At 38.0% G+C, this 134,707-nt stretch overlaps 2 protein-coding genes across 4 annotated transcripts in view; both read left to right on the top strand.

The window, feature by feature from the left end:
* Positions 1-38,268, top strand: part of LOC150076454 (H(+)/Cl(-) exchange transporter 7-like) — a 474,124-nt gene extending 435,856 nt beyond the window's left edge. The window contains exons 21-23 of the mRNA XM_090387363.1: positions 6,582-6,665; positions 27,083-27,163; positions 38,173-38,268. Coding sequence (XP_090243489.1) covers positions 6,582-6,665; positions 27,083-27,163; positions 38,173-38,268 — 261 coding nt within the window. The remainder of the gene's footprint in view (positions 1-6,581; positions 6,666-27,082; positions 27,164-38,172) is intronic.
* A 17,957-nt stretch (positions 38,269-56,225) lies between these two features.
* Sans (SAM_USH1G_HARP domain-containing protein Sans) lies at positions 56,226-120,231 on the top strand. Of its 3 annotated transcripts, none has more exons than XM_090387124.1 (3): positions 56,226-56,500; positions 118,682-119,579; positions 119,640-120,231. In XM_090387124.1, the coding sequence occupies exons 1-3, from the start codon at positions 56,325-56,327 to the stop codon at positions 120,000-120,002; spliced, it is 1,437 nt and encodes a 478-aa protein (XP_090243250.1). In that variant the 5' UTR covers positions 56,226-56,324; the 3' UTR covers positions 120,003-120,231. The 3 variants fall into 3 exon arrangements, with proteins under 3 accessions (XP_090243250.1, XP_090243251.1, XP_090243249.1); XM_090387125.1 differs by having other exon boundaries at positions 119,652-120,231; XM_090387123.1 differs by having other exon boundaries at positions 118,682-120,231.
* The last annotated feature ends 14,476 nt before the right edge of the window (positions 120,232-134,707 follow it).

Consider the following 134,707-nt stretch of genomic DNA (forward strand, 5'->3'; position numbering starts at 1 on the left):
AGACCGGGGTTCGAGCCCGTCACCACCAAATACGGAGGATGTGGAAAGGTCAGGGAATTACCACCATATCCCGGAGCAATATGGCCTTAGTTGCTAATGCTCCTAAAAACCAAATAACAAACAATCGATGAAGGTATATGTTCAAGTTTGCAGGATTGTTAATGATAGTAAAGACATGCTACTTTTTTTTTTTTTTTTTGGTAGTTGTTGGTGCATCGGCTTCTGTGGCCATAATGCACCTCCCAAGGTTTTTGCAGTACTTTGATCCAAGCCCGAGGCGGGATTCGAACAACCCGCGACCTTTGAGTATGCTACTGCAACCGGATCTAGAAAAGTTAGGTAGATGGGCTGAGAAGTGGCAAGTAAAGTTTAATATTGACAAATGCAAACTACTGAAAATGGTAGCAGTAACCCAAGAGAAATGTACCAATTGAGTGCTACTACACTCAGGGAGGTGGAGAATTAAAAAGACCTGGGGGTTATTGTGCAGTCAGGCTGTCAGAGCAGGTCATGAGGTGATTATACCTTTGTATAAAGCAATGGTCAGGCCACACCTTGAGTACTGTGTACAGGTATGGAGGCCTTATTTTAGAAGGATGTCGAGTTGCTAGAAAGAGTACAGAGAAGGGCAGCAAAACTGGTGAGAGGAACAAAGGGGTTCTCTTACCAGGAGAGGCTTAAATTCTGTAAGTTGCAGCATCTGGAGATTTGGAACCTGCAAGTTGATCTGATTGAGGTGTTCAAGCTCAATGCTGATGGGATTCTTCCTCTTCTCAGATTAAGAACATGAGGGGGCATAGATTCAAATTGAGGAAAGACTGTTGTAGAATAGATGTGCAGAAGTTTGCCTTTAGCTACAGGGTAGTTGATTGCTGGAACAGACTTCCATCTCTTGTTGTGGAAGTTGATAGTTTAAATAAATTTAAGGCTGGACTAGACAAACATTTTGAGTGACCGGATGGCTGAAATGGTAATTTTTTTTTTTGGCTGTTGCTAATTTAGACCTGATATGCTGAGTGGTTAATGCAGGTGTACACATACATTTCAGTTTAGCAGTGGAAAATGATACAAGAAAGCAAGCTTATGCAGCTTCAGTCAAAAAAAACACTTCCCCCATCACATGTCTATCCCCTCTAATAGTTTGTCTTGTTATTTCTTGAATTTATTTAGACTACCCACCTGTTCCAACAATCAACCACACATCTATTCTGCAACCGTTCTTACTCAGGATGGGCCATTGGACAACTTGAAGTGGTGCCTTTATTCTAAATGCATCAAGGGTTACTGCTGAAAATCAGATCAAGAGTGTTGCTTTCTAACATTCCAGTCCAGGTTGTTCCTGCTTTATGAGTTCTTTTTTTAAAGTATCAAAAACATGAATGCGAAATGTTAAACGTTCATAAATATGGCATTTCAAACCATGTGTGTTGTTTATTTGTTCAGGAAGGAGGTTCAACTCTTAATGAATTTTGGAAAAAATTCCATATTTTAGATGGGGGACAAAAATTAAAGAGAAAAACATGGTATTTGGAATAAACTGTCATCATTTTATTGATATTTTTGAAGGATTTCAAGAACCAGATGAGATTGTACAAAATGAAATAGAGGTGGGAATATTGCTAACCAAATGCAGCTTGAGGTTTCTGCTTCAAACACATAATCAAAACCACCTTGAAATGTGAAGAAGATAACTCCTGTTTATTCCTTTACTCTCAAGGGGCTTTACGAAGCTTTTCAACACAGAGAAAAAGCAATTGAGATTTTTGAGTCACAAGACTCAAATTTCGAGCCCGCTAGAAAAGAGAAGACTCTCTTGGAATGACACACGACTTTTGAATCATTTCTGAAGAAGAAAACGACTACTTGTGCTTCCAACAAACGAACAAGTGCACATTTAGTCGATGATGATAAAGAATTAACATTGTTTATAATTTCTTTATTACTATAATGTGCTTGATTTTAAAGACTATATTTTAATTTCTTTGGATAAATAATTCATTGTTGAGAATGTAACCCCTGTTTTTAACATTACGTCTATGGGGAAAAACTCCCACTTTACGAGCTCGCTCTAGGAATGAATTAACTGGGGAACTACCTGTATAGAAAACAGTTATACAGTAAATCCAGCTACTGTGTGAGCGACAACTGACAAGTTCCAGTCAATGTCCCCCATTAATTCAGACACAGCATGGGTTTGTTAAGGGAAAGTCTTGTCTGACAAATTTGATAGGATATTATGATGTGGTTACAAAGGAACTGGATGCAAAAAATAATTTTGATATAATATATTTGGATTTCAGGAAAGCTTTTGACACTGTTGCGCATGGAAGACTATTGTACAAATTGGAGCAGAATGGTATTAAGGGTAAGTTGCTACAATGGATAAAAGGATGGTTAAGTGGGAGAAGACAGAGGGTGGTAATCAATGGGTGCTGCTCTTCTTGGACTAATGTTATTAGTGGGGTCCCACAGGGTTCGGTGTTAGGTCCACTGTTGTTTTGTATATTTATCAATGATATTGATGAAGGTATATCAGGCTTAATGTCGAAGTTTACAGATGATACAAAGGTTGGCAGGGTTGTTAATGACAGTAATGGCAGTGTGCTACTGCAACAAGATCTGGATAACTTGGGCAGATGGGCTAAGAAGTGGCAACTGAAGTTTAACCTTGACAAATGCAAAGTACTGCATATGGGTAGAAGTAACCCCAGAGAAACGTATCAACTGTGTGGTACTACACTTAAGGTGGTAGAAAATGAAAAAGACCTGGGAGTAATTGTGCAGGCAGATATGAAGTTTTCTGAGCAATGCAGACAGTGCAGGTCATGGCGTTTTCTCAATGGTATATAGGAATTTTGCTAGCAGGGAAAAGGAGGTGATTATCCCTCTGTATAAGGCAATGGTCAGGAGGCCTCATTTTAGGAAGGATGTAGATTTACTTGAGTGTGTACAGAGAAGGGCAACAAGATTGGTGAGGGGAATGAAGGGATCCTCTTATCAAGAGAGAGGCTTAAGTCCTGCAAATTGCAGTGGCTGGAGACTAGGCACCTGCGCGGTGATCTGATTGAGGTGTATAAGGCCTTGAATGGGTTCAGCATGCTGAATTCTGATAGGATCCTTCCACTTGTTCAGATTACGAACCTAAGGGGGCATAAATTCAAATTAAGAAAGGACAGATGTAGAATAGATGTGCGGAAATTTGCCTTTAGCCAGCGGGTGGTTAATTGCTGGAACAAACTTCCATCTGTCGTTGTGGAAGTTGATAGGTTGAATAAATTTAAGGAGGAACTGGACAGGCATTTGGAGGGAATGGTGTGATTTTTTTTTTTTTTTTTTTTTTTGGCTGATGCTGCATTAGCTCATACACTTGCTTTCTTGCATCACATGCCACTACTACAAGACATTCTAATGTACTGCCCCACTCAATTTGGCTGTATAGTTGTTAATTATACTTATCACAGTCATTGGTCTATAACACAGTTCTATTATTTTTTTTGTTTTTCCAGTGCCTGTGTCACACCAATTCAATATTGACCTGCCTTAGAGTCTGAGTGCTTTTTAAGCAAGAGCTTACCTGCTTCCATATTAAAATTCTGCATCTGTTATGCCTGAGTTTCACCATGTCTCCAATAACCCCACAATGTCCACATTTGATGACTGAACCAGTACTTGAAATTTGTTTGCCATATTCCCAGCATTAGTGATTATGTGCATCTATTTCTACTCTTAGTAACTCTTTTATGTGTTGTCTCGTGAGAATACCCGACTGCTGTATGTCCTAATAGAAGCAGTGCAAGAATCACTTTCACTTCTATTAATCTGTGTACTCCCCCATCTGAGAATGCCTTGATAGTATTACCAAATATTCTTGTATCTCAGACCATGCTAAAAAAATTCTACCCTGTGAGCCTTGACTCTCTCCTATCATGTCTGGGCAGAATTGTAGACACTTTCACAATTAATCCTAACATTACCCTGCCGTTTTTTTTTTCTCCAAGTCCTGTGATCTACTTTTAATATCATTGTTGTAACACCAATGGTGACTTTTGTCCTTGGAAGCATACACAAGTCCAATTCCACCTATCTTTTTTACAAAATATATTTTGCATTTCGCTGACCATAACTACTTCTGTGGGACTAGCATATTCTACTGTGTAGGATATCCCTCTGGTTTATTCCTTTGAGGGCATCAAGCCCATCAGAACACTAAATTGGCACTTAATTTCCTCATGCTCTTTGCAACAAAAGCACACTACACAAGAGAACTGCCATTGACAATTCTTAGAGCTTCTTGTGTGAGGCATGATTTTAGTCTAATTTAAAAATACCACACACTAAGAGTATAATAATGCTACTTTATTTTTTGTACTTCAATATAAACATTTTTTTTTCCCTGTTCAACAAAGAGAATGTCAAATATAATAACAGATTATTACACAAAAGAAAAACCACTAAATCATTTCAGATAAAAAGACTCAATGCCAAGAAATGCAATGGATCTGCCATTCACATTTTTTATGTATATGTACCTTATTATAAAAAAAAAAAAAAAATGTAAATCTTAAGTTAACATATTTTAATAGAAACCCAGTTCTGCAGGAATGTTTGATCACTATACTTCCACACCCTGGCCAAATTAATCAAGTCTTGCATGTTTTTTTTTGTCCCTCTCAATAAATTATGTTAAAACTAGCTTCCTTAAATTCTCTCCTGAGCTTTTTGTGTATGGTGAGAGTATGTAGGCTTCTGAGGTGGAGTGGAATGCCAAAGTTAGTGCTCTCAACACACTATATTCTGGACCTCTTGAGGAGGACCCCGAGAATTTGCTTCCTTTTTTTTTTTTGTTGCCCGTGAAGAACACTTGTATTTGGTATCTTTTTCCCCTATCCTAGGGCAAAAGAAGAGGAAGTTGGGATTTGTTTGCAGTTTGAAAAAATATTTCCTCTATAATTATGATAAAAACAATCAGTGCAAAATAAGAATGGGATTTCAAATGAGCATTACACATTTTATATAATACCTTTAATCTTCAACGTGTATATGATTTTGTCTATTTTCCAATTTAATCCAGCCCACAGTGCCATATACGACTAACCATAGCATAAAACCCTATTCCATGAAAAACTGAAGATCGGCAGCAGAGACATTACCCAACAATCTGAGAAATATACCTAGTGTATTTCTAGGAGCTCTTATTAAGACTTTTTGAGCATTGAGCCTTTTTTAAAGTGTCTTGATAAAAACTCAGGAGTGTGCTGACAAGGCTAGATTATTTTTCTGACATTCGCTGCCTGAAAACACTTAAGCTTATAAGCATGATTTCTATTTCTTGAAAAAAGCCCAATCATACTTTTAACTAATACCAATGTTAGCCTTTGACCTTGTTTATTATAGTTCATCCAAGAGATTAACCTCTGACTGGCATTGCAACCTAGCATCCAGTGCAGCAAGACAAAGGACTCAGCAGAAAGTCTGCAGCTATAATAAGAAAGACACAAATGGCCCTAGCAGCCTATGTGCTGTTAAACTCCATAACAACAACTATAATATAATCTTAAATCTTCTGTATTCAACTGGGGGATTTCCTTTTGAGAGGAGATGATCTGCATCTTTTCAAATGGTTACAGCAAAATCCTCTATGATAAGGATATAGATTTTGACTTTGAGATTTCACTGAGTAGTTGTAAGCTGATAAGAAGACCTGCAATATCAGGTTGCTTGGGGTGTTTATCACTGGTACTGCTGAAGATGATGAAATCATCTGCAAGCTAAAGCTGTCTGAGGCCAGAGAGTCCCTGATTGTCATAAACTTCAGCAGTTTGTCTTTGGACTCTGAATGCAGTCTTATTACTACCAAAGGACTCTTAGGAAGATAGTTATTTAGATACAGTATCAGAAAATAACACAGGTAAAGAATGACATTTTTACATCTCTAGAGATTAGCAGAGGCATATGATGCAACAAACAAGCTTATATAGCATCAGCCAAAAAAACCTTTCCATTTCAACTCACAGGTGCCTAGTCTCCAGACGCTGCAGTTTGCAGAACTCAAGTCATGATGTACCAGAAATCAGTGAGGCAGCTACTTCAGACTTTGAATATGCCTTAGAGTAGCCACAGCAAAATTCACTCCAAATGCTTGTCTAGTTCTGCCTTATTTAATAACAACTTACTTAAGTCGTTGACCACCAACTGGCTAAAGGCAAATAATCTGAGCAAGAGGAAGAATTACATCAGCATTGAGCTTACTCAAACCGTTCAAGGCCTTATACACCTTGCAGGTGCCTAATCTCCAGATGCTGCAATTTGCATACTTAAGTCATGATGTGCCAGAAATCAGTGGGGAGGCTACTTCAGAGTAGCCACAGTAAAATAGAGTATTACAACTCCCCCATAACATTATGGTTAGCTTTGGTGGCCACGTGCATTTCTTTAAAGTTTGATAGACAGGCTTTTTAGCTACCATATAATCTGTTAATCAAGGTTTCACTTATTTATATATTTTTACTGAAAATCTTTTTTTGTGTCTCAATTTATTAGTTATTCTAATGGTTAAAGGTTTAAATTTTTTTTCATTTCAGGAGGTATCCATCTCACCAACTGAAGAAGAATATACTATAGATCTAAGACCCTATATAAATCCGTCTGCATTTACTATTCCACATGTATGTTTCTTTCATAGCAATTAGTTAATATAAGGTATAACCACAAAGTAATGAGACTATAATAAAATAACAATCTCTTTTAATGGTGTGAAACTAAAATATTTTCCAACATAGTTGACAAATGTATAAAGTTTTTCAACTCAAAAAAAATTTCAGGGATATCAAATAAGGCAGATTTTTTTTCCTGAAAACTGTCTTATTGCCATTAAAGTAATCTAAAGCCCTATCCTTTTATGTTGAATAGAATTCTCATTAACTATTTGACTGCCAGAATGAATATCAAATAAAAAACTGTTTCCTCTCCTGATGTAGGTACCTATATGAGGTGTGACAATAATTCATTTAAAGATTTTATAGATGTGAGGCCATCGCCGTCAAAGTAGTCCCCTTCAGATTGTATACATGCATTCCAGCATACGATCCATTGATCATAACATTTCTGGTATCTGTTTTAATACCCGCATTACATTACTCTGAATTTCAGAAACTGACTGAAAATGCATGCCTTTCATGACTCCTTTTAGTCAAGGAAATAAGTCACAAGGAGACAAATCAAGCAAATACAGAGAGTGCTGCAACATTGTGATTGATTTTGGAGTTAAAAACTCTTTCACTACAATGGTGGAAGCATTGTTATGATGCAAAATCCATGATGAAACAATTTCAGGTTGAGACCCGGTCGAACTTGTGAAGTCTTTCCAAAACTTGAAGGTAAAATTTCCAATTGACAGTTTCATTAGGTGGAACAAACTCTTTGTGGATGATACCTTTTCAATCAAAAAAGCAAATAAACATGGTTTTGACTTTGATATTCTCGTTTTTTTGGGCCTTGCCGAGGAAGCTCCCTTCCATTGCATTGTTGACTTTGCCTTTTTGTTTCAGGGTTGTAAGCAAATACCCAGCTTTCATCCCCTGTAATTATGCGAGAAAGCAAATCTGGAACATCAATGCCTTCCAACAGCTCCTGAGAGAGAGGTTTTCGGTACCAGCTTTGCACACACTTTCCTCATCAACAAATTTTCAGTCAAAATTAATCTAACACTTTCCTGACTAATGTTTAGTTTTTCAGCAATCATTCTTGTAGTCGAACGCCCATATCTTCGATGGATTCACATCCTTCTCGAAACTGTTTTTCCCAATTGAAAATGCATGGTTTCAACATGGTATCATTTCCATAAACATCCATTGACAAGTTGCCACTTTTCACAACTCTTTGCTCTAAATTGCATTCCATTTTTCGCATAACATGGAACTGAAACACTTCTTTACACGAACCAACTTGTACAATAATTGAAACGACTGACGACATTTACCCTTTGCATGCAGGCAGAGGGGGGGGGGGTTAAGGAGGACATTACAGTTTACAGTGTGGCCACTTTGACGCAAAAAAATTATTCTCACCCCTCAGTATAGCTGAACTTTTAATTTCTTCAACTACCCACAGAGGTAACTTATCAGTAATAATTAACAACTCATTGGCTAAAAGAAGGCTTCTTACAATCCAGTCTAAACCTCCACTCCCTCAAATTTTAGTTTATGCCCAGTAGTTCTGCAATCCTAACAGTGAAAATTTTGCATTAGTAGAGGCATATGATGCAGAATCAGCCAAAAAAAAAAACGATCCCATTTCACTCCTCCATTCGTTCCAAATGCCTGCCTAGCTCAGCCTTAAATTTATTTAGGGTATTAGGTTCCACCAATCAACTACTCGCTGGCTAACGGCAAATTTTTGTACATCTGTTCTACAACTACCTTTCCTCAATTTGAAACTGTGCCCCCTCAGGTTCTTAGTCTGAGCAAGAGGAAGAATCTCATCAGCATTCAGCTTGCTCAACCCATTCAAAGCCTTATACACCTCGCAGGTGCCTACTCTCCAAGTGCTGCAATTTGCAGAACTTGAGCCTTTCTTGGTAAGAGTACCCCTTTGTTCCCCTTCTTTGTACTCGTTCTAGCAATTCTATATCCTTCCTAAAATGAGGCCTCCAGACCTGTACACAGTACGCTAGGTGTAGCCTGACCATTGCCTTGTATAATGGGATAATCAACTCCCTCTCCCTGCTAGCAAGACTATGACCTGCCCAGCGAACTTCATATTTGACTGCACAATTACGCCCAGGTCTTTTTCACTTTCCACTTCACAGAACTGGTACATTTGCTAATGCTAATGCTAATGCTAATTTCTCTTCGATTATCGCTACCCATAAGCACTGAAGGGAACGCCGATCCCTGGAGGTTGTATCAACCACAAAATTACCGAATGGACTCTGCACCAGATCGTGGCAAGACACTATCAATAATATTCTAGACGCTACATTCCAGCAGCCCGCTGACCCACACACAATGGAACAGCTAGAGCTCTGCATGGAAAATGAAACATATCGCACAACTGCAATTGAAGAACCCTTCACCCCAACCGAGCTGCATCTAGAATCAGAAACAAGACGGCTCCGGGCAGAGACATGCTCGATCCAGAAATCGTCCAGAAAGCCATTGAACTTATTCCCACTACCATACTCAACCTGTTAAACTACTGTCTTCACCAAGGATTCTTCCCCACACAGTAGAGGACTGCAACTGTTAGACTTATATTGAAGAATGCAACCAAACCACATGATCTGCCACAATCCTACCGGCCCATTGCCCTGCTGCCAGTCTTCAGCAAACTTCTCGAACGGATGATGACGCTGGTCTCTCCTCACCTAACCAGTACGGTTTCCGGAAAGGATGCTCCACGGTAGATGCACTGGAAACAATCATTGAAGCTCGGGGGCTCACATCTGGTGAGTATGGGCTTGGCAAACCCAGGGTCCTGAGCTGGATATCATCATTCTTCTCTTTCTTGGTGATGCCTTCTACTTCTCTCTCTCTCTCTCTCTCACACACACACACACACACACACACACACACACACACACACACACACACACACACACACACACACACACACAGGGGGTAACTCGGATTTTTTTTTTTTTTTTTTGGCTGGTGCAGCATAAGCCTCAGGCTTCCTTGTACCATATGGCTAATATTAATAAGCTGCTACCAACTGCAACTCCAAATACTTTCTACTAATCTCCTTCGAGTCCCTCGGCAGGCTCCGGAGGGCGCAAGTCCCAGAAAACTTATATAGATGCATCAAGACCTATCTCCAGGACCGCCGAGTTGTCGTGTCCACTCCCCACTGCAGTGTCTTCAGGGGATGCCCTCAGGGATCTGTCCTGGGGCCTCTCCTCTGGAATCTGGTGCTGGATGATTTCTTGAACACCAAACTCAACAATGTACAGACCCAGGCCTATGCAGAAGACCTGGTCATGCTCTTTTCTGCCAATAACAGAGCCCAACTAGAAGCAACTGCCAACCAGGCCATCTCCACCCTTCAAGCTTGGGCAGAGCATAACAACCTGAAGATCTCCCCAGAGAAAACCAATTCGATCCTACTAAAAGGTACCCTTGATTTGAGAAGACCACCCCAAATCAAGGTCAATGGTGTTACAGTAAAACTAAAAACAGAGCTTAAATATCTAGGTTTGATCTTAGACAAAAACCTTTCCTTCACTCCTCATCTAGATCAACTCAGGAAGTATGCTGCCCAAGTCTCAAGAGTTGCCCGGAAGGACTGGGGCTTAAAGAAGAGAACGCTGTCCCTCTTCTATAAGGCAGTTTTCATCCCAGTTATCACCTATGCCTCTGGAGTCTACAAGAAGGCCAATACAGTAGTAAACAGATCGTGCCTAGGAAATATCCAGCGCTCTCTTCTCCTTCTGTCCTCGCATGCCTGTTGCACTGTCAGCACCCATGCACTCCAGGTCCTCACTGGATCTCTTCCACTGGACCTGGAGATTGTTTGTCATGGGTTGCTCTATCAAATAGCCAAAGGAAGAGCAGTTACCTGCACAGGTTTCACCACTGACCTAGCAAATAATAGAAACACTGAAAAGAAGAGACTTAATGAACATCTAAAAGGCACCTGGCAAGAAAGATGGCAGACTTCAACTAAAGGCGCTGTCACCAAAAGATTCCTCCCGGATGTCAGGGCCTCCTACCCCCCTGACACCTGTCTGGTTTTCACCGGGACTCTATGCTACCTACCTCCTCACTGGACATGGCTCCTTCCAAAAAAAACTACATGACTTCAGAATTTCAGACTCACCCCGCTGCCACTGTGGAAAGGATCAGACGTGTGAAATCTATGAGGACTTCAGAAGGATCCTAATAATGAGACTACGCTTCAACTACCAAAATCAAGAATATCTCACCCTACAGAATGAAGAAACTTACAGAGCCCTGACTCAATTTGCAATGGACATATTTACCAGGCAGAAAGCACTACCGCCAACTGTTGCTGCACATCATTGAGTCATGGATGCTAACGCCTTGGACCAACAAACCATCCGGAGTACAGAACCCAACTTTATTCCTCACATCTCAAGTAGTCAACTGGTCTCCACACATACCTTGACAAATTCCTCATCATTGATCCCTGTACCAACTTCTCCCGACAAGAAGAGACCTACCATCGATCCCTGGACTTGACCATCATATCTTGGACTCCCAGTTTTGACCACCCCACTATTCGTTATCATGGATTACTGGACCAGCCTTCAGTCTGGATGCGACACAGACTCACCAAATGGAGTCCCAATGACGACACCTGGACTAGACCTTCCTGAACATGACCCACCCTGCACTTGCAGGGTCTCTCTCTCTCTCTTTTTTTTTTTGGCTTCTTTCTTCTGTTTCCTACCATCCATCCTTTTACCCCCCCATTTTTCTCTTACACGATTTTTTTTTGTTCACCCTACTCTTCTCTCTGGTGAGGCACTGGGCATGCCACACTGTCATCAGGGGCCAACTTTCCTGTCAGCCCCCTTCTTATGTTTCCTACTCTCCAGTCTTCTGCCTACCTCCCTTACTTTTCTCTTGTACAATGTGTTTTTTTTTAATATGTGTGTGTATATATGCCCCACAGGTCTAAATCTAAATACATCAAAATTATTGCCCGACCTATTTGGCCCTAGAACAAGTTATCAGCGAACAACTGTACGCTCTGTTAAAATTACAACTATTGCTCAAGAAACAGCGATCATCTCATTCTCAAATCTGGTCCTAGCCACTGAAATCCCAGGAAAATAGGTGGCAGGACCCACCAGAGTACTCTAGCATCAGCGGTGCACCCGGTCAGCCTCCCCATGGCACGGTGTGGTAACGTCGGGTCCCACTAGTGGCTCGGCAGCTAATAGACTGGGGAAGCAAAGGGCACAACACAATATACAGCACATGATCCCCACATACTTCAAATCTCTGGCCCAATACAATGTACACCCGCGGAGATGGGAGAAATCCCAGGAGCCGTTAGACACTAACATACCTTACCCATATGCAGTACTTTGCATTTGTCAATGTTAAACTTCTCAGCCCATTTTCCCAACTTATCTAGATCCATTTGGAGTAGCCTACTGTCCTTAACAACCCTGCCAACCTTTGTATCATCTGAAAACTTGGAGATTAAACCTGATATACCTTCATCAATATCATTGATAAATATACAAAACCACAATGGGCCCACCGAACCCTGGGGAACTCCACTAACAACATTTGTCCATTGATTACCACTCTCTGTTGTCTCCCACTCAACCATCCCGTTATCCATTGTAGCAACTTACCCTTAATGCCATACCACTCCAATTTGTACAGCAGTCTTCCATGTTCAACAGTATTGAAAGTATATGATTTCAAAATTATTTTTGGCATTCAGTTCCTTTGTGACCACCTCATAGTATCCATTCAGATTGGTCAGGCAAGACCTCCCTTTAACAAACCCATGCTGTGTCTTAACTATTACTGCAGTCTTGTCTAGATGATCCTGCAATGCTTCTTTAACCAGTGATTCCATTATTTTTCCTGGGACACAAACTAACAGGTTTGTGTCCCAGGAAAAATTCAATTTTAGAATTCAATGTTGGTAACATCATCAGTTGATCCCACTGTGCAGAATTTGTGAAAGGTGGCTACAGAAACTGTAGCCACCTTTAAGAAAGCAAAAGCCCTTCCCTTTAGCCGTAGTGGTAGTTACATCTTTAAGTAATTCCCACATCAGTACATTGTGATCACTTTCACCCAGTGGTTCCTTTATCTGCAAATTGCCGACCAGACTAGCCGGATGGGTAAAGGGCCTGCCTGGCAACCCAAAGGTCGCGGGTTCGAATCCCGCCTCGGGCTTGGATCAAAGTACTACAAAAACCTTGGGAGGTGCATTATGGCCACAAGCAATTCACCAATTCAAAAAAAAAATCTGCAAATTCTTAATGCATGAATAATCACTGCTGATAATCAGATCAAGAGTATTACTCCCTCTGGTTGCTGTAGAAAACATTCATCCAATAAATCCACAAAAGTCTTGCTAGTGTGCGAGTGACCAATCCACAAGTTCCAGTCAGTATCTCGAAAGTTAAAAATCCCCCATTATAAGACATTCTGATTTACCGGCCCACTGTCTTTCTCTGCACAATTGCTCATCAGTTCTATAACACACACCTACTCTCATTTCACACCAAATAGACTCAACACCAATTGGCATATGATGCAAGAAAGAAAGCTTATGCAGCATCAACAAAAAAAAAAAAAAAACCACTTCCATTTTACCCCTCCGTTCGATCAAAATACTTGTCCAGCTGAACCTTAAATTTATTAAGCTATCAACTTCCACAACAAGGGGTGAAAGCCTGTTCCACCAACCAACTATCCACTGGCTAAAGGCAAATTTCTGCACAGCTATCCTCCATCTGTCTTTCTGCCCTCTCAGGCGATTATTCTGAGCAAGAGGAAGAATCCCATCAGCATTGAGCACGCTCAAACCATTCAAGGCTTATATCAGATCACCTCGCCGGTGCCTAGTCTCCAGACACTGTAATTTGCAAAACTTAAGCCTTTCTTCCATTCACTAATCTTGTTGCCCTTCTCTGTACTCATTCCAGCAGCTCTACATCCTTCTTGAAATGAGGCCTCCAGACCTGTATAGAGTACTCAAGGTGTGGCCTGACCATTGCCTTATACAGGGGAATAATCACCTCCTTATCCCTGCTAGAAAAATTCCTATATATAATTGACAAGACACCATGAGCTACTCTTGCAGCCCGTCTGCTCAGAAAACTTCATATCTGCCTGCACAATTACCCCCGGTCCTTTTCATTCTCTACCACTCTGCTATAGAGTTGATACGTTGCTCTGGGGTTACTGTTTCCCATATGTAGTACTTTACATTTGTCAATGTTAAACTTCATTTGCCACATCTCAGCCCATCCTTTCCAGATCCTGTTGCAGCACCATACTGTCAGTAGTTCCATAACAACCATTCCAACCTTTGTATCGTCTGCAAACTTGCACATTAAGCTTGATATTTTTTTTTTTTTATGAAAACCCCAAACACGAAAGGTATCAAAACCTATAGTACTTAGTACCGTGCATGGGTTGAAGGAGAAGTATGGGGGATGCCGGAAACTTTGCTCTAGAGACTAAACATGGGTTTCACCACTTCAAGCCTCCAATAAGCAAAGTGGTGGTATTTCACCGGTTGATGAAAGTCATCTGCCACCTGAAAATATACCATCATCAATATCATTTATAAATACAGAAAACAACGATGGACCCAACACTGAACCCTGAGTGACTCCACTAGTAACATTAGTCCACGATGAGCAGTGTCCATTGACTACCACTCTCTGTCTTCTACCCCTCAACCATCCCTTTATCCAAAGCATCAATTTGCCTCCAATGCCATACTACTCCAATTTGTGCAGCAGTATCAAAAGCCTATATAATATCAAAGTTATTTTCTGCATCCAGTTCTTTTGTGACTGCATCATAGTATCCAATCAAATTGGTCAGGCAAGACTTAATAAAACCATGCTGTGTACGAGCTATAACTGAAGTCTTGTCTAGACGATCCTGCAGTGCCTCCATTAATTTTCCTGGAACAGAAGTTAAACTCACAGGTCTATAATTACTTGCGTCAGCCTTTGATCCCCCTTTGTGAATTGGGGTGACATTTGCACATCTCCAGTGTGTGGGTACCTCCCTGAGTCCAAAGAAGCTCTCATAATTATGGCTAAGGGTTTGCTTACTTCCTTTGCTGTCTCCTTTAATATAACTTGATAGATCCCATCCACCCCATGTGCCTTTTTTATGTTTATCCTCAACAATTTCTCCTCCACTTTCCCCTCAGTTTACAAAATCATGATGCAAAATACTCGTTAAATTTGTTAGCTTTCTGAGCAGGATTATCAATATCCAGTGGACCAATCTGATTCATCCCTTTCCTTCTAGAGTTTACATAGGTAAAGAACTCTTTTCTGTTTTTCTTTGCATCCATTGCCTGCCTAATCTCCTTTATAACTTGGTTACAGACCAGCTTATATCTATCACTGGCTTCCATGTCACCCATTAATTTATATGTATCCCATGCATTTTTCTTCTCTGCCATATGTCTCATTAGTTCATCTGACATCCATTTAGGCCTAGTAGCTTCCAAGATAAATTCTTTGAATGCTTCCCATTTTGAATTTGCTGTTAGTCCCACTGTATAGAATTTAAATACTGTCTCAGACCATTGTAGTCTCCTTTACGAAAGCAAAAACCCTTCCCTTTACTCCTGGTGGTAGTTACATCTTTGAGTAAAGCCCACTTCAGCACACTGTGATCAATTCCACCTAGTGCTTCCTTTATCTGCAGATTCTTAATGCATGAAGAATCACTACTGATAATCAGATTAAAAGTATTACTCCCTCTAGTTACCTCCCTAACATGCTGATGTAGAAAACAATCATCCAATAAATCCACAAAAGCCTTGCTAGTGTGTGAGTGACCAACCCACAAATTCCAGTCAATATCTGGGAAATTAAAATCCCCCATTATAAGACTCTCTGATTTGCTGGCCCACTATTTCCCTGTACGGTTTCTTATTATACTCGTCAGAATCATTAGGCCTATAGCACACTCCTACTCTCAATTTTGATTTCCCAATGCTTATGTCACACCTAACTGGCTCGACATTGCACTATCCAACGATGTTGACTGGCTTCACTTCCTTGGATTTTATGTGCTTCTTAACTAATAGCATAACCCTTCCTATCCTTTCTGTAGATGTTGTACTCCACAAATTCCAGTTCTGCATTCCTTATATCTGTGTGACACCACGTCTCTGATATCCCAACAATATCCGCCTTTGATGCTTTGAGCAATACCTCAAATTTATTTACCAAACTCCTAGCATGGGTACATGCACCTGTTCTTTTTCTTAGCTACCCCAACACAACCCATGTGTTTACTTGTACCGCAATGACTTCCAGCAGTCTCTGAAATATCCTGCATCGTGTGTTCCAGGCTTCTGCTCATTCCAATAGAAGCAGTGCAAGAATCACTTTCACCTCTGCCAGTGGCTACTGTTAATCTATTAGTTCTTGTTTCCCCCCAAGCTAGCAGTTTTCCGAACCACCTAATACTGCCTCGATAGCATCAGCAAATATTCTTGAACTCTTTTATATTTAAGTGTATTCCATCCCTGTAGAAATACTCTTTCCTGTTAACAAGCACAGACCAGGCTGAGAAAAATTCTAACCTTTGAACCCTCAAAATCTCTCCAGGGCTGAACTGATCGATAAGGCTCTCATCATATACTCCCTCCTATTGTGTCTGGGCAGAATTGAAGACACTTTCAAATTCAACCCTAATTCACAGCTTTTTTTAACAGTGACCTGTACTTGTTAAGTAATTCCGCCGGTCTCCTACTCTTAATATCATTAGTGGCAACGTGTACAACAATATTGCGCCATTGTTATATGATACAACGTTATATCCCGAACTAGATAGTGCTAGTCTAGTATATTATATAATATTGTCAATTAAAAAGCAAAATCTATTAAATTTGTTAAACTTCCTTGTAAATTAAATTGTACTTTTAACTGAATACATATAACTACTTAGATTACAAACGTAGCATAATTAATTAATACATAACTTGATACGGAAGTTGTATAAACGGAACTCGTAGATATTTGATACTGAAAAATATATATAAGGTTATAACTGTGTTGGGATACAAGTTTAGGGTAAAAATTTTGTATTGAAATTTTATCAAAATCATGACTCAGACCAGAGCAGCAAAGCAAAATGCTCAAGCTAATGGGAGTGCTCTGGCTCAGAGAAGAACTGAGTTGGACACATCCATTTAAAATGCATTGTTTGCATGATGTTGCCATGGGGGATGTTTTTGTGTGTGTGCGATGCAAGGAGTGTAAGGAAATCAGGCGTCAACTCAGTGTTGTTATGGGCCTATACGAGAGCTTGAAGGACAGGGTGGATGCCCTCGAAGTATCTAAAGTGAGGGGGCCCATCAAGCTCTCAGCTGCCCACATCAATGCCAGAGATTGCACTTGGTCATCACACAACACAGCAGCAACCCCCAAGGCAAAATGCACTGGTCCCACAGGAACTAGTAGTTGTTGGTGACTCTATTGTCAGGGAAATGGGGAATATGCTTTGTAAAAAGGATAGGTGGAACAGGACCAGGGTATGTCTGCCAGGGACAAAGGTTGATGACTTGTAGAGCGGATATCATCTTTTAAGGGCACAAAATGTGATATAGTTGTACATGTGGGCACTAATGATATTAAGAATATGAGACTGGTAGAATTACTTAACAAGTACAGGTCACTGTTGAAAAAAAGCCACGAATTACGGTTGAATTTGAAAGTGTCTGCAATTCTGCCCAGACACGATAGGAGGGAGTATATGATGAGAGCCTTGTCGATCAATTCGGCCCTGGAAAGATTGTGCAAGGCTCAAGGGGTAGAATTTTTTTCAGCCTGGTTTGTACTTGTTAACAGAATGGACTGCTTCTACAGGGATGGGATACACTTAAATAGAAAGGGTGCAAGAATATTTGCTGAAGCTATCGAGGCAGTGTTAGGTGGGTCGGAAAACTGCTAGCCTGGGGGGATACAAGGACTAATAGATTAACAGTACCCACTGTCAGAGGTAAAAGTGATTCTTGCACTGCTTCTATTGGAATGAGCAGAAGCCTGGAACACAAGATCCAGGATATTTCAGAGACTGCAGGGAGTCATTGCGGTACAAGTAAACACATGGATTGTGTTGGGGTAGCTAAGAAAAAGAACAGGTGCATGTATACTTGTGTGTACACCAATGCTAGAAGTTTGGTAAATAAATTTGATGAATTTCAGGTACTGTTCAAAGCATCAAAGGCAGATATTGTTGGGATATCAGAGACAGTGTCACACAGATATCAGGAATGCAGAATTGGAATTTGGGGAGTACATCTACAGAAAGGAGGAGGGGTTATACTATTAGTTAAGAAACACATAAAATCCAAGGAAGTGAAGCCAGTCAACATTGGTGTGACATAAGCATTGGGAGATGAAAATTGAGAGTAGGAGTGTGCTATAGTCCTAATGATTCTGATGAGTATAATGAGAAACTGTACAGGGATATAGAGTGGGCCAGTAAATCAGAGAGTCTTATAATGGGGGATTTTAATTTCCCAGATATTGACTGGAATTTGTGGGTTGGTCACTCACACACTAGCAAGGCTTTTGTGGATTTATTGGATGATTGTTTTCTACATCAGCATGTTCGGGCGGCAACTAGAGGGAGTAATACTCTTGATTTGATTATCAGTAGTGATTCTTCATGCATTAAGAATCTGCAGATAGAGGAACCACTAGGTGGCAGTAATCACAGTGTGCTGAAGTGGGATTTACTCAGAGAGATAACTCTCTGAGTAAATCCCACTTCAGAGAGATCAGGGGTAAAGGGAAGGGTTATTGCTTTCGTAAATGCGACTACGATGATCTGAGACAGTATTTAAATTCTATACAGTGGGACCAACTGATGATGTTACCAACACCAAATTCAAAATGGGAAGCATTCAAAGAACTTATCTTGGAAGCTACTAGGCTTTTCATACCAACTAAGAAATATTGTTCAAGGTTTAGGCCTAAATGGATGTCAGATGAACTAATGAGGCATATGGCAAAGAAGAAAAATGCATGGGATACATATAAATTAACACGTGACACAGAAGCCTATGATAGATATAAGTTGATCTGTAACCAAGTTACAAAGGAAGTTAGGCAGGCGAAGGCAGATTATGAGAAATCTTTGGCAAGGGATGCAAAGAAAACAGTTCTTTACTTATGTAAACTCTAGAAGGAAGGGGATGAATCAGATTGGTCCACTTGATATCGATGGTTCAACTGTTGATGATCCTGCTCAGGTAGCTAACAAACTAAATGAGTGTTTTGCATCGACATTCACACATGAGGAGTTATTCAGCAAGGGGTATGCCAGAGGTGTATTCAACGATGACAGTAAGCTAGATAATCTTGTAATAACAGTGGAGGAGAAATTGTTGAAGATAAACACAAGAAAGGCACCTCGGGTGGATGGGATCTATCCAGTTATATTAAAGGAGGCAGCAAAGGAAGTAAGCAAACCCTTAGCCATAATCATGAGAGCTTCCTTGGACTCAGGGGAGGTACCCATATACTGGAGATGTGCAAATGTGACTCCAATTCACAAAGGAGGACAAAGACTGACACAAGTAATTATAGGCCTGTGAGTTTAACTTCTGTTCCAGGAAAATTAATGGAGGCAATGGTAAAGAAGCACTGCAGGATCATCTAGACAAGACTTCAGTTAAAGCTCAGACACAGCATGGTTTTGTTAAGGGGAAGTCTTGCCTGACCAATTTGATTGTATACTATGATATTATATACTTGATTCTTAGAAAGGCTTTTGATACTGTTGCACGTGGAAGACTGCTGCACAAATTGGAGCTATGGGAAAAGACAGAGAGTGGTAATCAATGGATACTGCTCATCATGGACTAATGTTATTAGTAGAGTCCCTCAGGGTTCAGTGTTGGGTCCACTTTTTTGTATTTTTAAATAATATTGATGATGGTATGTCCACGTTTGCAGACGATACAAAGGTTGGCAGGGTTGACTACTGATGCTGCAACAGGATCTGGAAAGGTTGAGTGGTGGCAAATTAAGTTTAACATATGGGAAACAGCAACCCCAGAGCTATGTATTAACTCTGTGGTACTACACTGACAGTGGTAGAGAATGACAAGGACCTAGGGGTAATTGTGCAGGCAGATATGAAGTTCTCTGAGCAGTGCAGACGGGCTGCAAGAGTCGCTCATGGTGTCTTATCAATGATAAACAGGAATTTTTCTAACAGAGATAAGGAGGTGATTATTCCCTTAAGGCAATGGTAAGGCCTCGCCTTGAGTACTGTATACAGGTCTGGAGGCCTCATTTCAAGAAGGATGTAGAGCTGCTGGAATGAGTACAGAGAAGGGCAACAAGATTTGCTCTTACGAAGAAAGGCTTAAGTTTTGCAAATTATAGTGTCTGGAGACGTGATCTGATAGAGGTGTATAAAGCCTTGATTGGTTAGAGCATGCTTAAGGCTGATGGGATTCTGCCTCTTGCTCAGAATAATCACCTGAGAGGGCATAAATTCAAATTGAGGAAAGATAGATGTGCGGAAATTTGCCTTTAGCCAGCGGGTAGTTGGTTGGTGGAACAGACTTCCATCCCTTGTTGTGGAAGTTGATAGCTTAAATAAATTTAAGGCTCAGCTGGACAAGTATTTCAAACGAACAGAGGGGTGAAGTGGAAGTTTTTTTTTTGGCTGATGCTGCATAAACTTGCTTTCTTGCATGATATGGCTATTCTAATATCACCCTTTGTGCCCTTAAAAGATGATATCCGCTCTACAACGTCATCAACCTTTGCCCCTGCAGACATACCCTGGTCGTGTTCCACCTATCCTTTTTAGTAGCATGTTCCTCGTTTCTCTGACAATAGAGTCACCAACAACTGCTAATTCCTGTGGGACCAGCGCTTCTGCCTTGGGGGTTGCCGCTGTGTTGCGTGTGATCCAGTTCAAGCTCTCATATAGGCCCATAACAACGCTGAGTTGTCGCCTGATTTCCTTACACTCCTTACATCCCGCACACACAAAGACATCCCCCATGGCAATATCATATCCTGTACCCAATTACTCCACAAACATCAAGCAAGCAGTGAATTTTAAAAGGCTGTGATTCAGATGGCAACTGCCCCCATCAGTTCTCCCCTGAGCCACAGCATTCACATCATGATTTCAACACAAAATTATAACACTATATATATTTTTCAGTATCGAGTATTACAGTGGTACCTTGGGTCACGAACAAGGCTTTGGCTCCATGTTTTCGGCTCGTGAACATTGTTTGTAATTGCGTTGTTCTTGATACAATTTTTTTTGCATTACATTAACTCTCATTATGTCTCCCAAGAAAGTGTTAGTGACAGTGGTGTAAAGAAGCCTAAGCGTATTACAGTAGAAATGAAGAAGGAAATAATAACTAAACATGAGAATTGTGTTCGTGTTTCTGATCTCGCCAAGCATCTACGATCTGTACTATCATAAAGAACAAAGATGCGCTAAAGGAGTGACTATGTTAACGAAGCAAAGGTCTCAAGTGTTAGAAGAAGTAGAAAAATTGTTAGTTTGGATTAATGAAAAGCAGCTTGCTGGAGATAGTGTTAGCAAGGCCCTAATATGCAAGAAGGCTTTACTTTTGCACGGTGATTTAGTGGCGAAAACGCTGAATACAAGTGATGCTAGTGTTGACGAATTTAAAGCAAGTGGTTCGAGAAGTTTCGTCGACGAACTGGAATTCATAGTGTTGTTAGGCTTGGAGAGGCAGCTAGTTCAGACAAAAAAGCAGCAGATGCCTATGTGGAGGAATTTGCAAACTTTATCAACTCTGGATATTATGTACCGCATTAAGTTTTTAATTGCAATGAAACGGGACTTGTTTGGAAAAAAATGCCAAGAAGGACCTACATAACCCAAGAGGAAAAGTCACTGCCTGGCCACAAACCAATGAAGGACAGGCTTACACTTTTATTGTGCACTAATGCAAGTGGGGATTGTAAGATTAAGCCTCTTTTAGTTTACCACTCTGAAAATCCACACACTTTTAAACGTGCTAAAGGGTAGACTTCCGGTATTGTGGAGAGCGAATAGCAAGGCTTGGGTAACAAGATTACTTTTTATAGAGTGGTTGACTGAAGTTTTTATGCCATCTGTCAAGAAATACCTTGAGGAAAATACTTTGGCCCTTAAGTGGGAGCTTCCTTGGACTCAGGGGAAGTACCCATGGACTGGAGATGTGCAAATGTGAACCCAATTCACAAAGGAGGATCAAAGGGCGACACAAGTAATTATAGACCTGTTAGTTTAACTTCTGTTCCTGGAAAATTAATGGAGGCACTGGTTAAAGAAGCACTGCAGGATCATCTAGACAAGACTTCAGTTATAGCTCAGACACAGCATGGTTTTGTTAAGGGGAAGTCTTGCCTGACCAATTTGATTGGATACTATGATGCAGGGAATAACTTTGATATTATATACTTGGATCTTAGAAAGGCTTTTGATACTGTTGCACATGGAAGACTGCTGCACAAATTGGAGCAGTGGGGCTTTGGAGGCAAATTGCTGTAATGGATAAAGGGGTGGTTGAGGGGGAGAAGACAGAGAGTGGTAATCAATGGACACTGCTCATCGTGGACTAATGTTATTAGTGGAGTCCCTCAGGGTTCAGTATTGTTTTCTGTATTTATAAATGATATTGATGATGGTATATCAAGCTTAATGTCCAAGTTTGCAGGGTTGTCAAGGACGCTACTGACACTTTCCTCTGGAAAGGTTGAGCAGATGGGCTGAGAGGTGGCAAATGAAGTTTAACATTGACAAATGTAAAGTACTACATATGGGAAACAGCAACCCCAGAGCAACGTATCAACTCTGTGATACTACACTGGGGGTGGTTGTGCAGGCAGATATGAAGTTTTCTGAGCAGTGCAGACGGGCTGCAAGAGTAGCTCATGGTGTATTGTCGATGATATATAGGAATTTTTCTAGCAGGGATAAGTAGATGATTATTCCCTTGTATAAGGCAATGGTCAGACCACACCTAGAATACTGTATACAGGTCTGGAGGCCTCATTTCAAGAAGGATGTAGAGATGCTGGAACGAGTACAGAGAAGGGCAACAAGATTAGTGAATGGAACAAAGGGGTGCTCTTACGAAGAAAGGCTTAAGTTTTGCAAATTAGTGTCTGGAAACTAGGCACCAGTGAGGTGATCTGATAGAGGTGTATAAAGCCTTGAATGGTTTGAGCATGCTCAATGCTGATGGGATTCTTCCTCTTGCTCAGAATAATCACCTGAGGGGGCATAAATTCAAATTGAGAAAAGACAGATGTAGGATAGACGTGAGGAAATTTGCCTTTAGCCAGCGGGTGGTTGGTTGGTGGAATAGACTTCCATCCCTTGTCGTGGAAGTTTATAGCCTAAATAAGTTTAAGGCTCAGCTGGACAAGTATTTCGAATGAACAGAGGGGTGAAGTGGAAGTGGTTATTTTTTATTTTTTTTTTTTTTTTTTGGCTGATGCTGCACAAGCTTGCTTTCTTGCATCAAATGCCTCTACTAATGCTAAAAGTGTCTGCTGGTTATGGACAACACTCCTGCCCATCCTCCAAGTATTGAAGAAGACCTTGATGTTGAATACGACTTCATAAAAGTCAGATTTCTGCCTCCTAACACCACTCCTCTCATCCAGCCCATGGACTAGCAAGTAATTTCCAACTTCAAGAAGTTATATACAAAGGCCCTTTTTTCCAGGTGACCAACGACACGAATTTGACCATGCGTGATTTTTGGAAGGATCACTTCCATATCCTCCACTGCATAAACCTCATTGACAAGGCATGGAACAATTTCTTGAACCGCACGTTTCAGTCTGCCTGGAGGAGACTTTGGCCAGGTTGTGTGCCTCATAGAGACAGATGTAACTCTAGTAAACGAGATTGTGACCATTGGCAAGAGTTTGGGCTTTGAGGTCAACGAGGAGGATGTGGTGGAGGACCACAGACAAGAACTCAACACAGAAGAACTTGTTGAGTTGCAACATGAACAGATGAAGCACTCAGGAGAGGAGGAGGTGGTAATTGTTTCAAATGCTGAGATCCAAGAAATTTGTAGCGAGTGAAGTGCAGGTTTTCATTGAGAAGCATCACTCTAACAAAACTGTGACCAGCAGAGCAGTGGACATTTTAAATGACAATGTGATGTCCCATTTTCAGAAAATTATCCAACAAAGAAAAAGACAAATGTCTCTGGATCGCTATCTTGTGAAAACACCAGAAATGCCCGGCGTTATTATGGAATAGGACTCTCCTTCGAAGGAGTAGTCTTCCTCCTCCTCCATCTACCTGTGCCAGCAACTATCAACCATAAAGGTAAAGTTATACTGTATATTTTTGCCACACATAAATCAATGTTTCGGGGGCGGGCAAACGGATTAATTGGATTTGCATTAATTTCAATGGGAAAAATTGTTTCGGTTTGCGAACGGAGTCAAAGAACGAATTAAGTTCGTGACCTGAGGTACCACTGTATCTACGAGAGTTCCGTATCAAGTGATGTTACATTTGTAACATCTACATTGTTATATGTATTTAGTTAAAAAGTACAATTTAATTGACAATGAAGTTTAACAAGATTAATAGACAATATTATATACTGTACTAAGCTAATGCTATCTAGTTCGGGATATAACGTATCCCGAACTAGATATAACAATGGCGGCAAGTTACGAACAGTAAATCTACAGACACTTAAGTATTAATTAACTTCCAAATCTCGCTGTTTCAATTCAGAATAAACCAAGGATCTTGACTAGGTCTATAAGCTACTTATAGAAAATAATTTAATATAACAAGTGTCTAAATATGGCTAAAAAACTTCTCGTTCAGCGGAGCTGCCACTTTTCTGACCATTACCTAGTCTCACAAGGAGAACCAACTGGTGGCATGCATGCCACCAGTTGGCTATCCTTGTGAGGTAAAAAGTATAACTGATTTGAAATACCATAAATGAAATTAAATGCAAAGCAGAGTTTTGCAAAGTGTGTGTTACCAAATTCTGGCGTCGTATCAGCATTGCTTTCACTCTGATTTTTTTCTACTCCATATTTTGATGTGATACACTTATTAACATCCTTCACACTTGGAGGTCAGTGATTCTGGGCATGTTCTTTTTTTTTTTTTTTTTTTTAAAGCTAATAACTGACCTAGTTGATTTCAAATAGGCTTGATAACAGATAACTTCCCTCTCTCTTCCTCACATGTTTTTATCATCAATTTAAAGGACAAGAGGTGAAATACTGAATTTTTTGGCATGTATATAACGTTAGCATCAGAAAAGTTTGGAAAGCACTGACATGCTTTTATTACCACAAATTAATAATTCATATTTTAGCATGATGGAAATCTTATTCACAGCCTTTCAGTTTTGCACTGGTAAGTAGGGGGTGCTAAAGTGAGCTTCTCATGACATTGATTTGTTAACCTATAAAACAATTTTATGTTTGTATTTTATTACAGGTATACTTAGCAAAAATACTTGATAGCACTGATCAGTGTGCTGGGTATTGATTACAGTAACTTCTGTACCCATGACACAGAAAAAGGTTGGTGCACCTCTTCTCCAATTTATACAATAACCTATCATTTGACTATCTCACATGGGAGGCTATTGTATGAACTGGAGTGGAGTTGGGTATAGAGTAGGCTATGCTAATTAAACTAGTTGATTATTTTTTAAAGAGTCACAAGTCCTTTGAAAAATAGCCAACTGGATTAATTAGCATAGTTTTGTAAAGGGAAATCAATGATGATTCTGCTTTTGATAGAGTTTTTCTAATAAACAATCTTTTGTCCATAAAGATCAATTCATCAGCTGCATTATCCAGGACTTTGTCTTTCCCACACCCATTATGCAGTGATGAAATCTGATTTATTCTTTTCATCTATACATGAAAAATTCCATGTTCTTTGCTCTCTCTCTCTCTTACTCAATATTTTCTGTGGTACTATTACAGATCAACTTATAGCTGTTATAGGCTTCTGTTATCTTGCAGCAGAAACTTTTTTCATGCTCAGTGTGTGACTACTTTTTCTTGAGATAAGATGCAGGCATAGCTAAGTGGTCAAACATGAAGGTACAATAGTACACGTTTGAACTGATTGTAGCTTGATTACTGCTATGGCAGTGTTCTCGAAAAATTTTGGAGTGAAAACAGGAAATCACTGTGAACCATATATTCATATTTGTTGCCATGAATAATTATAAGCAGAAACTGCGATCAATTTATTTTATGTTCCAGCACATGAAATACCTTTAATAATTCCACATTAGGACAGGCATATCATGTGATGCAGCACATAATAATATTTTAAACCTTTTTGGGATTTATGGGCTGAGAAAGTCTGAGGTGACAGTTCTGAATACAATAAATTTTTTTTGTTTCCTAATTGAAATTACATAGAAATAATCATACTCTGAAGGTACCAGATAAAATTACTGTTTTGCATTTTTATTCTGTTGAAAGATATTTTAGAATGTAAAGGGTTAGTACTATAATATCTGTTTAATGCAGTACATATGAAAAGGACTGATTTCATTTTTTCCCAGTTATACATTAAGTTCTATGATGAATTTTTTCAGGCCAGGAGCAATATGATTTTAAACCTCTGTTCCTTGTTAGTATAGTGAAATTGTTTGCAAGATTTGCTTGTAATATATATATTTTTTTACCTATCCAAGTGAACCTGCTTAATTTTGGAAAAAAATAGAATGTGGCATATTAAATATGGTGACTGACTGGAAAATGTTTATTATGAATAATATTGGCAATATCTCATAAGGCATGAATATTATCTTTTCTAACTCTATGATAGTTCTGTTAGGTTAATTAAGTTAACTTGTTATAAATCCTGCAATGCATTTTTGGTAACTTATAAATAAATAACACTGTGCACATCTAAACATAGTATCAGAGGTACAGTTTGATATTAAATGGGCAACCAGGTACTAAACTGGTTGCCCATTTTATATCCTTTGTTTTAGTTAGTTGTTGGCACATCGGCTTCTATGGCCATAATGCAGTACTCTGATCCAAGCCCGAGGCAGGATTCGAACCCCCGACCTTTGGGTTGCCAGGCAGGCACATCCTTTGTTATAGCATACTATTTCTACTTCACACCAAAGGTGAATGGTGGAACAGTTCATTTGAAACATCTGGACAAGTCTTAGTTTTGCAAATAATAAATAACTATTTGGAAGTATACCAATAAATATTTAGCTTTGTAAAAAATAAATTAAGTGAATTAAATTTTTGTTTACTTTGTCAGCTGTTAGAGAATTAACTCTCTTTACATGTAACATGCATTTATATTGTCAGCATTTTCAATAATGCTTATGATTTTACTTTCAGTGTGCTTCTCTTCCAAGAACATTTCGGCTGTTTAGGGCTTTAGGACTGAGGCATATTGTGGTTGTCGACGATTACAATGAGGTACATTTTTTGTTTCTTCCTTTCAAAATCTCAGGCCAGTATCTGGCTTATCGAAAAAAACACACCTGTACCCAACATAAAAGATTTCATTTGAGGCTTTGCATACAGTGCCAAAATGAAACCTAAATCTGTGTTGGCAAGAATGTTGACCAAAATATATCTATTAGAGTGGCATCAGTGATCACATGTGGCCATAGAAGAATCAGATGAGAATTCTCTCATTGTTGGCTTTCTTTACTTATAAAAGTGCCCATTATTCTTGAGCAAATGCATTGGAACAAAGAGTACACCAGTGTGCACTTTAAAAAAAAGACAAAATTGATTATTTATATTTTACTCTAATGTACCGGTAAGTTGTCGATTTTTTTTGTTTTTTCCGTTTTAATTTCTGGAGGGTATCATATGGAAGTGTTCTACGTACTATATTGAGGTAAACTCCTCTTATTATTTTACAAATATTGTTATAAACGTAGAACATATTGAGTATTACAGCTCTGATTCATACTATCTAAAAAATGAAAATATATATTATTCATAGTTTCATCCATTTAAACACTGGAGTGCACAAGTCTAAGATTTTAAAACCTGAAATCAATTACTAGTAAAAACTAGAAGCTCCTAATAGTATGCATGCTGGTAAATACCCAAATCAAAGTGTAACTCCTAATATTTATTGACAGTTTTAGTAAAAACTAGTTTGTTCAAAATTTCAGTTAGCAGAAACCACAAAAACGCTGTAAAATGTGATAGTGGGGAAGGGTAAACTTTAGAACAAGGCTTTTACCACTGGATCTTTAAAACAGCAAATGATGGTGAGATCTAGCTATGCACTGATTGGCTGCTAATCACTATGAATGCCATCCTGCAGGAATTTAATAGACATTCATGTTCAACTAGTAAAAAAAAGGCTAGGTTAGTTTATTCCACCAAATTCTAACAAAAAATGTGTTCATAATGTTTAGTATGCTCTGTGGTTTTGCTTGAATCATCCCAAACTTGGTGGCATAAGGTAACCTGACCTTTTTTCACTAGTATAAAGCCTGTCAAGAAAACTCCTACTACGAAGTATGGCGAGATTTCCTAGCTTGTATATTCCTGTGAGCTGCATTCACTCTTGCATAAAGCAGTGGGTGGAACTAGATCTGGTCATCGTTTGCCATTGCAAAGGTCCATGAGTAAGAGTCTTGTTCTTGTGGTTTCTTCTGACTGAAATTTCCAAGGAACTAATTTTTACTAAAAATGTCAATAAATATTAGGAGTTCCACTTTGGATTTGGGTTTTACCATCAAGCACAGTGGTTTCTAGTAAAATCTGTAAAAACTACTTTTGTCAAATGCTTTTAGGAGCTTCTAATTTTTACTAATAAAAACTGGTAGTAATGGATTTTTAACAGTAACATATCCACTTGATAAATATGAAAAAAGGCACTTTTCTGTATATGAATTCATGGATATAAATGACCACACATTTCAGTTCCAGTCTTTGAATCTTTCTTAGCACGGTTAAACTCAAAGTAAGCTAAGAGAGCAAGAATATCCTTAAATTGGCATGGATGAGAGGTTGTCACTACTATAAGTTAGGTTCAAATGGCAAGATGCTATACATTGGTAGCAGACACAGTATTAGAAGTGGGGGAAAGAATGGAGATGAGACCCCATTCTAGAAGAACTAGGAAACAAAGATAGCTAGGTTGGATAGAGAATGTTTTGACATCCAAAACCTAGTGTAGATGTGTACCACTATAATAGCCGTTTCATTTTTTGTTAGGACTGTCCAAGTGTGATATCTTTAATATTGGCATGTCACTTTGTAGGTTGTATCCCTCATTCTATAGGGGATAGAGTGACTCGAGTATGTGCTTTTACTTTGTGGATCCAAATATTGTGTTCCCCCCCAGAATGGGTGGTATGGGGAATCATTTAACTCCAAGTTTTATAAGGAACACTACATGACCAAAGTATTAAGATCATCCCTTCCATCAAGCAGTATGATTGATGCTTTTTGAGGTTATGATGGCGAGATCCAATCTTCCTTACATTTCAAGGGTACAGCTCTACAATGGTGTTGCAGGCCAGCTGCTGGATAGGCCAATGGACCAAACCTATTGGTAATTGTCTAGGAAGCATCTGGATCAGCTAATTTATAATCTCACTGCCTCTACTCTGCAGATAATGACTGGAGGGTGTCCCAGTAATGTGTATGCAGGAGCATTGTCAAGGAGCTCCACACAATAAAAGTAACCATGTAAGGGAGGGAAATGTACAGGCTCAGGGAAGCAGATTAGCTGAAAAATATTAATAAGCTGGTAGCTAGGGAATCCAATGTAGAATGAAAGCTAGGGTGAAGAAACAAATGTAATTGGCCACATGAATACAAACTTAACTCACATTAGTTAATATATACTAAAAAAAATTATTCTAATGCTAACAACACACCCAACTGCATTCTACCCTGGCCTGTAACTCAGCTGAAGAATAATAGTAAGTCAAGGTGCCCAGAGGTTGCAGTGCAAGAAAGAACACAAACAAATAATATTAGTCTTAAGTATTATCTATCAGCAGAAAATTTACACTACACACCATTGCATTATTCCTTTCTCCCGTGTGTGAAAAAGAGGATGAATGAAAAAACAAATTCGTGTCTCCCACTGCCCATCCAAGCAAACACCATGCTGTGGCTACTTAGCCAGTGTGGGATAGACATTCCTACCACCTGGGTTGGTTGGCCTCTCCCTTTCATCTCGTGGGCTTTTCACACTGCCAATATCATATCCCAGAACAGGATGGGCATCCTGAATTAGTGGGTCCCCTTCTTCCCTCAGGCAGATACCTTCACTACTGGTCCCAGCTATCCCCCTCCCCTTTTTATTTTTTTTTACTGGGTTCACCTGCCAGTGCTTTACACCCCTACTGCCCAGCCCACCTCCTCGTGGCACTGGATAGAAAACTATAAAAGACAGGCCTTTAGGCTAAGAGACCGGATGAACAACACAACCCCACATCAATCTGGCCTTTACAGAGTTTTGTATACATGTGGAGTTAGGGGAACCCCTGGAGCTGGATATATTCTTGCCATGTGTACACCATATCCCTCCCCCCTTACCTTTTTCTGACTACATCATGAATAGTCAACCTAATCTACAAAAAGATCCAAACTTTTCCCCATTTCCACTTACTAGTTGATTCAATCACTGCTCATCCCTGTTGTACTAATTATTCACTGTATGATTCTTTTTGCTTCAAAAGCATTATTTGTGTATATGTCCAATCTGATATCTCTCTAACCCATTCTGTTGCCTCTATTGTTCTCCAATCCTTTTTACACCTTCTTGGAAATTTGCTCATATCCAGACAATTCCTAAAAAGGATGACAAATCACTTCCACACAGTTACCATCCCATTGCACTTCTATTCTTTCCAAAGTAATGGTGATGATAGCACATTTCCTTCCAGTTTGAGAAAATCTTGTCATGCACAACCACTGTCAACTTCTCGAATATCCAGGTAATTCCTCAGTAGGGCAATGATAACTTAATTTATTTCAATCCTTGTAAAACTAAGTCCTGTGTGATATCTCTCAAAAAGGATTCTTCTTCTTCTCCTATTTCTAGGCAAGATCATATATCTCTATTGAGATTACCCTGACTTCTAATCTCTTGGCATAAACACATTACAAATATTGCTTTCTCTTTCACTTTTGGTGCTACTGCTAGTGATGAGCATAATTATTTCACTTGAATGAAATAATTATCAAATCAGTTTTTGCAATTATATGCCTATCACTAATACTACTTTTCTCCTAAACAGCTACTCACTCTACAAATCTCAAATCCACTCTCCCATGGAATATTGTTCCCACATTCAGGGTGGTGCCCCATAACAATTTTCAGGCTTATAGACTCCATTCAAAAGATGGCAGTTTGGTTAATTAAAGACCCATATCTATATCTTACAAAGTCTTTCCATTCTCTTTTCTGCTGCATGAATTTTCTATAGATACAATGATGGATGCAAGCTTATGCAGCATCAGCCAAAAAAAGAAAAAACCCCTTCCACTTCACCCCTCCGTTCTTTTGAAATACCTGTCCAGCTGAGCCTTAAATTTATTTAGGCTATCAACTTCCACAACAAGGGATGGAAGTCTGTTCCACCAACCAACTACCCGCTGGCTAAAGGCAAATTTCCGTACATCTGTCTTTCCTCAATTTGAATTTATGCCCTCTTAGGTGATTATTCTGAGCAAGAGGCAGTATCCCATCAGCACTGAGCATGCTCAAACCATTCAAGGCTTTGTACACCTCTATCAGATCACCTCGCCGGTGCCTAGTCTCCAGACACTAATTTGCAAAACTTAAGCCTTTCTTCGTTCCGTTCACTAACCGTGTTGCCCTTCTCTGTACTCGTTCAAGCAGCTCTACATCCTTCTTGAAATGAGGCCTCCAGACCTGTATACAGTACTCAAGGTGCAGCCTGATTCCTGTATATCATTGATAAGACACCATGAGCTACTCTTGCAGCCCACCTGCACAATTACCCCCAGGTTCTTTTCATTCTCTACCACAGAGTTGATACGTTGCTGTTTCCCATATATAGTACTTTACATTTGTCAATGTTAAACTTCATTTGCCACCTCTCAGCCCATCTGCTCAACCTTTCCAGATCCTGTTGCAGCAGCATAGCGTCCTTAACAACCCTACCAACCTTTGTATCATCTGCAAACTTGGATATTAAGCTTGATATACCATCATCAATATTATTTATAAATACAGAAAACAACAATGGACCCAACACCGAACCTTGAGGGACTCCACTAATAGCAGTGTCCATTAATTACCACTCTCTGTCTTCTGCCACTCAACCATCACCTTATCCATAGCAACAATTTGCCACCAATGCCACACTGCTCCAATTTGTGCAGCAGTATCAAAAGCCTTTCTAAGATCCAAATATATAATATCAAAGTTATTCCCTGCATCCAATTCTTTTGTGACTACATCACAGTATCCAATCAAATTGGTCAGGCAAGACCTTCCCTTAACAAAACCATGCTGTGTCTGAGATATAACTGAATTCTTGTCAAGATGATCCTGCAGTGCTTCCATTAATTTTCGTGGAACAGAAGTTAAACTCAGGTCTATAATTACTTGTGTCAGCCTTTGATCCTCCTTTGTGAATTGGGGTTACATTTGCACTTCTCCAGTCTATGGGTACCTCCCCCCGAGTCCAAGGAAGCTCTCATAATTATGGCTATCAGATTGCTTACTTCCTTTGCTGCCTCCTTTAATATAACTGGATAGATCCCATCCACCCCAGGTGCCTTTCTTGTGTTTATCTTCAACAATTTCTCCTCCACTTTACTCTCAATTATTACAAGATCATCTAGCTAACTGCCAGTGTTTACTTCATCTATGGCATTCCCCTTCCTGAATAACTCCTCATGTGTGAATGTAGATGCAAAATATTGATTTAGTTTGTTAGCTACCTGAGCAGGATCATGAACAGTTGAACCATCGATATCAAGTGGGCCAATCTGATTCATCCCCTTCCTTCTAGAGTTTACATAAGTAAAGAACTCCTTGCTGTTTTTCTTTGCATCCCCTGCCAAAGATTTCTCGTAATCTGCCTTCGCCTCCTTTGTAATTTGGTTACAGATCAACTTATATCTATCATAGACTTCTGTGTCACATGTTAATTTAATGTATCCCATGCATTTTTCTTTTCCTGCCATATGTTGCATTTGTTCATCTGACATTCATTTAGGCCTGAACCTTGAACAATATTTCTTAATTGGTATGTAAAGCCTAGTAGCTTCCAAGATAAGTTATTTGAATGCTTCCCATTTTGAGTTTGCTGTTGGTAATGTCATCAGTTGGTCCCACTGTATAGAATTTAAATACTGTCTCAGACCATTGTAGTCGCCTTTATGAAAGCAGTAACCCTTCCCTTTACCCCTAATGGTAGTTACTACCTTGAGTATCGCTCCCTCTAGTTGCCTCCCAAACATGCTGATTTAGAAAACAATCATCCAATAAATCCACAAAAGCCTTGCTAGTGTGTGAGTGACCAACCCACAAATTCCAGTCAATATCTGGGAAATTAAAATCCCCCATTATAAGACTCTCTGATTTACTGGCCCACTCTATTTTCCTGTACAGTTTCTTATTATACTCATCAGAGTCATTAGGCCTATAGCACACTCCTACTCTCAATTTTGATCTCCCAATGCTTATGTCACACCAAATTGACTCGACACTGCACTGCCCAGCGATGTCGACTGGCTTCACTTCTTTGGATTTTATGTTTCTTAACTAATAGCATAACCCCTCCTTTCTGTAGACATTGTACTCCCCAAATTCCAGTTCTGCATTACTTATATCTGTGTGACACCACGTCTCTGATATCCCAACAATATCCGCTTTTGATGCTTTGAGCAATACCTCAAATTTATTTACCAAACTCCTAGCATTGGTGTACCTTATAAGATATTGTTTGATTGCAGTCATTTGGGTTGTCACAAAGCAAAGGTATTGCATCAGCTGTTTCTATAAATACGACATTGGAAGGGTATAGATGCTCATTAGTATTCTGTATTGCACCACGTGAGAAAAAAAAATGTAGCTGTTGCTCTGTCCTAGGAGGGCTTTCTACCTATGCTGTCACTGATAAAATAGGCTTCCACCAGTCATCAGCATCCCGGGTGCTGAAATTAAAGCGTGAAACCAGTAATGTCAAGAGAAGACCAGGCTATAAGAGAGTGACTATACCTTCATAATCGGCATGCAAGTGCTCCTAATCTAAAACTGGATTTTGAGATGGCCTCTGGTGTTGAAACAAATAAACGAACTATCCAAAGACAGCTTTCAGAATATGGTCTGCATGCCTATCAGCCCAGGAAAAAGCAACTTGCTTGGGCTAAGATGCATGTTTCATGGACAAAAGGGCAATGGGACACCGTCATCTTTTCTGACGAATCGGAATTCAACAAATGCATGGCATACCATCGACTGTAAGGTTCCCCGCCAGTCAGATAGTCTGGGGATGCATAATAAGCAAAGGGGTGGGGTGAATTAAGTTCATTAACAGAACGGTAAATGCAGAAATTTAAACTCAGCAAAATTGATAAGTTTAATGATGAGTTTGCCTTCTTGTCTCACAAGGCTTAAAACTTACTTACACCAATGTTTTCCCTTATTTCTCTCCCTTAAGGTGCAGTCATATCTGAAATGCTGGCATTACAGTATTGGACTGGCCCAGCAAGAGAGTAGATTTGAGGCCAACAAGTAAGATTCAGCTGCAGGAGAGTATTGTAAGGGTGTGGTACCATGAAATTGGGCAACTGTATATCCAGAAGATGATTAACTCTATGCCAGATCATTGCAAGGCTGTAATTGCAGAGGAACAACAAAATATTGAGGACTTATTTTGCTGATTTACAATACATAATACTATTAGTTAACTTGTCATTTCAGTTTGTGCACGTAAATGCATGTTTTATTGGATTTAATTCACAAGTGATGCAGTTTTTTGATATTGACCTTAGACATTTAATGTTTAAGGTTGATAGGAATATTATTAAACAAGGTAACTATGAGTAATTACAGACTTGTTAGTTTAACTTCTGTTCTGGGGAAAATAATGAAGTCACTGGTTAAAGAAGCATGGGTTTGTTAAGGGAAAGTCTTGTCTGACCAGTTTGATTGGATACAAAAAAAATAATTTTGATATTATATACATGGATGACTACTATACAAATTGGAGCAGTATGGCATTAAGGGCAAGTTCAGTGGGAGAAGAGTGATAATCAATGGACACTTCATGGACTAATGTTATTAGTGGAGTTCCCCCAGGGTTCAGTTTTGGGCCCATTGTATATTGGTCAAGGTATATCAGGCTTAATGTCCACATAGGCAGGGTTTTTAATGACAGTATGCTACTGCATACTGTCATTAGAAAAGTTAGAAGTGGCAACTGAAGTTTAACATTGACAAATGCAGAGTACTCCATATGGGTTACATTAACCGTGAAGAATGAAAAAGACGGGATAATTGTGCAGTCAGGGGTAATTATCCCTTTGTATAAGACAATGGTGAGGCCTCATTTTAGGAAGGGTGTAGAGCTGCTAGAACAAGTACAGAGAAGTGTAACAAAGGGTGCTTGCTCTTGCCTTGAATTGTTTGAGTAGTCTCACTGCTGTTGGTATTCTTCCTCTTGCTCAGATTACAAACTTAAATTGTAGAATAGATGTGCAGAAATTTGCCTTTAGCCAGCTGGGATGGAGTGAATGGATGGGTAAACCGAGAAGTTTTTTGGCTGAGGCTGTATAAGCTTGCATCATATGCCTCTACTAATGCTAAAAAAAATTTGGCAGATATGGGGAAATAAACGTTTAACATTGATCCCATATATTATACCAATTAGGTGGTACACATCAAGTTAGTAGGGGATGATTGTGCAGACAAAACTACTATGACAACTCTGGGGTTCTGTCAATGATATACAGCAATTCTGCTAGAAGGGACAAGAAAGTTATTATCCTGTTGTGTAAAGCCACACCTTGAGTACTGCATACAGGTCTTGGAAACCTCATTTGTTGGAGGGGCAAAAAAAGGGTACTCTTACAAGAACTGAAAGTATTTAAGGTTTTAAATGAAGTGAGCAAAGAGTTGTTGCAGCCTGGGAGTGATTGGAGGAACAAACATCCATCTGATGTTCTGAAAGTGAGTAGTTTAAGGACAAATGCTTGATAAACTTGCTTCCTCCTTGTATCAAGTTCTACTATTAATAAGCAAGAATGGAGGTTTTTCTTCAACTATTAAATCTAAACACATCCATGCTATCCACATGGAACTTCTCTTAAGAAATGTGCAGTGTAATAGATAAAAGTGGCATTAGTTATTAGCCATTCTGCAGATTTAGCACCACCTATAAGCCATAGTTCATTGAAAATACTTTTGCATAAAATTAAGTCTAATGAAATTCTTTGTTAGACTTGAAGTTCAATATTTAAAACTAAAGTTTCCGTGCATTAGTAAATGCCAAAATCAAAAAAGTGTATTCCACATTAGTCCACAGATTAGTGTTGAAGTTTGTGAAACAACAGCATAGACAATTATTGATTAAAATTTATTACAAGCCTCAAAATGGCTCTAAAAATACACTTCCTCTCCTTTTTGCAGATAACTTGAGACACATTAGTGATAAATATGGCAAACATTTTCTTTTAAGTTGTTGCTACCAAGTCTGCTAGACATTGATCACAACAAAAAGGCTGTATTTTTACTCCATTTATTATAATACTTGTTAAAATTTCCAATAAATGTAACCAACTATAGTTCCTTGGTCATTTTGATTCAGCACATATTTCAAGAGGGATAAAAATCAAAAGCTTAAAATTCATTGCCAGTGTTAGTAGACATTCCAAAAAAAATGTAGCTCTGATGGAATGGTTAATGAAGGAAACATTCACAACTGGACTTTTGATCCTGCTGCAAATGAAGAAATGGTGAATAGCCTTTTTCTCTTTTCATGTTCCTAGGATAATATTTCAGATTGAGTCTCAAACAAGAGGATTTAAAATCTTAAAATGGCACATACCTGACATGAAGAAACTGGGTTATTAACATTAGTAGTGGCAAATTATGCAGACTTATACAGCATCAGACAAAAATTAAACACCTCCCATTTCATCTATTCTGCACCCATCCAATTTGAATTTGTGCCCTCATACATGTAGTCTGAGCAAGAATCCCATCAAAGCCTTAAACACCTCACAGATGCAGCAGCTCTAGAACATTTTTAAAATGAGGCCTCCAGACCTTGAGTGTAGCACTATGCAGTTGGTACATTACTCTGGGGTTCCTGCAATGCAGTGCTTTGCATTTGTAAAACTTCAGTTGCCATTTCTCAGCCCATCTGCCTAACTTTTTTATCATCAATAAATATAGAAAACAAAAGTCCATTGATTATTACTGTCTGTCTTCTCTCACTAACCATCCCTTTGCTCTTAGTGCCACAATGCTCCCTGAAATCCAAAGATATAATATCAGAATTATTTTTTTTGCATCCAATTCCTTTATGACCACATTATAGTATCCAATGAAACTAGTCCAAACAAACCCATGCTGTGTATGATTGCAGCCTTGTCTAGATGATCCTGCATTACTCGTTTCACCCTTTGATCCCCTCAGTGCAGGATTAAGGTACGAGCTAGCAGGGCTTTTTACATATCATGAATAAAATATATAAATCCTTAGTAAAGGGGGTGCAAAAATATCTTGGTCTGGCACTGGGGACCTCCTCTGAATCCATGGATGCTCTCATAATTATGGCTAAGGTTTTGCAGCCTCCCTTAATATAATTAGATAGATCCCAGGTGCCACTTCCCTAAAGAATTCCTCATCTCATTCATTGCTATGGTGAATAGTATTTTATAGGTCAGTTAACAGTTAGGAGGTTGAAATGACATTTGTTTGTTTTACAATCATCATAGTTGTATCAGCTAAGCCAATCACAAAAAAATTTAAGTTACTTAGAGAGCATTTTTTAATTGGTTTCTTATTCAACAGCAATCTTCATCTGTTAGTTGATCAGGGAAAATAATGTTCACAATCATGATAGTTGTGAGTGAGAGAATGAGTCAGTATGTATGCTGGTAATAGTTAAATTAATATACATTTATAATAAGCTTTTAATTATAAATGGACCATCAGCCTTAAATAATTTTATTTGAATTCAACAGTGGTACTTTGCCTTATCACTAATGCATAATTGCTGTCCAAACACTTTTTTTGTATCCTTCTCCCATCCCAATGATTAGATTTTGAGGCCTGTTTGTTATTATCCATCCATAATATTGAAGGTTATTCTGAAATATCACAGTATGAAAATTAAAAAAAAAAAAAAACTCGCCCACCACAAGACTTCTTATTCTAAACAGTAAATTTTCATTTGTATTACTTGTTTTAATTCTATTCCAGATATGTATATCAAGAATGTTTTATTTAAATATAGGTGATTGGAATAGTGACAAGAAAAGATCTGGCACGATATCACACCTGGCGATATTTTGGAAAAATTGGATTAGAAGAACTACCCATTTGTAACTAAATTTAGTGAACTGTGAATACAGTTAGGTTGCTTTATTGTATAAAATAGAAAGTAGCCCTTAATTATGTTGTACTTACAGTTTATCTTGTTTTACTAAATAGAAGACATTAATTAACAGTGATGAAACTTTTAGTTGCATACAATTCATGTTGATAATGAAAAAAAAAAGTAGTCATGACTGTGTATATTGTTTTCATAATAAATAATCTTTTGCACTACACATAAAAGAAATATTTCACTATTCACAATCAGATACCTATTTTCTCCCATGGATAATGCAAAACAAACTTCTGAAGTTTGTTTATTAATTATACTCATGTGCATTTTCTGACATATCAACATAGGCATATGATGCAAGAAAGCAACCTTGTGCAGCATCAGCCAAAAAAAACATCTTTCTTTTCTCAATTTATGCCCTCTCAAGTGATTATTCTGAGGAAGAATCCCATCGGCACAGAGCATGCTCAAACCATTCAAGGCTTTATACACCTCTATCAGATCACCTCGCCGGTGCCTAGTCTCCAGACACCGTAATTTGCAAAATTTAAGCCTTTCTTCATAAGAGCAACCCTTTGTTCCATTCACTAAACTTTGTGCCCTTCTCTGTATACAATACCCAAGGTGTGGCCTGACCATTGCCTTATATAAGGGGATAATCACCTCCTTATTCCTGTATTCATTGACAAGACTCTGAGCTACTCTTGTAGCCCATCTGCACTGCTCAGAAAACTTCATATCTGCTTGCACAATTACCCCCAGGTCCTTTTCGTTCTCTACCACAGAGTTAATATGTCACTCTGGGGTTGCTGTTTCCCATTTTCCACCTCTCAGCCCATCTGCAGCAGCATACTGTCCTTAACAACCCTGCCAACCTGGACATTAAGCTTGATATACCATCATCAATAAATACAGAAAACTACAATGGACCCAATACTGAACTCTGAGGGACTCCACGATGAGCAGTGTCCATTGATTACCACTCTCTGTAATCTCCCACTCAGCCATCCCTTTATCCATAGCAGCAGTATCAAAAGCCTTTCTAAGATCCAAATATATGATATCAAAGTTATTCCTTTCATCCAGTTCCTTTCTGACCACATCATAGTATCCATCAAATTGGTCAGGCAAGACTTTCCCTTAACAAAACCATACTGTATCCGAGCTATAACTGAAGTCTCGTCTAGATGATCCTGCAGTGCTTCCATTAATTTTCCTGGAACAGAAGTTAAACTGACAGGTCTATAATTACTTGTGTTGCCCTTTGATCCTCCTTTGTGAATTAGGGTCACATTTGTACATCTCCAGCCCATGGGTACCTCCCATAATTATGGCTAAGGGTTTGCTTACTTCCTTTGCTGCCTCCTTTAATATAACTGGATAGATCCCGTCCACTCCGGGCATCTTTTTTATGTTATCTTCAACAACTTCTCCTCCACTTTCCTCTCAGTTATTACAAAATCATCCAGCTCATTGCCAGAGTTTAACTCACCTCTGGTATTCCCTTCCCTGAATAACTCCTTGCGGGTGAATATAGATGCAAAATACTCATTTAGTTTGTTAGCCACCTGAACAGGATCATCAACAGTTGAACCAATGTGATTCATCCCTTTCCTTCTAGAGTTTACATAGGAGTAGTGCAATACCAAGGCAACTTGTGATAGTGTCTATGCCTAGAATGACTTTACAGAATAAATACACTATTATATGAGCAAACATTATGCATATTTTTCTTTGCCTGTTGCAAGTATAGTATGGTCACTAACCTTACAATCTCCTCCAAAGGTTTGTGTAATGATAGACCATTACTTTTCAATATCCTTGGTCCAAAAAAGAGAGTGATTGATTGATTGATTTTATGTCACTTCATCGTAATGGCAGCAAGAATTTTTAGATTTTAGCCTTTTGTGTGAAGGGAAATATAACTTTTTGAAAGAAAAAAAATAATAATAAACATTGCATACATCATTATTTTTCCTTGTTTTGAAGTGCTATGAAATTTACACCATAAACAAGTGTATCACTAGATTCACCTAGACTTCGTTGCTTATTTTCAGTCATAAGCTGGGCTCATAGAAATAACACTCAACATGAAAAGTTTTCTGTCTATTTTGCCAGTTATGCACTATTTTGGTACTTGTTAATTATTCCTCCACCAGTATATAAATATATACTGGTGAAGTTAGACTTACTTGTAACTTACACTGTCTGGAGATCAAATCCTTCCTCTGCTCAGATTATATGCAGGTGGGGCATAAATTCAAAGAAGAACTAGATAAACTGTTAGAGGGGATGGGCAAGTGTCTTTTTTTCTTTGGGTTAATACTGTATAAGAGTAGGAGACCGGCAGAATTACTTAACAAGTACAGGTCACTGTTGAAAAAAAGCTGTGAATTAGGGTTGAATTTGAAAGTGTCTGCAATTCTGCCCAGACACGATAGGAGGGAGTATATGATAGGGCCCTGGAAAGATTGTGCAAGGCTCAAGGGGTAGAATTTTTTTCAGCCTGGTCTGTACTTGTTAACAGAATTGCACTGGTTTTTTTTTTTTTTTTTTTTAGGAGCATTAGCAACTAAGGCTATATTGCTCCGGGATATGCGGCGGTCATTCCTTGACCTTTCCGCATCCTCCGTATTTGGTGGTGACGGGCTCGAACCCCGGTCTAATCAAGAAGCGTGTGCTGCGCACTACTTGTTAACAGAAGGGACTGCTTCTACAGGGATGGGATAACTTAAATAGAAAGGGTGCAAGAATATTTGCTGATGCTATCGAGTCAGTGTTAGGTGAATACAAGGACTAATAGATTAACAGTAGCCACTGGTAGAGGTGAAAGTGATTCTTGCACTGCTTCTATTGGAATGAGCAGAAGCCAGGAAAACAAGATGCAGGATATTTCAGAGACTGCTGGGGGTCATTGCGGTACAAGTAAACACATGGGTTGTGTTAGGGTGGCTAAGAAAAAGAACAGGTGCATGTATACCAATGCTAGGAGTTTGGTAAATAAATTTGAGGTATTGCTCAAAGCATCGAAGGTGGATATTGTTGGGATATCAGAAATGCAGAACTGGAATTTGGAGAGTACAACGTCTACAGAAAGGAGGAGTTATTCTATTAGTTAAGAAACACATAAAATCCAAGGAAGTGAAGCCAGTCATCATCATTGGACAGTGCAGTGTTGAGTCAGTTTGGTGTAACATAAGCATTGGGAGAACAAAATTAAGATTAGGAGTGTGCTACAGTCCTAATGAGTAGAATAAGAAACTGTACAGGGAAATAGAGTGGGCCAGTAAAGCAGAGAGTCTTATAATGAGGGATTTTAATTTCCCAGATATTGACTGGAATTTGTGGGTTGGTCACTCACATACTAGCAACGCTTTTGTCGATTTATAGGATGATTGTTTCTACATCAGCATGTTCGGGAGGCAACAATACTCTTGATTTGATTATCAGTAGTGATTCTTCATGCATTAAGAATCTGCAGATAGAGGAACCACTAGGTGGCAGTGATCACAGTGTGCTGAAGTGGGATTTACTCAGAGAGGTAACTACCATCAGGAGTAAAGGAAAGGGTTATTGCTTTCGTAAAGGTGACTACAATGGTCTGAGACAGTATTTAAATTCTATACAGTGGGACCAACTGATGATTTTACCAACAGCAAATTCAAAATGGGAAGCATTCAAAGAACTTATCTTGGAAGCTACTAGGCTTAACATACCAACTAAGAAATATTGTTCAAGGTTTAACCCTAAATGGATGTCAGATGAACTAATGAGACATATGGCAGAGAATAAAAATGCATGGGATACATACAAATTAACACGTGACACAGAAGCCTATGATAGATACAAGTTGATCTGCAACCAAGTTACAAAGGAGGTTAGGCAGGCGAAGGCAGATTACGAGAAATCCTTGGCAAGGGATGCGAAGAAAAACAGCAAAGAGTTCTTTACTTATGTAAATTCTAGAAGGAAGAGGATGAATCAGATTGGTCCACTTGATATCGATGGGTCAACTGTTGATGATGCTGCTCAGGTAGCTAACAAACTAATTGAATATTTTGCATCGACATTCACACATGAAGAGTTATTCAGTGAGGGGAATTCAACTCTGGCAGTAAGCTAGAGAATCTTGTAATAACTGAGAGTAAAGTGGAGGAGAAATTGTTGAAGATAAACACAAGAAAGGCACCTGGGGTGGATGGGATCTATCCAGTTATATTAAAGGAGGCAGCAAAGGAAGTAAGCAATCTGATAGCCATAATTATGAGAGCTTCCTTGGACTCAGGGGAGGTACCCATGGACTGGAGATGTGCAAATGTGACCCCAATTCACAAGAGAGGATCAAAGGCTGACACAAGTAATTATAGACCTGTGAGTTTAACTTCTGTTCCCGGAAAATTAATGGAGGCACTGCAGGGTCATCTAGACAAGACTTCAGTTATAGCTCGGACACAGCATGGTCTTGTTAAGGGGAAGTCTTGCCTGACCAATTTGATTGGATACTATGATGCAGGGAATAACTTTGATATTATATACAGTGCACTCCGCCTAATCCGAACACGTTTCGGTCAGCGGAGAGGAAATTTTTTAGTTCGCAAAATATATGTTAAATACGTTACATTTAAATGGTATTAATGGTACAAAGACATTTAGAATTCCACAAAAAAATTGTATTTTATTGTAGTACTGTACTAATACAAAATTAATAAATCAGTGTTTGACGTGGCCTATTAAAACTACAGATCAATACTTATACACCAAAACAAGAACAAAAGCCATTTTTCAGAAGTAACAAACTCTGTTAATTTCTTTTGACGTAACGATGAAAATCGATTAGAAGATGCTATGTTTTGCCACTGGTTACACTCTCCCACAGCTCAGCAACCCAATATACAACATCTTTTAAGTTCACTTGTTTCATTTTCTCATGTAAAGAAAGTGAATTGGTGTTATCTTCTATCAAGGACCTAAGATATTTCTTTCAGTATGCAAGCTTGATAGACTGTAACACCCCCTGGTCCATGGGCTGTAATAACGGTGTTACATTAGGCGGTAAGAAAGCTGCCTTTATATCCCTGATGTAAGCTCGGAAACGTCTGGGTGGGATGGCGCGAGGTAGCAAATCATTTTCATTGCTGAAACAAATTGATTATGAAACCACTCAATGAAAAGCTGTCCGTTCATCCAAGTTTTTTTTTGACTTTTGTAATGAACTGGAAGATTGTTAATGTTCATATTTTTAAAAGCGCTCTCGGCTTCGCTGATTTAATGATCATCATCAAAGGTAGCTTGTGATTTCCTGAAGCATTACTTCAAGCTATCAACGTCACTCACTCCTTATTCATTTTAAAATCTGGGGTACGTTATTCGGCTAATCCGAACAGGGCTCGGTCCCAATTAGTTCGGACTAGCGGGAGTCCAGTGTACTTGGATCTTAGAAAGGCTTTTGATACTGTTGCAAAAATTGGAGCAGTGTGGCATTGGAGGCAAATTGCTGCTATGGATAAAGGGGTGGTTGAGGGGGAGAAGACAGAGAGTGGTAATCAATGGACACTGCGCATCGTGGACTAATGTTATTAGTGGAGTCCCTCAGGGTTCAGTATTGGGTCCTTTATTGTTTTCTGTATTTATAATTGATATTGATGATGGTATATCAAGCTTAATGTCCAAGTTTGCAGGGACGCTGCTGCAACAGGATCTGGAAAGGTTGAGCAGATGGGCTGAGAGGTGGCAAATGAAGTTTAACATTGACAAATGTAAAGTACTACATATGGGAAACAGCAACCCCATAGCAACGTATCAACTCTGTGGTACTACACTGACAGTAGTAGAGAATGAAAGGGACCTGGGGGTGGTTGTGCAGGCAGATATGAAGTTCTCTGAGCAGTGCAGACGGGCTGCAAGAGTAGCTCATGGTGTATTGTCAATGATATATAGGAATTTTTCTAACAGGGATAAGGAGGTGATTATTCCCTTGTATAAGGCAATGGTCAGGCCACACCTAGAGTATTGTATACAGGCCTGGAGGCCTCATTTCAAGAAAGATGTAGAGCTGCTGGAACGAGTACAGAGAAGGGCAACAAGATTAGTGAATGGAACAAAGGGGTGCTCTTACGAAGAAAGGCTTAAGTTTTGCGAATTACAGTGTCTGGAGACTAGGCACCAGCGAGGTGATCTGATAGAGGTGTACAAAGCCTTGAATGGTTTGAGCATGCTCAATGCTGATGGGATTCTTCGTCTTGCTCAGAATAATCATTTGAGAGGGCATAAATTCAAATTGAGAAAAGATAGATGTGCGGAAGTTTGCCTTTAGCCAGCGGGTGGTTGGTGGAACAGACTTCCATCGTTTGTTGTGGAAGTTGATAGCCTAAATAAATTTAAGGCTGAGCTGGACAGGTACTTGAACAAACGGATGGGTGAAATGGGAAATTTTTTTTTTTTTTTTGGCTGATGCTGCATAAGCTTGCTTTCTTGCATCAAATGCCTCTACTAATGCTAATGGATGTCAGATGAACTAATGAGACATATGGCAGAGAAGAAAAATGCATGGGATACATATAAGTTGATCTGTAACCAAGTTGCAAAGGCAGATTACGAGAAATCTTTGTCAAAGGATGCAAAGAGTTCTTTACTTATGTAAACTCTAGACAGAAGGGGATTAGCATATGATGCAAGAAAGCAAGCTTATGCAGCATCAGCCAAAAAAAAAAAAAAAAATTTCCCATTTCACCCATCCGTTTGTTCAAGTACCTGTCCAGCTCAGCCTTAAATTTATTTAGGCTATCAACTTCCACAACAAACGATGGAAGTCTGTTCCACCAACCACCCGCTGGCTAAAGGCAAACTTCCGCACATCTATCTTTTCTCAATTTGAATTTATGCCCTCTCAAATGATTATTCTGAGCAAGACGAAGAATTCCATCAGCATCGAGCATGCTCAAACCATTCAAGGCTTTATACACCTTAATCAGATCACCTCGCAGGTGCTTAGTCTCCAGACACTGTAATTTGCAAAATTTAAGCCTTTCTTCAGTTCACTAATCTTGTTGCCCTTCTCTGTACTCGTTCCAACAGCTCTACATCCTCTTTAAAATAAGGCCTCCAGACCTGTATACAGTATTCAAGGTGTGGCCTGACCATTGCCTTATATAAGGGGATAATCACCTCCTCCCTGCTAGAAAAATTCCTGTATATCATTGACAAAACACTATGAGCTACTCTTGCAGACCGTCTGCACAATTACCTCCAGGTCCTTTTCATTCTCTACCACTGTCAGTATAGTACCACAGAGTTGATACGTCACTCTGGGTTTGCTGCTTCCCATATGTAGTACTTTACATTTGTCAATGTTAAACTTCATTTGCCACCTCTCAGCCCAACTTTTCTAGATCCTATTGTAGTTTTAAATGTTTTTCACCAATCTTATGTAGAAATAAAACAAAACAAAAACTGGAATCTTGATAACTATGTATTTATAATAAATTATATTTGACTTTACAACTAAAATATATGAAATATACATATAAAATATACTGGGTTAAGAACAATAAAATACATTAAAATATACTAAATTAAAAGCGATAAAACCATACCTTTCGAAGGCTCCTGCCTTCTTCTTCAGCGGTATGTCTTTAAATACTAGCAGGTTCACAGTACTCATCACGTGTTCCATTCTCTTGTGTTATGGAATCGGAAGTGGCTCGAGAGTGGGTCATATGGAACCGCGTTCCTCTATCTATATTAATGTTCACTGTGGAACAGGTCTGCAAACTCTCGAGCCACTTGCAGTCCCAGAACTTATGCTCCCGATCGGTGATGATTGCATCGTCCGGGGAGATCTGGTGCTGCTTCTCCCAAAAATGCTCTGCCACGGCGAACTTACCATACTCCGCATTTCTTATTGCCTTAGTGTGCTCCCCCAGACGATCTTTGAGATGCCGTTTTGTTTCCCCTACATAACACTCCCCACAATCCGGGCATCTAATACTATATATGACCCCACTTGCATTCTCTTTTTGAATGGGGTCCTTTACTTGTGACACGATTGTGTGCATCCTCCGCCCCGGAAGCTGCACACAATGCGTCTGATAATTTCTTAGTATTCTAGTTATATGATCGGTTAGACCCGGATAGTAGGGAATGTATGCAGTGGATACTGGCGTAAAAGATTTGCCTCTCCTCTAATTTCCTTTAATATATTTTTCTATAATCCTCTGGGGTAGCCGCATTTTGTAAAATTCATCGTGACGCGTTCATACTCTACCTTCCTATCCTCGGAAGTACTACAGTGTGATTTTTCCGGGGGCGCAAAGGGTCCCTGGAAAAGATACGTATATGATACGTTTTCAATTCGAAAGGGGAGTGAAGATCAGGTGTTGAATATTTTAAATGGCTTCTCCCCATTCATACAATTTACCTCGGAGGCAGAAGAAGGAGGAGTTTTGCCGTTCCTAGATGTGTTGGTCTGTAGGGAAGACCCACAACTAAAGACTAGGGTCTATAGGAAATCGATGTGTAAAGGTCAATATTCGCACTACAATTCAGTTCAGGCCAACCATCATAGGAACAGTGTGGTTAGAACATTAGTTGACAAGCCAAAATCACACTGTAGTACCTCCGAGGATAGGAAGATAGAGTATGAACGCATCACGACGGATCTTACAAAATGTGGTTACCCCCAGAGGATTATAGAAAAATATATTAAAGGAAATAAGAGGAGAGGGGGGGAATCTTTAACGCCAATATCCACTGCATACATTCCCTACTATCCGGGTCTAACCGATCATATAACTAGAATACTAAGAAATTATCAGACGCGTTGTGTGCAGCTTCCGGGGCGGAGGCTGCACACAATCATGTCACAAGTAAAGGACTCCATTCAAAAAGAGAATGCAAGTGGGGTCGTATATAGTATTAGATGCCCGGATTGTGGGGTGTGTTATGTAGGGGAAATAAAACGCCGTCTCAAAGATCATCTGGGGAGCACACTAAGGCAATAAGAAATGCGGAGTATGGTAAGTCCGCCGTGGCCGAGCATTTTTGGGAGAAGCAGCACCAGATCTCCCCGGATGATGCTATCATCACCGATCGGGCGCATAAGTTCCGGGACCGCAAGTGGCTCGAGAGTTTGCGGATCTGTTCCACAGTGAACATTAATAGAGATAGAGGAACGCGGATTCATCCCCTCTTTGAGGCTACTATCCTCAGAAGGGATGAACGGTTCCATAACACGTGATGAGTACCGTGAACCTGCTGGTATTTAAAGACGCACCGCAGAAGAAGGCAGGAGCCTTCGAAAGCTATGGTTTTATCGCTTTTAATTTAGTGTATTTTATTGTTCTTAACCCAGTATGTTTTAAACGTATATTTCAGTTGTAAAGTCAAACATAGCTATCAAGATTCCAGTTTTCGTTGTGTTTTATTTCTACATAAGGTTGGTGAAAAACATTTAAAACTAAAACTATGCTGTATCCGAGCTATAACTGAAGTCTCGTCTAGATGATCCTGCAGTGCTCCCATTAATTTTCCTGGAACAGAAGTTAAACGAACAGGTCTATAATTCTCCTTTGTGAATTGGGGTCACATTTGCACATCTCCAGTCCATGGGTACCTCCCCTGAGTCCAAAGAAGTTCTCATAATTATGGCTAAGGGTTTGCTTACTTCCTTTAATATAACTGGATAGATTCCATCCACCTCAGGTGCCATTCTTATGTTTATCTTCAACAATTTCTCCTCCACTTTACTCTCAGTTATTACAAGATTATCTAGCTTACTGCCAGAGTTGAATGCACCTCTGGCATTCCCCTCCCTGAATAACTCCTCATTTGTGAATGTAGATGCAAAATATTTATTTAGTTTGTTAGCTACCTGAGCAGGATCATCAACAGTTGAACCATCGATATTAAGTGGACCAATCTGATTCATCCCCTTCCTTCTAGAGTTTGCATAAGTAAGGAACTCTTTGCTGTTTTTCTTTGCTTCCTTTGCCAAAGATTTCTCATAATCTGCCTTCGCCTGCCTAATCTCCTTTGTAACTTGGTTACAGACCAACTTATATCTATGATAGGCTTCTGTGCCACATGTTAATTTATATGTATCCCATGCATTTTTCTTCTCTGCCACATGTCTAATTAGTTCATCTGACCTCCATTTAGGCCTAAACCTTGAACAATATTTCTTTGTTGTATGAAAAGCCTACTAGCTTCCAAGGTTAATTCTTTGAATACTTCCCATTTTGAATTTGCTGTTGGTAATATCATCAGTTGGTCCCACCGTATAGAATTTAAATACTGCCTCAGACCACCGTAGTCACCTTTACGAAAGCAAAAATCCTTCCCTTTACCCTTGATGGTAGTTACCTCTTTGAGTATGGCGCCTCCGTAGCCAGGTGAGCAGGAGCAGCAGTGCGCAGCACACGCTTCTTGATTAGACCGGGGTTCGAGCCCCTGACCTCCAAATACGGAGGATGCGGAAATGACCACCGCATATCCCCGGAGCAATATGGCCTTAGTTGCTAATATTCCAAATAACAAACAAACCTCTTTGAGTAAATCACACTTCAGCACACTGTGATCACTGCAACCCAGTGGTTCCTTTATCTGCAGATTCTTGATGCATGAAGAATCACTACTGATAATGAGATCAAAAGTATTACTCCCTTTAGTTGCCTCTCGAACATCCTGCTGTAGAAAACAATCATCCAATAAATCCACGCTAATATGTGAGTGACCAACCCACAAATTCCAGTCAATCTCTGGGAAAGTAAAATCCCCTATTATAAGACACTGTGATTTACTGGCCCACTCTATTTCTCTGCACAATTGCTCATTATAGTCATCAGATTCATTAGGCCTATAACGCACACCTACTCTCATTTTTCCTTTCCCAGTGCTTATGTCACACCAGACTCGACATTGCATTGTCCACCAAAATCAATTGGATGCACTTCCTTAGATTTTATGTTTCTTAACTAATAGAATAACCCCTCCTCCCTTCCTTTCTATACACGTTGAACTCCACAAATTCCAGTTCTGCACTGCTTATGTCTGTGTGACACCACGTCTCTGATATCCCAACAATATCTGCCCTCGATGTCTTGACTATTAGCGATGACTTCAAGCTCATCGAATTTATTAACTATACTCCTAGCATTGGTGTACATGCAAGTATACATGCACCTGTTTCTACACTTAGTTACCCAACACAGCCCATGGATTTACTTGTTCCACTATGTCTCCCAGCAGTCCTGGAAAATCCCCATTGCCTTGCTTTCCAGGCTGCTCCACAATTGCATTTCAATAGAAACAGTGCAAGAATCACTATTAATCTATTAGGGCGTGTATCCCCCCAAGCTAGCAGTTTCCGACCCACCTAACTCTGCCTCGATAGCATTGGCAAATATTTTTGCACCCTTCCTATTTAAGTGTATCCCATCCCTGTAGATTGTATTGTTGCCTTTATATGCAGCAAGGCACAATGCTATGAGCAACTTTTGCGGAAGTTTGCCTTTAGTCAGCGGGTAGTTGGTTGGTTGGCGGAACAGACTTCCATCTTTTGTTGTGGATGTTGATTGCCTAAACAAATTTAAGGCTGAGCTGGACAGGTATTTGGAACGAACGGAGGGGTGAAATGGGAGCGGTTTTTTTTGGCTGATGCTGCATAAGCTTGCTTTCTTGCATCATATACCTCTACTAATGCTAATAGAACAGGGGCTCACATCTGGTGAGTATGTGCTTGGCACACCCAGAGTCCTGAGCTGAATATCATCATTTTTCTCTTTCTTGGTGATTCCCTTCTACTTCTGACTCTCTCAGGGTAACTCAGAAATTTTTTTTTAGCTGGTCCAGCATAACCTCAGGCTTCCTTGCACCATATGGCTAATGATAATAGTAATAAGAAGTAAATCAATAAAAATTTCTTGCAACAACCAGCAGAACTTTAATAAAAGCGATTAAAATAAACAAGTAATACTCCTGTTTATCAATTAATCTGTCTCGAAAGCATGTTTTCGAATGTACGATAAGGTATCAAAAAAGTGCATACCCTGACCTAGATAAAACATCATAGGAAGATGCTGTTTTTAATATAAGTTGTCTACATATTTAATAACTAACATATGTATAATTTCATTCCCATAGGTGATCGTACACCAGAGGTGGAGCCCGGAATCTGAGGAAGGACGGCTATGGTTGACAAAGTGGAATATCGAGCACTGATCAAGTTCCTGCATTTGCAGGGCAAATGACGAAGGAAATTGACGAAGAAATTTAAGCTGTGCATGGGCAGAATAATCGATCCTATGACACTGTGAAAAACTAGAAACGGGAGTTCCAGGGTCGTACAAGTGTCTTTGACGAGCCAAGAAAAGGAAGGCCGTCAACATCCACGGACAGTGAGACGATTGCAAAGGTTGAGCAGCTGGTGCTGAGTGACAGACGTGTGAAAATTCATTTCATCGCAAATGCAGTGAGAATTAGTTATGGGTCTGCCCACAGCATTTTACATGACCATCTGCACATGCCTAAGGTGAGTTGCAAGATTGCTTAACGCCTTAGCTCCGAGAATTGTTACTTGTTCAATGTCGAATGCAATGTTCTCGCCAAATGTTGAATTTGTGTAATGCGGATGTTGAGGACTTTTTTGATCGGTTGGTGACGAATGCTGGTGGGTGTACCAGTATGATCTGGAGACTAAAGACATGTCAAAGAAGTGGAAGCGCACCTCCTCCCCCACCTCCCAAAAAGGCAAAGACCACTCCATCTGCGAAGAATGTGAAGTTGTCTGTGTTTTGGGACAGAAAAGGGGTAATCCTGACAGATTACCTACCTCATGGTTCTACACTTACCGGAGAATATTACAGAAATCTTTTGAAAAAGTTACGTGATGCTTTTTGAAGGTGAAAAGGCGTGTAATGTTAACCAAAGGTGTCTGTCTTGTGTCAGACAATGCACTGACTTAGCACAATCAGACCTCTTGTTTCGAGAAATGAAGAAACCATTGTGAAGCCATCAATGAAGTGGAATTGTGGACTTCTATGATCAAGGTATTAAACAACTGATCCATAGATGGGAGAAATGTGTTACTATACATGGAGAGTACATAGAAAAGGATTAAAGTTCCTATGAAGATTCATTTTTCTAGGTAAGGGTACAAACTTTTTAATACCTTCTCGTAATCTTGTATTTTTAACGCGTTTATTATTATTTAAGTTGTTTTGGTGGTTGCAAGAAATTTTTATTGATATGTTTCCTGACGCTTGGAACATATGGTAGAACACCTAATCGATTCATTATAGGCATTAATTGCATTCTGTTTCGCCCTCTGGTTAATTTTTAATATAAAGTTTTACCTGTTAAACGCTGTAATGTTTCATTATTTCTTTAATCTCTTTGCAAATGAGTAGGCAGGTTGGAGAAACTTTATTTTATTTTTATGTTAGTGAATTGACAGACACTACGCTATTATATGACTCTCTGATTACTGACTATTATATCACGTGGTAGATTAAGTAATTTCTTATCGAAATGACAATTTTAAAGGAATTGAACCACCTCAATGCCAAGCACTTAAATCTCTTTATATAATAGTGTAGTGCATCTTCATTAACATAATGAACAACCTGAGCCGGATATCATCATTCTTCTCTTTCTTGGTGGTCTCTCTCAGGGTAACTCGGGAATTTTTTTTTTTTTGGCTGATGCAGCATAAGCCTCAGGCTTCCTTGCATCATATAGCTAATAATAATAATACAGAAGGAGATTACCTACAAATACCTAAGAATGAGCAGTTAGAGCACAATGAAATCAAGAAGTGCCTGACCGAAAAATATCATCAGAGACTCAGAAGCCTGCTGAAAGCAAAATTGAACGGCGGGAACACGCGCAGTTAAAACCATAAACACCCATGCAGCTCGTACTAACATACACCTTCGCGGTTATAGATTAGAGTAACACCGAGCTAGAGGATATCATGCGAAATACAAGGACAATGGTGACCAAGAGCTGCCAACACCACCTGAAATCAGCAGTGGAGAGATTAACAATAGCTGGGAAAGAGGGAGGAAGGGGCCTGATAGAGCAACAGAAAACAGCGATAGTTAACCTGAAGAATTACTTCGAGAACAACACAGCACCACTCCACCAGGAAGATAGATAAGTGGTATACCCCATAAACCTAAGCGAAGAACCCCCCTCCTGTCCAGACGGCACAAGAAACGAAGCTAGAAAGATGGGCAAAGAAGACACTCCAATGACCTCCATCAAGATCACATCGATAAAATTGCTTCCAATGCATGGCTCACAAGTGGGACACTTCCCCGAGACTGAAGGGTTCATGCTCGCCATCCAAGACCAGGTAATCAACACCAGAAACTACATCGTAAAGGAGCCCGGAATGTCAGATGACACATGTCGACGATGTCACCTAGCCTCAGAAATGACCCAATACATCACCGCGAGGTGCAAGGTGAACACCCAGACTGAGTACACTCATAGACACGACCAGATAGCCAGGATAGCACATCAGAAGCCAGCGAGGAAATACCAGTTGACCAAAGAAAGTCTACAATACTACAAGTACGAACCCCAGGCAGTACTAGAGACCCGAAACCACAAGCTGTACTGGGACCGCGCCATAATAACGGATAAGGCCATCCCACACAACAGACCGGACATAACCCTTGTGGACACGATGGAAAAGGCCACCTACCTGATCAACGTAGCGGTGCCCAACACTAGCAATGTCCAGAAAACCCATGAGGGAAAAAATTAGGAAGTACACGGACATGAGGTCAAGGAGATGTGTCATATGCAAGAAGTAACGACCATCCCGATCATCGTGTCAACCACCGGTATGGTGCCAAAGACTCTACATAGCAGCAATAGGTCTCCCAAAGAACACCTACAAGGAACTCCAGAAAGTCGCAATCCTGAACATCTGTAGGATAGTCAGAGAATTTCTCGACCAACAGTAACACCAGACATTACAACCACCCTGTGTACTTGGTAGTAGTATCCGTCACGGAGTGGAATCCCCCAATCAGGGAGAAATAATATAAGAGCAACAATAATAATAATTGCGTAGACCTCTCTTACAAATTATCGGAGACCGATACGGTCAAAACACAGTCCATCTATTACGTAAATTAGAAAGTCTTTTTTTTTTAATGTGCCTGTTGTAATAGATATTTCTAGATGGCCTGATGCCTGACTTACGGCCTCTATCTAGAAATCACACGGGGTTACAGTGATACATACACCTGTTTGAGTTGACCGTTGTTTCAAGCCCTTGATAATACGATGACGTTCTTGTAAACTCCTCTGGCCTTACGTGGCCCATCCCGAATATATAAAGAATTTATTTTGTAAATGCTGTATAGCTTAGCAAGAGTATTCGTATTAATCGATACCAGTGGTTCCCAAGCATTTGTTCTTTGCGAACACCCCCTTTTAATAAGTTTTTAAATATTTTGAAAACAAAGCTGTAATAACAGTCATCAGTTTCTAATTAGATTCATATATCTAAAACTAAGGATGTAGTTTTAAGATGAAATTTAAATAAATTAGTTTTAAATATGACTGTGCAGGAAACTTAAGATATTTTGACTTGACATCACATAACTTAAGTATAAATGAAGGGAAGCTCTGTTTTCACGTGAAAAAAAAAAAAAAAAAGGTTTATTTTCGTATAGCTGTCTAAATATACATTACCTCACATTTAGTACAATAACTTGCTAAACTAAATGTTATTAGGCAACATTTCTGGAATAACTTCAAGGTTGTCACGTCAAAAATTACATATTCAGTTACTGTCAGAACACTGAAATTTTGAATTAAACACATCACCCAAAAGAGAATTCAAGACAACAAACTTACTGGATAAAGAAATGCTTTATCCAGTTGCGGTTGAAAGCATTTCTTTCAACCACAACACTTCTAACCAGCTTTATCTAGTAAGTTCGTTGAGTTAAAATCTCGTTAGTGGCATGTTTTTAATTTTTCTCAAGAATTAAATCCCATTTTTGGCCTCATGATGAGGTACTCAATTGTTCAAGAAACGTAGTCTATTTAGCGATATAAGATATGCTTGATATCTGTACAAAAGTGAACAATTTTTTCAGAGAAGCGGATATTCCTGGATCCCAACTAACTAAAACCTCATTAGAGACTTCGTTCACTAAGTTTTCAGCTAATAATCAACTAAAATAATGGTAAGAACCGTAGAATCAGGAAAGTATATAAGATGCCATTGCCAGATTTTTCTCACGAACCCCTTAAGTAGTTGCGACAGTAGCGTATCAGCTTTTTCTTCTGAGGAAGGCTAATGATCAGGGCAGCTGTTCTGACTTAGACAGAATTATTCAGTGTTTTTTTTTTTTTTTATTATTTGAGTTCATTTGGGATGGTTGTGGCAGCAAGTAAAAAAATGGTTTTTAACGAGCAAAGGTACCAATACCAGTGCAAAAATTTATCTGGATTAGTAAGAATTGACTGTAAATCCACTCTTTGTTTGTCACGAATAGAAAGATTTTTGGAAATCCATCTTGCACAAACTTTGGACATTCCCAAATGCTCGGGTATTATCGTTAAGTATTTTTTCAATTTCAAACACTGTTTTGGATGACCGGCCAGACTTTGGATGGATCTTCAACTGAATCCCTTCTCTTTGCAATAGTGGAACAACTGAGTGATACTTCTCCAAACACTAAGCATTCTTTCATGGATTTCTTCAGCATTTCCGCCCTCTTTGGTATAAAAAAAATTATTACTGAACGATGCTCGATATTCTTCTTCTGCCTACTGACATAAAAGTTTAAATTTTAGGAACTACATAAGACATTAATACCAGAAAGGTGTATGCCATTTTATTAGACATTAAGCTATCAAAAGCTATAACACATTTTATATATATCCTGTTCTCAGAACGTTTTGGTCACCCCTCGAATGATTTATATATTGAGTTTAGTTTTATTTTGCCGATGCCCTATAAACTTGCTTTCCTGCATAATTTGTCACTATTAATACTAAATAAGTTCCCCACAAATATTTTTGAGCACTTGCTGCTATGGTGTTCCTGCCCTCAGGATCTGCTTTCGCTAATATGTTAATCACCAAAGTTAGTTTGCTTTTTTTAACAAAAAAAAAATTCTATTTATACTCCCGGACGACTAGTAAGGTTAGAGGAGTTCGTGAGATACAATAAATACAAGAACATTATACCGTATTTATTAGTCATGCAGAGGTGATTATCCCGCATCTTGAGTACTGTATACAGGATCCACTGTCACTCAAGCGCGTGTAACTTTGTACCCTCGTGCTTGACCACTCGACTGCGGAGGCCGTTGTTTGAGCTTGTGTGGCCAACCTAAGGGCCATCCTCGGTTAAAATGGCGCGTTACCTTTTATCAAACTAATTTTTGTTTGAAACTCTAGAGGCTTGAAGCTTAAACTTTGAAACTTAATAAGAAACTCGCGCGAACCCCCGTCTCACCTTACGTGGCCTTTCCCCAAGTACGAAGAGAAAAATTTGAATAAAAAGTCCCGTTTCTAGTTCAAAATCTATTTATAAAGGATAAATGTAGGCAGAAAGGGTGCATTTGTTATAAGGAGGTCGAAAACCTCTGTATATAGTCTGCCTGTACTATATACAACAGTTAAAACTCGCTAAACTATTCTTGGTCAAATTTAGCGAACATCCTTTCTTTTTCACACACTTACAATAAATAAATAAACGTAGCATTCGGTCCTGTTCTAGGCAGGCAACCACATGATCACAGGCGGTTTTCTCAGTGATTCTCATATTCGTTCATTGTTAACCGAAGCCTTTGCACCTGGCGCGTCTTTGTCACGGGACCTGTGACGTCATGGGCTGATAGCAGTCGACCACCTGTCGCTGAGCAGACATTTCTAGTTGCTGCGGTAAGTGTAGCACAGTAGGTGGACAAAGACGGTACGAATTGGCAGACTATATGCTGATCGGCTAGGGCGCTATGTATACTCAATGTGAAGTGGCCCTGTGATAGAGGACATAACGGATTGTCCGACTGCAACCATAATAAATCATGTCGACTTTAGATCGGGATCGCTTTCACAGGGCAGCCCGTGATGGTTACCTGGACTTGTTGCGGGAAACTACTCGGAAAGATTGCAACTCGCCGGACGAGGATGGGATGACGCCGACACTATGGGCTTCATACTACGGTCATTTAGACGCATTGAGACTTCTCGTAGGCAGAGGGTGAGTATGTATCAGGCTGGTACTTCAGTAAAACCATGTTCGGTATTAAATTTCTTCAGTTTAATAATCAGAATGACAAGAAGGTGGCACTGGTCATTCAGATCGTGGTTGATACACGAGTCAGTGCTGCTACTCAATAGAGTTAGAATGATTGTTGCACAAAGGGATAAGCATCAAAATGCTTCAATCTTTGTTTTCAAAACAAAAACTACTGCCGTTAATTCCTGAACATCCCGCATTGGTCATTCATTCTTGTAGACAATGCGTATTAAATTCATCAAATGAGACTGTTAAAGACAAAGTTAAGGATAGATGGATATAAAAATAGGCTTGTTTTATTGCAAATTAGTCTTCTATCCTTAAAAATAACTTTTCCTACTTGTTCCGTTAATTCTAAAATATATTAATTGTGTTTTAGCTTTGTGAAAGGTGCCGATTAATTAGTTATTGAAATGACTGATTGCACTACGTTAATCACATTTGAAAATGTAAACCGTATTTAACACTTTTTTTTTCAAATACCTCGAACTTATTTTCATTTGCCTATCGGAATCCGAAATGCAAATGAATCGCGTATGATTGGTAATTGGATTTAACTAGTGAATTGAAAGAGTATTTATAGTTCATTTAACTAAAGTAAGCATCGTGTATTTTCTTGATGTATTATGGTTTCTACTTTTGCTGTATGGAGTGGATACCACATACGTTTTGAATTCTTCCTCTGTGTATTTACACTAAATAACTGAGGGGCCCCCCTCAGTTATTTAGTGTAGATGTAATTTAGCAGTTTTAGAATATTTTAATTTAAAATGTTGAATAATATTGTTTGTAAAATTAGGATTACGAACGAATCAGAAAACAAAATAAGGGATCAAAATGGCTATTTTTGCGATAGCCAAAAATTAACTTGGACCTTTTACTTTCTTTAATCGTATTTGCTTCTCTTTCTCTATGAAACTATTTTGTAGTATGTTGAACTAAGCTATTAATCATTGCCAAAGGATTGCAGAATAAAATTAACGATCATTCAGTTGTAAACTACTGTTACTTCCTCATGCTTTCTATTCAATTTTTCTTTGTGTGAATATATCTATGAATCTTCAAATAACTGCATTCTTTATCAATTCCGGTTACTGCCTCTTCCTTAAGTAAATTAGTTTCATCCTCGATACTAACTTTTTGCTATATTTTTATATCCTCAAAGTTTTCTCCTCATTCCAGACATACCTTTCTATTCGCTTCTTAAAAAGATTCCTTTCAGCGAATTCAAGTTATCTTATTGAACACGCCATGCATTGATTGCTCTCAAGAGATTTTCTTCCTCCTATCGCATCCTCCATTTCTACATCGGTAGGATTTTTCAAATTTCGACGAACTCAACGGAATTCTAAAAAACGCAAAGCGTTTTCAAGATTGGTCATTAAGGTGTTCGATGAGATTGCATAATGGATAAAAGAAAACGAAGTCGATGCTATGGGATAGGCGCACTGAAACGTTGAAAGACACCTAGGGCTGTGTCGTTGCGCTGCTTCGTACGATGAACCCGATCGGACGTGCCGTTTTGATAGCGGTTGGCTGTCTTTCTAAAATGAAATTTGAACTTGCAACTTCCATTCTGAGCGTAATATCGGAAGCTAAGCATCATTTTCGAACAACTTGAACTATTCAAGGCTAAACTCTGAATTGGGCAGTAGCAATTTGTTTACAAATTGTCATATTTGTTCTTTAGTAATGCGAGAGCATTCTGAATTCGAATAAATTATTTCCTTGCACAAAAATTGCGCATTATTTTCCATCTTTCTGTTAATGTTCGGAAAAATAAAAATTACAAATTCGTTTCCCCCCCCCCCCTTATCATTTTGTTTATATTTGATCGAATTCATGGCCGTATGATTTCGGATATTTATATGTATCCTTGCTTTCTCTCCACCAATGTATTATTTCTTTCCCCAGGGCCCAAATTAAAGTGTATTTGCAGACTTTAAGCCTGCAAAATTGGTTTATAAATGTTTGCATTGTATAAAATGCATAGGTATATAAGATAAATCGCTGATATTTTTCTCTGATACATACCAAGGTTGCAGTAGCACACACCCTCTTGAATCGATTGTGATTCGAGCTCACGTGACTGCCAAATACAGTTTTAGAGGAGTTCGTGATTTTATGATTTTATTCATTGCCAGATTGATTATTTAAACTTCTCTGATGTCCGTGCCCGAGTATAAACAGAACTTTTTAAATATAATTCCTTGACTGTGATACTTTCTTATTTAATTTTTTTATGTTCTGTCTAACTACAGATGGAGAAAACATCAAAGATACAGATTTTATTTTAAACGTGTTACTCTACCTATTAGAGAAGCTTTATTTTTAATAAATTCAAGAGTTTATTTTAAAACTTTATTAAAGAAAAAAAATGTTGGGAACCACTGTCTAGAAGTCGCTCTTTTCTTTCATAAAATGGTAGTTATTATAATAAGAACAAGGCTATCCCCAATTTCCTCCCCTCGGAAGTTCTAATCGGTGTACTGCCCCCCCCCCCTCCCCGTGGAACTGTTGGTCCCTTAACTCTTACTGAATCCTTAACTGCAAGTGGTCGACCTGTCGACCTTGGGGCTTGTCTGAAGAACGCGTATCTGTTCGTTCTGCGTGACTGTCTAAGCACGCGACTCGTCCCGCTTGGTGCCCCAAGTCTTGCCGAGTATCCTGAAAGATGAGAGCTGAAGCCATATCTTCAAGCAGTTTTCCTCTCCCTATCCCCCATAGTACTCCTCTTAAAACAACTTTCGGTTTCTTGTTGGAGAAAGTATGCAGTTAAGTTCTTGACTGCTGCTGTGGGAAATGTAATTTTTATATATACAGTACAGTATATATATTTCTTCCTCCAGCAATGCAGCACTTTTAATGCTTAGGAGGTACTGCATTGCCATTCTCTATTCGAATTTATATAAGCAGAGAATTTTTCATGGCGGTAACTAATAAATATTGTATCAAAAACAAGTGCATGAGAGATTAGTCAGACATATTTCGAATTTATTGTTGTTGTTGTCATGGGGGTTTAATGGCGCATAATACGCCATTTCGAATTTAATGTCAAGAATAAGTAGTATTAATTTTATTGCGGCTGTACAATACAGATGGTTAAAAATTCTATCAAGAAAAATAGCAATGAGTCGTTTTGGATCTGAAGGGTTAAGAATGCAATGGGAAAATATTTACAGTATAACACTCATAATGTATTGTAACTCGAGATAGTGATGAATTTGCCTCTCTCAGTTGGAGAGCAGGATTTTTCCACCAGATTTAGAACCCACAGACAAGCGACCTCAGTTACAGTCCAAGCACTGGCTTGGACTGCAACTTGGCACCTCCTGCATTGGATGAAATTTTACTCTTACTACATGATAATAAAAAGCAAATATGGTCAAATTTGTTGACATTCTTTGACTACCTCAATCACTGAATATTTGATTTACTTTTGTGGACGTGAAAGAAATTCATTACCATGACATTTTGCTTTAAAATCTATTCCGTCCATTTAAATACGATTAAGTTACTATAAAAAAAACTTTAATCATCCAGCTTAAAATTGGAAGGTAATCCAACGTAACTAATGCTGAAAATATTTTGGGTATTAAAGTTACACGCATCGCTTCACCTGACTGCATTTTTCTGGAACTTTTAATTTTCATAAACCGAAAAGTAGAGTTGAAGAAAGATATTTAGCATAAAGCAATATTCTTTTATCCTAACATAATTTTATCTCAAAATACGATCATGATGGGACGCCAGAGAAAAGAATATTTATTGTACAGTATTCATTAATTTCAACTGAACCTAATAATAATAATAATATTTGATACAAGAACTGAGAAATTACCATTCTAGTTTATTCAATAAATAAACAGATTTTGAGGCATAATTTAGGATTATCATATTACCTGTTTGGAAAGGGGTACAGTCTCTATGAAAGGCTTGCTTTCACTCAGGGGTTGGAGTTAGCTGGTCTCTGGTAGAGGTTCAGGAATTTTTTCATACTATATACCATACAACAAGGATTGGTGTGCTGGAATGGATGCCAGATTAACTGTGGTATGGGGTCTATCGGTGAATTTTTGAAACAGGGGAGTCCGTGTACAGAATTTTATCTGCTGTTAATTTGCAAAAAATGTTGAGTGGCTATTTTTGAAATTCATTACGGAAATTCAGTCTTGATCATTTGCAAACTGTTTCCAAGTGATCAGGACCAATAATGGTAATGTAATGTATTTCCCATGGTGTAAAGAGCATAAGGAAATGTGATAGATCTAATTGTTTCAGTCTACAAAATGAACAGTCTCTCTCCAGCCATGAAAGAGCTAGGACCATAGCTGCCCAAAGTTTTGGCTAGGAAGGTCCACAACTTACATAAAAAAAATTACCTAAATTCAGGCATCTAATAATTATAAGAAAATCACTTTTAGTCCAAGCCGAATTACTACTCTGAGACGAAAATCCTAACATTTGGTCACCTAAAACTAGATTAATATCTTTTTTATTACTCTTACTCTCGATAAGGCATTTAATTACTATTTCGAATGAAAAAATGAATATTATAATTTGTTCAGAAAAGAATGACATTTAAGGTGGTCCGCGAATAACGCCAGAATTTGACAATAATTGCGGGTACAATTTTATAGGCCTCCAGAGGTCCGCAAGATCTCTTGTGAAGCCCTATATATCATGAGCCTAAATAAAAATTCAGTAATATTTTTAACGACGCCCATCTTAAATGTAGTTCAACAAAAATAAACCTTCGGCGCGCTGTTACATACATTAGAGCAATCATATTAAGACGCTGGCACCAATTTATGAGCTAACACATCAAACATATCCACCCAAATGCAAAAATAAGAGACGATGACACAACCCTGATTTTACTCTGAATAATAAATTGACAATTGTGTTTCAGTTTGTAGTGCTATATCACTGCAAAGTGTTTTTTAATATTAATTTAGAGATAATCATTGCTATAAATATGTACAAAATTATATATAACACGTATAATTTCAGAAATTTGATCCTTAATGGCTAGGCTACGGTTTTAGACATATGCTTATAAGGGAATTTCTACATTTTAACAATGACAGTAATTTTGTTAGAAGTGAAACGGAGGTGATTATCCCCTTGTATAAGCCAATGGTCTGTAGGCCTCGTTTTAGGAAGGATGTAGAGTTGCTTGAGCGAATACAGAGAAGGGCAACAAGATTGGTGAAGGGAACGAAGGGGTTCTCTTGCCAAGAAAGGCTTAAGTTCTGTAAATTGCAGCATCTGGAGACTAGGCACCTGCGAGGTGATCTGATTGGGGTGTATAAGGCTTTGAATGGGTTGAGTAGCCTCAATGCTGATGGGATTCTTTCTCTTGCTCAGATTACGAACCTGTGGGGGCATAAATTCAAATTGAGGAAAGACAGTTGTAGAATAGAAGTGCGAAAATTTGCTTTTAGCCAGCAGGTAGTTGATTGCTGGAACAAACTTCCATCTGTCGTTGTGGAAGGTGATAGCTTAAATAAATTCAAGGAGGAACTGGACGCGTGGAATGTGTTTTTTTTTTTTTTTTTTTTTTGGCTCATGCTATATAAGCTTGTTTCTTGCATCACATGCCTCTACTACTACATATGAATAATATTTCTCTATATGCTCTTGTATAAAAGTCGCGAACTGTGATTCAACAACGTAACAGTATCATTGGTCAATAAAAAACGGTTTTTATTTTCACACTTGGCCAGCCATTCAATACAATAGTGTACTTGGATTCTACACTTTGCCGGTAACATTGCTACCACATACAAGATATAATGGCTTGTTCACGTCTTAATCTACCAGACCAGGCAAACACTTGGTTATTCTCGTTGACTGTACTGAAAACAATGCATAAATTAACTCATTCCAAGGTTGCTTTAGGTGCATTCCACGTTCGGTAGGGTCACTGTTCTACGTTGCTGTTAGCGCGTGATACCAATCCCATCATAAACAATGCATTAAACCAGTTTATGGACGATAGCGGATTTCATTAATGCCGGAAGCGCGTCACTTCCAGGAAACAAGCCTTCGTTAGCACCTGTAGTATTCTTTTATTTTAATGATTGTCTTATGAGGTTTTGTGATCTGCTGAGTAGATGCCACGTTATCCGATCAAATATAACAAAGTATTTGGATGAAAGCAGGTTGAATTTTGTGTTTTTTTGTAAATCTCAGAGGAGACGTTATTTATTTTTTAACTAAACTGTAATTTGCCATTGCGTAATCCAAGTTGAGAGAGAACGATTGACACGAACAAGTTTTTATAATCGCTGTGTTAACATGGATGTGGCTGCATCCAGCTGTCATCTCTGAGGGAAGAGATGGAATGAGCGCGGACTTTTCTGTGTTTAAGGTGGTTGGGGCATCAGAAGGAACGGTGTTTCCTTGTTTGAGCATAGACCCTGGTGTTTAGTGACTAATTTCGAAAAAGATTTTAATACAGCGGTACGATGTACTCATTAGCGATTAATCTGAATCATCAATGGATAATCCGGCTTTTTTTTTTTTTTTCCTCCCCTGCTTAAAGAGATACGAAAATTCGGCTTTCTGTGGTAAGGTGAAACAGTTAAATACTTCCTCGTAAGAAAGACATCCTGTAATCAAGACCAGCAGACTCACGATCAGCTATTTTTTTTTTTTTTTCTTGGCTGATGCTGTATAAGCTTTCCTTGCTTTCTTGCATCATATGCCTCAACTAATTCTAAGGCTGTGTCTGATGTTATCAGTACGCTGGTCGACATTTGATTCTGTACTTGATATCATCCGTACGCAGGCGGAGGATCCCTGGCAGTCTCCGTGTACCAGGAATGATAATCAACTAGTGGTGATATATGTTATGCTAGAAATTACTTGTACAGTATTTCAATAGATGATGGGGTTTCCAGGAAAACTGGCTGGGACCGCCTTCTTCAATAAATTAAAGAAAGTCCCCTACTGCAGCTAATTCTGAATTGAAATCAAATCAGGAGACACTTTCGTTTTTAACTTAATTTGGGAGGTTGCATATGTCACATCAGTAATACTATCATTAGAAAAAAAAAAAAAAACGTGATTGAATTTTGAACACACTGAGGCCCAAATAGTTCGTGATCTCCACCAATTCTTTGTTCGGAAAAAAAAAAAAAAAAAAAAAATCAGTTACGTAGTGACCGACGCACGTGAGTTTCTTTACGGGGTACTTAAGAAGAAAAACGATTCAGGCAGATATTTTAACTTTATAAAACCATCACCCATACATACTGAAGAAAAACTATACCATATATCTAAGCCCAGCGCAATTTACCATCGCTCATTGAATTAATTGAGACCTAGGTTTTACCCTAGCACCACAGTGAACGTACTGTGCATTTTTCGTGGCAGCGTATAAGCTCAAACCCGCAAACTTCTCACTTGTAGCTCCAGATTCTGGCTCGCTACCACGAAGTACTTCTTGGAAGTTGGTTATATCACGCGTTGTGCCCATCTCGACGTCCAGTTTTCGTTGCTGGCTGTGCTGGCGGCATTAAGGCGATATTAAGATCTGATATGCGACCATGATTTGAATATACTGTATTTTATTTGTAATATCAATGCAAATAGTGAAGGATGTATATATTTATAGAAGTGTTTCATTGGTTTGTCTCATCATAATAATAATTAGTAGATTGGTTCTGGATCGAGTTATCTACCTGATTATTAAATTACACGCGACTATTAATTAAAATAATTACACTACTGAAAAAAAAAAAGAAAATGCAAATAGTGATAAATAATCAGATCATCCGAAAGGTGTCATCTTAAAATCTTAGCTTAATGTGGAATGCTAAATTTCACCACCATTTCAATAACATTGAAGAACATACGTAGCACTCGGGATTACTCAACATGATTTCGTGGGTATTAGGGATAGAAGATTAATTTCTCAGTATATTAAGAGATTCTTTTCCCTTTATGGGGTAAAGAAATGCCTAATTATATACACGTGTATGTAATAAGGCCTGGTGTGAAAATTGCCGAAGATGACGAAGTCTAATCTGTGTGTCATTGAGCATTATTAAGTTTAATATCTGGTACATGCCTCTGAATAGCTAACGACCAACTTGAAAATTTGGTCATCCGCTCTGGAGAGCTATAAAGCAGAGGTCTTTTCTACAGCATACCGGATCTGTGGTTTTCCGGTAACCGTCTCAACATCTAAAATCCTGGAGTCATATACAAACTATAAAAATATCATAATACTTTCTAAACTAATCACCGGAAGTATGGATGCTCCGTCAACAAAGGACCATAAAGAAAACAACACTAAAAACTGTTTAGTCTCATCCACGCAAATCTCTCCATACTTTTCAGGAATGTGTTTGCTGAAAAGATTAGAGAAATGTTTGCAGCAAATACACCTCTCATATGTACTAATGACATGAAGTATAGAAGCCCAATATATTATATACAAATACGTTTCAGAGAAGGGCTCAAGAATAATAACCGAGAACTAGTAAAAGAACATCAAAGAGTGCTATGACCAATTAGAACTCAATGGCTCACTCTTATGATACTTATCTGTAAGTACATTCACACCACTAAAATTACTAAGAAAAGTGGTTCTTGCATTTATTATGCTGTCACCGGATTTACTCTTACTTTCCGAATACCACAGGTTAATTATAAAATTATGGTATCTATAACATGTAATATAGTCAGTATATAGGCCTATTTGTATATTATGCATTATCGAACATTAATATACGAAACGGACTTAAAATAATATGCACGCTAACATTTAGCATCCTGCATGTATGGATGTATTACCTTGTTAGTTATTGATGTCAGGGGAACGTAAAAATATAATAATAATAGCGATACCCAGATTAGACTTGGTCTCTTTTCCAGCTATCCCACTTGTGTACATAATTAGTTTCTTTACCCCCATTAAAAACAAATGACACGATGTGAAGCCCATTTTATTTGAAATAAAATTCGAAATAATAACATTCTAAAAGAGGATCTAATTTAACGTGCCCTTCATAAAAAAAATTTAGAGGGCAAATGAAATAAAATAATAATCCTTCGGATGGGCAACAGTCATCCCTTATTGTTTCTGAAGAAAGGATTTTGTGTTACAGAATAACCCAATTATCTTTATGACCTACTTACTGAGAACATGTCACCTAAATACCAAACCTTAATGCCCGAAAGTGGACAGATTTCCCATGCGTTCAAAGTCATTTACTTCAATTGGTGTGCGTCGTGGAAATACCTCAATCAGAGAAACCAAGGGAAAACAACGGTTCAATCGCTAGTTACAATGTTTCATTATGTGATTGCACAGCTGTCACTATCTTAGCCCCTATACTCAACCAGCATGAAGTCACGGCATGTAAAAATATGTACAAGTAGAATGGCTGCAGGGGGAACTGAGATAACATTTGATGATTTCTCCGTTTATAGAAGCCCATTGACACATAGTGGAAGAATTATGCAACGTTTCATTTATTTATTACCGCAAATTATCAAAAAATACCTATTTATGGGTTGTAAAAATAGATTTTTTATATAAATTAATAGCTTACGGAATAATTATAACTACATCTCAACGTTTGCACTGGATTTTCCAACCAATCTTCAGCAGGATTATAAAAATAACTAAGAAAGTTAATTAAAAATAAAGAAATATATATTTCAAATAATGGGACTAATAGTAAGGGGCACCATGATAAACTGTCTCACTAGTCTGTCTTTGAGATAGACCCAACCACGAGGGGGACTCAGGGGCTAACCAAAAGAAAGTGAACAAATCGTATAAATTTATTTGTAATCATAACTTCCGTCCCTGACCTAGTCGGAAAGTATTGTTTCAAGGAAATTGTATTCATATTTACAATAAAAATAAACAGGAAAATTTGTTTCCATTCGCAGATGGAAACAAATTTTCCTGTTTATGACCTTTTTTGTGACCTTTCGCAGATTTCCAAGAAATATTCGGTAGAGTAAGCTAATAAACAGTCATAGGCTCATGAAATTGAAGGAAAGGCCTTCAAAAAAATGAATACGGTTACTACTATTTTTTATTGTCAGCTCATTTACACAGACTGGTGTAGTTGTGATTTTTTTTTTTAGATTTGGGGGAAAACAGTATTACAGCAGAGATTAATGAGGACGGCTCCAATAAGACCAAAAATGATGCATCGATCCAGAATTCTCTCTCTAAAACAAATTTAATTTACTAACGAAACTCGCTTAATTTTTATATAGATAGACGGAATTGTTTTTCTGAACACATTGGGTATTGTAGAAACATGCTGATAACAAAAAAATAAAACTCTTATAATTGCGCAATAAGAATAAGATCGTGTCATTTGTTTTTATGGTAATTTATTATTTATCATTTACTTATCCTCTTCCGTTGTAGACGGGTTCTGTCCCTCATAAATCAACAGTTTCCACCTTTTCTGTCCTTTACTGCCAGTCACAATTCTCTGTCCGTTCGGAATACGAATTTATTCTTGGCAGTAGCAATGTGGCTAGTTCTTTGGCGTCCTGGTTTCCTCTTCTGATAGTTATCGCATTCCAGGACCTTCCTCAGAAGCCTCCCTAGATCGTGCATTCAAGTGTCCGTACCATTGTAGGTGTCTTCCTGTGATTATGTCCAACGCTCACTCTCCCTTATATCAAGTTCCTGTTCCTCTCACTTTTTCACTTGTCTGGCCATCTTGTCCGGTTTATTTTCTCTTAGATATCTGATCTCTAAAGCCATTAATTTTTATTCCTCTTTCACTATCCAAGTTTCTGCTCCATATGTCACGATTGGTGTTATTGTCAGGTACAGTTTGATCTTTATTTCTTCTTCAAATTTTAGTCAATTTATTCATTGATGACCATCTGATAGCTATTCATTGTTTAACTGTTGTAGTCTATATTATCGGTCATCGCTGTCCCTAGATGAATTTATAAACTTGCTCAGTGGTTTGTCCATTCAGTTCTGTCGTTATCACTTCTCTTTTCATTCCTTCAGTTTCGTCGATATCCATTGTTTTTTTGCACTGGCCAATTTCTTTGTATCTACAATTAGCATAATGTCATCCGCGTTTATGTAATTTATATCCAGTCCATTTTAAGTTGATTCTTTCTTCATCTTGTGTGGGTGTTTTCACCACTTCACCTAGATGAATATTGAATAGACACGGTGACATCAGACAGTCTTCATAACATCATTTTCAGTTTATCCGTTATGTTTTTCTTTTTGACTGTTGCTGTAGTATTTTTATAATAATGGTTTAAAAAATGTATTCTTTCTTTGTCTCTTCCATCTGGAGCGATTCATAAACCTATTTTCTTCACTAGCTGCGTGTATTTTTAATTAAAGTTTTCTTAATAATGTATATTAATTTCTTAACCCTTTCGTAGCATTTTTTTGCCGATGTTAATACTTTGAATTCTTTTTAATCACCATCAGTCATTTGTCTACTGCGTCCAGTTGTCCTGAGTTGGGTATGCTCAAACTTATGCAAAGGATTGAATAGAGCAAGCGTCGCAAAAGAACACAAAGACCAAAAATCATTCAATAAATACGCTGTATATTTAGTATTACTTAGTTATTAAATTACATGAAAAATTTAGGGCCAGTGCCTGATTTACGTAGTCTATACTCTGGCGCATATAAATATTAAGCTAAAATACTTTACTCTTTTCAGTAATTGCGTAGGATCGGGTTTTCCCTCCAGCAAATAAGCCACGTCTGTTTGGTAAATATGGTGATGGAAAACTATCTTTATAAATCCAGCAATAGTTTGCAACGTAATATGTGGGTTTTGGTAGCTGTTTAATAAACTTTCTCTTCGTATTGTATCCATTAATGCAATATTTACTATTATAGGAAATTCTAGTGTTACTCCTGTTCATATCTTAACTGTTCTAGAAAAGCAATTTTTAATGCAATGCAGTATTATAGTTAATCTCATTTGAGAAGACGGCTTACTGGCTTTAAGTAATCACTAGTAAATCACCGTGTTAAAGTTTTCTGTCATTATCACTAGTCTATAATCAAATCGTGATCAGTATTTTCCCCACCGAGGTGGTCAGGTATACAGGTAGTTGAATACATACTTCAGCAACGCACTTTCCCCATGACTTCTCAGAGATTTCATAGCCGAGAGCCACCTGCCCGGTAGTAAAACATCAATACTGTGTGAGTGATCGTTGGTAGGAGTTCCGTAGGATGCGGATAATGTTACAGTCAAAAGCGTTTAGTCAGGAAGTGGGACGAAGGCCGGAAATGCCCCATAGGAGGAGAAAGAATATAAGCTTTACAGATTAATAGAGACTAGTAAGGGAGCAGGAAATGACGTTATTTTAAAATCCAATATTTTGTAATGAATCTTTATTTATTTCTAATCTTTGTTATCCAATTACTTTTCGGCACGCCAATCAGTTGTACACTGTCTAGATGCAGGAACCATTTATTTAAATAAATGAACCGAACTTATTGTCATGTGTTCTTAGAAATGGATTAAGTTATGTATATGTTAATCTTTTCTAAAAGGACTTTACAAAAATTATATATTTGATGGTTATCGGCTGGTTTCTTTTATTTTTCGTTACTGATCGATTAGTTTAATCATAGTAAACATTCTGTATTAGAGAAACACTTAAAGCATTTTTCAACTTGGACCTCGGTTCCGTCTTATGGTTCCATCCCATCTTCCAGAACCAGCAGAGATTTAGCATAAAATTTGCCTGTGACTATATACAATAAAAATGAGCAGCCATCTTATTTTAATCATGCAGATTATCTATTTTTTAAAGGAAAGTAAACAATAACTTTTGTTTTGAACAAGGATCGTTCTTTGCTATTAGGTATAAGCGTATTGTGTTTTAAAAAGAACAGTTAAATATTTATGGAAAGTCTATATATAACCAATACAAGAAAGTCTTTAGTTTCTCTTCTCTTAAAAGTGCTATTTCTATGTGGTCAGAATGCGTGTTTGTGGTTTGTTTATCGGAACAAGGTTGTCTGCCATGTCATGCAACCTTCTGATGGAATGCTACGAGAAGGTTACGTAATCGTTGTTGGTAGTGTCAGTGTACTTCACGCGGCCAAAATCAACGATCCATGAGAAGAGGTGCGCTGAGCCGGCTGATTTAGTCTGTTACCACAGTAATAAATCCTTAGGGAAAACATTCGACAAATAAATTATTTAAACTTAGACATTGACCCAATTGTGCATTCATTGAATGTAGTAAGAAGTCTGGGAAAAAGGAAGCTAGCGAAGAAAATGTTGATAAAAAGAATTAAATAATGGTCTGTAATCTGATAAAAAAAAAGTAAATAAATAATCCCAGTTGTGGGTAGTTTGGTGGGTTTCTTTTCAGGAAGGTCATAAGAAGATGGTTCTGCTATTATTCTGTCACTTCGTGCTGACAGCCAAAGGAGGCTCGTACTAAGTATATATTATGTTTTCTATCACCTGCACCCGTTTCCTGCAGTGGCCATTAAAAATCTGAAAATTGATTAGAATTTCCAGATCGAGACAGGAAATTATTTCTTTTAGTTTCACATTAACGCTAAGGCACACAAGGCTAAGGTCACGAGGCATTGCGTTTGTCGTCTATGTAAACTGTGGTCTACATAGACAAAGCTCCTTTGTTCTGTTTCAGAGATGAAAATTCCATTTACTTCGTATTTTCTTTCCCTTCCCCCTGCGCAAAAGGAACTTCCCGGTTACAATGTGCACTAAACAATACATCACTAATAGGAAATCGTTTAAATAAAATTCTTCACCAGGATTTTTACATATGAAATGCATTTAAAAAAATATACACTAAAATTAGTGAATGTATTGTTTATCATTTCCAAATACAGTATAATAATATGAAGATGTACTTGCAAATATATATAGTACAATACTTTAAATTATGAGAAAGGCAAACGTCATTAAATGGACATCTAGAATTGTACTTCGACTAATTAATTAATAATTAAATGGACTTTACTAAAATTAAATTACAGAAGTCAGCTGGTAATGTCGTGGGATTATAATGCTCAACGTCTAGTATACCTGATCGCTAAACGTTCATTTGCAAGTAGCAACGTTTTTGGATTTACTACGGAATCCCATCTTTGGGCCAACTTAAAGATGGAGAGTGGAGGGAAATTTAAGCTTAGGTTTTACACTGACAGGAATGGAGAAAAAGTATAAAGAGTAGCACAAATCTCTAGGGAGCTTACAATTTATTTCTTCTTTCCCAATTTTCAGGGGAAATCTGATAGCTTGAAGACATTTTTGAACTCGCTGTGCAATCCTGTCTGTCTCCAATTGCATATAAATGTATAGTGATTTTGATATATTATGTCTACTTCTTAATCCAGATAGGAATGGAGGTACTGAACGTGCCCCAAGTACAAAAGTCTAACCATCCAAGACGAGATAGACATTTTCATCTCAAGATAGGCAAAAACATTGTCCCAAAATAAATGTATTCCCTACTCGGTAAGGAACTGAACTGAACTGAACCTGGATGACACTGAAGTACAGGAAGGCTTCACGGTATGTGAGATTGATTGTAGGAAAGACAAAGAATAGAGGCTTGTCTTCAAGGAAATTTAATGGTGGAGAGAGGAAGTCTGGAGGGAAATTAGGAGAATGGTATTAAACAAAAATTGCAGTAGAATAATAAGAGTACTGCGCTGAAAAGCTGTAGAAAGTTTTTAAAATGCAAAGAAGTTGTGGGCGTTTTGATGCTTTATGTGGATCGTTGTAAACTAGGGAAAGAAATTTTTCGCTGGTTAGAGCCAGGAAACGAATGATGTATAACAAAGTTGTGGTGTACACACGGCGGTGCATAAGAAATCCGACTACTTTAAATAACTGCTGATGTAAATAAATTATTTGAAAAAATATTTTATAATTTTTATTTTTTTCAGAATAAGTTGAATATAGGAAAAGAAAGTAAAAGTATCATAAGCCTTACACTGAATGAGACGATTGATTGAAATTTGTTCATAAAGCAAATCGTGAAATTTGATGCAGTGAGAACAGTTTTAATAAAACCTAGGCTATCTCAAAGACATCCTGCCAATTTGAAACTTTACGTCTAAAAAATCCCAAAAAGAAAGCAAAGTTCGGAACTTAAAATACCGAAACAAGTTTAAATAGAATCATAAAGGAACTTAAATAAATGTTTATCATCCTGTTGAATGAGGACGACCCAAATGGAACATTGGTATTCGTCTAACGGTTTTAAGCCACCTTGTCGTTGACAGAATAACCCTATGGGCTCACATCTGGTGAGTATGGGCTTGGAAAACCCAGGGTCCTGAGCTGGATATCATCCTACTTCTCATTCTTGGCGATTCCTTTCTACTTTTCTCTCTCTCAGGATAACTTGTTTAATTTATTGGACTGATTAAGATATATAAAAAAATAAATGGAACTGTTAATCGCCATAATCGTATTTATTACTCTCTCAACCCCCCCCCCCCCCTTTTTTTTTTAAGGAATTAAACGCTTCTAACTCGACAGTCTGGGTCACAATTTGAACAGGAAGTGCTTTCAGACTTTTTTCTTTGAGAGAACTGTGACAGGATAAAGTTATCTATCACTGCTAAAAAAGAAAATCAGTCCATTAAGTCCAAAATTAATTTATCTTTTTTTTTATGCAGGATAGAGCACCAGCTCACTATGCAAAACTTATTTGTGAATTCATAGATGAAAAATTCCCAGGTCGATGGATCAAATGGCGGAGTTCCACTGACTGACTCCCTAGATTTAACGCTTTTTTTTTGTGAACATTCTTAAAGGATAAAGAAATTGGTGTGAAATTTGGGTAGATTGGCGAATTATGAAGCGACAAAAGGAATTAGATTTCTGTGGATAAAAATGCTTAAAAAAAGAAAATAATCGCGGGAGGGGTTGGTATTGAAATGCTTAAAAAAAGAAAATGTCAATCGCCAGAGAAGATGGTATTGAAATTCTCTCAAATGAGAATTAGAATCTTAATATCTATATTAAGAGCAGCTGACTTGTAATTTGATAATTAAGACTGGAGAAGAAAAGGTGTGGGGAAAAAAAATTACTGCATTGTTGTAATTAAAATGTAAGATAATGCCAAGAATTTTAACATTAAAAACAAGTAAAAGAATGTTTTATTTCCCATAAATACATTTTAGCTTCTGTGAAAATGCCACGTTTATGAAATACATGCTAAGAATGCGGCACAAAAGTGAGTCATTAGCAGGAGAATAGGGACTTGCTCCATGCTTGCAGTTCTGCGTGAAAAATGCAGAATTTATTGAATTAACAATAAGAATCTGAGCAATAAAAACACTTTCTGAATAATAAATACTTTGCATCGCAGAGTAATCATGTGATTTACGTGCGGAATCAATGGCGGTTACTTATACAGAATATTTAACAGACCTTTGCAGTATCAAATTAATCATGAAACCTGTAACTTTAATTGATGAATAGCAATCAACTATTCGAGGAGGGGATCGAAAGAGTAAAATTATGTTTTTATACGTATCTATCTAAATGCGCTGAACAGATGATAGACCATGTCTCAGGCTACACTTCTGTAAGAGCAGCATTTTATTTTCTTGCTTTATTCGACAAATTTCTTCAAGATCCTGGTAGCATTTTTAGAGCTGACGAAAGTTTTTAATTATGCTGACTATAAAATGAGAGCAAATAGCTAATCTCGTTAAGACGTTCAAAAGGTTTGAATAATGGCAGCGGATCCAATCCTTTTATCTGTGATGATTCATCATGGATCTTCTGAATTTATATTAGTGACGTGGTGGTTATTCGTAAATCAACATGCCGGGGTTTTTCTTGGAGGCACGATCAGCCTCCTTTAGTTAAATTGATCTGGATCCTTTAGAAAAGGATGCTTCAGACCATTGCTGAAAGATACGACAAACAGAAGTTTCATCTGTCCGTCACATTTTTCATTGCTGTTGTAACTGGTTGATGCTGCCACTATAATATACTTCGCTAATTGAAGTTAGTAGCAAACGTTATAGCGGATTATTTGCCTAATAACGGTTGGTGTACACAGCGGTTCTCAAACTTTTAGGTCAGTGGGCCAATATTGATGAAAATACGACATAGGAATTGTAGGTGGACCGCATATCGGATGAATGCTGTGTGCATAGTTCATAGCACAACGTACATATTAAATTTCGATATAATCGACAAAAAAAGTACACAAAATTAGCAATTTTCACAAAACCTTGAATGATATTTTTTAAATGAAGCAACACAAAATTATGTTAATTGTAAAGCCAAATTTAATATTGATCATAAATTTAAATGATTGAAAATAATACAAAGAAATATTTATGAATTAACACTACATGTTACAAGAGGGAAAAAAAAAGTATTAATTTTAAGTTATATGTTTTGCAGCAAGCGATTTATGGAATCGGATTTTTGTTTCAGATTATTTCCAACAGCCTGGTTCTAAAGATGTTGTGTGGATACGAAAAATCACATGCGAGATGATGACTATCCGTTAATTTGGATCTTAATTTCGACTTATGTTCATAGTATAGAATGTTCTTTGTACAGATATAAGTACTTCCAAATAACGAAGCTATTCGATGTTAGTACACAGGTCTTATGATTCTATAAAATTTGAACAAAGATGTTCTTCACATTTATACGTAACATCATCATGAAAACGGGCGCAGGCTACACCTGTGTGAACCCCTGGCGTACATCGCTCCTGACTATGCAATGTACGTAAATCATAGAACAATTTTTATTGTGTGTGTGTGGAATGGTTCTGAATATCACAATACCGGCTTTGTGATAAACATCGTTTAACGCCTCTAGCTAATAGGCGCAGTAAGCTTGACCTTAATATTCTTCTCAAACTGATTAGTGAACATATTTATTCGCCGCAGTACACGGAAGTGTACCTTAACTGTTCTATTTTACGCACAAGGAATATTAATTTATCCCTTATTACTAGACTAACCATGGTCATTTCAAGATTTTAAATGTATTTATGCATGCTAGCAACCAGCAAGAGGTAAACATTTCATTAATTAATAATACACGTAACATGTATATTATTAATTAATCAATCTCTCGGTATACAGTTTTAAAATAACATGTAATTTGTTGACACTTTCTTTTATTATATATACGACATTTTATTGATAGTTCATGATCTGAACACAAAAGGTTGTTTGAAACCTTTTTTTTTTTTTTTTTTTTTGCTAGTATTAATAATAAATAAATTGCATGGATAGACCCGGAGGAGTTTACAATGTAGAAACCAAGAATATTACCTTAATTCATGATGTCACATGGATGTGGAAGTACAGGTTCTGGACTCAAAGTACAAGCAAATGAAATGTGTTTGCACATTTGAGAAAATTCTTGATCATTTCAGAGTCTCAGTCTTTCCCTTGCCTCTGCTATTTAAATAATGTGCTATTATGGAAAAAAATACTATATAACAACAACAAAAAAAAGTTTATTATATGTATTTTGTGTGCTGAATCCAACGGTCTCGACGTCGAGTTTCTCTATGCCAAGATTTCAGCTGTTGAAGGCTTTATATTTATTACATAAATGTTTACCAATACTGTAGATATGTCAAAAAGTTTAAAACGTCTGCGGATCGAAACGATACATCTTCTATTGCTGTGATGCCACAATGTATTCGTATAATAAGGTGGTGGTTTTTTTTTTTTTTTTTTGCTATGGCTATCAAACGATGGTAATATCTCCAGACTGTTTTGTGGATATTATATAGGCCCGAAGAGATGAGACATAATGTCAATGGTAGCAAGTTTGCCAATGCGCATTTGAAGCCTATTTTGGAATACCTATAGATGATAAAGACAAGCTTGCTGTGTCTCAAATGAGTTGATCTACAACTCATTCAAGAAACACCAAACTGTCATGATGAGTGTTACTTTTGTATGGTAGATATGTCAAAAAGTTTAAAACGTCTGCGGATCGAAACGATACATTTTCTATTGCTGTGATGCCACAATGAAAACTTATCTATACCAATGCACCTTTCAAAGAAGAGTTAAGAATTGGATGAATTTGATGAACAGGATAATTGGGGTTATCTCAGAAGTATGTTCATGTAAAGCGCCACATTTCCCTCATCAGCAAGAATTGGACAACGTAATCAAAGACTAACCAAATCCAACGCACTTGATATCTCATCTATCGAAATTGAATCTACTGGATCCCAGCTGCAAGACATTACACTTATGAACGTTTTTAAACTGTTGCAGAAACCCTGTGCTATTGTTTTGATTTGTCTTTTTGAAGAAACTGGTATTATTCACAATCCAGAGTGTTTTTTCACTGGCAGTTCAAGTAAAAGTTTAAAAGTTGTGATGTTTCACAATGGGAATACACTCTTGTTGCACATTTTGTTATAGAAGATTACGGAAATGGAAAGCATGTGTTGGAGAGGATCAAGTATGATCAGTATAAATAGGATGTATTTAAATATTACTGTTAAAATTGAGTTGCGCGCAAATGAATGTTTATAATATATTATCGTGTTTATTTCATTTTTAGAAATGAAATATTGGTAGGCAAGTTAATAAAAACAGTAGTTCTGTTAAGGACAGAACGAATAGAAACCATATAAAGCGTTCTACGTTTGACATGATGATAATGGAGTATGATGAGGCCCAGAATGTAATAACGGAGTTTCAGAGGGGATCAGGCCAACGGGTTTATAATCTGTTTCCAGCAGAAGAGCTATCATACAGTTCGAGAGACTGTTGCTGAGTGATCAGGAAAAGTTTAGTTGTTTTCTTTGTGGGAGGGGACGCTTGTATATAGATACAGTATATATGCATTTTCTAGACTCAGTCTTTGTAATTGTTAATTTATGTTGCATCCCCTATTAAAATAAATGAATGACCCTTCAAATCTCCAGTATACGTCAGTACAATCAGCTAGTCATACAGAGATTGGTCAAACTTATGGCTTTTTAATACTAATTATTATAAAAATATTTCTGGACGTATTTAATTATTGTATTTTATGATCTCAAGAAAAGAAAAAAGTTTCCTAAAACAGCTCAGCTCTCCATGAAAGACTGAAGATGCGAAACCGATGCGTGGAAACTTCACTGTCATAGTGATACACCCACACAGCGAAAAAGTCTTTATGGTTATGCATTTTTTTTTTAGAGATATTCGAACAGAAGATCACAAGAGAATAATTTTACTCTTATCTCCATTAGGGAACTTTCGGGAGCGAACTTACCACAAACATAATGCCCATACCAGTTTGACAAACGCGTGTATATATATATATATATATATGTTTCTGCTTTTTTAAACCTGTTTTGTGAACGGCCTCAACTGCTATTGGCCTTCAGCAACAACAACAACAAGCAATGCAGCGGCGACATATTTGTTTATAGTTATTCGACGTAGGACTTGGATGTGATGCTTCAAGAAGGGCGTGCGCAGAGCAAAAGAGAAATATTTACATTGCAGCGTGGAAGAGAATCATCCATCATTTGTAGAGTGATGTAGGTGCGCTTCGGCAAATACTCCAACTTGTGTACTCACTTTACATGCGAGTACACATAAAGCTGGGGTCACTTTGTACAACGACCATTTCTTGTTCTTTTAGTATAATCAATAGGTGTTGCTGTGTTTTTAAGTGGAGTAGGTTTATTACTTTTATATGTACGGAGAAAGTTCTATGAAGACTTGGGACAACTGTGAAAATCAAGATTTCCACTTTAGACTTGTCATAAAAATTCAGGCAGCGTTGGTTCGTGTTTCCTGTATTCCCTAACTTGTATATAGGAATAATATAATTTCCACTTACCTACAATAAATTTTGCTAGCTAAAATGCCTTGTTCTCTTTTATAAACTAGTATAGTAAGACAGTATCTGACGATTGCAATCTAAAAAGAAAACAAAAAATAATAATATTGTTAAAATAACTAACTAGCATTTTAAGATAATTTAATTATGGCAGTTACATCATCGTTAGATTTACTAAAATGAAATTTAATAAAGTTTTCGTGAAGTGAAAAGAATTTATTTTATTATAAATGAAGCTTTCTTATTAGTGACCTTATTTTATAATTGCAAATTTACAGCTGTTACAATATTTTGCATTTAGTGGTTATAAAAGTTCAGTTCATTTCAGTAAACTTTTTTTCTGAGCTTATTTTATTCAAGATTCTTGCTTTCAATGCTCTCCTTGTTTCACGTCGTATGGAAAAGCTAGCTGAAGTTGAGAAACACTTTCCATTCTGACGAGGATTGCATAGTTTTGTTCTCCCCCCCCCAGGAAACTCGAGTTTTTCATCCAGAAAAACATAACATACTGTACTGAAATCCCACGGCCTTAGTTACTTTGACAAAAATACAAATAACCTAATATAATTTGAATATTGATTCTTGAGATGGCTAAACTGCATCGTCGACTACGCGTTTACTATTTCGAGATCCATGTTGTCAAACTTGGAAATCATCCCTTGTATTCTGACAATTGGCAAAAGAAGATACTTATTTACGAACTGCCGAAACCTCGTCAATTTTTAAGAAGTATTCTAGATAACCTACAAAATCGAGTATCTTCAAAAGATTAAAAAAATTTTGCATGTCAAAACATATAAAAGGCAAATTATTAAAGACTTTGAACTGTACAAATTTAGATCAAAATAGAGCTGAAAAACTGTATGAATTTTATACCTTAAATGAGGAATGTAAATAAATTTATAAATTAACAAACTGTGTAAATTAGACTGTCTTCTAAAGACAAGCAAGTACAGTCTTTGTAACCAGGACCATAGAGAACCTGATTTCTGAAATCAAAATCCTCTCTTGGCCCACCGTTCTTTCCAATTCCTTTCTCTCCTCCAAATCCAGACCTGAGATCTTAACCCGTCTGTCCTCTTAATTTAATAAATCTGGATTTTATTTTATTATTATTTTTGTGTGTTATGCAATCAAAAGGTTAATTTTGGTCTTATACTAGAAGTAGTCCCTGTTCATAATATGCTTAAACAAAACTATTAACACACAAAGTTGCTGTACATTGACAGAAATAAGAGAAATTTTAATTTAAAAAGTTTTCTTTAACAAGGTGATCTTATAAAGCACGTAGGAGAACCGCTAACACAAGCTCCCTTTAAAATGCATAAAAAATATAATTCAAAATGCGAAAGAAATCTTAAAAAGAGATTTGTAAAGAGAATGCATCTGTAACCTTAAAAAAAAAAAATGACCAACTTTACCGAGTTTTCGCGAAGTCAAACTTGGTTACAAAATGAATTATTAATCTTCAGCTTGAACATGCTTGAACTCCTCCATCATTCAAGCTCTTTATATAAAGTATTAGCTTCTAAGTTATACTTTAATTAACAAGGGCGTTTTCGACATTAATAAGACCCATCTTCCTTCAAGATTTTACAGTCAAGCAATACTGGTGCAATGCCTTTGTTAGTCAAATATAGTTCTGGAAACAGACATTCACAGACAACGCAGCGCTTTTACTATACCTGCCCTCCACCCTGTCTGTGTGTCTGGCCTCGGTCATAGTAAACACTTGTTCGGCGATAATGTACGGTATAATGATCAGTGGAGGTATTCCAAGGCTTATGCCAGCAGGGGGGGGGGGGTGCTTTTCACGTAGACGGAAGTAAGAAGGAAAAGAAAAAGAAAAAAAAAACTTCAATGTGAAATTTCTGGTTTAAAGAAGTGTTAACATAAAAACAAAGATCTGTTGCTGGAATTTTTGTGCAGTCAGCAATGTCACTTCCCATCTAAGGCTATTTTTTGCATTTAGTAAAAAGTCCATCTGACGTTTGTTAGTTACTGCAGGGATTTTCGTTGGGGAGAAAGAATATGCCAAGAGTTGAAAGATGAAGTAGTTGGGAGAGGAGTTCTTTTTCCTTTTCCCCTAAAACATATGTCCAGTATATAAAACTAATATATATATATATATATATATATATATATATATATATATATTATGTGAGGTAAAAGTTAGGCAAAAGTGATAAAAATAAATAAATATGGCTATGTAGCTATCATTAGAGGCAGCAAATGCACATCCTCCACATGATGCCTAATTATATCTGATGCCTAATTATAACCAAGTCAAACTTGGTTACAAAATGAATTATTAATCTTCAGCTTGAACATGCTTGAACTCCTCCATCATTCAAGCTCTTTATATAAAGTATTAGCTTCTAAGTTATACTTTAATTAACAAGGGCGTTTTCGACATTAATAAGACCCATCTTCCTTCAAGATTTTACAGTCAAGCAATACTGGTGCAATGCCTTTGTTAGTCAAATATAGTTCTGGAAACAGACATTCACAGACAACGCCGTACTACTGGCTGATGTTTTTATTTTAAATATCATATTTATTTTAATTATCAGATATATATATATATATATATCCTCTTCGAGACTAAAAAAAAAACCTTGCAAGAATAATGGCCAACTAATATATTCACGTGTTGCCTTAAAATACTCGTAAATTACTATTGATGTAACTTTAGACATGAAGTGATACTCCTCAGATCCTATGTGGCTGTCCCAGAGTATAAGCAGAGAATTTATTTATTCATATGCAGAGATATTTTTATGCTGAAAAAGGAATACTTTTATATATTTTAATAATACGTAAATCCATCAGTCATTCCGTACGGCGTCCTACTGGATACGAATATTACGTAACACTGATCCATCCTTTTCACGGCACCTATTGTCTGCCGAAGTAAACCGAACCCATTTCACGTAAACTCCAAAGCAAGGATTGCCTCAATATTAGCGACAAGTCGTCGTCTGAAGTGCTTCCGGATCATGTCAAGACAATCCATCGTGAACCGACGACCTGCAGTATCGAGTTAAGGGCTTATAACAATAGCGAGTTGGTGACGAGACAGCTCAAGTGCTCCGTTTGAAGAGTTCTTCCGAGACAAAAATAAAAAAGGGGGAAAAAAAGCAAAAAAAAAAAAAAAAAAAAAGCAAGGAGCTTCTTTTATCTCACCACTGAAAAGACACCTTTCTGTGTCATGAAAGACAGACAGAAAAAGCAGACCAGCAAACAGAAAATCTTAATTGATCATAGTAAGATGAATAGATTCTAAAGGTTTTTGATTATTGTTCATTTATGCTTTGTTGCTAACAAGCTACGCACAATCGGAACATCTGACCACAAATATCTTCAATCCTGCGAGGTGTGTCATGTGTTTTCCTATAGAACTCCATGTTACACCCCTTTTTTCCTGGCGAAATTACCTGTAAATATTCTACCAAAGGCAAAGAGGAAACACAATGGTTTCTACTGTTATAGATGTCGCCCACTAGCACGCTACATCCTAGACGCCGAGCAACTGGGATTACAACAAATGCGTGGCCTCGTTTATTGGAATTATTTTGGTTTGCCTTGACCTAACTGTTGTAGCGTATAGGTGGTGAGCGGGGGAGAGAAAGAAGAAAGGAGAGGGGGACTGGAGTACGAAGACAGTGAACTTTAGCAATAGAAAGGGGAGGGAGGAGGATTCATGGATGCTCGTACACTAACGGCGTGTCATAACGGCAAGCAATAATCCCAACTACTAGCCGATACGGGTGTTCCAAGTGAATATATAGCAAACAAAGAGTAGACCTAGATATTAAAGAACAAATACAAACTACTATAACGAGTAAAGAATGTAGAACTAGAGATTGTCTATGAACCCACTCTAACCATGAAATGCTTGCCTCGCTTTTAAAGAAGAAGCCGTTGACATCTATGAAAGAAAGCTTTCTTTAGTTTCAGAGACTAAATTTACATAGAAGCACGAAATCATATTTTTATTTTCAGAAAATACAGCCAGCTTAATATTGCCTAAATCCCTAGTAGCCTTTTAAACTGGAACAAAATAATAATTATTATTATTCCGCATCTCTGATCTTATTTAGTTATTTTCCCAGAAGTCATTTCAATGCTTATTCAGCTAATAATGTTACAGTACAGTATTTCGTTTTGAGGCGAATCAACAATTTGAAATGTAAAATAGAGAACCAACATATATTAACTGGTTACAACCTAAATCCGACAACCCAGTTTTCAGCAATTTTTATTATGCTCAATAAATTCCAAATTAATATTTGGTAATTTAAGTCCTCATTATTTCGTAATAATTTATCAATGCAAGTATTATACAGCCATGCAGCATAGAGTATTCTATAGCTGGTTTTTCATCCAGCAAAATTGAAAAACCAACTATAGAATACTCTGATATGCTGATGGCTATATAATAGGTGCACTGCACCTTATTAGCATCATTTTATTTGCTTCAATTTGACTTTTTTTTTTTTTTGTCCGGCTATAAGAAAAATTAAAAATTATTTCTTGCATTTTCACTTAATACATCCCCTCAGTGTATTGATGGATAATTTAGCTATAAATGGTATAATGTTGATTAATATAATTAGCTCTGCTTACCTGTACCTACCATCGTGTATTAAAAATATTTTATGCGAAAGCAACTCGTCTAGCTGATGGCGACTAGCTGTCAAGACAGCAGATGCATTGTCAAAAATTTACCAATTACCAGTCGCACTTGGATATCCCTACTTAGTGACGTACAAGTCACACCTTAGTAATCAGCCGCTAGTACTATTTGCATAGAGTTCGCTTCCTTCTTCATTAGTGCGATGGATATGTGGACGAAACTCTGAACAGTGAAGTGTGTGAGACACCCGTTAAAGTTAAGTCTTAATAGTGTCAGACCATCAACCTTGGCGATAATCAGTTTGTTGAGAAAGTATATACTTTCTTCTACCATTGCAAGAGTTAAGGTTGAAGACGTCAGATGTCTTAATGGCCTAAGAGAAGAGAGACCAAAAACAGAAGTGTACCTTTAAATGTTTCTATATAATCTGGAATTCTGGTTCCCTATTCTGTACTACTGACTTCATACAAATGTATAATTGTTACATACATTACATAATCCATACATTTGTATAATTATCAAAATAAATCTGTACTTTATGCATTTGTTACCATACTTTCCTCCCCTGATATTTGCTTCACTAAGAAAACGCGTGCACACGTTACAATTGTACGAGGCCAACTGATTATGATTTGGGTAATAAAAAGCTGGACATGCGTGTTGAGACAAGTAGCACGAGTTTGACTATTACTTAGCAGTAATATTTTATTAAATATTGTTATTAGAATTTTATTCAATAAAATAGAAACATATTTTTGCGACTCATAGATTAAAAATTACCGTCTTAGCTAATTCGATCTACAAACGGTAATTCACGTGCGGCGAAACCAAGGGCAAAAACGCCTTGCACGATAATTCAGCGTACAAGGTCGTGATACGAAATGAAATAGTAAGGGTTTTCCCAACTGTTTTTTGCTCTTTCAGTCTTCGGCGTTTTTATTAGTATTTAGGCTACACACCTTCAGACTTGTCAAGAGAGTAGCGCAAGCATAATGCATGACAGTTCTCACCTATCATTTAGTAATCTTGGGTATTCGTTATGAGCACAAAGGAAATGGTTATTTGTCATACCACGCACACTGCACGTACTTTAAGTTACTCAATGGATTTTAACGAAGAAGTCATCGTCTTAACTACGTAACAATCTCTGAATTCCCGATACAGCCCACTGACCTATTTGCTCACCTATGCCAGCCTCCATTTGTCATGCCACTGATGCTCCATAGTAGGGAGGGGTTAATTGGAACGATGTTTTGATTTCGTTCCAAAGATCGTTTACAACGTCCCCCCTCTTTTTTTTTTTTTTTATACACACTTTGTCACACAGGCATCCTTTAACTGATTTTTTCACTCAGTTGTCTTAGATAATCCGCATTATCACTCTGCTTTGTACTAAATTGGATGAAAAACCTTTCCTGTAGCTCACTCTCAAAGAATGGAATTATCATTAGAACGATTTCTACCAGCTTCTCATGAGGAATTTGAACCACCCAGGAAAATAAGGATTATTGGGGTTGTTTTAAAATAAGTTCGAGGAAGATATAACTATGAGGTGGCAGATCAGTAGCTCGTCTCTGTAAATTAAGTGTATTCTATGACCTCTTTGTTTGTCTTCATGGGTGGGAGGAGGGGATTTAACCATACAACCCTCATTCTAACTCCACCACAGTGTGAACAAAGTCCATAATATTGCTGCAACCCTGACAGGATTGGAATCCCGGTCTTTACTGAAATGTGTGGTAGGACAATTAACTCCGTGACCTTTTTTGACATTGCTGCATAAACTCTGCATTTGTGTCTGTATTACAAAAATACCCCTTTCAGTTCACACCAATTAAATTTCAATATATTATTATTAAGGGCTTATAACAATATTCACAGAAACCACCGAGGGTGGTTTCTGTGAATTGCATGTCACTCACATAGATTAATACAAAGGTATTGCTGTTTAGTTTCTCCACATACAAGCAGGTTCCCGTAAATTAGAGAATCTTGGTTTTGGTTAAGTGCGATCAGTGCTTTATATGAACAAACAGACCGATCGGTTTTGAATTTTTATGGGGTGAACAGACTGTGTGATTAAACAGAATAAGATTTTCTCACTTTCAAGCAATAACTAAACGTTGTGGAGGGTGTTTTCTCTTAAAAAGAGAATAATATAAAAATGTCAGGCTTTTATATTTCACGCCGTGGCTTAACCATTCCTTCGCTAAAAAAATTAGCTAATCTCCATCCTCCAGATTCTTCACTTAATTTTTATATCTGCTTTAATATCTTTTCTTCATACAAAAACTGCTTCACTTTCTACAAGGGAACATTAACTATTTTCATTGCAGTATTTCAATAATTAAATTTTAGCAATCGTCAAAATTAAATTTTGCATTTTACTTGTATACAATATCCACTTTGGTGGATATTGTATACAAGTAAAACCATCAAAGTGGAATGCACACTGTAGGTAAGGTTTACAATCAACAGGAGAAGGTCATTAATACACATGAAGGAAAGAGTGGGTGGAAAAACAGAACCTTGGGAACTGTTATAAAGCATCGTTAGATTCAGGCGAAGTCTGTATAGATTCTATATGTAGTAACGTCTCTCTTATTCAAAAAAGTGGCTCTAAGTGTAAAATGAGCAACCACGGATTCCACGACGTTCTCTGGCACTTCTGTGCCAGAGAACGTCGTGGAATCCTTAGTTGAAAATCAACTGAACAGGAATGGAATACAGTATAAAGGAATCACGACATGGCTTTAAGATAAAGTTAATGCCCAACTAATCAGATTGCATACTATGAGGCTGTCACAAAACTTTACACATTATTTATCTAATTTTAATAAAGTCTTTTGTCCAGTCCTGCCTGGTTGTTCATATGGGACAGTAAAAGCCCAAAAATGTAATCGCAAAATTTGGATATTAAATCAGTAAGGAAATCCATGTCGGATAACCACCGAGGCTTAGTGAACTCTTTATAATATTCATTCTGGAATTCTAAAGCTTGGATTGTTTATATTAATGATTTTGAAATCTCTGAATTTACAGCTGATTCGCCATCCTATCTCTCCGAATGCGGGATAAAGACACCATATTATATATAGAGTTCATCCAAGATTTTGGGAAAGTCTCTTACTCTAGATTCACAATGATGTAATCCTGAAGATGCTGAATTCAGAGATAACTACGTGTCCAGCTATTTTCAAAGCAACTCCTGCCAATGAATAACAGCAATAATTAAAAAAATAAAAAAAAAATGGGGGTAGGGGAAGATTGCCATCTTCCCTGCAGAGTGTAAACAAGTTGTAATTTTGAAATTTGACCATTATACCAATAAAAAAGGCAGTACACGTTGAAAAGCACTATTAAGCAATTAAAAATAATGCAAAAATATTAATTTTCCTCTTCAAAAATTTGTCTCCGAAACAATCCAGTCATTGATGACTTGGTGGGTGTTAATTTAAATTTTTAATGTGTGAAAAAATAGCTTTCCTATTTATTTTATTTGTTTATTTTCTGCTTTAATGCGGACATATACGTTATGTTAAGAACAGAACAGTAGCAACTTTAGCTTTATTGATGCCTGAATTTTTTTTTTAACTCTGGCCTTTCTCAGTTGCGTTTAGGATAACTCACTTTTATAGTTTTTATATCTGTGTACTTTATTTATAAATCGAGTATGATATTTGTGTTTGAATTTCACGCAAAAACATTCTTCTTAAACTGTGCCTGTGTATTTATTCTTTATTTTGTAGTGGGAGATTTAGACAGTTTTTGTATGGGGGTTGGGGACAGGATACAGCAAAAATGATGTACTATATGTGATCAATTAAGCGTTAATTTATCTCGAATTTGTAACTAGCCATACAACAACTGTATCATAAAACACCTGAAGGGGACCGTGGGGGAAGTACTTCCTTTAACTCTGTAAACCTAGTTTCGCAGTTAAAGAGCAAGAATAATCGCTGTTTCACATGTGCTGAAACCAAATGACATGTTACCTTGAAACATCTGAGAATAATCTTCAATTCTTTATGAAATTAATGGGAGATTACACTCCATGCAAGTCGAAGTGCTCATTATTTCACCAATTTCCATTTCTTGATATACCTGCTCAGGCCGGGCGCTAGGGATAGGCAATGAAGATACGATATGAATTAGGCGCCGTGATGAGGTTTTGCCTCAGGCGCCACAAATGCTAGCGCCGTTTCTGTACCTCGCACCATACTGCTAGAAGAATATTTAAAAAGCTGAAATCATTGGTTATGATTTTGATTCATTTAAAACAAACGCGTTAGTTATATTCTGGGAATCTTTGTATTACAGCAGAGATTCCAGAACAGAATTGTGCAATGGCCTTGTTAGTAAAATACAGTTCGGAAAACCGATATTCACTGCTTTAGCAACTCGTGATCTTGCTATACCTGTCCTCCACCCTCTCTTGTGAATCTGACCTCGTCCACAGTAATCACTTGTTCAGCGATTATGATTAACGGATAACGATTAACGGAGATATTCCAAGGCCTGCTCCATCAGGGATGGCTTTCATGTAGAGACGGAAGTAAGATGTGGTGGAAAAAATCAAATCCCTTCTGTGAAATGTCATGGTTGACCTGACAGGAAGTGCTAATATAAAACAGCTGGAATTTTCGTGTTGTTAACAGTAATAAAAGTACATAAAGTATGTGTCTGATGAATGGAGGCGCCATTTAAACTCAGCCGTGTTTCGTTGCGGTGATAGAGGATATGGCTGTAGGTAGAAAAACAAAAGTAAACATGAAAGAAACCAGTTTAGGTTAACAGTATCACTTCATGTCTAAGGTTATTTATTTTTTGCTTCGGAGCTAAAAAAATCGCTGGTGCTCATACGAATAACTGCTGTGGCACCATTAGATTTGTGGAATGTGTTAGGGGGGGGAGAGTTACTCTTAAAAAAAAAAAAACCCTCTAAAATATGAAATAATGCATAATTTGAAAAATTTCCCAAAACCTTTAAAAATTGCAAAGACAACACCACCTGGTGCTAACAGGGAAGTTGTGTCTAGTGCCAAAAAAATTATAAATATCGTTGGAATGGAAGTGATATCTTGAGAAACATTCCGAGTTATTCAAACGTGAACCGAGAGTTATTCTTGTTTTCAAAATTTTGTTTAAGAAACACAAAAAAAAAAAAAAAATAAATAAATAAAATAAAACTTGAAAAACCCTTCACACATACGCTAAGACTTTTTAACAGCCTGTCAACTGGCTTCTATTCTCGTGATAAATGGGCTAATTTTGGAAACAGCTGGAGCAGAAGTTATTTGATTGACAGATAGATTTTTTTAAAAATTCTTTCTGCACTGAAATGTGCTTCTTTTAGTAGTCATTTCCAGCCTGTGTGAAAGCGTCGCTTTTTTTTTTTTTTTTATTCATTGAAGAGCTAAATAAGGGTAAAATATTCTAGAAATTCCAATGATTAGACAAAAATAATCAAGAATGGAGGAAGCATTTCTGGTTCGCTATCACTGAGGCTGTCCGCCCATATCCATTTTTACCAATTTTTCACCAAAGAATTGTCTTGTTTTATTCACCACAAATGAAAGGAATAATGTAATCCTCTATACGCATTTCACTAATGTTCAGCAGACCGTTTTGATGAGTCAAGTATGTCAGGAAGTTGCTCGCATAATCTGCTAACAACCACATGGACCTAGTGAAGTTCTTTTATTCTGCATTGATGGAAGGCCTCAATAGTCACTGTCAACCAACGCTAAGAGAGGAACACAATAATTATCGACTTCCGGCCAAATGATGAAGTGTCCTGTCCACGTTTTTGTTGTCGGATGACCCGAACTGTTTCTGCGAAGCCAGAAGTTTCCGGGATATTTTCACAAAAACTATCGTATCTGTAGAGGAAATGTTGAATCGCTTTCGCTTGCCGTCCCCTCCCTGGTCACTGTTTGATAGTTGTTTAGTATAGGGTTCCGAATTCCGCAGATCTGGAGGAAATAAAGGTTAAAAATAAACAAAGAAGTAACGTAGCTTTGACAGCTACAGGAAATGCTCGCGGACATACTCGACCCACGTCACGGGTCGGTGGTGAAGTGACTGAAATGAGAATTGTTGTAACCTTCACACGTATCTATTGTGTTATCTGATTTCAGAAACTTGCGGGTAGGATTCTGTAATTTCAGTTAATAAAAGTTCACGTTTCTTTTAATCACTTAAAGTTGCGATAACTTTGCAAGTTGAACTCCATGTACTCAGATTAAGACCCTTCAGCTGAGAATGACGATCCCCGCCCCAATTATTATTATCTGGCTTTCGTGGAACCTGACTAAGTCAATACTATCCAGTGATCCCATTTTCTGAAATACTAACAGAACCAAATAAAAGTATTTAGACTTAAATAGCACCGCTTCATACCGGGAATACGTGAAAGCCTTTTGGTGTGGTTGGGAATCGAATTACCTGGTCTAATACTTCTTTCTTCCACATGAGCGGTTGCTGAAATTTCTCCTGTTTCCCATATGATTTAACAGAGGCTCACTGAACGAAAGGACGCGGCAAAGCGTCTCCGGTCACGAACAACTAACCACGTGTGTCTTTGACGCGCTTTTTTTAGGTATTCGATTTGATGCCCAGACTTGAAATAAGGCTGCGCGCACAGGTAAATAAATCTGTATGCATAGAATAGACAAAAGGGCTTGGGTCAGTGTATGATATATGACCTAACGCTGCTACTGTAAAATTTCTTTAGTCAAGCACTGATATAAATAAAAAGATATTGGTTCATATTCCAGTAAATGTTCTTACAGGAAGAGAATGAGTATAGTGGGGCGTATAAAATCTACTTGAACATACTAATTGGTGTTCGGGGATTTACAATATCTTAAATCATCCACAATTACAGATTATTATCTTTACAAATATTCTTTTAAAAAATGTGTTCATAAATTGTATTTCAGAGATCCATTGTAATCAGGTTTCGAAATGGAAAAAAATTAACTGGAACACTTGTTAATAAAATATATTATTTTTAATAATAAAGTATGTACAACGAACCGGAAAGGTGTTCTCCAGTCCATTCCAAGCTCTAAAGATCATCTGAAAGACGGTTGTTGTTGTAGTCGGGTTTTAAGAGCATCAGCGACTAAGGGGCTGTATTGCTCCGTGGTAATCTGTAAATTGTTGTGTTCTGTGGTCGATTTTCTGTTTCTGCCGAAAAAGACGAGTTTTCGCTAGAAAAAAAAAAAACCATGCTACCCTCGCCTGAGACGGAATAATTCAGCCAAGTTGTGAAAAAGGCCCGTAAAAATTCCTCACGTCATCGACAGGACTAGAACTCAGGTCTTTTCCACCCGATTTTAATGGAAAAAACCCCGAGTCCTTTCATCTTCTGAACAGTGAGATTTCTTCTACTAATATTGAGTCAAACTCTTACCTTGTTTAACGGCTTTGTCCTCTGGGCAAGTGATCAAAGTTCCATCGATAAAGGTGCTGTAACGTGTTGTGAATATTAAATGATTTTACTGTGGGGTAAAGAGCGTAGGTAATTAATAGCTGTCTTCGTGGATAGTTACTAATTATGTCCACGAAGAAATCAATTCATTTTTCTACATTTTTTAAATGAAAACTGTACATATTCATTACTCCAAACTTGTATTTATCTTAGAGGAATCTCGAAGTTGGATCACTTTGTTTTAGCAGCCTAATCCACTGGCTGTTAAGATTTCCTTTGCGGTAACGATCTGTAAGAATGAAAAAGCTGGTGGGTAATCACATAATGTTATATTAGAGCGGGGTTCTATGTTATTGTAAGGGTCCTAACAACACACATTATCATGTGGCCGTACACTAACAATATGCATACATATTCATTACTCCAAACTTGGGCCCCTAGCAGCAGAGTGAAATATTGCTCATTCGATGTCCTGCAGCATCACTTTTTAAATCACCTTCAGCATCACAAATAAAAGACATGCGACTTTCCACATGTGGAAAGTCGCATGTCTTTTATTTATTTCTGAAATCCTTATTAAAATGTGAACGTTACATTATTCAAATGTTATTCAGAATGTTACATGAGTAATTATTTTCATAGATTCTTCATGAAGCATTGGTCCACAATTGGCTAATGGTTGGCAGTATTAAAAGCACTGTGAAGGTGACCAATTTCTATTGAAGAGTGTTTTGTTTAGAAAGAGAATGTTAGAGGAATGTCGAGACCCAACTTTAGCAGGAAGTTTTGTTAGCGTTAGTGCATTACAAAACATACCAAATACCTAGATGTAATGAAAAAATGGTTGTGAGAGGGTAATCTGCCTGTGTGATACTCAACTCAATGAAGAAATTTTCCCCATAAGGAGATAAAGATTTCAGGTGTTCGCCATACATTTCTATGGGGTTGGGCCGACATGTTAAGTCGTGTAAAAGCAAAAGAAATGTTTATTTATTTTTTGCATTGACCGTTTTTCGTGTTTGGGTAAAACACTTGAAAAAATGCAAAATATCAAAGGGAGTAATGAAAACTTTCAAGCACAGCTGATTTTGATTATCAGGGGTCTTTACTGCCATGGAAGTCTTAAGTTAGATAACGAAAAGAAATACAGTACGCGGAATCGGTTATAGGTGATGTTTGTTATTTTGTGTTTGGTTGCCACTGTCCAATTAATTTTATTCTCAGTTTTTTTATTTTTTTAATTTGCGGCCACCTTGTTAATTAATACGGAAAAGGGGTTGTTATTTTTGTTGAACAAAAATTTCAGCTCATTAATAAACATCGTAAAGGTGCTAAAATGCCAAGCATAGACACATTGAACCTATGAGATGCTGCTCTCGTTGACAAGGTGATGCTTCGAAATTTATGTACGCACGTTCGTATTAAATTTTATGTCAAACCTCCTTACAATGTCGTATACTTTTATAAATATGAATGCAGTATGTACGTAAATAAATTTAAGTTTCTGTCACTTTTACGAATTTCTCTAATTTTGCTGATTATCCGGGCAGATTTATTTTCCAACCACCAACGGATAATGGGCATTTAACTGTATATTTTTAAAGTCCCTTTCAATATCAACAGTGATCTTAGAAAGAAACTCGCTAATGAATAACTGCGTGCGTTGTTCAAATCTAAAAACTTTCATCTTTACTCAAATAGAAGTGAAGATGTACTGCAAGTGAAAATTTATAATCACAAAGCTCACAGAGATAATAGTATGGCACTTGCAGATGTCATTTTTAATGAAGAAGATGAATATGCTAGATTATATCGAAACCTACCAAACATTTTGGAGCCAAAAGGTGATTCTATTATTCTGAGTGACGATTGTCAAATTTTGAAATAGCATTCCTAAGGAAACTGATGTTATGAGGGTTTTCTTGCATTTTTCGAGATCAGAAAGCATCCGTGTATATCAAGTAAAAGGAAAAGACGGCAAAGTGATCATAGGTACATTTTATAAGCGTTAACAGCAGAAAGTCAAATTTTATTGAGTTACCAGAAGGCGTATGTAGCTGATTGAGAAAGTACATAAAGAGGAGTGACAGTTACAAATAATGCATATTATTCCTGCAATTTGTGGTTCAAAAATTAAAATAAGTCTTACAACAGAATCCATTTCTTTCTTTATTCGTCAACTCAGTTGTTTCGGAAAGGTGAGTGAGAAACTTTTTCTAATGGTTATTTTTATGAACGGTCAATATGTCGTGGTTCTGCTATTACAGTTGCAACTTTATTATTATTACGAGACAAATAGGACTATAAGGCAATTAAATATGCCTTGCAGTCCAATTTAATTTCAGGATATAAATTTATTTGAAAGACATAACGTTTTATCATTCGAACTTTCCATTTGTTTCTCTGTTTCTGCTCAGTGTATTAGTAAAGAGTATACGTCCGATTCATTTTTGAATAAGGGAAGCGAGCACTGGTATTTTGATGTTACTGACGAGGGGAAGCAAAGTGCCACCATGCTGATGGATGAGTTTGCCTTTGGGTGAGAAGAACCTGTTTATTGGCTAAAATTCTTTGGATTTTTTTTTTTTTTTTCTTTCTTAGAGAGGTAGGAATGCTATTTGCTATTCAGAGTTGCCTCTTCGTACAACCTCTGGTGCTTACCGAGAAATCTAAGAGTAAATAAAGATGTGGCTCGCTTGTAGCATCTTTATAAATATCTATCTGTACACCCGACCAACCAGGAAATAGCTGACATGCAAAAATTGACGTGAATCGAAAGGATTTTTCATCACTGCAATACACTCAAAGTGAACAATTTTGTGATCGGGTGGACCAATATAAAACAGCAACTATCTATCCCCCCCCACCCAACTGAGTAGTAGTAATACTAGAGTCCAAATATGTATATTTTAATTTCTTCTGCATATTTCGTTTTAGCCCGAATATCACTACTAAAATTGTCTTCATGCATACGCATACAATTGCAATTAAAGAGAGAGAGATTATATTTAACGAAGACGAATGGATCAACCCATACCAAGATTTCTAAATTCACAGAAAATTTAATAAACAGACAGCACAGGCCAGTGTGCAGTGGAATTTTCAATATATAACACATTATTGATGATTCTGCATCCTGAAATCCTGCGCCTAAAATCTTAATAGAAGTCTGAGGTTGCTAGTTTAGTTGTTAAATTGTGTTTGACAACAGAACCTCATAAATCCGACACACTTTGAATATTTCTCCATGTGTAGTCAACGGTAAAGGTTAAATAGGCTTTCCGGACTTATGCATTCCATGCGTTATTTCGAAACATTAAGTTTCTTTTTGTTTTACATATTTTTCAGACTTACGTCATTGTTACTATATATTTGCAGTGCGGAAATCATCCATTTTGCGAGATATTCAATGCTAGTTCACAGTATAGTACTCAATACACAGTAGTATGTATTTAGTTTTTAAGGCGATTCGATTGCTGAAATCATATCTCACTAGTCATACATACTGGAGAATCGCAGCATCCGTACCGAAAACGAGTTCGAACCCACTACCTACCGGATCAAACTCGAGTTCACATTTTGGCTTAATGCTTGTGGCTATCACTCTGTGAAGATTAAAAGATGAGCCCTACTGCATTATCTAATAAAGATATTCAAACGTGATTTCCGACAATATTTTTAGGTGATTTAGTTAGCAAAACGCATGCTTATTTTATTACGCAATGGAAGCGCTCCTGAAACCACATTGGGTGAACTTAAAGTTGTATCTGATCATGTGACTGCATTAAATAGTATAGAATACGAATTACCCCTAAGTACGTGTTCTTACATGAACAGTGCTTTGCCTGGGATGACCATTTTTTTTTTTTTTAGATGTGAACCAGCCTGCATTTGAAAGAAACTAGTGACCGTATTTGTCTTGCCAATGGTTGTCCAAAGTTGATCCGAATCGTCTATATGAGTGCAATATCATTTAGTATATTGAACGTGCCCGTTGATAAAAAATTGGTTTAAGATTTTCTACTTTTGGGACTCAATAAATCATTTAAAATTTCATAACGAACGTGAGGTCTAAAGTGTTATTTTTTTGAAGTTTTAACATTCATCTCACATAGTAATACTAATTTAAGTTCAATGTTTGTAATTTATGTGGTTTTATCCCTAAAAATTCAAAAAAAGACCGATAGCTGTTGTCCGATTAGAATTCACTGCACATAGTCATCCATTTTTCTACAGAGAGAATTTTTTTTTTTTTAAATAACTACTTCTCAAGGACTTCCTCCCCACTGCAAAAGCAAGCAGATCGTTCATTGAACCAGCGCGTACTAATCAAGTGATACAAGGTACTCAAAATTGTCCAGACGTTTTTAAAAGAATTATCTTTTAAGAAAACGAGATACGGCTTTGTACTTCAACATTTACAGTCTGAAACAGGAAAATATCCACGTGCGAGTAGCGAAAGAAGGATGTTTGATCCCTCGACGATTTGAGCTGAGACAGAATGAAGTTTTCGTGACGGAAGAAATGTATTTTTTAGGATATGTAATCATTATCATCGTAAGCATGAATAAAAGTGGTTATCAGTAGACATTTACATACAGCTGAGACGAGGTATCTCGAATCCGAGACGACTATCAGAATTGCATCCCCCCCATTAACTATCACATGAACTTTCACCACCAACCTTGTACTGAAGGCAGTACCTTGATGGCTACATCCTCATTCCAGCTGTTCACCTATTTGCATATTATATTAGTCATAAATGTTTCCTAGGAAGAAGGGCATCTATCATCTTACTTAGTCAGTTTTCTGTTATATACAAGTCATATTCCTTTGACATAATTCTTTTTCTATTAATAGTGTCAGCAAAATTCTGACGAGGTTCTGGAATGGCAATGAAATAAATATTGGGTTCTAAGTTCACAGGAAAAAAATGCTCTTTCAAAGTAAGCTTTCATGGTATCTTCAGACCAACGCTCTTGATAAAAAATACAGTTTTATGAATGGTGTTGCTGTCTTGTGCATTGAACCATACTTGATGAGCAGTTCAGAAGGTAGCTTTCCACATAACAGAATATGGTTTATTACGTTTTCATATCTGTTCCACTTCTAGTTTCGATAATACGGTCTCCTGCACTGAACCCTCATGAACACAAGGGTATTTGAGACTACCAGACTTATCTTTTCGTGACAGGATAACAAGATTTCCTTTCTTTCATGTAATTTTTCAGTTTTTCCACACTAGTGAGTTAGCAGGCACTTCTTGAATAGGCCAGAGTTACAGCAGCGTTAGAATTAAACCCGTTCTGTTTCAACCTAATGAACAACTAAATCACAGTGCAGTTCCAGCATTTGAAGAATTTGTTCAATTGTTCAATGAAGTTTTCCAGGAATTTATAACGGCACCCCTCTTATTAATTTTATTTTCTTCCTTCATAGTATTCAAAATTCGCGACATTACCATAATAGCAAGGTTTATGATAAGATAATTTGAAAACTAACGTTAAATTCGTCAACTCTAGTGCTTTTTATTATCAACTTCCACTATCATTACATCTGAATGATTTATTATTATGCTAAACATAATGTGTGTACACTCAGTAGTAACTTTCATGGAAGTTTCCTGGTCCGTTATTACCAGCAAAATTTGCTACAAATAGCGGGTATAAAAATGAAACGTGAGAAGCTACTTTTTTGATATTCTAGTTCTGAGGAGTTGGGAGACAATGTTATGTGGTTATTTGCTGTCACAGTACTGTAATGGGCTGACCGAAGTTTATTGTAAACAAAGCTACAAAGGATCTGCTTTCAGTCTGAAGGTAGTTCCCATGGCACTTCATGCATTCTTGAAAGTTGCGTGATGACCTACTTAGCGACCGATTACCATGGTTATTTTCTATACGCCAAACTGGTTGTATTGTACGTAGCGAGTCTAATCTTCTGCCTTTAATCTGGATAATCGGTTGTATCGGTCGTCTAGTCATTGTTAAGGACATCTAGAGACTGTTGGGTTTCCTGCTTTATCTTGTGTGTGTGGTATCCTTGATTCAATCTCGTTGTTAATGACTTATTATATAACCTGCAGCTAAGGTCATGGACAGTCGCATACCTTGCTTTAAGGTAGGGCGTTAACCTGAAACTTTACCTGAGTAGTTTGCAGATGTCACACGACGATATCGTGGTATTGGAAGCGACACCTTCCCAAAGTTTCCGCAAGAGGGCTGCACATACACATTTAAAAGTTAGTATAAACAAACACGAGTGACCTAACTTCATTTCTATTTGTCTTTCTGAAATCGAGATGCGATTTTTGATAATGCAGAGGACCAGTTTGGAGATCGGTTAAATGTGAGATGTTAGTGGCAGGCATAAATGTTGATAGTTGTTGTTGTTATTTGGTTTTTAGGAGCATTAGCAACTAAGGTCATATTGCTCCGGGAATATGCGGTGGTCATTACATGACCTTTCCGTATTTGGTGGTGACGGGCTCGAACCCCGGTCTAATCAAGAAGCGTGTGCTACGCACTGCTGCTCCTTCCCACCTGGCTACAGAGGCGCCTATGTTGATAGTAACTATTAGAAATCGTTTTTTGGTAAAATTTGCAATATGCTTCTTTACAAGGTTTCAGTGGTGTGTGTGATGTTTCTCCTGTTTTTTCGAATCTGTAGATCAGCAATTAATTTCAAGAAGTGTATTATATATATATATAATTTGTTGGGATGATCAGCAGAATAAAAGAAAATAACATGTACATTTAATTTGTAATAAGACAGAAAGCAAAAGTGGAACTGATAGTCACCTATTTAGTTAAAATCCTGAAAGAAATTCTCGGCATTTAAGATTTTCGATGTTCGCAAAAGAACATCCATACAAAATACTTATTGTTGCCTGGTCCTACTTATATCTCACTTGGAAGACCTCAATAAATTCATTACTTCGTCGATTTTAACCCTGACTTCAAGATTAGAAAGTAAACCGGTGACTAATTCTTTCAGCTACATGGGAGATAAATGTTTTCTGAAATGTCTAGTTTGCGAAAAATCGTCAGCGACATTATTCCACTACCTGCATGCAGGCAACTATCTAAACCGGTATCTTCACTTTTTTTCCTGATGCACGTATTTCAGATTATGTAATTTGAAAAAGAATTTCAAATTGCATAATTCGAAACTTTTGGTTAGGAGATTGTTGACTACACTGAATCTCTTCTTCACCAGATATGAGGTACGAAAGCTAACAAGAGAGATATTTTCTTCCTCAATCGTGGATACAAAGGAGTATTTTATTATTCTGTCAAAGTTTCGCATATCCACCTTGGCCAAAATTGACTTTACACTCGCCATCATGAAGTAATTCTATTAGCTTCCTTTGGTATCCATATCACACACATTTGTGATCAATGTAGTCGCAATCCTTTAATCACATCTTTAAATTCTATTATTTCATGAAAAGGAATCACCATATCGATTCTAAAGGCATAAAGGTAATTTTGAAACTTGTCTTTGTCTTCAGCTGTGAGATAATCCGTGAGGATGCCGAGTTCCACAAACTGGAAAAATTCGTTTTGCGAGATCTATTGTTTGATTTCTACTCGTAAATCGAATTTATCAGTCAATACCGTAATAACATTTTTACAATCAATAAATGTGATTTGTGTGCCTTGAAAGTCGTTAACTTAATATTTATTATTCCTTATTTAATATTCTATCCAAGAAAAACCGTCCTTTTTAATAGACTTTAAATCATTACAAATATCAGTTTTGTTTCAAACTGCAAAATTAAGAATATAATTTTTATTCTTATTATACAAAACGTATCAAACAATTCCGTTTCCAGAACTAATAAACTTCGGTATATAGCAACAAGCAAACAAAATTGCTCATCCACTATCTTCATATAACTGTTGAAAAATCTTATCGTTCTTGGAATTGGATTTAATAGTATTCAATGCTGAGAATGAAAGCTTGGGCTTTAGCTTTTGGCCAAAAGGTGTTGTTGGTACATTATAAATGCGGAGGCCTTTAGATATTTCTTTTGTTAAAATTAAACGGACACTTGAGTTCTTAAACGCTCATGTTGAAGGCCATTAGTTTACATAATTAGAATTTGCATCCATTTTCCCATATCAAATAAATTTTAATCTTTAAAATAATTTTATAGACGCTAGCATTTATATACTATAATTACCAAAACGATCTTGGTGATGTTACGGGATCATTATCTACTTTGTCTTGGATGGGAATGCATAACAAGAGAATATGGTGATAATTGAATGCGTAAGCCATTAACTGATTCAATTTGGTTTGGGATAATGGCTAATTTTGTAACTGGACGCAAGACCTGTATGTTGTACCAATTAAAAGGAAAACATAAAAGTTGTTGCTAAGTTCCGGCTCGATTAAACCATAATGGAATATTTTTAGATTCAAAGAAGAATGGTGACTTCGTGTTTTACTTTAAAAAAGAAAAAAAAAAAAAGATTTTGAAATAGCAAGCTAAAAATATTGCTACGAATTAAACAGTTATAAAATTTCACAGAAAAAGGAGACCACAATTATTTCTGGCAGTGGATTTAAGATAATCGTTTAACAGTTCCTACCCTTATAATTCTCCTATGTGAGATACCCCCTGCTGTATAACTGCCTCCAATCAAATATTTTATAGGGCAATGGTAAACTGTGCCAATAGATTTCAGGAAGTAGAAAATATCGCTGCTAACGCGGAATATAATTTTGTAATGACGATTTAGTAGTGATGCAGGAGAAGATCTGGTAAAATAATTAAATCAGTGCAGCTTACTACTATACTATCGTACAATCTCAAAGCTATTCTAGGATTCCATATGACCAAAATTAATAATAAAGAGGTCATCAAAGAAAGAGGAAATGTTCGAATATGAATCCAGCAATTAAATTAATGCTGATGCAACCAAAGCAGATTACCTAAAAAAAAAAATGACTGCGTTTTTTTATTTTTATTTAGTGGCACAAGATGTCTTACTAAAAAGAAAACAATATCATCAATTGTAATGAAGTTTATGTTGATATTTTAAGATTTTGCACACAATAATGGTTTTTAAAATGTGAACGATGCAAACTAGATTTTCTCTTTCGCTCTGGCCCTTACTTCTAAACTTCTACTATGCAAAAATTTCAAAGCTGCCCTGTCATGGAATGTTGTTCCCAAATCTGGGGATGGTGTCTCCAAAACCTCTGAAGCCCACAGACCATGGATTGTCAACCAGCTGCGATCGAACCACGCCTTTCGAGAGTCCAACCTTAAAAGTTTTTGTATAGAATTTTTACTTTTTTATAGAAAAGTGATAACCAAATTGTTGTCTGTGACGTTCCCCGCTTCCGATTTGCCTTGAGTGGCTTCTGGTTCTGTTTCCAGATGTGCCACGTTGCAGAATATCCAAAAGGAGGTGGCAAGGTTAATTAATGACCAGTCTCTGACAAACTCTCTCTCTATCAACACAGGTGTTCACATGTCTTTTTTACAGATATTTCCATCAGCACAGTTCTTCTGAATTGGTATCTGTTTCCACCGATGTTTTCCAAACCAGTCCGAACACGGCTTCAACTAGACAACATCTATTAAACTGTCCAAATCCAAAAGTAACTTTTTCTCTTCCTCATTTATCATTTCTACTTCTGTGCTTTGGAAAAAAAAAAAAAATCTCGCTTCGTGTGTATTTATTGAAAATTACACTATACAGAAATTGAAACCCAATGTCATCAACAAGTCTCTTCTGTGTTCTCAAACTAACCAATACACGTTATTAAATACTACAGATTATATTACAATTCGTGTTTGTCGTTATCCTAAAAAAGAACTTCCATTACTGGCGCAGTTTACTGCTACCTGTTGTTCAACATTTTGAATTTTTTAAAATTTATTAAAGATGGCGGTCCCAGCCAGCTTTCCTGGCAACCCCACCATCTATTGAAAACCAGGCCGCCGTAGCCTAGTGGTCAGGCGCGCGGGTGCATAAGTACACGTGCCTTGAGTGACCGGGGTTCAAGCCCGTGACTGCTGAATACGGTGCTGTTTCTTGTATTCTGTCTATCTTGTGAACTCCTCTGACCGTTTGGTCGTCCCGGATTATAAACAGAAAAAGTATTATTATTATTGAAATACTGTACAGGTACTTTCTAACATAATATATACTACCACTAGTTGGTTATCATTCCTGGCACATGGAGACGGCCATGGATCGTCTTCCAGTGTACGGATGATACCAAAAAAATAGCATCAATCGTCTACCAGCGTGCTGATAATATAATATCCCCAATTTGGAGGATATGTCGGCTCATATATCAATGAAACAGCTATGCCTCACTAAAGCTGATCATAAGTCTGCTGGTCTTGATTAGAGGATGCCTTTCTCACGAGGAAATATTTTACTGCTTCATCTCACCACAGAAACTCGACTTTACATTTACTATATAAAATCAGAATAAGTCAAGAACTTTATTCCCACAACAACATATGCAGCTGATGTACCCATCCCATAGCAATGGTGAAGCTGTAATCAAGAATAACACTGCTCAGGAAATGGAACACAATCCACAGACAAGTCCACAGTAATGGAATGAACAGGGGATGGAACTTAAAGACAGGATTTGATCCAGACATCTCCAAAGGAGTGAAAAGCGGCGAACACACACACAATTATCTGAACTATTTTAACAAAACAAGATACTAAATTAAAGTTAAGGGAGACGACTTTCCCTAGCTTCTATGCACCGACTTCCAATGAGCTGATTCTTATTCGATAGTTTTAAAAAGAGCATGATCGAATTTCCCAAGAAGGAAAACTTGAGTTCTCTGATACCCATGTTTGGGGGAAGGTAGTAGCCAACTTCTCACTTTCCGAAACTTAAAAGATTTACGGCAGCGTCTTTCAGACTTTTCGTAATTAATAGAGCAATCATGTTTTCTTTTAATACTTCTCTTTGGAACTGTATCTGCAAGATCTTAAAGAAATTTAAGACTATTGTTTTGTTGATTTTACAAGAGAATGATGCGCTTCAGCCATTTTCTTTTCATTAAATATCGGAACAGCTCAAAGGGCAGAGACGAAAAAGAAAGGTTCCTTGATAGATGATGTACGCAGGATAACGTGCGAGACTGGAATGTGATTCAGGTCATTAAGCAGATGTGATGCGAGGTACCCATGGGTGTGCTAGTGAGCCGTTGCTAAGTATACGAACTGTTGTGAGAAACAATCCTGCATTGCGACAACGATATGAAGCCTCGTGCGACTATATAGGCTACTATTATATTGCTTTCGGAATCAGCCCGCCCTTGCCCGAGGTCAGATGGCTTCACTAACAAACGACCGCGCTAAGATTAAGTAATTTAGGACAACTTACTTGAAGAGATAAGTGGGAAACGCGCTTCGTGTAGTGGAATAATTGATGGCGAATTGTGTGCCTTAAATAAACATTTAAGGAAATTTCTCTTTAAGCAAATTGCTGTTGTGTAATTGTCCGAAAGTGAAATCAGAGAGGCAACTACTTCGAGCCCCCATTAGCACTGTTTAGTGAACTATTTCTTCTGTGCTACACATGCAGAGGGGAATCCCTGTAGCGCAGTCTTCCTGTTTAGCTTCCAACATCCTCTGTGAATATTTAAGGTGGTATCGCCTGTCTACAAATTTCAACCTGTGCTATTTGGAAATCTTTCATTTGCACATTACTGGAGTTCCGGAGTAACCCTTACTTGGATGCGCAGTCAAACAGTCTGGAGTGGTATGCTTGGTGAAAGGGTTACGGGCTGGGACTACATACGGTGTATATATATTTTGAAGTGCACGTGCAGTGATGTACGTTTGGACAAGTGCTGAACGCAGCCGTTTCTTGATTTTCCATTGCATGCTGCATCTCAAAGTGTAATTCCAAATGGATGGACCATTCCCCACTTTGTTCTTATTGGCCCATTAAGAAGTGAACAATATTTTTTGGTGCACTGGATCAGAATGGCTTGTTTCTCGGCCTCCTCAATCGCCTGACCTCCCTTCCTTGGGCTATGTTAAAAATGCGTTTATAACGAAATCTGTGGTACTGGACGAGACCTTAAGCACCTCATGGCTCATATTCTTCGACGAATCGCCCCTGAAACATTATCAGGAAAACTTAAAATCATTTTAAGTACAGTGTTGCTGTTAACAGAGGATAGTGAGCAACTGTGCTAATTCGGAAATTAAGATTTCAAGCAAAGTTTTTACCCCTAATTTTTAAAAATACTATATAAAAAAAGAATATTCCGAAATTTCAGAATACGGTAAACTATCGATTATCCGCAGAAGTTAAGTCATATAACGAAAAGGAATGCGTGGAATCCATTACAGGTGTTATTTACATTTTGTGATGTTATAAGACAAGACCCTTGATTTTTTTTGTTTAAAAGTTTGCGATTGCTTTTGCCTTAGAATTTTCTTTTAATTCGTTCGTGTGCGTCATGTCGAAATGGAAAAAAAATTGTTCCTTCTATTGAATAAAAACTGATGAACGTGCAAAATGTGCTTTTATCAATTTTCTCATGCTGTCGAGTGCTATACTCAACCACATAGAACAACAAGGAGACGCCACTCGCTGACGCTTCGAAATTTACATAGTACCATTCGCAGGAGGGCAAAATGCAAACTTCATTGTTCCTTTTTTCCCCAAAAAAAATAATATGTAGGTATTAAATTGTAATAGAAATATCTTCCAATGGATGATTTCAATTCAATTTACTTCAAAACCCTTAAACTCTCTTCGAATTCACTGCAGAAAAATGTTCCACACAGGACATTGAACCAACCCTTCTCATCATAAATATTACATATTCGTACTTCAATGAATTCGAATTTGATCGAAACAAAATGCTGTGGCACCATTTCCTAAAAGACACGCGCTGCTACAATTGTTACTTAATCTGCCACCTTCAGTTAACGCGTTAGGCTGATAATCAACCTGATCTGTCAAGTTATCAGCTATCTGATCTGTTTAGGCGTACCTACACCCCATTACATAACTGGACCATCACGTATCAGGTCAGGTGGGTTCAAGCCCATCTGGCGTTCCCAGCCAGTTAACTCAGTTTCATTCTGTCGGATGCCGAAGATGTAGAAAGCCTCACCTTGCCATACACGTGGTTGTTAGTAAAGGTTTCTGACCTTATCATAGGCACGGGGACAGGTATTCTCTTTCTTCCTCACAAGGATTGTTTATTAGCATGTGAAAGAACCCCAACACTTCCTCTGTACAGAAAAAAGCGACACTACTAGACATTCGCTATTTTTCTCATTCAAAGATTGTTATTGCTGTATTGTTTAGAACTATATAATTAGCATAATTTATTCGTTAATTACTAGAGAACTGTTTTGTATCAGAGGATCCGCATTTTGTTTTCACACAGCTAATTGAATTATATTTCCTTCCCCGATTAAAAAAAATAAATAAAAATATAACGTACCGTCTCTTTATATTAATTTCTAAACCTGTCCCTCTTGGGTCATCGTCTTGTTTGGAAGGATTTATTTCTTAGCTGTTCTAGGACTAGTTGGTTTCACTTGAATAGTGCGCTATACTTCACTGTCCAGGACTTACTGGATCTACTGAAACTTGAACACTTTTAAGCCATAATTAGCTGCTATGGAATAAGATCATAGAGTCAACTAGTATTTCATGTTTAAAATGATTGATCATGAAGAATTGTTGGCAATATCATGTAAAAGGGATTGTGCAGGCCACTTCGGAGTTAAAACCTTTCAGAGACTTTGGTACATGTTATTATAATTACCACAAATCTCTCTCTCCCTGTGTCATTGAAGATTTCATTTCCGGTAAGGTGTGCAGTTGTTATTGGAGCCATGAAGTATTATCAACGTAATTTTATTGTAAAATTGGAAATTTTGTGAATCGCAAATACGAATAATACTATATATTATTCGTATTTAGCCATCGCAAAATTTCGATTCACTTTAATCTTTTTTCCCCCGTTATTCCAGATGGAGATAATAGCTTGATATATATAATTTATGTTAACAAGTTGTATTAATTTAGAAATACTAATATATACAGGGTGTCCCAAAAGTCTGTTTATTCTTTTTTACAAAAATATAAGTAATGTGTTAGAGATGTTATTATAATTTTGATCAACTTTTTAATGTTTTCTTTTCAGACCCATAATTCATGATGAATGTTCAAGGGCGAATTTTTGTTGTAACATCTCAAATAAGATTTCATAGTCCCTGTCCTACAGACAACGCGATTCGTGCACTGGTGAATAAGTTTAAAAGAACTCGGTCTGTGAACGATGGAGAGAAAGAGAGAGAGAGAGAGAGAGTGGACGTCCAAGGGCCGCACGTGAAATCACTGAATCAATTCCAGAAATGTTCGAAGAGGATCCAAATTTATCAGTTAGGGAGGGATCTCGAAGACTTAACGTACCCAAGACACAACAGAATTCTGCGTTGAACACTGATAAAAAAATCTACCACATCCAATTGTTGCATGAAGATCTTCCACGTCGAGCAGCAATGAGTGCAGAACTTGTCGATCAAATCCAAAATAACAGCTTAATGAACCACACCATGAAATCTTTTTGAAAATCTTCCCCTAATTTCACAAAAAAACCTCCTTGAAAATCTTCCCTTAATTTTACAAAACTTCATTCCTTTGATGGGGGATGTTACAACAAAAATTCGCTCTTGAACATTCATCATGAATTATATATGGGTCTGAAAAGAAAACATTAAAAAAAATCAATAAAATTATAGTAACATCTAATTAAAAAGAAAAAATTAAAAAGTTTTATTTATCTTTGATTTTTTTTTGTCCACTGCTGTATATTTATATCCTCGTTGTCTTGTCACTCGCAATAACCTTCCTGTGGAGATGCAAGGATATGTGACGTCAGTGCACGCACGCAGTAAAAGCCTGGAAGGGTGCGGAACATAAGCTGTCACACCCTAACTGAAAGCGAGAGTATGATGCACACCTGTTGAGCGAGAGAGAAAATAAAAATTTTAAGGGTCATCCACAACTGTGTGACACCACGTATTTGTGAGAGTGTGTTTATTTTTGCTTTTTAGGAAGCTCGTGTACGCTTAAAGATTTGCGTGCAGGTGATAATGGCGGGTTCGTGAACATCACGTCCTTAGTCACAGATGAATTTCTGTTACGTAACATCGGTGAGAAAATGCGTGCCTTAAGGTCACGGCGTTTGCATTCTGTAACCGAAGCCGAGCTTGCCATTTATGATCGCTTCTTTCCGTGAGTTGTTCAGTCTCAACCGCCGCAGCCACACAAAGGCCAGTAATGGCTGCAATATGTTCGGCCACAAACTTAATGGCTAAGCGAACAATAATTCCCACTTCAGGCATCCCTAATTATACACCGCGCAATTTCTCTATGATTTGTATTCTTCTGTTAATAACGAAACGTGGTTATTGTAATGTCCTTTATTTCCTCGTAATAGTCCCAGTTTTGCTAATTTTCAACCGTTTCTACTTTTATTGGCCCATTCATTAACATCAAAAACTAGCCCCTTCCCTCTTTTTTCTTTCTGCTTATTTGACTGATGCGATTCTGTAAGAACTCTTAATAGATATTAGATGGTAAGCAAGATTCAATAATGGGGAAATCAGCCGAGGTTAATTATTGGACTTGTTTTTCATTCAAGACGCTTGTCCAGCAGGGGAAAACCCTGTTCATTCAAAATCACGAAGCTTCAGAGCAACGCTTTGAAATATTTAAAACGTAACCTAGCATCTTATGAAAATGTCTAAGTACATTGAACCCATGTATTCGATTAAAAACTAGTAATAATATTATTTGCATTAAAAAAGTGCGATGACGTATCATATATTTTTCCCCAGCAAATACAATAATGGGTATGCGGTTTTCAATTTTTCATTTGTAAAATGATATTTCATGTTAATTTTTGTTACAACCTTCTCTTTTTTACATCTTAACGACCTTGTTAACCGTGGTGGAAGTTCTTGATTTCCATTTCCCCATTAAAACATAGCTGAGACCGGATTGTGGAGTTCTCTCATAATAGAAATGAATTGAATAGGCAAGATGCATAACAGACGGTACAAAATATTAAAGAAGAGAAGTGTAAAATGCTTCCTGAAGAAGTATGCAACCCCTTCCCACCCGCCTCCAGAAATAGCAGTTTAAGATTTGATTTTCACGGCTCGCATCTTCCGTGACAGTATGGTGGGTGTGCCACTTGTCACTCGCTTGGAGAGGTTTGGGAACAAATGCCGCGGACACCGAGGAATTTAATGGCCTCTTCAAATTGAGGCTGTCATTGGCCAATCTTAGGCGGAGTAGATGTTTTTCTGCGAGTTGTTTCAAATTTTAAAGTCCACAGAACATGCAAATGGACTCTTGAATAAACACAATGCACCATTTAACAAAAATAAATATCTATGGATTTGAGTAATATTACCAAAGATGTTGATGCGCTAGAAAATCCCAAAAACAATCAATCAACCAACCACTACTTATATCTTAATTTGCCACATGGTGTAATGTAGTAGATTAATAACTAATATGGGTAGCGTCAGCGTTGCTATGTCCAAACTTCACCCGCAATTTTTTGCTCCATAATAGATCATTTGAAGTCCAAACTTCAATTTCTGTAAGTGGCGCTTTGCAAAACTTCAGGTATAGAAAAACGTTTTATACCTAACTGGGCCCTGTGAATGAAAACTGCACCCACGGCGTTGCCTTTACGGTTGCATAACGGTTATAACTGAATTTTGCAGTGAGCTACACCTGCCGTCCTTGACAAGGTCATATGATCATTTGAGCTCGGTAATTGCTGGCAAGTTGCCTTCGCCTCTTAGGTAACTTTTGTTTTATTATTCTTTAAAATAAATTTTTATCCTTGACAAGTACCGTGACATTAGAAGTTAGGTGGAGAAATAACGATCTCTTCACTTGAAACACAACATCGTTAAATAACCTACAGGGCTATCAGTTGGCAGCCTTTCTAGATTTATCTGCATTTCAAGGATGTTCCTTTTCAGTTGGAAAATTGAAGAATTTCTGGAGGTTAAACACGAAGTGCAAGTCCTCTTGAACCTTGCAATTGTTGAGGAAGGTGTGTGGGTGTGTATGCGCGCGCACGTGAGAGAGACATCTTCTATCAGCATTTCTGGTGCTTGGGTTGTTTTTTGTGCATGGATCCTATAGTCGGTTGCGAGGAAGCAACTATATATAGAGAGAAACCCAATGATACGCTCATATTTTATTCACACATTTTATATTTTTTCCCCACTTGTTTCTGATACATATTATTATTCTATAGCCACCCACTGGTTGGGAACCATGGCGAATACGATTGAAAACTTTGACGTAGCAAAAACTGACAACACAGAACAAAAAAACAAACACTCACAAAGATTGAAATTTGTGTTTCTTCCCTTCTTCAACCAGAAGCACAACCCTCACTCAGTTCTGAATCACTGAAGTGGGACTTATGTCCTAAGCGAGGTGAATTTTGTTTTGTTTTTGTAATTAGCTAAATTCTTATCAGAGCTTTCGTGTGTTTATGGAGTATACTTTATTCCTGTATAACTGCGTGTTGAAGAATGACGCGCAGCATTGTGAGCAATAGGCAGCTGCTATCTGAGGTTTAGTCATCTTATTGTTTGCACGACCTGAACAAACGATAAGAATCATTATGTACACAAATGACACGATTTTTCATGATCGTGTTTATAGTATACGGTGCTTATTTTATTTTATTTTTTATCAGCGCATTGTCTCATTGCAGTTGAGCAAAGCTTTCCTCGGTAAATACCGAACACAAAATAACAGGATGCACGGAACACTACTTTTTGGAAAGTGGTAAATGGAAGAGATGTCTCTTTCTCCTTTCACTGACACTGCAAGCATTACGTTATATGACTAGATATCTGTTCTTAGTATAGCATTTTTGATTGCAGTATTTGTATTTATTTTTAATAACTTAGTTTGGAATTTGTTTTTTTTTTCTGGTTACGCGCTGGAGTAAGCGAGTTCGTTTCCTAACGAATTAAATTGTATTAATTTATATTATTGACTCTTAATGGACAGAAAGGAGCCAATCTTAAAAGAGCTGAACGGTACAGGCAGTATCATCATGAAAATATTTATTAGTTCGAGGCTAATAAAATGGAATGAGTTGAGTTATATCTCTCACATCCTCAGGGCAATACTCAAATTCCCAAAAGCAGACATCTTTTCCAAGGCCCCTCCCCCCTTTTGCAATTTCAATATTATTTGACGCATTTTAAAGCTTTAAAGAGGGTAGATTTCAGGGTTAAGGCCTTTTTCACTTGGGCTATCTGAGAATCCAGTAGTGGTCACCTTCAAATATATTCTGCAGCTTGGCCCAGATGAGGAAACTTCCGATGAATCAGCAAAGAAATTAATGTAAAAGATTAAATTTGATGATGCTTGGCCAGAGGACCAGAAGCAGCTTCTTTAGAGTTTAAGATAAGCTTTATTTATTAACCAAAATCGAAAACATCCATTGTACTGTGCTACTTAAATCACACAATGTGTCCTCTTGCTTCGTGAACGTACCTTGCTGTGCATGAAACTGCAGATGCTCAACTTTTGAAGGAAGTTGAGCTAATCTGATGTACGGGCTATAGAGTATTTTAGAACATGGGATACCTTAATTAGTCTGATTGGAATATTGTAAATGTTATTACAATATTCTTATCAGACTAACCATCACTAAAAGCCGTTAAAAAACTTTTATTGGGCTTCCCAAAAATAAATAAACATTAACAAATGGCCCAATGACAACTGTTTGTAAGCGAATTGAACAGACCAGTATTTGTAGGGCCCGATTCTACAGTTCAGGGAATCCAGGTACAAGAATAATTTCAGCAATGACGTTTTAAGATAAACCTAAAGCATATGGCTTTTAGGAAACTGAGAGTTGGAGGAAATATCAGTTAAGATTAGTAAATGGCATGCATTTAAGTGCAAGATATATGAAATCACTTCAGTTAATCTGATGAAGTATTACGACTGTTTTACTAACTGGAGGTGTTCCAGTATTGTAGACAATAGTTCACAATGAGGAGTGGAACAGATAACATCTTACGATGCGAGACCATTTCAAGAGAAAAACGTTACATAATGATGGAGGAGGTCAAAGCCAGCGAAGTCAAGAGCTAATGAGGGCTCCGGTGCAAAGTGCATAACGGATTCCCCTTGTCTTTATATATGTGTTGGTTGGTTTTGTGTGCGTGTGTGAAGGTTTAAAAGCAACAAGTCAGTTCTAAAGTAAATCATTAAAAAAAAAGTAATAAAATAAAAACATTTTTCTTAACTTGGTAGATTTTTATTAAAATGAATTTAATTGGTTAAAAGTATAATATTAAGCTTTAGACCGTGCCTCTATGAATTGCGAGTTCAGGTACTGCAGACCCCTAATCCCCATCTCATCAGGCATGATCAGAGCTCTTACGAAGTGCTTAAAAAGATGCATAACTGCATTACGTGAATGGACTGCCCCACCTTCAACAAAGATTCTCCCTCCCTTTCATAAAGAAAAGTAAATATATATGCCAATCGTATTCGATTAATTAAAAGTTCACCTGTCGAAGGTTTAAAAGTCGTAATCTGACCCCCCCCCTCTGCTAAGTGCGATTGCTACGTGCATAAAATAGAACTTTTCTTCATTTTAGATACTGCGAGAATTTCCGTTCATGTCCACTCAAAACTGGCGCGCCCTCCTTGGTTTGATTACTGAAAGTTATTAGAGTGGTTAATTTTTTAATGCTCACTAAGCATCATTCTTTGCCCTGCACTCTCTTAAATGACGGTACTTTGAGAGGACATAACCCCATTCCTTACAAATGAAAGGGCTGCTAATCTCGCGGTAATTTTCGTTTTGTAGCGATGCGAAGTACGTCCCACAAGTACAAGCTTCCACACACACCCAACTGTTGCGTGGTCATTATCAGACTTTGGTGTCTTCGGCATAAAGACCCATCTAGTGCTACTTGTAAACCCCTTAGGCGGGGCAAGTTCGAAACAAAGACACTTGATCGCTTCTTGATGGCCTAACCTGTGGGTTGGCGTTGAAATGAAAATGTCTTTCTGCCCCCGCTTTTTAGGAGAAGAAATTACTCTTTGATAACTTCGGGTGCGCAGATCGTCGAAGCATGATTGTGTTGTCTGCAAAGTGCGTGCAAACTGCCGGGAATGTTTACCATCAAAGACAAGTTGATGGAAGAACAAAGGTTTAGAACAATGACGTCAACAAAAAGAAGTTTATACTGTGCGAATAATTACATCAAAGAACAGGGTCTAAATCGAAGGACGAGAGGAAAAAAAAAAAAGAGAATGATGATCTTTAGAATCTGAACCTGATATCATAATCTTAAGTTTTTCGATACGCTTCATCAACTTCAATGGAAGGTCGACTGAGTGTCTGTTGGTTCTATATTTAAGAGATCTACGGCCGATTTTTTAAAAATAATATTCTTTGTTGTAATATTTACTACAATTTTACATTTCCTGTAATAAATCTTCTATCAGATTTACGATCGAGAGTTTTCCTCGGGGAATGTTTCGAGCCACTTATTTCTCTCAACGAAAAGTATTTTCATCACAATGTCAGGAAAAAAAAAAAAAAAAAAAAACTATCTATTCTTGGTCGGTACGTACAGATTATAGAATCTTAAAGAAGTTGGCTATTTGTGATTGCGTGATGCTGAAATCCATCCTATCCTTTCAAAAAGAAACGGTAGTAAACATCATGAAAAGGCAGAAAAAATATAACATTAGTCTTTATGGCCCACAAAGTATGCGCTCATAACTGTTAATGTATTACGTCTGTACAAGTGTATTCGCGGGCTGAAAAACCCCGAATAACTTGTGACCAAACCCTACACCTTCCATCTGAGATCGACCGACTACGAGTATAGACTCAAATAAAGAGGAATTTAGAAATTCCTCTAGCCTCAATGTGCATATTTGCGCCCACTGCCTCAGGACCGCGTCAGTCCCATGAAAGCGATACGACATTAAAGAACGTGCGGTGTACCAAGAACAGAAAGGAGGAGCGAGCGAAAGCTCAGATATTTTCTGCAAAGGTTGGTTACCTCATCCGATAATCGTTCCTCAAACAGTGAATTTAAGAATCCATCATCAACAGGAGTGACCATTCTCTGCAGGGAGTGCGCTGACTTCGTTTCTGTGGCAGGGTGCGGCCCATGCTAATAAATGCCATATTTCACTTGACGTTAAAGCTCGAATCCTCTAGTACCCCATGCAAGATGCTGCGTTTGGGGGGGGCTTACTTGGTGTCTTTGGGTTGAGTGGGAACAGGGAAAGGTCAACACAACTGTGCAGCCAATGGTTGCTTTGAAGAAGAATTTCAGAGTATCAGCCATAAATTGGTGGAAATTATTCCCAGAAGGAACATGACAGTCATTAAGATTAAAAGATAGGCCCGCCAGTTATTTTCGAAAATTTGCTTGGAGTATTGATGTGGGAATAATTTTTAAAACATTGAAAATAAAGCGGCGAAAAGTGTTTATGTATCAGATGTTCTAAGGAGTTCAAAGTTAAGGCTAATATTTGTGCAGTTAATATAGATCTTTTTGTATCATTAATGCTAAATTATAATACATTTTATATTGTGAATACCTCAACAACGAGTTGCCTTATTTTAAAACCACGAATAAGCAGCACTTTTCTACAAGATGCATACATACTGCTATTTATTCTCAGTTCCGTACCATTATCAGTCATTACGGAGATTATCTCTCATCGGTGGGAATTATAGTAAGGGGGAAGCTAACAAGCGGCTCAATACCACTCAATAGAGATATGGAGTTGGTTGGCCTATTGTTTTTCTCCTTTCTATAGGTACTCATCAAGTGTAAGACCTTATAGCCAAGTTGTGTTTATGCGGCTACACACTTAACCGACACTACATTACCAGTACGACAGAAAAATAAAATCAGTTTTGACTGTAAATGATTTTTCCTCAAATGTTTTCATATTTTGAGTTCTACTGTGGTAGGGAGAGGTTAAGGGAAATCATATCAAAAGAGTTTTTATAAGAGTTTACCTCGACCGTAACTGGATTAAATTAAGGTTGAATCAAAGTACCCAAAAAGTTTGCAAAGATTGTATTTATGTTTGCAAATTAAAAAAAAAAAAAAAAAAAAAAATTGTACAACTCCAACGTGTCAAAACCATCTTTGAAATTTTTCAAAAATGGTTTTGCCACGCGTCTTCTTCAGTCTAATGTTTTACAACAATTACTTAAAATCCTAGCTGCATTTGACCAACTTCGTATCAAATTCAATTTGAAGAATACACTTTTCGACGTGAAAAATGTTCTTAAAATTAGCCAAGGTGGTCATCATACTGATGTACAGCAGAAACAGCAATCATCAACAGAGGCACAACTTTGATTTCCCCTACCCCAAGAAAAAATATAAAAGGGACCCTATTTAGGCCCCTTTTACTCTCCCTCCGAACGGTGTCTTATACTTTGTCGTACTGTTTTTGACGATATATTTGCAAATATTTTAACGCAGTCTGAAAAACGAAGTGCACACAGATGGGGTGATGACCACAGATACTAGCTAACTCAGAACTGACCAAAACAACCCACCGCAAAAATTTCTAAAACGTAGTAACGGGAATCCAACTCATGATTTTTGTGCTGTCGTTAGGCTGCTGTCAGCTTAACGAACCGTGGAGATCCCTCCTTGCTTAATCTGTGCTAGTATTTTGTTTTTCTTGCCCCCAACGTTGCACGACACGTAATACACGACAATTATATGTCATTTGCCTTACCTAAATTCGCTTCATTAAGACTAATGATCCACGTCATTAGTAGTACGCGAAACAGGAACTCTTGCTCATAACAATGAAGAATAAACTTCTGTGCAAAATTACTATATTTCGCCCATCTATATACATCCTGTTTCAAGAGAAACAAGGTAGCTTTGGTGTTATTCCTTAATTCTGACTGACCCCGTGATTAAAAAGAAACGGGCTAGGGGAAAAGAAAAAGAAAAAATCACGAAGTACACCCAACATTACGCGCTTCCAAACGGACTGCTTGAGATTGTTTTAAAATGTGTAGGCCATGTGGTTTTGTTCTGTCGAGTCAGCTGCAGGTTAGTGGAGATAAGTATTCTTTGTAACTGTGCCAAACGCGATAAAACCCGGTTAACATAGAAGGGAAAAATGAAAGCAAAACTGATGAATTCAGCGAGCAGTCGTTAAGGTCTTGTTAAATGCTTAACAGAAAAATAGAAAAAAGGAAGCACGCACAAAAGGACTGTTTTACCCTCTGCTGGTTGATCTGCGCCAAAAACTACGCCCTGTTTCAAATGCCATGCAGATGTCCTTTGTGCCGTAAAAATCCCTCTTCACTTTTCCTGTGTCTGTACAAACAATAAACGGACATTCCCAACGCGCATGTGTTGGTTGTGTCACGGACATTGAATACTGTTCGGTGCAGGTGAATGTACAAGCTATAATACACATCCTGGACGAAATGAATATGGGATATTCGCATTTGTACAGTTTTGAATGCGGCATTTCCCTCCAAAAGGGTATGGAGGAAGGTCGTATATTAAGCACATCAAAAACTCTTCATTCAATGAGAAATTTGCATTAAAAGTTTTTAAATTTCCTTTTTTTATCTCTCTTTCTTTGTGCTGTATGGAAATGCAAAAGCGCTCCCTTGTCACTTTGATAAGACGTGTTTTTGTGTAGTATTCCGTACTTTTGTGCCAGGACAGGAAAAACTCCACGATATGCACCCACCATCCCAAAAACCAAAGAACAGCATCGATGCACTCGTGGGGCAGTTCATAATATCCATGATACCAAATTAAATAGTACGTTCAGGGGTACTTACCGTATGTACTTGTATTAACCTCTCCTGCAAAGCAGCTCGTCCTGGTGCAACTAGGAAGAGCTTTATTCTTCTGAATAATAATCAGAAGAACAAATAATTATGAATACTCGTATAAGGTACAGCAACACTAACTTTCACAAGCACAGTCATCGTTATGGAATAAGTGGTTTGCTTACAATCTTTGTCCATGTTCTTGCACACAAAGTTGTAGATGAGGCAATAGCAATTGAGTTTAAACCTTTCTTCCCACACACACCCATGAAATTCACTCTGCGTGCATCGGTAATTTAGAACAAGGGCTGGCCTAAATTATATGTTTAAAAACTTGACCCAGAGAATCAGTAAGGGAACTGTTTCCTTATTGATTGTCTTGTTACAAATATTCATCACTGGAACTCGGTATGCCAACACCTGATTTAGACACGAGCAGAAGTGATAGATTGGAGCTATTGTACGAGCCAAAACAAAGTCTAAAAGGGGGAAGGAAGGAAAGAAAGATTATCTCAATAGTAAGAAATAAATTATAAAGTCCTTTTAAATGGAGAAAATACTCTTTTAATGGAGCGAGACTTCGAATTATGCGTATTAGGCTTATTTTTTGTCTTTGTAATCACATTAAAAATAAAAGGAACGCGATCATAATCAAATTGAATATCGAACGGGGTCATCAACTGGGATGCGTAGCAGTTCGAAAATAATGCGAGTTTAAATGGGGTGAGGTAGAGAAGATTATGACAAATTATTTGTAGCTAAAAAAATAAAATTAATTAATTAAAAGGGGGGAAAGAATATCATCAGTTTTATACAAGCCCTTTTACGACTACACTTCCAGATTTATTTAAAGAAAAGAAAAAAAAAAAAAACTAACAAACATCCTGAAGACTTTAGAACCAAATTAGCCACTGCAAGATTTAAATGAACACGATTTTAATAATAAACCTTTCTACAAATGGTAGATTCAGTTTCCAATGTTTTTACAGCAACGAAATTACAACAAAAGTAAAACGTACTCACGGAATAATTGAAGGAGTTGAGGAACAATTCTTGACACCTTGGCAAGCTCAATCAATCTTAATTCGCAGACTGTATATTCCGCTGAAATCTCTTAAGCAAAAGAGTCTTTTAGGATATCATTTAGAACGAAGTAGCAAATAGAATTCTTCGAAAATGGGTGCGATGTATTTTCTGATCTCCCCCCACTTGCCACTGATAATCCAGCGAGGAAGTAGATTTACGGTTAGAAGGAAACTTTAACAAAAATGGAGCGGGTCTTGATTGCACGTGTTGTAACATCATTCGAATTGTAAAATGCTCATATTTGGGAACAGAAACAAGTTAAAATATACATACTTTATACGATGCATGCGAACATGCAGAGCAGCTTTCTGTCATTTGATTAAACTGCTCGAGTTCACTTTTTAAAATAAACTTATCAACCGGAATGCCGTTCCGGTCCAATCTTAAATACAACAAATATAATGAAAACACAAAACTACAGAAATTCTTACTCAACTAGTAGAGACAAAGTATTCATTTGTGAATGTCATTAACGCGATTGAAAGTAGTTAGGGCAAAGATATAATGTTAATTACTCTTTGAAGTAACAATTATCAGTACGATAAAGAGTTACCAACATACTTTTTATTATCAGAAAGGTCTAAATCGTACGTGTCCACTGGACAAGAGAATGACCTCTTACAAACATCAATACATTGTCCCAATTTTATACGTAATAAGAATAATTACTATAAAAAGAAAGCTTGAAAAAGGCCTCGGCAATTGATACTTAAGAATCACTTACCAGCTGAAGTCACCAAAAGCTTCAACTATAACAATGCAAACCAGAAAATTCCCTGCTTGATAGTCCTCTGTACAACACAAAGTAACACACTTCAAACTTTTTGCGCCCTCTATTGGTCCTTATTTGAGATATCAAGGACGGAAGTCCTTTTGGATATAAGACAACAGATGACACACCTACACAACAATATTAAAAAGTGCATGGGGTGGGAGGTACCACCCCATGTAAACCCTCCCTCACCTCTCTTCAATATCCAGCCCACGGGGAAAAAACCCCGTGTGTTGGATTTTGAAGAGAAAATGTGTAGGTGTCTGTGCCCCTGCGAGTGTACTACGGTCGGTTTTTGGGTTGGTGAGGGGAAACCGGAGCTCCCGGAGAAAACCTCACGACCACGGCCTGAGACCGACTAACTCCAGATACTGAGTGCGAAAACCGCGACTAACTTCCAGCTACAACTGCTGGGCTCGAACCCCAAATACACTCAGTACAGCCTAGCGCTCTTGCTAACATGGCTACCGGGCCCCAGCAAACTTCAATTCATAAGTGTATTTTATTTCTTCAAGAAGGAGCTAATAGCAACCGTGTTTAAAATATGGCTTGATTTTGCGTTAGTGGGTATTCAAACTGGTATAAATAAATTCACCTAACGTGAAAATATTATGATGTACCAGCAATACACACATCTCACTAATACATGTTTTTTTTTTTTTTTTAACGTGCACTTCTAAAATTCCTTTAAATATATTGTACAAGTGACTGAAATGCCATGATTCAGTTATAAAGGGAAGCACCCTCGGGAGAGGTTGGGAAAAAGAGAGAGAGAGGAAAAAAAAAAAAAATAAAACAAAAAATAGAACATGATTTGGAAAAAAAAGAGCAGGTCTATATTCTTGTCCTGTTAAATTCTAAAGGCGTAATTTGCTGATAGATGGTGCCACTGTTTACTGGGAACTTCAATATCTTGCTTTAAAAAAAATAGGACTACAAAAAAACTTGACCGCTGGGATGAATTTGAAAGAATCATCCGAGGTCGCGGACTGGATACAGTGAAATTCTTTCACTCACTGACCAAACTTTGAAACGAATTGAAAAATAAAATAAAGTTTAATCTGTAACTGCGGTACATACCATGTACTTAATATGCACATACAATGACAATTAAAGATATTATTAAATTCTCTCCATCCCACCGACAGATTAAGGAACGGTCCCAACGGGATCTTTAGCAACAATATCCCTCCGCGGTGACGGACATGGGAATAGTAGTTTTCACTAAGAGGAATGGAAAGGTTCCTCGGATAGAGAGGACCCAAGTCATGATTTGTGCCTAAATCCTGGCTTGTAGTCTCGGTATTTGTGTGTGTGTGGGGGGGGGGGGCTCAGCCTTCTTTGGAACTAACGGAAGTCCTCGTTTGATCTGTTATTAGCCAGTGAGCCTTTCTCTGTGAGGCTCCAGAAAATACTCTGTGTCTCAGGAACTCTGAGCTGTCCAACACTTATTGGTAATCAGCATTGGACAACTCTGAGTTGTGAGTTGTCCAACGCTGATTACCAATAAATCTTATTCATTAAGAGCTACCCATCAGTTAGCACCATAGATAAAGTTTGCCATTGTTCCACGTCTTGTAGATGAGGCCGACGTTCCTCAATGGGAGGAACTCTTATTAGCTTTTTTTACAATATGGCTGAGCTAGTAAAATGTAGCGCTCTACAGACTTTTCTCCCTCGTCATTTCCTGGTTATGTTTAGTTATAACCACTTTGTATTTCTTTAATGTATAAATAAAGGGGAAAAAATTCCTTCGTTGGTAAGCGCAGTGGATTTAACCACCGTCCTCCCACCTGATGTTAAAAGCTCGAGTTCGAATCTCATGAAGCGAGGAATTGTCATGGATTTCTTTGTCTCAGGCAAGGGTTGAATGCTTTTGTCCTCGGATTTTTCGTCCGACAAACAGGGAAACTAACCGAAAAATACACTCAATTACAGATGCATTATAATGACGCTTTATTGCCTTAGTTGCTTTGGCACGTACATACATCTAATGCAACCTAACAAACCTATTATTTATTCTTGAAAATATTACAGATGTTTCCTCTGTGAGACGGTGAGGAGAAACACACAGGATATTTTCTTGTGTGAAATTTCCTCTCGAACCGGCCCTGGGTCATGGGCAAGTTGTCAATAAAATTGATGGCTAAGCAGCAGCACGTGAAGTCGTATAGTGAGTTCACCTTTGACAGCGCCATTAAATCTACACACGTTCGGCTGTCGTAAGGTAATTATAAGAAATTTCGCTGCCAGCAGAAGCAGCCTTGAACTTGACAACGGTGATGGATTTTGCGCACTTGGGTTGCATTGCAGATCGTGACGAGTGCGCTGGTATTTCAATTCTTGTAGCTCTGAGCTGTGAAAATTTTTAATTAATATGGCGCAATATTAAATCTCACTGAGAAGAAAAGCTTTATACTAAAAACCACAATATCACCACACACACTCATTTGCCAAAAAATTAGAAACCTTTATTAAGTAGTAGGGCCATCGTTTGTCTGAATTATAGTCCATATACGTCGGGCATAGATTCCACTAGGTGTCAGAGGGAGTCTAGCTCCAGATTTGACAATTCTTCCATCAGGTAGAGAACTGCGAAGCCGAAATGCTTTTTCAAACATATCCCAGATATTTTTGGTTGATATGGAGAGTTAGGCTGCTAGGGTAGATGTTGGAAAGCTTGGGAATATTCCTGAAACCATTCAGTTACAATTTTTCCACGGTGGATAGTTGCTTTGTTCTTTAGAAATAATCCACCACAATTCGGATGGAAATGAAGCATTGCAAGGTGAAGTTCGTCGAAATGGAGGTAACACGACCACCTAACGGTAGGAGCGGATCCAGTCCGTATCAACAGAACATACCCCATACTATGGTACCACCTGAAGCAGCTTGAATGGTGGAGACTACACAATCTAGATACATTGCTTGATGAGGTTCACATACTTTCACCTACTATTGGTGCAAAAATCTGCAAATTGCTACTCGTCAGACTATATGATCTTTTTCCACCGTTCCGCAGTCGTCTAGGCGTTGACGGCACTGCTCCAGTTAAAGAAGTAGATTCTTTAACTCCCAAGACATAGTTCGGTTGGAAGTGGGTCTTTCTTTGCAACTAAATATTAAATAACAAATATAAATGCTACAAAGAATGTACCAAATATTTATGCTGTAAAAACAGACTTGAAGAATATCGAAAATATTGCAGATTTAAAATTCTTCAATAAATTAGTTATCGGCAGTACTGATTCTCTTTCCGACTTGACAAGATAAATTTTTCTTGTTCTTCTGGGCCTCCTAGAGGTATTATTATATTGGCTGAAGTTTATTCTAAAGACAGTTATAGACACATCAGTTTTAAATCATATTCTGCAAGTAATTTTATGATTTTCATATTTATTATTGTGCTGTTTAGTATCTTTAATAGCGAAAATGTATTATGTAGTTTCATTGTTTAATTATAATTGTTTTTTGCTTTTTCAGGGGTGATCCTGACCGATGCGACCATTACGGGAACACTGCTTTGCACTGTGCAGCTGCAAATGGACACATGAACTGCGTCTCCTTCCTAGTCAACTTTGGAGTCAATATGTGGGCTTTGGACAACGACTTCCATACAGCTTCCGATATTTCCGCCATGAACCAGAGAGATGAAATCCTTAGGTATCTGGACGACATTATAGCGAGGCAAAGTGCACTTAACAAGAAAATTGTGCAGAAGTTGAAGGAAAAGGCAGTGGTGGACGCAGAGAAAAGAATCAAGAACTACCAGAAATTGCAAAGGAAGGCAGCACGAAAAGCAGAAAAAGAAGAAAAGGAATTAGAGAGACAAAGAAGAAAAGTGTTCGGTAACGAGTTGATCGTCAATGGCTCCAAGATTCCTGAGGGCCAAAGTGTACGAAGGGACTCCAAAGCTCTGTATTCCTCTCAGAAATATTCTGACCTCATCAATACAGGGGCAGGAACAACCCGAAAAGGTCTTGGAGCAGTTTCTAAGAAGGTTCAACAGAAGAAACAGACTACTGTCCAGACTGCTGTGGACTTCAAAGTGAGGGAGGTCGAGACGGATGGCAGGAGATCCATCAGGTCACTGTCGGGTTTACGCAGAGACTCGGAGGTGATGTACGTACCAAAATTCGACACTCAAAGTACTTCTTCGGCTGGTCAACGGAGGCATCTAAAAGATCTCTTCGACAGTCACAGTGAATTATCGCGTGCCATAAGCGAACCCGACTTCCTCCACACTACCGATTCGGGACTCGGTGATGAGCTTGTTAGTTCTGAGCCTTCGAGTATTTTCGAACGTCCGGGATTCGGCAGTGTCTCCTTCCGCAATTCGATGTCAGGGACGCTGATGTCTCTGCCTCCCGACAAAGAAGAAGTGGAAGATAAGGACGAAGAAGAAGATGAAGGAAATGACGAAGAAGAAGTTTCTCCTCAGGTTAGTGAAAAGGGCTCCGATCCCCGGAACGGTAGCGTTGACGACAGCATCGGTAGTGCTAGTAGCCTTGCTCAACGTAATCGACACGGCCCGTGGGACGAAGACGACCTGACCAACTTCGATGACGAGGAAGTTGGGGACGACATTCCCATCATTTTGTTTCTAGCTGCTCACAGCCTTGAAGACTACATGCCACTCTTTTCAAAGGAGAAAATTGACTTGGATTCTCTTCTGTTGCTGAATGACGAAGACTTGAAAAGTCTTGGTCTTCCACTAGGACCTAGAAAAAAGCTTATTAAAGCAATTGAAAAGCGGAAATCGGCAATAGAAAATCCTGGTGAAATGGTCGACTCTCATCTGTGAAGAATTGTGCTGGTGTGTGTTTTCAATTTCTCTTTGAGAAGTCAGTGGCCAGGTGTTTATGACATGATGAGGTTATATGAATTCTATGTGAATATTAGCAACTCTGCCAATGCCTGCTACTTCTTTGTGTGAATATTTATAGACGATGTAACCTCGAATAGCCTCTTAAGAGCAACTGTAAATAAGCAAATGACATTATTCTGTCTCTGTCCGTCCTATCTACCTCAAATATGAAACACTGACTTGTACTTCATTAACTCTGCACATGAGTTAACAGAATGGATTTTTTTTCATAAACGTGCACTAATCCAGAGTTCTCACCCTAAACATTTCTTAGCCAAATGTATATCTACAGAACTATTTTCGATACTAGCTTATTGTAGATTAAGAACTCAGATACTATGGTATATATCATAAGTAAAACATTAAAAATAGTAACAATTCTTTCAATGAAAGCTTCCTGCATGAAGTATCTTTCCTTCAGAATCTGTACATAGAGGGATATTGTGTTTTAATGGACACTATATTACACAATAAATGAACATGCAAATTATTTATGACAGTAATACACTCTCCAGCTCAGAGTGCCGATTTGAAAACTAACCAGAACTACTGTGGGACAGACTGGAATGGTAATTGGAAAGATTTCCTGCTGTGGGAGGAATTTTAAAGCGTCTGACAGTGGGAAGTCTTTTCAATCAGGATAACGGAATGGAGGAATATTTCCGAAAGTGCGTGTTACAAATTGGTGAAAAATGTATGAAGAAGACTTGAAAAGTCTTGGTCTTCCACTAGGACCTCGAAAAAAGCTTATTAAAGCAATTGAAAGTGGAAATCGGCAATAGAAAATCCTGGTGAAATGGTCGACTCTCATCTATGAAGAATTGTGCTGGCGCGTGTTTTCAATTTCTCTTTGAGAAGTCAGTGGACCAGGTGTTTAGGACATGATGAGAGTGTATATAGGGAATTCAAAGTTTGTAATTCGAACTTTAATTCACCACTTTGTTATGCTGGAATGGGGGGAGGAGTGTCTTAACTAAAAATCGAGAGGTCCCTTCTCAAAACGGACCTTAAAGAGCAAACCTGATCCGTCCCTTAAAAAATAAAAAAGAAGTAAATTCTCACCTTTAACCGGAAATCTACTATATATTTCAATAAAATTGCTCTTTCAAAGTTGTTTCAGTTTCTGTGATATCCACGAAGGTTCCGTCCATCCCCAGATACGGCTCTCGTAATGCAAAGTCGGCTGAGGCCATCACTAAACCACTGGGTGCGGAACCGAGTGAAATATGAACATTAAGTATTACCCTCCATGCAATTGTATGGCAAACCACACAATCAAAATTCGCTTACTCGTGTATTGTCATCCATCAGTGAATTTTAATGGCAAGTTATTACCAACTGTCAGGTAAAAGCAGTAGACCAGTGTCAGTAGCGAAAATAGCACTTTCTGCAACAGTGGCATCTGAATTAATTCTGAGGCTTCGGCCTCTCTGGTCTGCTACACAAGCGCATCTCTTCAGCGACATAAGATAAACAAAGAAACTTGCTTGGTCAGACACCATTATTACTTCCCGTTAAATGTCTTGTTACAAAGTGTGGCTTCGGTAATTACTTTCTTCTTCCATTTACAACCAAATACATTTTCATTCGTACGTAGATAAAAATTATATTCTAATATGCATCTTAAATCTTCACTGAAAGTGAACTTCTTGAAATATTGCAGCCCATCGTGGTAAAGTATCGGATTATTACGATATTCGATTATTAGTGAACTTTCACATTCTGTTGCTTACAAAAGAGAAACATTGATGACAAATAAAGATAATTGACGAGTTTGATGAAAGCTATTAAAAATTTCATTCTGTGCACTGTATTTATGATCTTTACTCGATGGGTTGCCAGTTTTCAATAACCTTTTAAAACCAGCGACAACCCCAAATATATTGGAAAGCATAAACACCAAGAAACGGGGGGGGGGGGGAGGATATATACAAAAAGAAGTATGATGATGTAACTAGCGTTGGTTCGTAAAGATTTTGTCCTAGTAATTAGTGTTGGAATGACCAGATGACACAAGGAAGCAAACTTTTTCTACATCTGCAAAAAAATAATAAAATAAAATAAATTAAAAAAATGATAATAACAATAAAAAAATCGTCACTTTCTCCATCGCCAAAGAGTCTTTCTATTATGAGCTTAACTAAACTCTCTGCTTGGGCCACCTTGGCAGCTGTAATGTTTTCCAATGATGTACAATAAACTGCCTAAAGGTAATCTTCATGTGACACAGCCTTCTGTTACTCCCTAAGATTTTATATTTGTGTTCTTTAATTTTTTGTCTCTCTACCAGTGAAAATATATCTCCCTCATTCGTTTTATTGATTCCCTTCAGGCCCTCTATAATGTTTTTTTGTCATAGGGTTTTAGGAGCATCAGCAACTAGGGCCATATTGCTCTGTGTATACTGTCTGTAAATTGCGCGTGTTCTGTGGTCGATTTTCTGTTTGTGGACAAAAAACCAGAGTTTCGGGGAAGAAACACCATGCTACCATCGCCTGAGACCGACTAACTCAGCCACGATGTGAAACAGACCCATAAAATTTCCTCCCGTCATCGACGAGACTCGAACTCGGGTCTTTTCCACCTGGTGCGGGAAGAATGATAATAACTGTGCTACCCGCGCAGACAGTTACCAGAGTGACGTTACCTAGCTTTGCAGTCCGCACCTTCTAAGCCGTTCTCCATATGGACAGTGATTAGCGTCCCTCACCACCAACCTTGTCGCCTCTCTTAGATATTGTCTTTGTTTAGGTGTGGCCTCCAGACATGAATAATATTTCAAATGAGGTTTCACCATCGTCTTATACAAAGGAAAGATGACATCGTTCTGCTATTTGCAAAACTCTTATAAATCATAAGGAGGACGGACACCATATGTTTTCCTAGCCATCTTTCTCTTTGTATTGCATCGTATAGTGTCGTATTTGAATGAATCATAGTCCCCCCCCCCAAGATTTTTGTATCTTGAACCGCTTCTAACTCATCTCCTTATAGCTTAAAATAAAGTCTAAATTTCTGTTCTCTACACGTAAAACCTCACATTCAAAAGATTACACTTCAATTGCCATTTTTTAGACTATATCTGCCACCGTGTAATTTTGAAGCCACATGGCCTAGTCCTGGGCGTTAACCCCTTCCTACCACTATATCATTACAGACTTTAATGTCTTACCCTGTACTTCCTCATCAATGTCATTAAAGAAGATTAGAAACAGGAGGGGTCACAGCACTGATTCAAAGAGATTCCGCTTGTTACAGTGATCCATTTTGACGAATGTCCATTCGGGAAGGTTTCAATTTACTGGTAAGAAGCAGGACGACTCCTGGTGTGTATGGACTAACCTTCCACTGGTGTGGTCTAGTATAGAGTTTTTTGCTATCACTTGTGATATCTGTTGGAAGCTCTTAGAAGATCATGGGCACCCTGCCATGTATTTTTTCTGGACAGAATCCGGATCTTCCAAGACGATAAAGCGCCGTGCCATTGGTACGCACAGTGCACGAACGGTTCCAGGAACACAGTGAAGATACCACCTCAACTTGATTGGTTTCCAAATTCGCGCCTGATTTCAATCCAGTTGAACAAAAGGGGCAGTGAGGCGTATGGATACGCAACTGTCATCTATTCCGACACTGTGGAAGGCCTTGCAGGCAGCATAATTGAAGAAGCCTGTGGACGTCTTCAAGCATCCAATGGAAACAATGCCTGGGCGAACTGTGGGTGTTTTCCGGCGAACGGTGGCCCAATACGGTATTAGATAGGCGGTTATAATTCAGTGATTGATCACTGAGTGCATAAACACCTCAAGAAATTTCTTATTTTTAATCTTATTTCTTTAATGAATGCTTAACGCTTACTACCCGGAAGGCACATCTTTCGTAATAATATCGGGAAATGAACAACTCTTTTTTTTTTTGAAGACATTTTGAACAACTTTTTTTGATTTTGGAGACCTCAAACTGACGGGCAAAAGGTGAAGTCTGAATGATAGAATGCAATGATATATACATCCACATCCAATGTCATTTGGTATTATGTCAGTAAATTGTGTTTCTTCTGCGGTCGATTTGCTGTTTGCTGAAAGAACAACACGAGTTTCCGGGAGAAAAACCATGCTACCCTTGCACGAGACCGGCTAACTCACCCAAGTTGTGAAAAAAAAGAAAAAAAAAAAAAAAGGCCCATAAAAATTATTCGCGTCTTTGACGAGATTCGAACCGAGGTCTTTTCCATCCGATGTAGGAAGAATGTTCTAAGGCCAATCTTCTGTTATCTACTGAGATTTTATGTTGTGTCCTGTAGTTCGTGTTTCATCCACAAAGGAGAACATATTTCTCATTCATTGTACTCATCCCTTTATGACTTATACACATCAATTAAATCTCCCCTTATATTTCTGGTTGTCAAACTTTGCAGTCCACACTTTCTAAGTCGTTTTTTATAGGTGCATCGCTTTGGGCTGGTCACAAAGTTGACTGCCCTTCTGTGGAACCTCTCCAGAAGTTGTCTTTTCAGGTGAGGTCACGACCTGAATAACGAATTCCTTCTCCCTCCTAGCAAAAAGTTTACATTTCATGGAAAATTTCATGTCAAATTGAATCATAGCATCTAAGTCTTTTTCACTTGACAGTTGCAGCCTTTTCTCTCTCATCTTTTTCTTAAGTCGTCTCTCCAGATATCGGTTATTTTCTGGTATGTTACCGACAATCGACCTCGCACAGCTCTATAGAAAATTTCTCGTAACCCCCACAACTGTTTCCCCAATCGAGATATCACATTTATATGGACATTCATGACCCTTACTATTTCCACTCCTGATTGACTTGTTTCTCTCTCTCTCCGACCTCTTTCTGCTACAATGAAAGTTCATATGGTTTCTTCTTGCCATTACACCATGAAATGTTATTCAGACGTGCTTGATGTCAGTGCACAGTCGAGTTGAGGACGCCCGATGAGACCATTCTATTTAAAACCCACCCATATTTGCATTTGCGTCAATTATTTCATTATTTCCATCAGTTATGTGCTCAATTTTAGTTCGACTTACAAAGAGTAAGTACGCAAACTCGAATGCATCTTTAACTTTCATTCGCTGGTGTATTTTTAGAGCCTCTATACATATTCTCTTTTTAGCCCCTAGTTTACTGCATTTAGCAGAATTGTAAAATGTTCATTTTTAATAAGTATCATTATGGAGTTTACGTTCTTAATTGTAATAGTTAATAAACACTTTTTTTGTTCAGATAGCTCTTTTTTATGAAGGTTGGCTATCTATGTAATTTGATAATGAAACTACAAAACTGTGATTTCTATCAACCCTCCGTGATAATAGTGGTTTCATCATTTGTCACTCATTTGGAGAGGTCTGAGTTTGAATCCCGCTGCCAACTTTCTTAAAAGACGATTCAATCGAAGCTAAATGACTTTAGTACATATACCGGAGGAATCTTTACAGTTATTGCAGGATTCTCTCGCTTCCCAGTGTGTTATGCAGGCTGAAACAGGTTTTCGATTTTTTCAAACGAAATAAAAATTTATCTGTCAGAATGCTAATTCTTATTTCTGGGTTTGAATCCTTGTGACTAATTTGCACCACAAGATGAATGTGCCAGAGGTCAGCCCCCTCTACAAATTGAAAATACACTGGGCGCAGTAGATTTCCTCGTCATCCCCCCAACAAAACCTAGTTGCAGTGATATCAGGATCCTCACCTGATACCATCAGCAAGACACAGAATGCAAAATAAACAAAACTACAAATTACAATACAAAGTAATCTGTAAAATAAGCTACTCCTGCTTTAATATTTACGAAATTATAACAAATTATACGAAATAAGATGCATTCAAAACCAAAAATTCGTTTATCTTAAACTTCAATTTCAATTATCCTACAACTTCAGTTTCACCTTTGGAAGAAAGAAGACACAAAAAACAAGCTGCACAGAGTAAGGGCTCGTCCTTGGCTAGAAACTGTCAGCAAGACAGGTGTATTGGTGTAAAAAGAGTGCGGAGAGTTCAAAAATAAGTGGAGGGGCTTGAATTTATAGTTATACCTCTGAATAAAATCTATAACTAGTACATACAGTGTGCTGCCACTTTATTAGGCACACCTACCTAGTAGCGTGTTGAGCCTCCTTTATCCTTTAAACCAGCTTGAATTTTTCTAGGCATTATTTTGTTCTGGCACCAAGGTTGTATTCTGACGTGATGTGTCACACTGTGGCCCGTCTGTTTGCTTGCACAATTCTAACCATCCTCCCCTGACCTCTCTCATCAAAAAGCGATTTTCTTCCATAGGAGTGCCGTTGTGATGGATTGAACAAGATGCTGAAAACGTTGTGCAGGAATGGAGTACCATGCAGACATGAGTGTGTCACGCAGTTTCTTGAGATTCGATGGAGGTGTAGGATTGCAGCGAACAACCCTTTCCAGCTCATCCCAAAGATATTCAATAGGATTGAGATCCGCAGACTGAGCAGACCACTGCAACAAATAAAAGTCATTGTCATGTTCCTGGAACCATTCCACAGTGATTCGGGCTTTGTGCACCGGCGCATTATCCTGATGGAAGTAACCATCTGACTGAAGATAAACTATCAACATGGAAGGATACACTTGATCAGCAACGATGTTTAGGTACGATGTGGCATTCAGACATGAATCTATGGGTATCAATGTACCCAACGTGTGCCAAGAAAACATTCTCCCCACCATAACACTGCCCCCACTACCTTGCATAGTAGTTGTCAGACATGACGAGTCCATGGATTCATGCTGAGCCTTCCATCAACATGATGCACCAGGAACTTCCACCCTTCAGACCAAGCAACTGTTTTCCAATCCTCGATAGTACAGTGCTGGTGTTGCTGTGCCCACAGGAGGCGTGCTCTCTTCTTCTTCATTGATAACAAAGGTACGGGATCTGACCGTCGGCTGTTGTAGCTCATTCGCGACAAAGTGCGACTAGTGGTCCGTTGCAATATTTTGTTCATCGCACCAAGGTTGTATTCTGATGTGATGTGCCACATTGTGGCCCGTCTGTTTGCTTGCACAATTCTAACCATCCTCCTCTGACCTCTCTCATCAAAAAGCGATTTTCTTCCACAGGAGTGCCGTTGTGATGGATTGAACAAGATGCTGAAAACGTTGTGCAGGAATGGAGTACCATGCAGACATGAGTGTGTCACGCAGTTTCTTGAGATTCGATGGAGGTGTAGGATTGCAGCGAACAACCCTTTCCAGCTCATCCCAAAGATATTCAATAGGATTGAGATCCGCAGACTGAGCAGACCACTGCAACAAATAAAAGTCATTGTCATGTTCCTGGAACCATTCCACAGTGATTCGGGCTTTGTGCACCGACGCATTATCCTGATGGAAGTAACCATCTGACTGAAGATAAACTGTCAACATGGAAGGATACGCTTGATCAGCAACGATGTTTAGGTACGATGTGGCATTCAGACATGAATCTATGGGTATCAATGTACTCAACGTGTGCCAAGAAAACATTCTCCCCACCATAACACTGCCCCCACTACCTTGCATAGTAGTTGTCAGACATGACGAGTCCATGGATTCATGCTGAGCCTTCCATCAACATGATGCACCAGGAACTTCCACCCTTCAGACCAAGCAACTGTTTTCCAATCCTCGATAGTACAGTGCTGGTGTTGCTGTGCCCACAGGAGGCGTGCTCTCTTCTTCTTCATTGATAACAAAGGTACGGGATCTGACCGTCGGCTGTTGTAGCTCATTCGCGACAAAGTGCGACTAGTGGTCCGTTGCAATATTTTGTTCAGCGCACCAAGGTTGTATTCTGACGTGATGTGCCACATTGTGGCTCGTCTGTTTGCTTGCACAATTCTAACCATCCTCCTCTGACCTCTCTCATCAACAAGCGATTTTCTTCTACAGGAGTGCCGTTGTGAGGATGTTTTCTGTTCGTTGCACAATTCTCGATACACCCTTCAAACTGTGGTGAGTGAAAAGTTCAGGAGAACTGCCGTTTCAGAGACGCTTTGTCCACCACGTCTAGCACCTACTACCATTCCACGTTCGAGTCCATTAGATCACTCCTTTTCCCCCATTTCTCTACTGTTTGTACGCTTACCTGATACTAGAAAAGTTGTTCTGCTGCATTTATATCCACAACTGTGGTCATGTGACTTGCAACGTTGTGGGACAAACCATTTGTGTGCACAGCAGGGGTGTACCTAATAAAGTGGGTACACAGTGTAAGTTGAAAGCATTAAAATTTGAACAAAAATTACACTTATTTTTGAGAGCTCAAAAAACACAAGCCGTAACTTCACTGTTAGTATTAGTAATGGCCATACGTTGCAGGGAAGCCTAAGGTTTATGCTGCACCCGCCAAAAATAAATAAATAAATAAAATAATAATAAATAAATAAATAAAATAAAATAATTATTATTAAATCAAATTAAATAAAAAATAATAAGAGAAAAGGAAATAGACAACCTATGCATTTCCCTCATCTCGTAGGTCCAGCTGACCTTTGAATTTCCCCAAAACTGTTAAGTCAGTCTAACTGTTAGTTAGTCTCTACCACCCATGTAGGTAACTTATTCCAGTAATTTATAACTCGGTGGCTAAAATAAAACTTCTTGCAATCCAGTCTAAACATCGATTCCCGTAACTTGAATTTATGGCCCCTGGTTCTGGAATCATAATCTTAAATTTCGTCTTCAATAATTTTACGTTTGCCTCTCAGAGCCTTAAACACCTCAATCAAGTCGCCTATAAGACGTCTAGTTTCCAAGCTGTGCAACCCACATATTCGAAGTCTTTTATCATAAGGACGTCCTTTTGCCGATCTCACCAGACGAGTTACCCGTCTTTGCACCCTTTCAAGAAGTTCAATGTCTTTCTTTAGGAGCGGTCTCCATACTTGAACACAGAATTCCAAGTGTGGTCTAACAATAGCCTTAACAATATAATGGGATTATGAGGTCCTTATCTCTATTAGAAAATGTTCGATAGGACACTATGGGCCTTCCTTGCAACCTGTCTGACTGTATCACAACTCCCAAGTCCCTTTCTTTCACTACTGACGTTAGTTCAACTCCACCAAGTGTAAAAGTTATTTTGGTGTTACTGTTCCCCTGGTGTAGGACCTTTCACTTTTCTGGTTTAAAGCATAGATGCCACTCTTCTGGTCACCTCTGAAGTCTATCTAGGTCACTGTGAAGAAGCTCTGATTTGCAGTTATCATTAACTACTCTTCCGATCTTATATCAACTGCAAATTTCACCATCACGGCCTCTATTCCTTCATCGATGTCATTTAAGAAAATCAAAAACAACAGTGGTCTCAATACTCATCCTTGTGGAACCTCACTTCTTCAATCCAGTCTGAGGAATAACCATTTATTACAACTCTCTGCTTCCTACCCTGAAGCCATCCAGCTATCCATCTAAGGATTTTCCCTGTGATTCCAACCTGTTCCAGTTATAAAGTGACAGCTCATGTGGGACTGAGTCAGATGCTTTGCTGAAATCCAAATAAACAATGTCTAAATTATTCCCTAAAACCAGCTCACGGGTGACCCTCTCAAAATAGCTAAACAGATTTGTTAAACATGATTTTTCCTTTACAAAACCATGCTGCGTATCGTTCAGAATTCCATTTCTGTCCAAATGATTCTGAATTCCACGCTTGATCATTGACTCCATGATTTTCCTTACTACTGAATTTAGACTAACCGGTCAGTAATTTACCACCACACTCTTAGAACTTGCTTATGTTTTGGAGATACATTATCACTTCTCCAATCCAACGGAATCTCTCTGAGTCCAGTGATGCTGTCATAATTAGCCTCAGTGGTTCAATGCACTCGCTTGCTGCCTCCCTTAAGATTATAGGGTATATGCCATCCACACCAGGAGCCTTACTCGCCTGTAGGCTTGAAAGTTTTTTCATTAAATAATCTTGGGAAATTTACTTAACACGTGCACACTTCGGCACAATTATCAAATTGCAAGTGTCTGGAAACTCTGGACTTTCAAGTAGATCTTATTGCGTGTTTAAGGTTTTAAATAGGTGGATTAAATTAAATTCTGAGGGTATGCGCACTTTTTCTCAGATGGCACACGCAAAGAGATATAAATTTAAAAACAATGGTTGCAAGATAGATTGAAAGTTGGTTGTTTGAAAGTTAAACTCCCATCTGATGTTGTGGAAGTGGATAGTTTGAATAAACTTAAGGAAGGATTAGACAAATAATTAGAGGAGGATTTGCAAATGAAGTGAGTAGTCTTTATTGTTATTATTATTATTTTTTTGCTCGCAAATATGCTTGCTTCCTTGCATCATCTAGCAAAATCCGAGAATTTGAGACCTATTTAGACGCAACTGGGCTTCGAATTAAAGAACAGAAGTCACCCCAAAAACTATAATTAATTAGAGTCTTTGGGCAGACTGTAAGCAGAAGAACAACGATATCTCGATTTTTTTGAGTGGATCTATCGTGGCAAAAATACACTTCACCTAGACCTGGGTCTTAAGTGGGATGACAGACTCAATTTTTCTCAACACTTCTCTCACATAAAGACGAAAATATATGCTGCTTTATGGGCTGCTAGATAAGAATTCTTGCAGGAATTACGGATTCATTCCTAGCCACCCAATACATTTTAAAGTGTATCCTTCCTTTTTCCGATGTATGCCTCTCAAATTTGGTCCTGTGCTCCTGGTTCACATTTCAAGTCCGTCCTTGGGATTGAGTATTGGCTCTTGAGATAGCTTAACAGAGTTGCTGGCCTTATTATTGCACCCTGGATGCAGCTAAAAATTAATCCAAATATACACAATTTCGCACAAATGCTCACAGGCAGATTGGACGTGGCAGCTTTGGAAGATGCTATTGCTAAACCACGTTTCATAGCTATACGAAATGGTGAAGCAAATGCCCCCTCTTCGTACACTCGTTAACAATCTTGGAGGCTTGCGAAGATTCTTCCCGGCAAATGCACTAAAAACATTCAACTCGCTGCAGATAGATGCTGAAAAAAAAAATCTGTGAGGATGCAACATACCGAAAGGAGATATTCCGGAATTCTTGTAGAGTTGAGCATACACTAAATAGACGTGGACTGTGACAACGTACCAAAATGAACTGCCTTAGAATCCAACTGTACATCACATAACAGAAACTCAAAATTCTTCCTTTAAGTAGAATAATGTAGTTATGTATTGTTTAACTGATATTGCACTACGCAAAGTAATCTCAAAAATTCTTCGTTAGGGAAGTGTCTTTTATTTGAAACAATTGTACTAATATACACTGTGCTGCCACTTTATTAGGTGCACCCCTGCTGTGCACAAATGGTTTGTCCCACAACGTTGTAAGTCACATTACCACACTTGTGGATATAAATGCAGCAGAGCAACCTTTCTAGTACCAGTTAAGCATACAAACCGTAGCAAGAATGGGGAAAAGGAGTGATCTAACGGACCTCGAACGTGGCATGGTAGTAGGTGCAAGACGTGCTGGACAAAGCATCTCTGAAACGGCAGTTCTCCTGAACTTTTCACGCACCACAGTTTCAAGGGTGTATCGAGAATGGTGCAACGAACAGAAAACATCCTCTCAACGGCACTCCTGTGGAAGAAAATCGCTTGTTGATAAGAGGTCAGAGGAGGATGGCTAGAACTGTGCAAGCAAACAGACAGGCCACAATGTCGCACATCACGTCAGAATACAACCTTGGTGCACAGAACAAAATATCGCAACGGACCACTAGTCGCACTTTGTCGCGAATGCGCTACAACAGCCAACGGCCACATCACCTACCTTTGTTATCAATAAAGAACAAGAGAGCGCGCCTCCTGTGGGCACAGCAACATCAGCACGGGTCTATCGAGGATTGGAAAACAGTTGCTTGGTCTGACGAGTCGAAGTTCTTGGTTGGTGCATCATGTTGATGGATGGCTCAGAATTTGGCAGAAAACAACATGAATCCATGGACCCGTCATGTCTGACGACTATTGTGCAAGGTGGTGGGGGCAGTGTTTTTGTGTAGGGAATGTTTTCTTGGCACACGTTGGGTCCGTTGATACCCATAGATTCACGTCTGAATGCCACATCGTACCTAAACATCGTTGCTGACCAAGTGCATCCGTTCATGTTGACAGTTTATCCTCAGTCAGATGGTTACTTCCAGCAGGATAATGCGCCGGTGCGCAAAGCCCGAATCACTATGGAATGGTTCCAGGAACGTGACAATGACTTTTCTTTGGTGCAGTGGTCTGCTCAGTCTGCGGATGTCAATCCTATTGAAATCTTTGGGATGAACTGGATAGGGCTGTTCGTGGCAGGCCTACACCTCCGTCGAATCTGAAGGAACTGCGTGACACACTCATGTCTACATTGTAGTCCATTCCTGCACAAAGTTTTCAGCATCTTGTTCAATCGATGCCTAGACGAATTCAGGCTGTTTTGAAGGCTCAACACGCTACTAGGTAGGTGTACCTAATAAAGTGGCAGCACAGTGTATGTATATGCTATTTTGGTATTGTATTCTCACAAACCACACTTTAGAGAAATAAAGTTGTTTCTGTGGTACAGATCTCTTGTACATTACGTTTCCTACCCTAGCAGCGAGGTACGACCGTATTGCACTACTTCAAATGTTGAAAGAAAGTGACTTTTGAAAATTTTAAAAATGTAATGGCGCAGTTTTCTCATGGGAACATTCCTCGTTGTCGTAATGAGTTACCTCAGTATTGCACTAATTCGTATCTTAAGATACGAAGTACCTTTTATGTATAATTCATAATTGTGTTTACCACTCCCATTATGCATTTGAAATGCCGGTAAGAGATTGAGGGAGTCGGAACTCGGATGAGAGGAATAAAAAGACACACTAACGGTGGCCTGATGACTAACCTTGGAATTTTGATGGGCGCTTAAAATAACAAACAATTTTTTCATTCATTAAAGAAAGAAACACGCTACACTTGGCACTAACTTGGAACAAATTCAATGGAAAACTGGTTTAGGCTAGTCGTTTTTGAACTGCCCCTGCGATATAAATGACTCTGAAAAATAAATAAGAAAAAGTAAAAGTCTTGCCTTTGTCGGTCTGTGGCCAAGGGGGATCCGTGACCCTGTCCCCAGAGGATGTAAAGAATCCACAGGAAATTCTTTACACAAAAATTATACCTTGGCATCGTGCCATCAACATTTAAATACTGTATACTTTTCGTATTAGTCATCGAGAACTGAAAGTCCAAAACGTGTGCAGACCGGCTTCTGTCTCATCCGCTTGTAATCATACCCACAAGAAGGTTAAAAATGATGACACAGAAACTGGTTATTAATATTTTACATATTTGTTTTGAGGGTAAGACGTAATAGCTGTCCTCTTCTATTTTCGGGATGCCAAGAAATGAGTTGGGAAACCAATTTTGCAATCGGAACGGTAGTTCCGGGAGTATTCATAACATGGCCAGTTAAAGAAAGCTTATTATTCTAATTAAAAATGTCATCGGACGCTTTATATGTAACAAGATGAATAGAATTTTTTTAGCTTTCACAGGATAAGAACTTCGATGAATAAATAGAAGCAAGCTTTCTTCCTTGACTTAAGTCGTATCCACAATGTTATTTAATGAAGAAGCGATCATCTAGTTTTTATAAGGAAGAAAGACTGAATTTTTAAATCATTAAATGAGCGAAGGAGTAGAGTTTTGTAATTTGAAATAACAAGGTAATATTTTTTAATATTGAAATTACCGAAAATTTTGCAATGGTAAAAGTCAGCCAATTTCGAAATTCTACCGAACAAAGTTTTCATCAGACAAACGAAGTAAATGAAGTAACCGAAGGAAACAGATTTACACTATTTGCAATATTTATATATTATTTAGCTACAACTGGGTGCGGGCAAGTTCTGTTTACTGATTACAAAGGGAGCAGTTGGTTACACGCAATCAGGGCTTCGCAAAGTTGCATTGGATGCGATGCATCCGAACCCCCACACACAAGGGTCTCGGCCTAAAATGTTTTTTAAATAGTTATAACAGTTTAACAAAATACAGGGTGGAGGGAGGAAGGCAAAATTAATTCTGGATCCATCCCGGTCGGAAGATACTATTGCACTGACCTGCACTCATCAGTGCATGAACAATACAATGTTTTTGATTACAAGTATTTAAATGATGTCGAACGGTGGTTCTGATATTGTTTGGTCCACGAATTCCATCTCCTTCTCTAATTTTTCCTAAGGGTTCTCTCTATATTCTTGCAAACCTTTTCCCCTTCTCCTGTCATCAAGGCCAAGAAACTTCATTTGGTTGGATAATTTTGTTTTGTAACAATCATGATAACCCCCAGTGGGATCGTGATCCATAGTTTGAGAACTACTGATGTACAACATTATCAAACAGCCAACAAGAATGAACCACCATCACAATCATCAATCTGTACTCTGTGTAAACTGTAAAAGGTGTAAAAAGTGGATGTTCTGAAGAACATGTCGAGCCCGTTTGACAGAGTGTTCATTCACAGTTCGCAGATATCCAGAAGTGTCTCCTGTCGGTTAAAAATGTCACAGTCAACAGTGAGCAAGGTGTTACTACTGCGTACACTGCTGCAGATGACAGAACAACCAGGA

This window comes from Mastigoproctus giganteus, chromosome 13, assembly GCF_048544385.1.
Source record: "Mastigoproctus giganteus isolate SK-2022 chromosome 13, ASM4854438v1, whole genome shotgun sequence".
Classification (NCBI taxonomy): Eukaryota; Metazoa; Arthropoda; class Arachnida; order Uropygi; family Thelyphonidae; genus Mastigoproctus; species Mastigoproctus giganteus.

What these genes read in the sequence shown, in the direction of transcription:
- Sans (XM_090387123.1), top strand. Translation starts at nt 56,325, where the DNA reads ATGTCGACTTTAGATCGGGATCGCTTTCACAGGGCAGCCCGTGATGGT. An exon ending in AGACTTCTCGTAGGCAGAGG is followed by an intron (nt 56,501 to 118,681) that starts GTGAGTATGTAT and finishes TTGCTTTTTCAG; the next exon opens with GGGTGATCCTGACCGATGCG.